The sequence below is a fragment of the Lampris incognitus genome, chromosome 4 (assembly GCF_029633865.1).
Source record: "Lampris incognitus isolate fLamInc1 chromosome 4, fLamInc1.hap2, whole genome shotgun sequence".
Classification (NCBI taxonomy): domain Eukaryota; kingdom Metazoa; phylum Chordata; class Actinopteri; order Lampriformes; family Lampridae; genus Lampris; species Lampris incognitus.
Window position 1 is genome coordinate 64,484,929 of NC_079214.1, and position 144,179 is coordinate 64,629,107.

Sequence of the window (144,179 nt, forward strand, 5' to 3'; positions counted from 1 at the left end):
CCCATCCTATAGCCTCCATACATTGATCATATTGCAACCTTCCTGTATCCTCCATAAACTGATCATATTAAACCATCCTATAGCCTCCAGACACTGATCATATCACACCATCCTGTAGCCTCCATACATTGATATTATTACACCACCCTGTCGCCTCCATACACTGATCATATTATACCACCATATAGGCTCCTTCCACTGATCATATTACACATTCCTGTCGCCTCCATACACTGATCATTTTACAACATCATATGGGCTCCTTCCACTGATCGTATTACACCCATCCTATAGCCTCAATACACTGACCATATGACACCATCCTGTAGCCTCCATACATTCATATTTTTACACCATCCTGTCGACTCCATACACTGATCATATTACACCATCATATAGGCTCCTTCCACTGATCATATTACACCATCCTGTAGCCACCAGACACTGATCATATGACACCCATCCTATAGCCTCCATACACTGATCATATTACACCCAACCTATAGCCTCAATACACTGATCATATTAACCATCCTATAGCCTCAATACACAGATCATATTAACCATCCTATAGCCTCAATACTCTGATCATATTGCACCATCCTATATCGACCATACACTAATGATATTACACCATGCAATACCAGCCATGGACTGATCATATGACACCTATCCTATAGCCTCCATGCACTTATCATACGACACCATCCTGTATCCTCCTTATACTGATCATATGACACCATCCTATAACCTCCACGCACTGATCATATTACACCATCCTATAGCCTCCATACACTGATCATATGACACCATCCTGTAGCCTCAATACACTGATCATATTACACCATCCTATATCGACCATACACTAATGATATTGCACCATACAATACCAGCCATGGACTGATCATATGACACCTATCCTATAGCCTCCATGCACTTATCATACGACACCATCCTGTATCCTCCTTATACTGATCATATGACACCATCCTATAACCTCCACGCACTGATCATATTACACCATCCTATAGCCTCCATACACTGATCATATGACACCATCCTGTAGCCTCCATACACTGATCATATTATACCACCATATAGGCTCCTTCCACTGATCATATTACACATTCCTGTCGCCTCCATACACTGATCATTTTACAACATCATATGGGCTCCTTCCACTGATCGTATTACACCCATCCTATAGCCTCAATACACAGATCATATTGCACCATCCTATAGCCTCCATACACTGATCATATGACACCATCCTGTAGCCTCAATACACTGATCATATTACACCATCCTATATCGACCATACACTAATGATATTGCACCATACAATACCAGCCATGGACTGATCATATGACACCTATCCTATAGCCTCCATGCACTTATCATACGACACCATCCTGTATCCTCCTTATACTGATCATATGACACCATCCTATAACCTCCACGCACTGATCATATTACACCATCCTATAGCCTCCATACACTGATCATATGACACCATCCTGTAGCCTCCATACATTGATATTATTACACCACCCTGTCGCCTCCATACACTGATCATATTATACCACCATATAGGCTCCTTCCACTGATCATATTACACATTCCTGTCGCCTCCATACACTGATCATTTTACAACATCATATGGGCTCCTTCCACTGATCGTATTACACCCATCCTATAGCCTCAATACACTGATCATATTGCACCATCCTATAGCGACCATACACTAATGATATTCGACCATACTATAGCATCCATAGACTGATCATATGACACCTATCCTATAGCCTCCATACACTGATCATACGACACCATCCAGTATCCTCCTTATATGGATGATATTACACTCATCCTTTAGCCTCCCAATACTGATCATATTACACCTAGCCTGTAGCCTCCAGACACGAATAATATGACACCCATCCTATAGCCTCCATACACTGATCATACGACACCATCCTGTAGCCTCCGTACACTGATCATATTTCTACCAAGCCTGTAGCCTACAGACTGATCATATTACACAATCCTATAGCCTCCAGACACTGATCATATTACACCATACTATAGCCCCAATACACAGATCATATTACACCCATCCTGTTACCTCAGTACACTGATCATATCACACCATTCTATAACTTCTATACAGTGATCATATTACATCATCCTAAAACTTCCATGCACTGATCGTATTACACCCATCCTGTAGCCTCCGTACACTGATCATATTACACCATCCTATAGCCTCAATACACTGATAATATTGCACCATCCTATAGCGACCATACACTAATGATATTTAACCATCCTATAGCATCCATATACTGATCATATGACACCTACCCTATAGCATCCATACACTGATCATATTACGTCATCCTATAGTGTCCAAACACTGATCATATTACACCATCCTATAGCCTCCATTCACTGATCATATTATATCACCCTGTAGCCTCCATACACAGATAATATTACACCATCCTGTAGCCTCCAATACACTGATCATATTACACCCATCCTGTTGCCTCAGTACACTGATCGTATTGCACCATACTATAGCGACCATACACTGATCATATTGCGCCATCCTATAGCCTCCATTCACTGATCATATTGCACGATCCTATAGCCTCAATACACTGATCATGTCACACCATTCTATAACTTCTATACAATGATCATATTACACCATCCTATAACTTCCATGCACTGATCGTATTGCACCCATACTGTAGCCTCCGTACACTGATCATATTACACCATCCTATAGCCTCAATACACTGATCATATTACACCATCCTATATCGAACATACACTAATGATATTACACTTTACAATAGCATCCATAGACTGATCATATGACACCGATCCTATAGCCTCACTACACTGATCATACGACACCATCCTGTATCCTCCTTATACTGATCATATTACACCATCCACTAGCCTTCATACACTGATCATATTACACCCATCCTGTAGCCTCCGTACACCGATCATATTAAACCATCCTATAGCCTCCAGACACTGATCATATTACACCCATCCTATAGCCTCCATACATTGATCATATTGCAACCTTCCTGTATCCTCCATAAACTGATCATATTAAACCATCCTATAGCCTCCAGACACTGATCATATCACACCATCCTATAGCCTCAATACACTGACCATATGACACCATCCTGTAGCCTCCATACATTCATATTTTTACACCATCTTGTCGACTCCATACACTGATCATATTACACCATCATATAGGCTCCTTCCACTGATCATATTACACCATCCTGTAGCCACCAGACACTGATCATATGACACCCATCCTATAGCATCCATACACTGATCATATTACACCCAACCTATAGCCTCAATACACTGATCATATTACACCATCCTATAAACTCCACGCATTGATCATATTACATCATCCTATAGCCTCCAAACACTGATCATATGACACCCATCCTATAGCCTCCATACACGGATCATATTACACCCAACCTATAGCCTCCATACACTAATCATATTGCGCCATCCTATAGCCTCCATTCACTGATCATATTACATGATCCTATAGCTTCAATACACTGATCATCATACATCATCCTATATCTTCCATGCACTGATCGTATTACACCCATCCTGTAGCCTCCGTACACTGATCATATTAACCATCCTATAGCCTCAAAACACTGATCATATTGCACCATCCTATATCGACCATACACTAATGATATTACACCATACAATAGCATCCATAGACTGATCATATTACACCATCCAATAGCCTTCATACACTGATCATATTACACCCATCCTGCAGCGTCCTCACACTGATAATATTACACCACCCTGTAGCCTCCATACACTGATCATATTACACCATCCTGTAGCCTCCAGACACTGATCATATGACACCATCCTGTAGCCTCAATACACTGATCATATTACACCATCCTATATCGACCATACACTAATGATATTGCACCATACAATACCAGCCATGGACTGATCATATGACACCTATCCTATAGCCTCCATGCACTTATCATACGACACCATCCTGTATCCTCCTTATACTGATCCTATGACACCATCCTATAACCTCCACGCACTGATCATATTACACCATCCTATAGCCTCCATACACTGATCATATGCCACCACCCTGTAGCCTCCATACACTGATCATATTATACCACCATATAGGCTCCTTCCACTGATCATATTACACATTCCTGTCGCCTCCATACACTGATCATTTTACAACATCATATGGGCTCCTTCCACTGATCGTATTACACCCATCCTATAGCCTCAATACACAGATCATATTGCACCATCCTATAGCCTCCATACACTGATCATATGACACCATCCTGTAGCCGCAATACACTGATCATATTACACCATCCTATATCTACCATACACTAATGATGTTACTCCATACAATACCAGCCATGGACTGATCATATGACACCTATCCTATAGCCTCCATGCACTTATCATACGACACCATCCTGTATCCTCCTTATACTGATCATATGACACCATCCTATAACCTCCACGCACTGATCATATTACACCATCCTATAGCCTCCATACACTGATCATATGACACCATCCTGTAGCCTCCATACATTGATATTATTACACCACCCTGTCGCCTCCATACACTGATCATATTATACCACCATATAGGCTCCTTCCACTGATCATATTACACATTCCTGTCGCCTCCATACACTGATCATTTTACAACATCATATGGGCTCCTTCCACTGATCGTATTACACCCATCCTATAGCCTCAATACACTGATCATATTGCACCATCCTATAGCGACCATACACTAATGATATTCGACCATACTATAGCATCCATAGACTGATCATATGACACCTATCCTATAGCCTCCATACACTGATCATACGACACCATCCAGTATCCTCCTTATATGGATGATATTACACTCATCCTTTAGCCTCCCAATACTGATCATATTACACCTAGCCTGTAGCCTCCAGACACGAATAATATGACGCCCATCCTATAGCCTCCATACACTGATCATACGACACCATCCTGTAGCCTCCGTACACTGATCATATTTCTACCAAGCCTGTAGCCTACAGACTGATCATATTACACAATCCTATAGCCTCCAGACACTGATCATATTACACCCATCCTATAGCCTCCATTCACTGATCATATCACACCATCCTATAGCTTCAGACACTGATCATATCACACCATCCTATAGCTTCAATACACTGATCATATGACACCTATTCGGTAGCCTCCATACACTGATCATATGACACCATCTTGTAGCCTCCATACATTGATATTATTACAACATCCTGTTGCCTCCATACACTGATCATATTACACCATCCTGTAGCATCCAGACACTGATCATATCACACCATTCTATAGCCTCAATACACTGATCATATTATACCATCATATAGGCTCCTTCCACTGATCATACTACACCATCCTGTAGCATCCAGACACTGATCGTATTACACCCATCCTATAGCGTCCATACACTGATCATATTGCACCCATCCTGTAGCCTCCAAACAATGATCATATGACACCTATCCTATAGCCTCCATACACTGATCATATTACACCATCCTGTAGCATCCATACATTGATCATATTACACATTCCTGTCGCCTCCATACACTGATCATTTTACACCATCAAAGGGGCTCATTCCACTGATCATATTACACCATCCTGTAGCAACCAGACACTGATCGTATTATAACCGTCCTGTAGCCTCCATACACTGATCATATTAACCATCCTATAGCCTCAATACACTGATCATATGACAACATCCTGTATCCTCCTTATACAGATCATATTACACCATCCAATAGCATCCATACACTGATCATATTACACCATCCTGTAACCTCCAGACACTGATCATATGACACTCATCCTATAGCCTCCATACACGGATCATATTACACCCAACCTATAGCCTCCATACACTGATCATATTACACCATCCTATGACCTCCATACACTGATCATATTGCACCCATCCTGTAGCCTCCATAAACTGATCATATTAAACCATCCTGTAGCCTCCAGATACTGATCATATTACACCCATCCTATAGCCTCCATTCACTGATCATATCACACCATACTATAGCCTCCATACACTGATCATATTACACCATCCTGCAGCGTCCTCACACTGATAATATTACACCACCCTGTAGCATCCATACACTGATCATATTACACCATCCTATAGTTTCCAAACACTGATCATATTACACCATCCTGTATCCTCCAGACAAAGATCATATGACACTCATCCTATAGCCTCCATACACGGATCATATTACACCCAACCTATAACCTCCATACACTGATCATATTGTGCCACCCTATAGCCTCCATTCACTGATCATATTACACAATCCTATATCTTCAATACACTGATCATATTACACCATCCTATACCTTCCATGCACTGATCGTATTACACCCATCCTGTAGCCTCCGTACACTGATCATATTGCACCCTTCCTGCATCCTCCATAAACTGATCATATTAAACCATCCTATAGCCTCCAGACACTGATCATATCACACCATCCTATAGCCTCAATACACTGATCATATTACACCATCCTATAAACTCCACGCATTGATCATATTACATCATCCTATAGCCTCCAAACACTGATCATATGACACCCATCCTATAGCCTCCATACGCGGATCATATTACACCCAACCTATAGCCTCCATACACTAATCATATTGCGCCATCCTATAGCCTCCATTCACTGATCATATTACATGATCCTATAGCTTCAATACACTGATCATCATACATCATCCTATATCTTCCATGCACTGATCGTATTACACCCATCCTGTAGCCTCCGTACACTGATCATATTAACCATCCTATAGCCTCAAAACACTGATCATATTGCACCATCCTATATCGACCATACACTAATGATATTACACCATACAATAGCATCCATAGACTGATCATATTACACCATCCAATAGCCTTCAAACACTGATCATATTACACCCATCCTGCAGCGTCCTCACACTGATAATATTACACCACCCTGTAGCCTCCATACACTGATCATATTACACCATCCTGTAGCCTCCAGACACTGATCATATGACACTCATCCTATAGCCTCCATACACGGATCATATTACACCCAACCTATAGCCTCCATACACTGATCATATTGCGCCACCCTATAGCCTCCATTCACTGATCATATTACACCATCCTATGACCTCCATACACTGATCATATTGCACCCATCCTGTAGCCTCCATAAGCTGATCATATTAAACCATCCTGTAGCCTCCAGATACTGATCATATTACACCCATCCCATAGCCTCCATTCACTGATCATATCACACCATACTATAGCCTCCATACACTGATCATATTACACCATCCTGCAGCGTCCTCACACTGATAATATTACACCACCCTGTAGCCTCCATACACTGATCATATTACACCATCCTATAGTGTCCAAACACTGATCATATTACACCATCCTGTAGCCTCCACACACTGATCATATTGCGCCATCCTATAGCCTCCATTCACTGATCATATTACATGATCCTATAGCTTCAATACACTGATCATATTACATCATCCTATATCTTCCATGCACTGATCGTATTACACCCATCCTGTAGCCTCCGTACACTGATCAAATTAACCATCCTATAGCCTCAAAACACTGATCATATTGCACCATCCTATATCGACCATACACTAATGATATTACACCATCCAATAGCCTTCATACACTGATCATATTACACCCATCCTACAGCGTCCTCACACTGATAATATTACACCACCCTGTAGCCTCCATACCCTGATCATATTACACCATCCTGTAGCCTCCAGACACTGATCATATGACACTCATCCTATAGCCTCCATACACAGATCATATTACACCCAACCTATAGCTTCCATACACTGATCATATTGCGCCACCCTATAGCCTCCATTCACTGATCATATTAAACCATCCTGTAGCCTCCATAAACTGATCATATTACACCCATCCTATAGCCTCCATACACGGATCATATTACACCCATCCTATGACCTCCATACACTGATCATATTGCACCCATCCTGTAGCCTCCATAAACTGATCATATTAAACCATCCTGTAGCCTCCATTCACTGATCATATCACACCATACTATAGCCTCCATACACTGATCATATTACACCATCCTGCAGCATCCTCACACTGATAATATTACACCACCCTGTAGCCTCCATACACTGATCATATTACACCATCCTATAGTGTCCAAACACTGATCATATTACACCATCCTGTAGCCTCCAGACAAAGATCATATGATACTCATCATATAGCCTCCATACACGGATCATATTACACCCAACCTATAACCTCCATACACTGATCATATTGTGCCACCCTATAGCCTCCATTCACTGATCATATTACACCATCCTATACCTTCCATGCACTGATCGTATTACACCCATCCTGTAGGCTCCGTACACTGATCATATTAACCATCCTATAGCCTCAATACACTGATCATATTGCAGCATCCTATATCGACCATACACTAATGATATTACACCATACAATAGCATCCATAGACTGATCATAAGACACCTATCCTATAGCCTCAGTACACTGATCATATTACACCATTTTATGACCTCCATACACTGTTCATATTGCACCCATCCTGTAGCCTCCATAAACTAATCATATTAAACCATCCTAAAGCCTCCAGACACTGATCATATTACACCCATGCTATAGCCTCCATTCACTGATCATATTAAACCATCCTATAGCCTCCAAACACTGATCATATTACCCCATCCTGTAGCCTCCAGACACTGATCATATGATACCCATCCTATAGCCTCCATACACTGATAATATTGCGCCATCCTATAGCCTCCATTCACTGATCATATTGCACGATCCTATAGCCTCAATACACTGATCATATCACACCATCATATAACTTCCATACACTGATCATATTACACCATCCTATAACTTCCATGCACTGATCGTATTACACCCACCCTGTAGCTTCCGTACACTGATCATATTACACCATCCTATAACCTCAATACACTGATCATATTACACCATCCTATAGTGTCCAAACACTGATCATATTATACCGTCCTATAGCCTCCATACACTTGTCATATTACACCCAACTTATAGCCTCCATACACTGATCATATTATACCATACTATAGCATCAACACACTGATCATATTACACCCATCCTGTTACCTCAGTACACTGATCGTATTGCACCATCCTATAGCGACCATACACTGATCATATTACACCCAACCTAATGCTTCCATACACTGATCGTATTGCGCCATCCTATAGCCTCCATTCACTGATCATATTACACCACCCTGTAGCCTCCATACACTGATCATGTTACACCGCCCTATAGTGTCCAAACACTGATCATATTACACCATCCTATAGCCTCCAAACACTGATGATATGACACCATCCTGAAGCCTCCATACACTGACCATATTACACCATCCTGTCGCCTCCATACACTGTTCGTATTAAACCATCATATAGGCTCCTTACACTGATCATATTTCACCATACTATAGCCTCCATCCACTGATCATATTACACCATCCTGCAGCGTCCTCACACTGATAATATTACACCACCCTGTAGCCTCCATACACTGATCATAACACACCATCCTATAGCCTCAATACACTGATCATATTACACCCATCCTGTAGCCTCCAATACACTGATCATATTACACCATCCATTAGCCTCCATACACCGATCATATTATACCATACTATAGCATCAACACACTGATCATATTACACCCATCCTGTTACCTCAGTACACTGATCGTATTGCACCATCCTATAGCGACCATACACCGATCATATTACACCCAACCTATAGCCTCCATACACTGATCATATTGCGCCATCCTATAGCCTCCATTCACTGATCATATTACACCATCCTATAGAGTCGAAACACGGATCATGTTACACCATCCTGTAGCCTCCAGACACTGATCATATTACACCCATCCTATAGCCTCCATTCACTGATCATAACACACCATACTATAGCCTCCATACACTGATCATACGTCACCTATCCTATAGGCTCCACACACTGATCATATGACACCATGCTGTATCCTCCATACACTGGACATATTACACCATCATGTAGCCTTCATACAATGATCATATTACATCATCCTACAGATTACATACAATGATCACACTACACCCATCCTATAACTTCCATGCACTGATTGTATTACACCCATCCTGTAGCCATCATACACTGATCATATTACACCATCCTATAGCATCCATAGACTGATCATATGACACCTACCCTATATCCTCCATACATTAATCATATCACACCAACATGTCGCCTCCATACACTGATCGTATTAAACCATCATATGGCTCCTTACACTGCTCATATTTCACCATACTATAGCCTCCATACAGTGATCATATTACAGCATCCTGCAGCGTCCTCACACTGATAATATTACACCACCCTGTAGCCTACATACACTGATCATATTACACCATCCTATAGTGTCCAAACACTGATCATATTACACCATCCTATAGCCTCCATACACGGATCATATTACACCCAACCTATAACCTCCATACACTGATCGTATTGCGCCATCCTATAGCCTCCATTCACTGATCATATTACACCACCCTGTAGCCTCCATACACTGATCATATTACACCATCCATTACCCTCCATACACCGATCATATTATACCATACTATAGCATCAACACACTGATTATATTACACCAATCCTGTTGCCTCAGTACATTGATCGTATTGCACCATCCTATAGCGACCATACACTGATCATATTGTGCCATCATATAGCCTCCATTCACTGATCATATTGCACGATCCTATATCCTCAATACACTGATCATATCACACCATCCTGTAACTTCCATACACTGATCATATTACACCATCCTATAACTTCCATGCACTGATCGTATTATACCCATCCTGTAGCCTCCGTACACTGATCATATTACACCATCCTATAGCCTCAATACACTGATCATATTGCACCATCCTATAGCGACCATACATGAATGATATTACACCATCCTATAGCATCCATAGACTGATAATATATCACCTACCCTATAGCCTCCATACACTGATCATATGACACCATCCTGAAGCCTCCATACACTGATCGTATTAAACCATCATATAGGGTCCTTACACTGATCATATTTCACCATACTATAGCCTCCATACACTGATCATATTACACCATCCTATAGTGTCCAAACACTGATCATATTACACCATGCTGTATCCTCCATACACTGGACATATTACACCATCATATAGCCTTCATACAATGATCATATTACATCATCCTACAGATTACATACAATGATCATATTACACCCATCCTATAACTTCCAAGCACTGATCGTATTACACCCATCCTGTAGCCTTTACACACTGATCATATTACACCATCCTATAGCATCCATGGACTGATCATATGACACCTACCCTATAGCCTCCATACATTGATCATATTACACCATTATGTCGCCTCCATACACTGATCATATTACACCATCCTGCAGCGTCCTCACACTGATAATATTACACCACTCTGTAGCCTCCATACACTGATCATATTACACCATCCTATAGTATCCACACACTGATCATATTACACCATCCTATAGCCTCCATACACGGATCACATTACACCCAACCTATAGCCTCCATACACTGATCATATTGCGCCACCCTATAGCCTCCATTCACTGATCATATTACACCATCCTATGACCTCCATACACTGATCATATTGCGCCATCCTATAGCCTCCATTCACTGATCATATTACACCACCCTGTAGCCTCCATACACTGATCATATTAAACCATCCTATAGTGTCCAAACACTGATCATATTACACCATGCTGTTGCCTCCAGACACTGATCATATTACGCCCATCCAATAGACTCCATTCACTAATCATAACACACCATCCTATAGAGTCAATACACTGATCATATTACACCATCCTATAATCTCCACCCACTGATCATATTACACCATCCTATAGCCTCCAAACACTGATCATATGACACCTATCCTATAGCCTCCATATACTGATCATATTAGAACATCCTATAGCCTCCATTCACTAATCATATGACACCATCCTATAGCCTCCATATACTCATCATATTACACCCATCCTGTAGCCTCCACACACTGATCATATTATACCATACTATAGCCTCAATACACTGATCATATTACACCATCCTATAATCTCCACCCACTGATCATATTACACCATCCTATAGCCTCCAAACACTGATCATATGACACCTATCCTATAGCCTCCATATACTGATCATATTAGAACATCCTATAGCCTCCATTCACTAATCATATGACACCATCCTATAGCCTCCATATACTCATCATATTACACCCATCCTGTAGCCTCCACACACTGATCATATTATACCATACTATAACCTCAATACACAGATCATATTACACCCATCCTGTTACCTCAGTACACTGATCGTATTGCACCATCCTATAGCGACCATACTCTGATCATATTACGCCATCCTATAGCCTCCATTGACTGATCATATTACACCATCCTATAGCCTCAATACACTAATCATATTACACCATCTTATGACCTCCATACACTGTTCATATTACACCCACCCTGTAGCCTCCAGACACTGATCATATTACACCATCCTATAGCCTCAATACACTGATCATATTACACCATCTTATGTCCTCCATACACTGTTCATATTGCACCCATCCTGTAGCCTCCATAAACTGATCATATTAAACCATCCTATAGCCTCCAGACACTGATCATATTACACCATCCTATAGCTTCAATACACTAATCATATTACACCATTTTATGACCTCCATACACTGTTCATATTGCACCCATCCTGTAGCCTCCATAAACTAATCATATTAAACCATCCTAAAGCCTCCAGACACTGATCATTTTACACCCATCCTATAGCCTCCATTCACTGATCATATTACACCATCTTATGACCTCCATACACTGTTCATATTGCACCCATCCTGTAGCCTCCATAAACTGATCATATTAAACCATCCATATAGCCTCCAGACACTGATCATATTACACCCATGCTATAGCCTCCATTCACTGATCATAATACACCATCCTATAGCCTCCAAACAATGATCATAAGACAACATCCTATAACTTCCATACACTGATCATATTACGCCATCCTATAGCCTTCATACAATGATCATATTACATCATCCTACAGATTACATACAATGATCATATTACACCCATCCTATAACTTCCAAGCACTGATCGTATTACACCCATCCTGTAGCCTCCAGACACTGATCATATTACACCCATCCTGTAGCCTCCATTCACTGATCATAACACTCCATATTATAGCCTCCATACATTGATCATATGTCACCTATCCTATAGGCTCCACACACTGATCATATGCCACCATGCTGTATCCTCCCTACACTGGACATATTACACCAACATATAGCCTTCCTACAATGATCATATTACATCATCCTACAGATTACATACAATGCTCATACTACACCCATCCATTAACTTCCATGCACTGATTGTATTACACCCATCCTCTAGCTTCCGTACACTGATCATATTACACCATCCTATAACCTCAATACACTGATCATATTACACCATCCTATAGTGTCCAAACACTGATCATATTATACCATCCTATAGCCTCCATACACGGGTCATATTACACCCAACCTATAGCCTCCATACACTGATCGTATTGCGCCATCCTATAGCCTCCATTCACTGATCATATTACACCACCGTGTAGCCTCCATACACTGATCATATTACACCATCCTGTCGCCTCCATACACTGATCATATTACACCATCCTATAGTGTCCAAACACGGATCATATTACACCATCCTGTAGCCTCCAGACACTGATCATATTACACCCATCCTATAGCCTCCATTCACTGATCATAACACACCATATTATAGCCTCCATACACTGATGATATGTCACCTATCCTATAGGCTCCACACACTGATCATATGCCACCATGCTGTATCCTCCCTACACTGGACATATTACACCATCATATAGCCTTCCTACAATGATCATATTACATCATCCTACAGATTACATACAATGCTCATACTACACCCATCCTATAACTTCCATGCACAGATTGTATTACACCCATCCTGTAGCCTTCATACACTGATCATATTACACCTTCCTATAGCATCCAGAGACTGGTCATATGACAGCTACCCTATAGCCTCCATACATTGATCATATTACTCCATCCTGTCGCCTCCATACACTGATCGTATTAAACCATCATATGGTTCCTTACAGTGGTCATATTTTCCATACTATAGCCTCCATACAGTGATCATATTACAGCATCCTGCAGCGTCCTCACACTGATAATATTACACCATCCTGTAGCCTCCAGACACTGATCATATTACACCCATCCTATAGACTCCATTCAATGATCATAACACACCATCCTATAGCCTAAATACACTTACCATATTACACCATCCTATAACCTCCACGCACTGACCATATTACACCATCCTATAGCCTCCAAACACTGATCATATGACACCTATCCTATAGCCTTCGTATACTGATCATATTAGAACATCCTATAGCCTCCATTCACTAATCATATGACACCATCCTATAGCCTCCATACACTGATCATATTACACCCTTCCTGTAGCCTCCAATACACTGATCATATTACACCCATCCTGTTGCCTCAGTACACTGATCGTATTGCATCATCCTATAGCGGCCATACACTGATCATATTGCGCCATCCTATAGCCTCCATTCACTGATCATATTGCATGATCCTATAGCCTCAATACACTGATCATATCACACCATTCTATAATTTCTATACACTGATCATATTACACCATCCTATAACTTCCATGCACTGATCGTATTACACCCATCCTGTAGCCTCCGTACACTGATCATATTACACCATCCTATAGCCTCAATACACTGGTCATATTGTACCATCCTATAGCGACCATACACTAATGATATTACACCATCCTATAGCTTCAATACACTGATCATATTACACGATCCTATAGCCTCCATACATTGATCATATGACACCATCCTGTAGCCTCCATACACTGATCATATTACACCATCCTGTCGCCTCCATACACTGATCATATTACATCATCCTATAGTGTCCAAACACTGATCATAACACACCATACTATACCCTCCAGACACTGATCATATTACACCCATCCTATAGTCTCCATTCACTGATCATAACACACCATACTATAGCCTCCATACAATGATCATATGTCACCTATCCTATAGCCTCTAAACACGGATCATATTACACCCAACCTATAGCCTCCATGCAATGATCGTATTGCGAAATCCTATAGCCTCCATTCACTGATCATATTACACCACCCTGTAGCGTCCATACACTGATCATATTGTACCATCCTATAGCGACCATACACTAATGATATTACACCATCCTATAGCTTCAATACACTGATCATATTACACCCATCCTGTTGCCTCAGTACACTGATCGTATTGCACCATACTATAGCGACCATACACTGATCATATTGCGCCATCCTATAGCCTCCATTCACTGATCATATTGCACGATCCTATAGCCTCAATACACTGATCATATCACACCATTGTATAACTTCTATACAATGATCATATTACACCATCCTATAACTTCCATGCACTGATCGTATTGCACCCATACTGTAGCTTCCGTACACTGATCATATTACACCATCCTATAACCTCAATACACTGATCATATTACACCATCCTATAGTGTCCAAACACTGATCATATTATACCATCCTATAGCCTCCATACACGGGTCATATTACACCCAACCTATAGCCTCCATACACTGATCGTATTGCGCCATCCTATAGCCTCCATTCACTGATCATATTACACCACCGTGTAGCCTCCATACGCTGATCATATTACACCATCCTGTCGCCTCCATACACTGATCATATTACACCATCCTATAGTGTCCAAACACGGATCATATTACACCATCCTGTAGCCTCCAGACACTGATCATATTACACCCATCCTATAGCCTCCATTCACTGATCATAACACACCATATTATAGCCTCCATACACTGATCATATGTCACCTATCCTATAGGCTCCACACACTGATCATATGCCACCATGCTGTATCCTCCCTACACTGGACATATTACACCATCATATAGCCTTCCTACCATGATCATATTACATCATCCTACAGATTACATACAATGCTCATACTACACCCATCCTATAACTTCCATGCACAGATTGTATTACACCCATCCTGTAGCCTTCATACACTGATCATATTACACCTTCCTATAGCATCCAGAGACTGGTCATATGACAGCTACCCTATAGCCTCCATACATTGATCATATTACTCCATCCTGTCGCCTCCATACACTGATCGTATTAAACCATCATATGGTTCCTTACAGTGGTCATATTTTCCATACTATAGCCTCCATACAGTGATCATATTACAGCATCCTGCAGCGTCCTCACCCTGATAATATTACACCATCCTGTAGCCTCCAGACACTGATCATATTCCACCCATCCTATAGACTCCATTCAATGATCATAACACACCATCCTATAGCCTAAATACACTTACCATATTACACCATCCTATAACCTCCACGCACTGACCATATTACACCATCCTATAGCCTCCAAACACTGATCATATGACACCTATCCTATAGCCTTCGTATACTGATCATATTAGAACATCCTATAGCCTCCATTCACTAATCATATGACACCATCCTATAGCCTCCATACACTGATCATATTTCACCCTTCCTGTAGCCTCCAATACACTGATCATATTACACCCATCCTGTTGCCTCAGTACACTGATCGTATTGCATCATCCTATAGCGGCCATACACTGATCATATTGCGCCATCCTATAGCCTCCATTCACTGATCATATTGCATGATCCTATAGCCTCAATACACTGATCATATCACACCATTCTATAATTTCTATACACTGATCATATTACACCATCCTATAACTTCCATGCACTGATCGTATTACACCCATCCTGTAGCCTCCGTACACTGATCATATTACACCATCCTATAGCCTCAATACACTGGTCATATTGTACCATCCTATAGCGACCATACACTAATGATATTACACCATCCTATAGCTTCAATACACTGATCATATTACACGATCCTATAGCCTCCATACATTGATCATATGACACCATCCTGTAGCCTCCATACACTGATCATATTACACCATCCTGTCGCCTCCATACACTGATCATATTACATCATCCTATAGTGTCCAAACACTGATCATAACACACCATACTATACCCTCCAGACACTGATCATATTACACCCATCCTATAGTCTCCATTCACTGATCATAACACACCATACTATAGCCTCCATACAATGATCATATGTCACCTATCCTATAGCCTCTAAACACGGATCATATTACACCCAACCTATAGCCTCCATGCAATGATCGTATTGCGAAATCCTATAGCCTCCATTCACTGATCATATTACACCCCCCTGTAGCGTCCATACACTGATCATATTGTACCATCCTATAGCGACCATACACTAATGATATTACACCATCCTATAGCTTCAATACACTGATCATATTACACCCATCCTGTTGCCTCAGTACACTGATCGTATTGCACCATACTATAGCGACCATACACTGATCATATTGCGCCATCCTATAGCCTCCATTCACTGATCATATTGCACGATCCTATAGCCTCAATACACTGATCATATCACACCATTCTATAACTTCTATACAATGATCATATTACATCATCCTATAACTTCCATGCACTGATCGTATTGCACCCATACTGTAGCTTCCGTACACTGATCATATTACACCATCCTATAACCTCAATACACTGATCATATTACACCATCCTATAGTGTCCAAACACTGATCATATTATACCATCCTATAGCCTCCATACACGGGTCATATTACACCCAACCTATAGCCTCCATACACTGATCGTATTGCGCCATCCTATAGCCTCCATTCACTGATCATATTACACCACCGTGTAGCCTCCATACGCTGATCATATTACACCATCCTGTCGCCTCCATACACTGATCATATTACACCATCCTATAGTGTCCAAACACGGATCATATTACACCATCCTGTAGCCTCCAGACACTGATCATATTACACCCATCCTATAGCCTCCATTCACTGATCATAACACACCATATTATAGCCTCCATACACTGATCATATGTCACCTATCCTATAGGCTCCACACACTGATCATATGCCACCATGCTGTATCCTCCCTACACTGGACATATTACACCATCATATAGCCTTCCTACAATGATCATATTACATCATCCTACAGATTACATACAATGCTCATACTACACCCATCCTATAACTTCCATGCACAGATTGTATTACACCCATCCTGTAGCCTTCATACACTGATCATATTACACCTTCCTATAGCATCCAGAGACTGGTCATATGACAGCTACCCTATAGCCTCCATACATTGACCATATTACTCCATCCTGTCGCCTCCATACACTGATCGTATTAAACCATCATATGGTTCCTTACAGTGGTCATATTTTCCATACTATAGCCTCCATACAGTGATCATATTACAGCATCCTGCAGCGTCCTCACACTGATAATATTACACCATCCTGTAGCCTCCAGACACTGATCATATTACACCCATCCTATAGACTCCATTCAATGATCATAACACACCATCCTATAGCCTAAATACACTTACCATATTACACCATCCTATAACCTCCACGCACTGACCATATTACACCATCCTATAGCCTCCAAACACTGATCATATGACACCTATCCTATAGCCTTCGTATACTGATCATATTAGAACATCCTATAGCCTCCATTTACTAATCATATGACACCATCCTATAGCCTCCATACACTGATCATATTACACCCTTCCTGTAGCCTCCAATACACTGATCATATTACACCCATCCTGTTGCCTCAGTACACTGATCGTATTGCATCATCCTATAGCGGCCATACACTGATCATATTGCGCCATCCTATAGCCTCCATTCACTGATCATATTGCATGATCCTATAGCCTCAATACACTGATCATATCACACCATTCTATAATTTCTATACACTGATCATATTACACCATCCTATAACTTCCATGCACTGATCGTATTACACCCATCCTGTAGCCTCCGTACACTGATCATATTATACCATCCTATAGCCTCAATACACTGGTCATATTGTACCATCCTATAGCGACCATACACTAATGATATTACACCATCCTATAGCTTCAATACACTGATCATATTACACGATCCTATAGCCTCCATACATTGATCATATGACACCATCCTGTAGCCTCCATACACTGATCATATTACATCATCCTATAGTGTCCAAACACTGATCATAACACACCATACTATACCCTCCAGACACTGATCATATTACACCCATCCTATAGTCTCCATTCACTGATCATAACACACCATACTATAGCCTCCATACAATGATCATATGTCACCTATCCTATAGCCTCTAAACACGGATCATATTACACCCAACCTATAGCCTCCATGCAATGATCGTATTGCGAAATCCTATAGCCTCCATTCACTGATCATATTACACCACCCTGTAGCGTCCATACACTGATCATATTGTACCATCCTATAGCGACCATACACTAATGATATTACACCATCCTATAGTGTCCAAACACTGATCATATTATACCATCCTATAGCCTCCATACACGGGTCATATTACACCCAACCTATAGCCTCCATACACTGATCGTATTGCGCCATCCTATAGCCTCCATTCACTGATCATATTACACCACCGTGTAGCCTCCATACACTGATCATATTACACCATCCTGTCGCCTCCATACACTGATCATATTACACCATCCTATAGTGTCCAAACACGGATCATATTACACCATCCTGTAGCCTCCAGACACTGATCATATTACACCCATCCTATAGCCTCCATTCACTGATCATAACACACCATATTATAGCCTCCATACACTGATCATATGTCACCTATCCTATAGGCTCCACACACTGATCATATGCCACCATGCTGTATCCTCCCTACACTGGACATATTACACCATCATATAGCCTTCCTACAATGATCATATTACATCATCCTACAGATTACATACAATGCTCATACTACACCCATCCTATAACTTCCATGCACAGATTGTATTACACCCATCCTGTAGCCTTCATACACTGATCATATTACACCTTCCTATAGCATCCAGAGACTGGTCATATGACAGCTACCCTATAGCCTCCATACATTGATCATATTACTCCATCCTGTCGCCTCCATACACTGATCGTATTAAACCATCATATGGTTCCTTACAGTGGTCATATTTTCCATACTATAGCCTCCATACAGTGATCATATTACAGCATCCTGCAGCGTCCTCACACTGATAATATTACACCATCCTGTAGCCTCCAGACACTGATCATATTACACCCATCCTATAGACTCCATGCAATGATCATAACACACCGTCCTATAGCCTAAATACACTTACCATATTACACCATCCTATAACCTCCACGCACTGACCATATTACACCATCCTATAGCCTCCAAACACTGATCATATGACACCTATCCTATAGCCTTCGTATACTGATCATATTAGAACATCCTATAGCCTCCATTCACTAATCATATGACACCATCCTATAGCCTCCATACACTGATCATATTACACCCTTCCTGTAGCCTCCAATACACTGATCATATTACACCCATCCTGTTGCCTCAGTACACTGATCGTATTGTATCATCCTATAGCGGCCATACACTGATCATATTGCGCCATCCTATAGCCTCCATTCACTGATCATATTGCATGATCCTATAGCCTCAATACACTGATCATATCACACCATTCTATAATTTCTATACACTGATCATATTACACCATCCTATAACTTCCATGCACTGATCGTATTACACCCATCCTGTAGCCTCCGTACACTGATCATATTACACCATCCTATAGCCTCAATACACTGGTCATATTGTACCATCCTATAGCGACCATACACTAATGATATTACACCATCCTATAGCTTCAATACACTGATCATATTACATGATCCTATAGCCTCCATACATTGATCATATGACACCATCCTGTAGCCTCCATACACTGATCATATTACATCATCCTATAGTGTCCAAACACTGATCATAACACACCATACTATACCCTCCAGACACTGATCATATTACACCCATCCTATAGTCTCCATTCACTGATCATAACACACCATACTATAGCCTCCATACAATGATCATATGTCACCTATCCTATAGCCTCTAAACACGGATCATATTACACCCAACCTATAGCCTCCATGCAATGATCGTATTGCGAAATCCTATAGCCTCCATTCACTGATCATATTACACCACCCTGTAGCGTCCATACACTGATCATATTGTACCATCCTATAGCGACCATACACTAATGATATTACACCATCCTATAGCTTCAATACACTGATCATATTACACGATCCTATAGCCTCCATACATTGATCATATGACACCATCCTGTAGCCTCCATACACTGATCATATTACACCATCCTGCAGCGTCCTCACACTGATAATATTACACCACCCTGTAGCCTACATACACTGATCATATTACACCATCCTATAGTGTCCAAACACTGATCATATTACACCATCCTATAGCCTCCATACACGGATCATATTACACCATCCTGTAGCCTCCATACACTGATCATATTACATCATCCTATAGTGTCCAAACACTGATCATATTACACCATCCTGTAGCCTCCAGACACTGATCATATTACACCCATCCTATAGCCTCCATTCACTGATCATAACACACCATACCATAGCCTCCATACACTGATCATATGTCACCTATCCTATAGCCTCTATACATGGATCATATTACACCCAACCTATAGCCACCATGCAATGATCGTATTGCGAAATCCTATAGCCTCCACGCATGATCATATTACACCATCCTATAGCCTCCAAACACTGATCATATGACACCTATCCTATAGCCTTCATATACTGATCATATTACACCCATCCTGTAGCCTCCAATACACTGATCATATTACACCCATCCTGTTGCCTCAGTACACTGATCGTATTGCACCATACTATAGCGACCATACACTGATCATATTGCGCCATCCTATAGCCTCCATTCACTGACCACATTGCACGATCCTATAGCCTCAACACACTGATCAAATCACACCATCCTATAACTTACATACACTGATCATATTACACCATCCTATAACTTCCATGCACTGATCGTATTACACCCATCCTGTAGCCTCCGTACACTGATCATATTACACCATCCTATAGCCTCAATACACTGATAATATTGCACCATCCTATAGCTTCAATACACTGATTATATTACACGATCCTGTAGCCTCCAATACACTGATCATATGACACAATCCATTAGCCTCCATACACCGATCATATTAAATCATACTATAGCCCCAATACACAGATCATATTACACCCATCCTGTTACCTCAGTACACTGATCATATCACACCATTCTATAACTTCTATACACTGATCATATTACACCATCCTATAGCCTCAATACACTGATAATATTGCACCATCCTATAGCATCCATAGACTGATCATATGACACCTACCCTATAGCATCCATACACTGATCATATTACGTCATCTTATAGTGTCCAAACACAGATCATATTACACCATCCTATAGCCTCCATTCACTGATCATATTATATCACCCTGTAGCCTCCATACACTGATCATATTACACCATCTTGTAGCCTCCAATACACTGATCATATTACACCCATCCTGTTGCCTCAGTACACTGATCGTATTGCACCATACTATAGCGACCATACACTGATCATATTGCGCCATCCTATAGCCTCCATTCACTGATCATATTGCACGATCCTATAGCCTCAATACACTGATCATATCACACCATTCTATAACTTCTATACAATGATCATATTACACCATCCTATAACTTCCATGCACTGATCGTATTGCACCCATACTGTAGCCTCCGTACAATGATCATATTACACCATCCTATAGCCTCAATACACTGATCATATTACACCATCCTATATCGAACATACACTAATGATATTACACTTTACAATAGCATCCATAGACTGATCATATGACACCGATCCTATAGCCTCACTACACTCATCATACGACACCATCCTGTATCCTCCTTATACTGATCATATTACACCATCCACTAGCCTTCATACACTGATCATATTACACCCATCCTGTAGCCTCCGTACACCGATCATATTAAACCATCCTATAGCCTCCAGACACTGATCATATTACACCCATCCTATAGCCTCCATACATTGATCATATTGCAACCTTCCTGTATCCTCCATAAACTGATCATATTAAACCATCCTATAGCCTCCAGACACTGATCATATCACACCATCCTATAGCCTCAATACACTGACCATATGACACCATCCTGTAGCCTCCATACATTCATATTTTTACACCATCCTGTCGACTCCATACACTGATCATATTACACCATCATATAGGCTCCTTCCACTGATCATATTACACCATCCTGTAGCCACCAGAAACTGATCATATGACACCCATCCTATAGCCTCCATACACTGATCATATTACACCCAACCTATAGCCTCAATACACTGATCATATTAACCATCCTATAGCCTCAATACACAGATCATATTAACCATCCTATAGCCTCAATACACTGATCATATTGCACCATCCTATATCGACCATACACTAATGATATTACACCATGCAATACCAGCCATGGACTGATCATATGACACCTATCCTATAGCCTCCATGCACTTATCATACGACACCATCCTGTATCCTCCTTATACTGATCATATGACACCATCCTATAACCTCCACGCACTGATCATATTACACCATCCTATAGCCTCCATACACTGATCATATGACACCATCCTGTAGCCTCCATACATTGATATTATTACACCACCCTGTCGCCTCCATACACTGATCATATTATACCACCATATAGGCTCCTTCCACTGATCATATTACACATTCCTGTCGCCTCCATACACTGATCATTTTACAACATCATATGGGCTCCTTCCACTGATCGTATTACACCCATCCTATAGCCTCAATACACAGATCAATTTGCACCATCCTATAGCCTCCATACACTGATCATATGACACCATCCTGTAGCCGCAATACAATGATCATATTACACCATCCTATATCGACCATACACTAATGATGTTACACCATACAATACCAGCCATGGACTGATCATATGACACGTACCCTATAGCATCCATACACTGATCATATTACGTCATCCTATAGTGTCCAAACACTGATCATATTACACCATCCTATAGCCTCCATTCACTGATCATATTATATCACCCTGTAGCCTCCATACACTGATCATATTACACCATCCTGTAGCCTCCAATACACTGATCATATTACACCCATCCTGCTGCCTCAGTACACTGATCGTATTGCACCATACTATAGCGACCATACACTGATCATATTGCGCCATCCTATAGCCTCCATTCACTGATCATATTGCACGATCCTATAGCCTCAATACACTGATCATATCACACCATTCTATAACTTCTATACAATGATCATATTACACCATCCTATAACTTCCATGCACTGATCGTATTGCACCCATACTGTAGCCTCCGTACACTGATCATATTACACCATCCTATAGCCTCAATACACTGATCATATTACACCATCCTATATCGAACATACACTAATGATATTACACTTTACAATAGCATCCATAGACTGATCATATGACACCGATCCTATAGCCTCACTACACTGATCATACGACACCATCCTGTATCCTCCTTATACTGATCATATTACACCATCCACTAGCCTTCATACACTGATCATATTACACCCATCCTGTAGCCTCTGTACACCGATCATATTAAACCATCCATATAGCCTCCAGACACTGATCATATTACACCCATGCTATAGCCTCCATTCACTGATCATAATACACCATCCTATAGCCTCCAAACAATGATCATAAGACACCATCCTATAACTTCCATACACTGATCATATTACGCCATCCTATAGCCTCCATTCACTGATCATATCACACCACCCTGTAGCCTCCATACACTGATCATATTACACCCATCCTGTAGCCTCCATTCACTGATCATAACACTCCATATTATAGCCTCCATACATTGATCATATGTCACCTATCCTATAGGCTCCACACACTGATCATATGCCACCATGCTGTATCCTCCCTACACTGGACATATTACACCAACATATAGCCTTCCTACAATGATCATATTACATCATCCTACAGATTACATACAATGATCATACTACACCCATCCTATAACTTCCATGCACTGATTGTATTACACCCATCCTCTAGCTTCCGTACACTGATCATATTACACCATCCTATAACCTCAATACACTGATCATATTACACCATCCTATAGTGTCCAAACACTGATCATATTATACCATCCTATAGCCTCCATACACGGGTCATATTACACCCAACCTATAGCCTCCATACACTGATCATATTACACCATCCTATAGTGTCCAAACACGCATCATATTACACCATCCTGTAGCCTCCAGACACTGATCATATTACACCCATCCTATAGCCTCCATTCACTGATCATAACACACCATATTATAGCCTCCATACACTGATCATATGTCACCTATCCTATAGGCTCCACACACTGATCATATGCCACCATGCTGTATCCTCCCTACACTGGACATATTACACCATCATATAGCCTTCCTACAATGATCATATTACATCATCCTACAGATTACATACAATGCTCATACTACACCCATCCTATAACTTCCATGCACAGATTGTATTACACCCATCCTGTAGCCTTCATATACTGATCATATTACACCTTCCTATAGCATCCAGAGACTGGTCATATGACAGCTACCCTATAGCCTCCATACATTGATCATATTACTCCATCCTGTCGCCTCCATACACTGATCGTATTAAACCATCATATGGTTCCTTACAGTGGTCATATTTTCCATACTATAGCCTCCATACAGTGATCATATTACAGCATCCTGCAGCGTCCTCACACTGATAATATTACACCATCCTGTAGCCTCCAGACACTGATCATATTACACCCATCCTATAGACTCCATTCAATGATCATAACACACCATCCTATAGCCTAAATACACTTACCATATTACACCATCCTATAACCTCCACGCACTGACCATATTACACCATCCTATAGCCTCCAAACACTGATCATATGACACCTATCCTATAGCCTTCGTATACTGATCATATTAGAACATCCTATAGCCTCCATTCACTAATCATATGACACCATCCTATAGCCTCCATACACTGATCATATTACACCCATCCTGTAGCCTCCGTACACTGATCATATTACACCATCCTATAGCCTCAATACACTGGTCATATTGTACCATCCTATAGCGACCATACACTAATGATATTACACCATCCTATAGCTTCAATACACTGATCATATTACACGATCCTATAGCCTCCATACATTGATCATATGACACCATCCTGTAGCCTCCATACACTGATCATATTACACCATCCTGTCGCCTCCATACACTGATCATATTACATCATCCTATAGTGTCCAAACACTGATCATAACACATCATACTATAGCCTCCAGACACTGATCATATTACACCCATCCTATAGTCTCCATTCACTGATCATAACACACCATACTATAGCCTCCATACAATGATCATATGTCACCTATCCTATAGCCTCTAAACACGGATCATATTACACCCAACCTATAGCCTCCATGCAATGATCGTATTGCGAAATCCTATAGCCTCCATACAATGATCATATGACACCATCCTGTAGCCTCCATACACTGATCATATTACACTATCCTGCAGCGTCCTCACACTGATAATATTACACCACCCTGTAGCCTACATACACTGATCATATTACACCATCCTATAGTGTCCAAACACTGATCATATTACACCATCCTATAGCCTCCATACACGGATCATATTACACCATCCTGTAGCCTCCATACACTGATCATATGTCACCTATCCTACAGCCTCTATACACGGATCATATTACACCCAACCTATAGCCACCATGCAATGATCGTATTGCGAAATCCTATAGCCTCCACGCATGATCATATTACACCATCCTATAGCCTCCAAACACTGATCATATGACACCTATCCTATAGCCTCCATACACTGATCATATTACACCCATCCTGTAGCCTCCAATACACTGATCATATTACACCCATCCTGTTGCCTCAGTACACTGATCGTATTGCACCATACTATAGCAACCATACACTGATCATATTGCGCCATCCTATAGCCTCCATTCACTGACCACATTGCACGATCCTATAGCCTCAACACACTGATCATATCACACCATCCTATAACTTACATACACTGATCATATTACACCATCCTATAACTTCCATGCACTGATCGTATTACACCCATCCTGTAGCCTCCGTACACTGATCATATTACACCATCCTATAGCCTCAATACACTGATAATATTGCACCATCCTATAGCGACCATACACTAATGATATTACACCATCCTATAGCTTCAATACACTGATTATATTACACGATCCTGTAGCCTCCAATACACTGATCATATGACACAATCCATTAGCCTCCATACACCGATCATATTAAACCATACTATAGCCCCAATACACAGATCATATTACACCCATCCTGTTACCTCAGTACACTGATCATATCACACAATTCTATAACTTCTATACACTGATCATATTACATCATCCTATAACTTCCATGCACTGATCGTATTACACCCATCCTGTAGCCTCCGTACACTGATCATATTACACCATCCTATAGCCTCAATACACTGATAATATTGCACCATCCTATAGCATCCATAGACTGATCATATGACACCTACCCTATAGCATCCATACACTGATCATATTACGTCATCCTATAGCCTCCATTCACTGATCATATCACACCACCCTGTAGCCTCCATACACTGATCATGTTACACCATCCTATAGTGTCCAAACACGGATCATATTACACCATCCTGTAGCCTCCAGACACTGATCATATTACACCCATCCTGTTGCCTCAGTACACTGATCGTATTGCACCATACTATAGCGACCATACACTGATCATATTGCGCCATCCTATAGCCTCCATTCACTGATCATATTGCACGATCCTATAGCCTCAATACACTGATCATATCACACCATTCTATAACTTCTATACAATGATCATATTACACCATCCTATAACTTCCATGCACTGATCGTATTGCACCCATACTGTAGCCTCCGTACACTGATCATATTACACCATCCTATAGCCTCAATACACTGATCATATTACACCATCCTATATCGAACATATACTAATGATATTACACTTTACAATAGCATCCATAGACTGATGATATGACACCGATCCTATAGCCTCACTACACTGATCATACGACACCAACCTGTATCCTCCTTATACTGATCATATTACACCATCCACTAGCCTTCATACACTGATCATATTACACCCATCCTGTAGCCTCCGTACACCGATCATATTAAACCATCCTATAGCCTCCAGACACTGATCATATTACACCCATCCTATAGCCTCCATACATTGATCATATTGCAACCTTCCTGTATCCTCCATAAACTGATCATATTAAACCATCCTATAGCCTCCATTCACTGATCATATTGCACGATCCTATAGCCTCAATACACTGATCATATCACACCATTCTATAACTTCTATACAATGATCATATTACACCATCCTATAACTTCCATGCACTGATCGTATTGCACCCATACTGTAGCCTCCGTACACTGATCATATTACACCATCCTATAGCCTCAATACACTCATCATATTACACCATCCTATAATCTCCACCCACTGATCATATTACACCATCCACTAGCCTTCATACACTGATCATATTACACCCATCCTGTAGCCTCCGTACACCGATCATATTAAACCATCCTATTGCCTCCAGACACTGATCATATTACACCCATCCTATAGCCTCCATACATTGATCATATTGCAACCTTCCTGTATCCTCCATAAACTGATCATATTAAACCATCCTATAGCCTCCAGACACTGATCATATCACACCATCCTATAGCCTCAATACACTGACCATATGACACCATCCTGTAGCCTCCATACATTCATATTTTTACACCATCCTGTCGACTCCATACACTGATCATATTACACCATCATATAGGCTCCTTCCACTGATCATATTACACCATCCTGTAGCCACCAGACACTGATCATATGACACCCATCCTATAGCCTCCATACACTGATCATATTACACCCAACCTATAGTCTCAATACACTGATCATATTAACCATCCTATAGCCTCAATACACAGATCATATTAACCATCCTATAGCCTCAATACACTGATCATATTGCACCATCCTATATCGACCATACACTAATGATATTACACCATGCAATACCAGCCATGGACTGATCATATGACACCTATCCTATAGCCTCCATGCACTTATCATACGACACCATCCTGTATCCTCCTTATGCTGATCATATGACACCATCCTATAACCTCCACGCACTGATCATATTACACCATCCTATAGCCTCAATACACTGATCATATTACACCATCCTATAACCTCCATACACTGATCATATGAGACCATCCTGTAGCCTCCATACATTGATATTATTACACCACCCTGTCGCCTCCATACACTGATCATATTATACCACCATATAGGCTCCTTCCACTGATCATATTACACATTCCTGTCGCCTCCATACACTGATCATTTTACAACATCATATGGGCTCCTTCCACTGATCGTATTACACCCATCCTATAGCCTCAATACACAGATCATATTGCACCATCCTATAGCCTCCATACACTGATCATATGACACCATCCTGTAGCCGCAATACACTGATCATATTACACCATCCTATATCGACCATACACTAATGATGTTACACCATACAATACCAGCCATGGACTGATCATATGACACCTACCCTATAGCATCCATACACTGATCATATTACGTCATCCTATAGTGTCCAAACACTGATCATATTACACCATCCTATAGCCTCCATTCACTGATCATATTATATCACCCTGTAGCCTCCATACACTGATCATATTACACCATCCTGTAGCCTCCAATACACTGATCATATTACACCCATCCTGTTGCCTCAGTACACTGATCGTATTGCACCATACTATAGCGACCATACACTGATCATATTGCGCCATCCTATAGCCTTCAATACACTGATCATATTACACCCATCCTGTTGCCTCAGTACACTGATCGTATTGCACCATACTATAGCGACCATACACTGATCATATTGCGCCATCCTATAGCCTCAATACACTGATCATATCACACCATTCTATAACTTCTATAAAATGATCATATTACACCATCCTATAACTTCCATGCACTGATCGTATTGCACCCATAATGTAGCCTCCGTACACTGATCATATTACACCATCCTATAGCCTCAATACACTGATCATATTACACCATCCTATATCGAACATACACTAATGATATTACACTTTACAATAGCATCCATAGACTGATCATATGACACCGATTCTATAGCCTCACTACACTGATCATACGACACCATGCTGTATCCTCCTTATACTGATCATATTACACCATCCACTAGCCTTCATGCACTGATCATATTACACCCATCCTGTAGCCTCCGTACATCGATCATATTAAACCATCCTATAGCCTCCAGACACTTATCATATTACACCCATCCTATAGCCTCCATACATTGATCATATTGCAACCTTCCTGTATCCTCCATAAACTGATCATATTAAACCATCCTATAGCCTCCAGACACTGATCATATCACACCATCCTATAGCCTCAATACACTGACCATATGACACCATCCTGTAGCCTCCATACATTCATATTTTTACACCATCCTGTCGACACCATACACTGATCATATTACACCATCATATAGGCTCCTTCCACTGATCATATTACACCATCCTGTAGCCACCAGACACTGATCATATGACACCCATCCTATAGCCTCCATACACTGATCATATTACACCCAACCTATAGCCTCAATACACTGATCATATTAACCATCCTATAGCCTCAATACACAGATCATATTAACCATCCTATAGCCTCAATACACTGATCATATTGCACCATCCTATATCGACCATACACTAATGATATTACACCATGCAATACCAGCCATGGACTGATCATATGACACCTATCCTATAGCCTCCATGCACTTATCATACGACACCATCCTGTATCCTCCTTATACTGATCATATGACACCATCCTATAACCTCCACGCACTGATCATATTACACCATCCTATAGCATCCATACACTGATCATATGACACCATCCTGTAGCCTCAATACACTGATCATATTACACCATCCTATATCGACCATACACTAATGATATTACACCATACAATACCAGCCATGGACTGATCATATGACACCTATCCTATAGCCTCCATGCACTTATCATACGACACCATCCTGTATCCTCCTTATACTGATCATATGACACCATCCTATAACCTCCACGCACTGATCATATTACACCATCCTATAGCCTCCATACACTGATCATATGACACCATCCTGTAGCCTCCATACATTGATATTATTACACCACCCTGTCGCCTCCATACACTGATCATATTATACCACCATATAGGCTCCTTCCACTGATCATATTGCACATTCCTGTCGCCTCCATACACTGATCATTTTACAACATCATATGGGCTCCTTCCACTGATCGTATTACACCCATCCTATAGCCTCAAAACACAGATCATATTGCACCATCCTATAGCCTCCATACACTGATCATATGACACCATCCTGTAGCCGCAATACACTGATCATATTACACCATCCTATATCGACCATACACTAATGATGTTACACCATACAATACCAGCCATGGACTGATCATATGACACCTATCCTATAGCCTCCATGCACTTATCATACGATACCATCCTGTATCCTCCTTATACTGATCATATGACACCATCCTATAACCTCCACGCACTGATCATATTACACCATCCTATAGCCTCCATACACTGATCATATGACACCATCCTGTAGCCTCCATACATTGATATTATTACACCACCCTGTCGCCTCCATACACTGATCATATTATACCACCAGATAGGCTCCTTCCACTGATCATATTACACATTCCTGTCGCCTCCATACACTGATCATTTTACAACATCATATGGGCTCCTTCCACTGATCATATTACACCCTCCTATAAACTCCACGCATTGATCATATTACATCATCCTATAGCCTCCAAACACTGATCATATGACACCCATCCTATAGCCTCCATACACGGATCATATTACACCCAACCTATAGCCTCCATACACTAATCATATTGCGCCATCCTATAGCCTCCATTCACTGATCATATTACATGATCCTATAGCTTCAATACACTGATCATATTACATCATCCTATATCTTCCATGCACTGATCGTATTACACCCATCCTGTAGCCTCCGTACACTGATCATATTAACCATCCTATAGCCTCAAAACACTGATCATATTGCACCATCCTATATCGACCATACACTAATGATATTACACCATACAATAGCATCCATAGACTGATGATATTACACCATCCAATAGCCTTCATACACTGATCATATTACACCCATCCTGCAGCGTCCTCACACTGATAATATTACACCACCCTGTAGCCTCCATACACTGATCATATTACACCATCCTGTAGCCTCCAGACACTGATCATATGACACTCATCCTATAGCCTCCATACACGGATCATATTACACCCAACCTATAGCCTCCATACACTGATCATATTGCGCCACCCTATAGCCTCCATTCACTGATCATATTACACCATCCTATAGTGTCCAAACACTGATCATATTACACCATCCTGTAGCCTCCACACACTGATCATATTGCGCCATCCTATAGCCTCCATTCACTGATCATATTACATGATCCTATAGCTTCAATACACTGATCATATTACACCATCCTATAGTGTCCAAACACTGATCATATTACACCATCCTATAGCCTCAAAACACTGATCATATTGCACCATCCTATATCGACCATACACTAATGATATTACACCATCCAATAGCCTTCATACACTGATCATATTACACCCATCCTACAGCGTCCTCACACTGATAATATTACACCACCCTGTAGCCTCCATACCCTGATCATATTACACCATCCTGTAGCCTCCAGACACTGATCATATGACACTCATCCTATAGCCTCCATACACGGATCATATTACACCCAACCTATAGCCTCCATACACTAATCATATTGCGCCACCCTATAGCCTCCATTCACTGATCATATTAAACCATCCTGTAGCCTCCATAAACTGATCATATTACACCCATCCTATAGCCTCCATACACGGATCATTTTACACCCATCCTTTGACCTCCATACACTGATCATATTGCACCCATCCTGTAGCCTCCATAAACTGATCATATTAAACCATCCTGTAGCCTCCAGATACTGATCATATTACACCCATCCTATAGCCTCCATACACTGATCATATCACACCATACTATAGCCTCCATACACTGATCATATTACACCATCCTGCAGCGTCCTCACACTGATAATATTACACCACCCTGTAGCCTCCATACACTGATCATATTACACCATCCTATAGTGTCCAAACACTTATCATATTACACCATCCTGTAGCCTCCAGACAAAGATCATATGATACTCATCATATAGCCTCCATACACGGATCATATTACACCCAACCTATAACCTCCATACACTGATCATATTGTGCCACCCTATAGCCTCCATTCACTGATCATATTACACCATCCTATACCTTCCATGCACTGATCGTATTACACCCATCCTGTAGCCTCCGTACACTGATCATATTAACCATCCTATAGCCTCAATACACTGATAATATTGCAGCATCCTATATCGACCATACACTAATGATATTACACCATACAATAGCATCCATAGACTGATCATAAGACACCTATCCTATAGCCTCACTACACTGATCATACGACACCATCCTGTATCCTCCTTATACTGATCATATTACACCATCCACTAGCCTTCATACACTGATCATATTACACCCATCCTGTAGCCTCCGTACACTGATCATATTAAACCATCCTATAGCCTCCAAACACTGATCATATGACACCCTACTATAGCCTCAATACACTGATCATATTACACCATCCTATAACCTCCAAGCACTGATCATATTACACCATCCTATAGCCTCCAAACACTGATCATATGACACCTATCCTATAGCCTCCAAACACTGATCATATGACACCATCCTGTAGCCTCCATACATTGATCATATTTCACCCTTCCTGTATCCTCCATAAACTGAACATATTAAACCATCCTATAGCCTCCAGACACTGATCATATCACACCATCCTATAGCCTCAATACACTGATCATATTACACCATCCTATAAACTCCACGCACTGATCATATTACACCATCCTATAGCCTCCAAACACTGATCATATGACACCTAACCTATAGCCTCCATACACTGACCATATGACACCATCCTATATCCTCAATACACTGATCATATGACACCATCCTGTAGCCTCCATACATTGATCATATTACTTATTCCTGTCGCCTCCATACACTGATCATTTTACACCATCATATGAGCTCCTTCCACTGATCATATTACACCATCCTGTAGCATCCAGACACTGATCAAATTACACCCATCCTATAGCCTCCATATACTGATCATATTAGAACATCCTATAGCCTCCATTCACTAATCATATGACAGCCATAATATAGCCTCCATACACTGATCATATTACACCACCCTGTAGCCTCCATACACTGATCATATTGTACCATCCTATAGCGACCATACACTAATGATATTACACCATCCTATAGCTTCCATGCACTGATCGTATTACACCCATCCTGTAGCCTCCGTACACTGATCATATTAACCATCCTATAGCCTCAAAACACTGATCATATTGCACCATCCTATATCGACCATACACTAATGATATTACACCATCCACTAGCCTTCATACACTGATCATATTACACCCATCCTGCTGCGTACTCACACTGATAATATTACACCACCCTGTAGCCTCCATACACTGATCATATTACACCATCCTGTAGCCTCCAGACACTGATCATATGACACTCATCCTATAGCCTCCATACACGGATCATATTACACCCAACCTATAGCCTCCATACACTGATCATATTGCGCCACCCTATAGCCTCCATTCACTGATCATATTACACCATCCTATGACCTCCATACACTGATCATATTGCACCCATCCTGTAGCCTCCATAAACTGATCATATTAAACCATCCTGTAGCCTCCAGATACTGATCATATTACACCCATCCTATAGCCTCCATTCACTGATCATATCAAACCATACTATAGCCTCCATACACTGATCATATTACACCATCCTGCAGCGTCCTCACACTGATAATATTACACCACCCTGTAGCCTCCATACACTGATCATATTACACCATCCTACAGTGTCCAAACACTGATCATATTACACCATCCTGTAGCCTCCACACACTGATCATATTGCGCCATCCTATAGCCTCCATTCACTGATCATATTACATGATCCTATAGCTTCAATACACTGATCATATTACATCATCCTATATCTTCCATGCACTGATCGTATTACACCCATCCTATAGCCTCCGTACACTGATCATATTAACCATCCTATAGCCTCAAAACACTGATCATATTGCACCATCCTATATCGACCATACACTAATGATATTACACCATCCAATAGCCTTCATACACTGATCATATTACATCCATCCTACAGCGTCCTCACACTGATAATATTACACCAACCTGTAGCCTCCATACCCTGATCATATTACACCATCCTGTAGCCTCCAGACACTGATCATATGACACTCATCCTATAGCCTCCATACACGGATCATATTACACCCAACCTATAGCCTCCATACACTGATCATATTGCGCCACCCTATAGCCTCCATTCACTGATCATATTAAACCATCCTGTAGCCTCCAGATACTGATCGTATTGCACCCATCCTGTAGCCTCCATAAACTGATCATATTAAACCATCCTGTAGCCTCCAGATACTGATCATATCACACCATACTATAGCCTCCATACACTGATCATATTATACCATCCTGCATCGTCCTCACACTGATAATATTACACCACCTTGTAGCCTCCATACACTGATCATATTACATCATCCTATAGTGTCCAAACACTGATCATATTACACCATCCTGTAGCCTCCAGACAAAGATCATATGATACTCATCCTATAGCCTCCATACACGGATCATATTACACCCAACCTATAGCCTCCATACACTGATCATATTGCGCCACCCTATAGCCTCCATTCACTGATCATATTACACGATCCTATACCTTCCATGCACTGATCGTATTACACCCATCCTGTAGCCTCCGTACACTGATCATATTAACCATCCTATAGCCTCAATACACTGATCATATTGCAGCATCCTATATCGACCATACACTAATGATATTACACCATACAATAGCATCCATAGACTGATCATAAGACACCCATCCTGTAGCCTCCGTACACTGATCATATTAAACCATCCTATAGCCTCCAGACACTGATCATATTACACCCATCCTATAGCCTCCATTCACTGATCATATCACACCCTAGTATAGCCTCAATACACTGATCATATTGCACCATCCTATAACCTCCACGCACTGATAATATTACACCATCCTATAGCCTCCAAACACTGATCATATGACACCTATCCTATAGCCTCCAAAAACGGATCATATGACACCATCCTGTAGCCTCCATACACTGATCATACGACACCATCCTGTATCCTCCTTATACTGATCATATTACACTATCCAGTAGCCTTCATACACTGATCATATTACACCCATCCTGTAGCCTCCGTACACTGATCATATCACACCCACCCTGTAGCCTCCAGATACTGATCATATTAAACCATCCTATAGCCTCCAGACACTGATCATATTACACACATTCTATAGCCTCCAAACACTGATCATATGACACCTATCCTATAGCCTCCAAACACTGATCATATGACACCATCCTGTAGCCTCCATACATTGATCATATTTCACCCTTCCTGTATCCTCCATAAACTGATCATATTAAACCATCCTATAGCCTCCATACACTGATCATATCACACCATCCTATAGCCTCAATACACTGATCATATTACACCATCCTATAAACTCCACGCACTGATCATATTACACCATCCTATAGCCTCCAAACACTGATCATATGACACCTAACCTATAGCCTCCATACACTGACCATATGACACCATCCTATAGCCTCAATACACTGATCATATGACACCATCCTGTAGCCTCCATACATTGATCATATTACTTATTCCTGTCGCCTCCGTACACTGATCATTTTACACCATCATATGGGCTCCTTCCACTGATCATATTACACCATCCTGTAGCATCCAGACACTGATCAAATTACACCCATCCTATAGCCTCCATATACTGATCATATTAGAACATCCTATAGCCTCCATTCACTAATCATATGACAGCCATACTATAGCCTCCATAAACTGATCATATTAAACCATCCTGTAGCCTCCAGATACTGATCATATTACACCCATCCTATAGCCTCCATTCACTGATCATATCACACCATACTATAGCCTCCATACACTGATCATATTACACCATCCTGCAGCGTCCTCACACTGATAATATTACACCACCCTGTAGCCTCCATACACTGATCATATTACACCATCCTATAGTGTCCAAACACTGATCATATTACACCATCCTGTAGCCTCCACACACTGATCATATTGCGCCATCCTATAGCCTCCATTCACTGATCATATTACATGATCCTATAGCTTCAATACACTGATCATATTACATCATCCTATATCTTCCATGCACTGATCGTATTACACCCATCCTGTAGCTTCCGTACACTGATCATATTAACCATCCTATAGCCTCAAAACACTGATCATATTGCACCATCCTATATCGACCATACACTAATGATATTACACCATCCAATAGCCTTCATACACTGATCATATTACACCCATCCTACAGCGTCCTCACACTGATAATATTACACCAACCTGTAGCCTCCATACCCTGATCATATTACACCATCCTGTAGCCTCCAGACACTGATCATATGACACTCATCCTATAGCCTCCATACACGGATCATATTACACCCAACCTATAGCCTCCATACACTGATCATATTGCGCCACCCTATAGCCTCCATTCACTGATCATATTAAACCATCCTGTAGCCTCCAGATACTGATCATATTACACCCATCCTATAGCCTCCATACACGGATCATATTACACCCATCCTATGACCTCCATACACTGATCATATTGCACCCATCCTGTAGCCTCCATAAACTGATCATATTAAACCATCCTGTAGCCTCCAGATACTGATCATATTACACCCATCGTATAGCCTCCATTCACTGATCATATCACACCATCCTATAGTGTCCAAACACTGATCATATTACACCATCCTGTAGCCTCCAGACAAAGATCATATGATACTCATCATATAGCCTCCATACACGGATCATATTACACCCAACCTATAACCTCCATACACTGATCATATTGTGCCACCCTATAGCCTCCATTCACTGATCACATTACACCATCCTATACCTTCCATGCACTGATCGTATTACACCCATCCTGTAGCCTCCGTACACTGATCATATTAACCATCCTATAGCCTCAATACACTGATCACATTGCAGCATCCTATAGCCTCCATTCACTGATCATATTACACCATCCTATGACCTCCATACACTGATCATATTGCAACCATCCTGTAGCCTCCATAAACTGATCATATTAAACCATCCTGTAGCCTCCAGATACTGATCATATTACACCCATCCTATAGCCTCCATTCACTGATCATATCACACCATACTATAGCCTCCATACACTGATCATATTACACCATCCTGCAGCGTCCTCACACTGATAATATTACACCACCCTGTAGCCTCCATACACTGATCATATTACACCATCCTACAGTGTCCAAACACTGATCATATTACACCATCCTGTAGCCTCCACACACTGATCATATTGCGCCATCCTATAGCCTCCATTCAATGATCATATTACATGATCCTATAGCTTCAATACACTGATCATATTACATCATCCTATATCTTCCATGCACTGATCGTATTACACCCATCCTATAGCCTCCGTACACTGATCATATTAACCATCCTATAGCCTCAAAACACTGATCATATTGCACCATCCTATATCGACCATACACTAATGATATTACAACATCCAATAGCCTTCATACACTGATCATATTACATCCATCCTACAGCGTCCTCACACTGATAATATTACACCAACCTGTAGCCTCCATACCCTGATCATATTACACCATCCTGTAGCCTCCAGACACTGATCATATGACACTCATCCTATAGCCTCCATACACAGATCATATTACACCCAACCTATAGCCTCCATACACTGATCATATTGCGCCACCCTATAGCCTCCATTCACTGATCATATTAAACCATCCTGTAGCCTCCAGATACTGATCGTATTGCACCCATCCTGTAGCCTCCATAAACTGATCATATTAAACCATCCTGTAGCCTCCAGATACTGATCATATCACACCATACTATAGCCTCCATACACTGATCATATTATACCATCCTGCAGCGTCCTCACAATGATAATATTACACCACCTTGTAGCCTCCATACACTGATCATATTACATCATCCTATAGTGTCCAAACACTGATCATATTACACCATCCTGTAGCCTCCAGACAAAGATCATATGATACTCATCATATAGCCTCCATACACGGATCATATTACACCCAACCTATAACCTCCATACACTGATCATATTGTGCCACCCTATAGCCTCCATTCACTGATCATATTACACGATCCTATACCTTCCATGCACTGATCGTATTACACCCATCCTGTAGCCTCCGTACACTGATCATATTAACCATCCTATAGCCTCAATACACTGATCATATTGCAGCATCCTATATCGACCATACACTAATGATATTACACCATACAATAGCATCCATAGACTGATCATAAGACACCTATCCTATAGCCTCACTACACTGATCATACGACACCATCCTGTATCCTCCTTATACTGATCATATTACACCATCCACTAGCCTTCATACACTGATCATATTACACCCATCCTGTAGCCTCCGTACACTGATCATATTAAACCATCCTATAGCCTCCAGACACTGATCATATTACACCCATCCTATAGCCTCCATTCACTGATCATATCACACCCTAGTATAGCCTCAATACACTGATCATTTTGCACCATCCTATAACCTCCACGCACTGATAATATTACACCATCCTATAGCCTCCAAACACTGATCATATGACACCTATCCTATAGCCTCCAAAAACGGATCATATGACACCATCCTGTAGCCTCCATACACTGATCATACGACACCATCCTGTATCCTCCTTATACTGATCATATTACACTATCCAGTAGCCTTCATACACTGATCATATTACACCCATCCTGTAGCCTCCGTACACTGATCATATCACACCCACCCTGTAGCCTCCAGATACTGATCATATTAAACCATCCTATAGCCTCCAGACACTGATCATATTACACACATTCTATAGCCTCCATTCACTGATCATATCACACCCTACTATAGCCTCAATACACTGATCATATTACACCATCCTATAACCTCCAAGCACTGATCATATTACACCATCCTATAGCCTCCAAACACTGATCATATGACACCTATCCTATAGCCTCCAAACACTGATCATATGACACCATCCTGTAGCCTCCATACATTGATCATATTTCACCCTTCCTGTATCCTCCATAAACTGATCATATTAAACCATCCTATAGCCTCCATACACTGATCATATCACACCATCCTATAGCCTCAATACACTGATCATATTACACCATCCTATAAACTCCACGCACTGATCATATTACACCATCCTATAGCCTCCAAACACTGATCATATGACACCTAACCTATAGCCTCCATACACTGACCATATGACACCATCCTATAGCCTCAATACACTGATCATATGACACCATCCTGTAGCCTCCATACATTGATCATATTACTTATTCCTGTCGCCTCCATACACTGATCATTTTACACCATCATATGGGCTCCTTCCACTGATCATATTACACCATCCTGTAGCATCCAGACACTGATCAAATTACACCCATCCTATAACCTCCATATACTGATCATATTAGAACATCCTATGACCTCCATACACTGATCATATGACAGCCATACTATAGCCTCCATAAACTGATCATATTAAACCATCCTGTAGCCTCCAGATACTGATCATATTACACCCATCCTATAGCCTCCATTCACTGATCATATCACACCATACTATAGCCTCCATACACTGATCATATTACACCATCCTGCAGCGTCCTCACACTGATAATATTACACCACCCTGTAGCCTACATACACTGATCATATTACACCATCCTATAGTGTCCAAACACTGATCATATTACACCATCCTGTAGCCTCCACACACTGATCATATTGCGCCATCCTATAGCCTCCATTCACTGATCATATTACATGATCCTATAGCTTCAATACACTGATCATATTACATCATCCTATATCTTCCATGCACTGATCGTATTACACCCATCCTGTAGCTTCCGTACACTGATCATATTAACCATCCTATAGCCTCAAAACACTGATCATATTGCACCATCCTATATCGACCATACACTAATGATATTACACCATCCAATAGCCTTCATACACTGATCATATTACACCCATCCTACAGCGTCCTCACACTGATAATATTACACCAACCTGTAGCCTCCATACCCTGATCATATTACACCATCCTGTAGCCTCCAGACACTGATCATATGACACTCATCCTATAGCCTCCATACACGGATCATATTACACCCAACCTATAGCCTCCATACACTGATCATATTGCGCCACCCTATAGCCTCCATTCACTGATCATATTAAACCATCCTGTAGCCTCCAGATACTGATCATATTACACCCATCCTATAGCCTCCATACACGGATCATATTACACCCATCCTATGACCTCCATACACTGATCATATTGCACCCATCCTGTAGCCTCCATAAACTGATCATATTAAACCATCCTGTAGCCTCCAGATACTGATCATATTACACCCCTCCTATAGCCTCCATTCACTGATCATATCACACCATCCTATAGTGTCCAAACACTGATCATATTACACCATCCTGTAGCCTCCAGACTAAGATCATATGATACTCATCATATAGCCTCCATACACGGATCATATTACACCCAACCTATAACCTCCATACACTGATCTTATTGTGCCACCCTATAGCCTCCATTCACTGATCATATTACACCATCCTATACCTTCCATGCACTGATCGTATTACACCCATCCTGTAGCCTCCGTACACTGATCATATTAACCATCCTATAGCCTCAATACACTGATCATATTGCAGCATCCTATATCGACCATACACTAATGATATTACACCATACAATAGCATCCATAGACTGATCATAAGACACCTATCCTATAGCCTCACTACACTGATCATACGACACCATCCTGTATCCTCCTTATACTGATCATATTACACCATCCACTAGCCTTCATACACTGATCATATTACACCCATCCTGTAGCCTCCGTACACTGATCATATTAAACCATCCTATAGCCTCCAGAAACTGATCATATTACACCCATCCTATAGCCTCCATTCACTGATCATATCACACCCTAGTATAGCCTCAATACACTGATCATATTGCACCATCCTATAACCTCCACGCACTGATAATATTACCCCATCCTATAGCCTCCAAACACTGATCATATGACACCCTACCATAGCCTCAATACACTGATCATATTACACCATCCCATAACCTCCAAGCACTGATCATATTACACCATCCTATAGCCTCCAAACACTGATCATATGACACCTATCCTATAGCCTCCAAACACTGATCATATGACACCATCCTGTAGCCTCCAAACATTGATCATATTTCACCCTTCCTGTATCCTCCATAAACTGATCATATTAAACCATCCTATAGCCTCCAGACACTGATCATATCACACCATCCTATAGCCTCAATACACTGATCATATTACACCATCCTATAAACTCCACGCACTGATCATATTACACCATCCTATAGCCTCCAAACACTGATCATATGACACTTAACCTATAGCCTCCATACACTGACCATATGACACCATCCTATATCCTCAATACACTGATCATATGACACCATCCTGTAGCCTCCATACATTGATCATATTACTTATTCCTGTCGCCTCCATACACTGATCATTTTACACCATCATATGGGCTCCTTCCACTGATCATATTACACCATCCTGGAGCATCCAGACACTGATCAAATTACACCCATCCTATAGCCTCCATATACTGATCATATTAGAACATCCTATAGCCTCCATTCACTAATCATATGACAGCCATACTATAGCCTCCATACACTGATCATATTACACCACCCTGTAGCCTCCATACACTGATCATATTGTACCATCCTATAGCGACCATACACTAATGATGTTACACCATCCTATAGATTCCATGCACTGATCGTATTACACCCATCCTGTAGCCTCCGTACACTGATCATATTAACCATCCTATAGCCTCAAAACACTGATCATATTGCACCATCCTATATCGACCATACACTAATGATATTACACCATCCAATAACCTTCATACACTGATCATATTACACCCATCCTGCAGCGTCCTCACACTGATAATATTACACCACCCTGTAGCCTCCATACACTGATCATATTACACCATCCTGTAGCCTCCAGACACTGATCATATGACACTCATCCTATAGCCTCCATACACGGATCATATTACACCCAACCTATAGCCTCCATACACTGATCATATTGCGCCACCCTATAGCCTCCATTCACTGATCATATTACACCATCCTATGACCTCCATAAACTGATCATATTGCACCCATCCTGTAGCCTCCATAAACTGATCATATTAAACCATCCTGTAGCCTCCAGATACTGATCATATTCCACCCATCCTATAGCCTCCATTCACTGATCATATCACACCATACTATAGCCTCCATACACTGATCATATTACACCATCCTGCAGCGTCCTCACACTGATAATATTACACCACCCTGTAGCCTCCATACACTGATCATATTACACCATCCTACAGTGTCCAAACACTGATCATATTACACCATCCTGTAGCCTCCACACACTGATCATATTGCGCCATCCTATAGCCTCCATTCACTGATCATATTACATGATCCTATAGCTTCAATACACTGATCATATTACATCATCCTATATCTTCCATGCACTGATCGTATTACACCCATCCTATAGCCTCCGTACACTGATCATATTAACCACCCTATAGCCTCAAAACACTGATCATATTGCACCATCCTATATCGACCTTACACTAATGATATTACACCATACAATAGCATCCATAGACTGATCATAAGACACCTATCCTATAGCCTCACTACACTGATCATACGACACCATCCTGTATCCTCCTTATACTGATCATATTACACCATCCACTAGCCTTCATACACTGATCATATTACACCCATCCTGTAGCCTCCGTACACTGATCATATTAAACCATCCTATAGCCTCCAGAAACTGATCATATTACACCCATCCTATAGCCTCCATTCACTGATCATATCACACCCTAGTATAGCCTCAATACACTGATCATATTGCACCATCCTATAACCTCCACGCACTGATAATATTACACCATCCTATAGCCTCCAAACACTGATCATATTACACCATCCTATAGCCTCCAAGCACTGATCATATTACACCATCCTATAGCCTCCAAACACTGATCATATGACACCTATCCTATAGACTCCAAACACTGATCATATGACACCATCCTGTAGCCTCCATACATTGATCATATTTCACCCTTCCTGTATCCTCCATAAACTGATCATATTAAACCATCCTATAGCCTCCAGACACTGATCATATCACACCATCCTATAGCCTCAATACACTGATCATATTACACCATCCTATAAACTCCACGCACTGATCATATTACACCATCCTATAGCCTCCAAACACTGATCATATGACACCTAACCTATAGCCTCCATACACTGACCATATGACACCATCCTATATCCTCAATACACTGATCATATGACACCATCCTGTAGCCTCCATACATTGATCATATTACTTATTCCTGTCGCCTCCATACACTGATCATTTTACACCATCATATGGGCTCCTTCCACTGATCATATTACACCATCCTGGAGCATCCAGACACTGATCAAATTACACCCATCCTATAGCCTCCATATACTGATCATATTAGAACATCCTATAGCCTCCATTCACTAATCATATGACAGCCATACTATAGCCTCCATACACTGATCCTATTACACCACCCTGTAGCCTCCATACACTGATCATATTGTACCATCCTATAGCGACCATACACTAATGATATTACACCATCCTATAGATTCCATGCACTGATCGTATTACACCCATCCTGTAGCCTCCGTACACTGATCATATTAACCATCCTATAGCCTCAAAACACTGATCATATTGCGCCATCCTATAGCCTCCATTCACTGATCATATTACATGATCCTATAGCTTCAATACACTGATCATATTACATCATCCTATATCTTCCATGCACTGATCGTATTACACCCATCCTATAGCCTCCGTACACTGATCATATTAACCATCCTATAGCCTCAAAACACTGATCATATTGCACCATCCTATATCGACCATACACTAATGATATTACACCATCCAATAGCCTTCATACACTGATCATATTACATCCATCCTACAGCGTCTTCACACTGATAATATTACACCAACCTGTAGCCTCCATACCCTGATCATATTACACCATCCTGTAGCCTCCAGACACTGATCATATGACACTCATCCTATAGCCTCCATACACTGATCATATTGCGCCACCCTATAGCCTCCATTCACTGATCATATTAAACCATCCTGTAGCCTCCAGATACTGATCGTATTGCACCCATCCTGTAGCCTCCATAAACTGATCATATTAAACCATCCTGTAGCCTCCAGATACTGATCATATCACACCATACTATAGCCTCCATACACTGATCATATTATACCATCCTGCAGCGTCCTCACAATGATAATATTACACCACCTTGTAGCCTCCATACACTGATCATATTACATCATCCTATAGTGTCCAAACACTGATCATATTACACCATCCTGTAGCCTCCAGACAAAGATCATATGATACTCATCATATAGCCTCCATACACGGATCATATTACACCCAACCTATAACCTCCATACACTGATCATATTGTGCCACCCTATAGCCTCCATTCACTGATCATATTACACGATCCTATACCTTCCATGCACTGATCGTATTACACCCATCCTGTAGCCTCCGTACACTGATCATATTAACCATCCTATAGCCTCAATACACTGATCATATTGCAGCATCCTATATCGACCATACACTAATGATATTACACCATACAATAGCATCCATAGACTGATCATAAGACACCTATCCAGTAGCCTCACTACACTGATCATACGACACCATCCTGTATCCTCCTTATACTGATCATATTACACCATCCACTAGCCTTCATACACTGATCATATTACACCCATCCTGTAGCCTCCGTACACTGATCATATTAAACCATCCTATAGCCTCCAGACACTGATCATATTACACCCATCCTATAGCCTCCATTCACTGATCATATCACACCCTAGTATAGCCTCAATACACTGATCATATTGCACCATCCTATAACCTCCACGCACTGATAATATTACACCATCCTATAGCCTCCAAACACTGATCATATGACACCTATCCTATAGCCTCCAAAAACGGATCATATGACACCATCCTGTAGCCTCCATACACTGATCATACGACACCATCCTGTATCCTCCTTATACTGATCATATTACACTATCCAGTAGCCTTCATACACTGATCATATTACACCCATCCTGTAGCCTCCGTACACTGATCATATCACACCCACCCTGTACCCTCCAGATACTGATCATATTAAACCATCCTATAGCCTCCAGACACTGATCATATTACACACATTCTATAGCCTCCATTCACTGATCATATCACACCCTACTATAGCCTCAATACACTGATCATATTACACCATCCTATAACCTCCAAGCACTGATCATATTACACCATCCTATAGCCTCCAAACACTGATCATATGACACCTATCCTATAGCCTCCAAACACTGATCATATGACACCATCCTGTAGCCTCCATACATTGATCATATTTCACCCTTCCTGTATCCTCCATAAACTGATCATATTAAACCATCCTATAGCCTCCATACACTGATCATATCACACCATCCTATAGCCTCAATACACTGATCATATTACACCATCCTATAAACTCCACACACTGATCATATTACACCATCCTATAGCCTCCAAACACTGATCATATGACACCTAACCTATAGCCTCCATACACTGACCATATGACACCATCCTATAGCCTCAATACACTGATCATATGACACCATCCTGTAGCCTCCATACATTGATCATATTACTTATTCCTGTCGCCTCCATACACTGATCATTTTACACCATCATATGGGCTCCTTCCACTCATCATATTACACCATCCTGTAGCATCCAGACACTGATCAAATTACACCCATCCTATAGCCTCCATATACTGATCATATTAGAACATCCTATGACCTCCATACACTGATCATATGACAGCCATACTATAGCCTCCATAAACTGATCATATTAAACCATCCTGTAGCCTCCAGATACTGATCATATTACACCCATCCTATAGCCTCCATTCACTGATCATATCACACCATACTATAGCCTCCATACACTGATCATATTACACCATCCTGCAGCGTCCTCACACTGATAATATTACACCACCCTGTAGCCTCCATACACTGATCATATTACACCATCCTATAGTGTCCAAACACTGATCATATTACACCATCCTGTAGCCTCCACACACTGATCATATTGCGCCATCCTATAGCCTCCATTCACTGATCATATTACATGATCCTATAGCTTCAATACACTGATCATATTACATCATCCTATATCTTCCATGCACTGATCGTATTACACCCATCCTGTAGCTTCCGTACACTGATCATATTAACCATCCTATAGCCTCAAAACACTGATCATATTGCACCATCCTATATCGACCATACACTAATGATATTACACCATCCAATAGCCTTCATACACTGATCATATTACACCCATCCTACAGCGTCCTCACACTGATAATATTACACCAACCTGTAGCCTCCATACCCTGATCATATTACACCATCCTGTAGCCTCCAGACACTGATCATATGACACTCATCCTATAGCCTCCATACACGGATCATATTACACCCAACCTATAGCCTCCATACACTGATCATATTGCGCCACCCTATAGCCTCCATTCACTGATCATATTAAACCATCCTGTAGCCTCCAGATACTGATCATATTACACCCATCCTATAGCCTCCATACACGGATCATATTACACCCATCCTATGACCTCCATACACTGATCATATTGCACCCATCCTGTAGCCTCCATAAACTGATCATATTAAACCATCCTGTAGCCTCCAGATACTGATCATATTACACCCATCCTATAGCCTCCATTCACTGATCATATCACACCATCCTATAGTGTCCAAACACTGATCATATTACACCATCCTGTAGCCTCCAGACTAAGATCATATGATACTCATCATATAGCCTCCATACACGGATCATATTACACCCAACCTATAACCTCCATACACTGATCATATTGTGCCACCCTATAGCCTCCATTCACTGATCATTTTACACCATCATATGGGCTCCTTCCACTGATAATATTACACCACCCTGTAGCCTCCATATACTGATCATATTAGAACATCCTATAGCCTCCATTCACTAATCATATGACAGCCATACTATAGCCTCCATACACTGATCATATTACACCACCCTGTAGCCTCCATACACTGATCATATTGTACCATCCTATAGCGACCATACACTAATGATATTACACCATCCTATAGATTCCATGCACTGATCGTATTACACCCATCCTGTAGCCTCCGTACACTGATCATATTAACCATCCTATAGCCTCAAAACACTGATCATATTGCACCATCCTATAGCGACCATACACTAATGATATTACACCATCCAATAACCTTCATACACTGATCATATTACACCCATCCTGCAGCGTCCTCACACTGATAATATTACACCACCCTGTAGCCTCCATACACTGATCATATTACACCATCCTGTAGCCTCCAGACACTGATCATATGACACTCATCCTATAGCCTCCATACACGGATCATATTACACCCAACCTATAGCCTCCATACACTGATCATATTGCGCCACCCTATAGCCTCCATTCACTGATCATATTACACCATCCTATGACCTCCATACACTGATCATATTGCACCCATCCTGTAGCCTCCATAAACTGATCATATTAAACCATCCTGTAGCCTCCAGATACTGATCATATTACACCCATCCTATAGCCTCCATTCACTGATCATATCACACCATACTATAGCCTCCATACACTGATCATATTACACCATCCTGCAGCGTCCTCACACTGATAATATTACACCACCCTGTAGCCTCCATACACTGATCATATTACACCATCCTACAGTGTCCAAACACTGATCATATTACACCATCCTGTAGCCTCCACACACTGATCATATTGCGCCATCCTATAGCCTCCATTCACTGATCACATTACATGATCCTATAGCTTCAATACACTGATCATATTACATCATCCTATATCTTCCATGCACTGATCGTATTACACCCATCCTATAGCCTCCGTACACTGATCATATTAACCATCCTATAGCCTCAAAACACTGATCATATTGCACCATCCTATATCGACCATACACTAATGATATTACACCATACAATAGCATCCATAGACTGATCATAAGACACCTATCCTATAGCCTCACTACACTGATCATACGACACCATCCTGTATCCTCCTTATACTGATCATATTACACCATCCACTAGCCTTCATACACTGATCATATTACACCCATCCTGTAGCCTCCGTACACTGATCATATTAAACCATCCTATAGCCTCCAGAAACTGATCATATTACACCCATCCTATAGCCTCCATTCACTGATCATATCACACCCTAGTATAGCCTCAATACACTGATCATATTGCACCATCCTATAACCTCCACGCACTGATAATATTACACCATCCTATAGCCTCCAAACACTGATCATATGACACCCTACCATAGCCTCAATACACTGATCATATGACACCATCCTATAACCTCCAAGCACTGATCATATTACACCATCCTATAGCCTCCAAACACTGATCATATGACACCTATCCTATAGCCTCCAAACACTGATCATATGACACCATCCTGTAGCTTCCATACATTGATCATATTTCACCCTGCCTGTATCCTCCATAAACTGATCATATTAAACCATCCTATAGCCTCCAGACACTGATCATATCACACCATCCTATAGCCTCAATACACTGATCATATTGCACCATCCTATAAACTCCACGCACTGATCATATTACACCATCCTATAGCCTCCAAACACTGATCATATGACACCTAACCTATAGCCTCCATACACTGACCATATGACACCATCCTATATCCTCAATACACTGATCATATGACACCATCCTGTAGCCTCCATACATTGATCATATTACTTATTCCTGTCGCCTCCATACACTGATCATTTTACACCATCATATGGGCTCCTTCCACTGATCATATTACACCATCCTGGAGCATCCAGACACTGATCAAATTACACCCATCCTATAGCCTCCATATACTGATCATATTAGAACATCCTATAGCCTCCATTCACTAATCATATGACAGCCATACTATAGCCTCCATACACTGATCCTATTACACCACCCTGTAGCCTCCATACACTGATCATATTGTACCATCCTATAGCGACCATACACTAATGATATTACACCATCCTATAGATTCCATGCACTGATCGTATTACACCCATCCTGTAGCCTCCGTACACTGATCATATTAACCATCCTATAGCCTCAAAACACTGATCATATTGCACCATCCTATATCGACCATACACTAATGATATTACACCATCCAATAGCCTTCATACACTGATCATATTACACCCATCCTACAGCGTCCTCACACTGATAATATTACACCAACCTGTAGCCTCCATACCCTGATCATATTACGCCATCCTGTAGCCTCCAGACACTGATCATATGACACTCATCCTATAGCCTCCATACACGGATCATATTACACCCAACCTATAGCCTCCATACACTGATCATATTGCGCCACCCTATAGCCTCCATTCACTGATCATATTAAACCATCCTGTAGCCTCCAGATACTGATCATATTACACCCATCCTATAGCCTCCATACACGGATCATATTACACCCATCCTATGACCTCCATACACTGATCATATTGCACCCATCCTGTAGCCTCCATAAACTGATCATATTAAACCATCCTGTAGCCTCCAGATACTGATCATATTACACCCATCCTATAGCCTCCATTCACTGATCATATCACACCATCCTATAGTTTCCAAACACTGATCATATTACACCATCCTGTAGCCTCCAGACAAAGATCATATGATACTCATCATATAGCCTCCATACACGGATCATATTACACCCAACCTATAACCTCCATACACTGATCATATTGTGCCACCCTATAGCCTCCATTCACTGATCATATTACACCATCCTATACCTTCCATGCACTGATCGTATTACACCCATCCTGTAGCCTCCGTACACTGATCATATTAACCATCCTATAGCCTCAATACACTGATCATATTGCAGCATCCTATATCGACCATACACTAATGATATTACACCATACAATAGCATCCATAGACTGATCATAAGACACCTATCCTATAGCCTCACTACACTGATCATACGACACCATCCTGTATCCTCCTTATACTGATCATATTACACCATCCACTAGCCTTCATACACTGATCATATTACACCCATCCTGTAGCCTCCGTACACTGATCATATTAAACCATCCTATAGCCTCCAGACACTGATCATATTACACCCATCCTATAGCCTCAATACACTGATCATATTGCACCATCCTATAACTTCCATGCACTGATCGTATTACACCCATACTGTAGCCTCCGTACACTGATCATATTACACCATCCTATAGCCTCAATAAACTGATCATATTGTACCATCCTATAGCGACCATACACTAATGATATTACACCATCCTATAGCTTCAATACACTGATCATATTACACCATCCTGTCGCCTCCATACACTGATCGTATTAAACCATCATATAGGCTCCTTACACTGATCATATTTCACCAAACTATAGCCTCCATACACTGATCATATTACACCATCCTGCAGCTTCTTCACACTGATAATATTACACCATCCTGTAGCCACCATACACTGATCATATTACATCATCCTATAGTGTCCAAACACTGATCATATTACACCATCCTGTAGCCTCCAGACACTGATCATATTACACCCATCCTATAGCCTCTATTCACTGATCATAACACACCATACTATAGCCTCCATACACTGATCATATGTCACCTATCCTATAGCCTCTATACACGGATCATATTACAACCAACCTATAGCCACCATGCAATGATCGTATTGCGATATCCTATAGCCTCCATACACTGATCATATTGTACCATCCTATAGCGACCATACACTAATGATATTACACCATCCTATAGCTTCAATACACTGATCATATTACACGATCCTATAGCCTCCATACATTGATCACATGACACCATCCTGTAGCCTCCATACACTGATCATATTACACCATCCTATAGCCTCTATACACGGATCATATTACACCCAACCTATAGCCTCCATGCAATGATCGTATTGCGAAATCCTATAGCCTCCATTCAATGATCATATTACACCACCCTGTAGCCTCCATACACTGATCATATTGTACCATCCTATAGCGACCATACACTAATGATATTACACCATCCTATAGCTTCAATACACTGATCATATTACACGATCCTATAGCCTCCATATATTGATCATATGACACCATCCTGTAGCCTCCATACACTGATCATATTACACCATCCTGTCGCCTCCATACACTGATCGTATTAAACCATCATATAGCCTCCATACACTGATCGTATTGCGCCACCCTTTAGCCTCCATTCACTGATCATATTATACCACCCTGTAGCCTCCAGACACTGATCATATTACACCCATCCTATAGACTCCATTCAATGATCATTACTCACCATCCTATAGCCTAAATAAACTGACCATATTACACCATCCTATAACCTCCACACACTGATCATATTACACCATCCTATAGCCTCCAAACACTGATCATATGACACCTATCCTATAGCCTTCATATACTGATCATATTAGAACATCCTATAGCCTCCATTCACTAATCATATGACACCATCCTATAGCCTCCATACACTGATCATATTACACCCATCCTGTAGCCTCCAATACACTGACCATATTACACCCATCCTGTTGCCTCAGTACACTGATCGTATTGCACCATCCAATAGCGACCATACACTGATCATATTGCGCCATCCTATAGCCTCCATTCACTGATCATATTGCACGATCCTATAGCCTCAATACACTGATCATATCACACCATTCTATAACTTCTATACACTGATCATATTACACCATCCTATAACTTCCATGCACTGATCGTATTACACCCATCCCGTAGCCTCCGTAAACTGATCATATTACACCATCCTATAGCCTCAATACACTGATAATATTGCACCATCCTATAGCGACCATACACTAATGATATTACACCATCCTATAGCTTCAATACACTGATCATATTACACGATCCTGTAGCCTCCAATGCACTGATCATATGACACAATCCATTAGCCTCCATACACCGATCATATTAAACAATACTATAGCCCCAATACACAGATCATATTACACCCATCCTGTTACCTCAGTACACTGATCATATCAGACCATTCTATAACTTCTATACACTGATCATATTACATCATCCTATAACTTCCATGCACTGATCGTATTACACCCATCCTGTAGCCTCCGTACACTGATCATATTACACCATCCTATAGCCTCAATACACTGATAATATTGCACCATCCTATAGCGACCATACACTAATGATATTGCACCATCCTATAGCAACCATAGACTGATCATATGACACCTACCCTATAGCATCCATACACTGATCATATTACGTCATCCTATAGCCTCCATTCACTGATCATATTGCACGATCCTATAGCCTCAATACACTGATCATATTAGAACATCCTATAGCCTCCATTCACTAATCATATGACACCATCCTATAGCCTCCATACACTGATCATATTAAACCCATCCTGTAGCCTCCAATACACTGACCATATTACACCCATCCTGTTGCCTCAGTACACTGATCGTATTGCACCATCCAATAGCGACCATACACTGATCATATTGCGCCATCCTATAGCCTCCATTCACTGATCATATTGCACGATCCTATAGCCTCAATACACTGATCATATCACACCATTCTATAACTTCTATACACTGATCATATTACACCATCCTATAACTTCCATGCACTGATCGTATTACACCCATCCCGTAGCCTCCGTACACTGATCATATTACACCATCCTATAGCCTCAATACACTGATAATATTGCACCATCCTATAGCGACCATACACTAATGATATTACACCATCCTATAGCTTCAATACACTGATCATATTACACCCATCCTGTTACCTCAGTACACTGATCATATCAGACCATTCTATAACTTCTATACACTGATCATATTACATCATCCTATAACTTCCATGCACTGATCGTATTACACCCATCCTGTAGCCTCCGTACACTGATCATATTACACCATCCTATAGCCTCAATACACTGATAATATTGCACCATCCTATAGCGACCATACACTAATGATATTGCACCATCCTATAGCATCCATAGACTGATCATATGACACCTACCCTATAGCATCCATACACTGACCATATTACGTCATCCTATAGCCTCCATTCACTGATCATATTGCACGATCCTATAGCCTCAATACACTGATCATATCACACCATTCTATAACTTCTATACAATGATCATATTACACCATCCTATAACTTCCATGCACTGATCGTATTGCACCCATACTGTAGCCTCCGTACACTGATCATATTACACCATCCTATAGCCTCAATACACTGATCATATTACACCATCCTATATCGAACATACACTAATGATATTACACTTTACAATAGCATCCATAGACTGATCATATGACACCGATCCTATAGCCTCACTACACTGATCATACGACACCATCCTGTATCCTCCTTATACTGATCATATTACACCATCCACTAGCCTTCATACACTGATCATGTTACACCCATCCTGTAGCCTCCGTACACTGATCATATTAAACCATCCTATAGCCTCCATACATTGATCATATTGCAACCTTCCTGTATCCTCCATAAACTGATCATATTAAACCATCCTATAGCCTCCAGACACTGATCATATCACACCATCCTATAGCCTCAATACACTGACCATATGACACCATCCTGTAGCCTCCATACATTCATATTTTTACACCATCCTGTCGACTCCATACACTGATCATATTACACCAACATATAGACTCCTTCCACTGATCATATTACACCATCCTGTAGCCACCAGACACTGATCATATGACACCCATCCTATAGCCTCCATACACTGATCATATTACACCCAACCTATAGCCTCAATACACTGATCATATTAACCATCCTATAGCCTCAATACACAGATCATATTAACCATCCTATAGCCTCAATACACTGATCATATTGCACCATCCTATATCGACCATACACTAATGATATTACACCATACAATACCAGCCATGGACTGATCATATGACACCTATCCTATAGCCTCCATGCACTTATCATATCACACCATCCTATATCCTCCTTATACTGATCATATGACACCATCCTATAACCTCCACGCACTGATCATATTACACCATCCTATAGCCTCCATACACTGATCATATGACACCATCCTGTAGCCTCAATACACTGATCATATTACACCATCCTATATCGACCATACACTAATGATATTACACCATACAATACCAGCCATGGACTGATCATATGACACCTATCCTATAGCCTCCATGCACTTATCATACGACACCATCCTGTATCCTCCTTATACTGATCATATGACACCATCCTATAACCTCCACGCACTGATCATATTACACCATCCTATAGCCTCCATACACTGATCATATGACACCATCCTGTAGCGACCATACACTGATCATATTGCGCCATCCTATAGCCTCCATTCACTGATCATATTGCATGATCCTATAGCCTCAATACACTGATCATATTACACCATCCTATAGCCTCAATACACTGGTCATATTGTACCATCCTATAGCGACCATACACTAATGATATTACACCATCCTATAGCTTCAATACACTGATCATATTACACAATCCTATAGCCTCCATACATTGATCATATGACACCATCCTGTAGCCTCCATACACTGATCATATTACACCATCCTGTCGCCTCCATACACTGATCATATTACATCATCCTATAGTGTCCAAACACTGGTCATAACACACCATACTATAGCTTCCAGACACTGATCATATTACACCCATCCTATAGTCTCCATTCACTGATCATAACACACCATACTATATCCTCCATACACTGATCATATATCACCTATCCTATAGCCTCTAAACACGGATCATATTACACCCAACCTATATTACCTATATACATCATCCTATATCTTCCATGCACTGATCGTATTACACCCATCCTGTAGCCTCCGTACACTGATCATATTAACCATCCTATAGCCTCAAAACACTGATCATATTGCACCATCCTATATCGACCATACACTAATGATATTACACCATACAATAGCATCCATAGACTGATGATATTACACCATCCAATAGCCTTCATACACTGATCATATTACACCCATCCTGCAGCGTCCTCACACTGATAATATTACACCACCCTGTAGCCTCCATACACTGATCATATTACACCATCCTGTAGCCTCCAGACACTGATCATATGACACTCATCCTATAGCCTCCATACACGGATCATATTACACCCAACCTATAGCCTCCATACACTGATCATATTGCGCCACCCTATAGCCTCCATTCACTGATCATATTACACCATCCTATAGTGTCCAAACACTGATCATATTACACCATCCTGTAGCCTCCACACACTGATCATATTGCGCCATCCTATAGCCTCCATTCACTGATCATATTACATGATCCTATAGCTTCAATACACTGATCATATTACACCATCCTATAGTGTCCAAACACTGATCATATTACACCATCCTATAGCCTCAAAACACTGATCATATTGCACCATCCTATATCGACCATACACTAATGATATTACACCATCCAATAGCCTTCATACACTGATCATATTACACCCATCCTACAGCGTCCTCACACTGATAATATTACACCACCCTGTAGCCTCCATACCCTGATCATATTACACCATCCTGTAGCCTCCAGACACTGATCATATGACACTCATCCTATAGCCTCCATAAACGGATCATATTACACCCAACCTATAGCCTCCATACACTAATCATATTGCGCCACCCTATAGCCTCCATTCACTGATCATATTAAACCATCCTGTAGCCTCCATAAACTGATCATATTACACCCATCCTATAGCCTCCATACACGGATCATTTTACACCCATCCTTTGACCTCCATACACTGATCATATTGCACCCATCCTGTAGCCTCCATAAACTGATCATATTAAACCATCCTGTAGCCTCCAGATACTGATCATATTACACCCATCCTATAGCCTCCATACACTGATCATATCACACCATACTATAGCCTCCATACACTGATCATATTACACCATCCTGCAGCGTCCTCACACTGATAATATTACACCACCCTGTAGCCTCCATACACTGATCATATTACACCATCCTATAGTGTCCAAACACTTATCATATTACACCATCCTGTAGCCTCCAGACAAAGATCATATGATACTCATCATATAGCCTCCATACACGGATCATATTACACCCAACCTATAACCTCCATACACTGATCATATTGTGCCACCCTATAGCCTCCATTCACTGATCATATTACACCATCCTATACCTTCCATGCACTGATCGTATTACACCCATCCTGTAGCCTCCGTACACTGATCATATTAACCATCCTATAGCCTCAATACACTGATAATATTGCAGCATCCTATATCGACCATACACTAATGATATTACACCATACAATAGCATCCATAGACTGATCATAAGACACCTATCCTATAGCCTCACTACACTGATCATACGACACCATCCTGTATCCTCCTTATACTGATCATATTACACCATCCACTAGCCTTCATACACTGATCATATTACACCCATCCTGTAGCCTCCGTACACTGATCATATTAAACCATCCTATAGCCTCCAAACACTGATCATATGACACCCTACTATAGCCTCAATACACTGATCATATTACACCATCCTATAACCTCCAAGCACTGATCATATTACACCATCCTATAGCCTCCAAACACTGATCATATGACACCTATCCTATAGCCTCCAAACACTGATCATATGACACCATCCTGTAGCCTCCATACATTGATCATATTTCACCCTTCCTGTATCCTCCATAAACTGAACATATTAAACCATCCTATAGCCTCCAGACACTGATCATATCACACCATCCTATAGCCTCAATACACTGATCATATTACACCATCCTATAAACTCCACGCACTGATCATATTACACCATCCTATAGCCTCCAAACACTGATCATATGACACCTAACCTATAGCCTCCATACACTGACCATATGACACCATCCTATATCCTCAATACACTGATCATATGACACCATCCTGTAGCCTCCATACATTGATCATATTACTTATTCCTGTCGCCTCCATACACTGATCATTTTACACCATCATATGAGCTCCTTCCACTGATCATATTACACCATCCTGTAGCATCCAGACACTGATCAAATTACACCCATCCTATAGCCTCCATATACTGATCATATTAGAACATCCTATAGCCTCCATTCACTAATCATATGACAGCCATAATATAGCCTCCATACACTGATCATATTACACCACCCTGTAGCCTCCATACACTGATCATATTGTACCATCCTATAGCGACCATACACTAATGATATTACACCATCCTATAGCTTCCATGCACTGATCGTATTACACCCATCCTGTAGCCTCCGTACACTGATCATATTAACCATCCTATAGCCTCAAAACACTGATCATATTGCACCATCCTATATCGACCATACACTAATGATATTACACCATCCACTAGCCTTCATACACTGATCATATTACACCCATCCTGCTGCGTACTCACACTGATAATATTACACCACCCTGTAGCCTCCATACACTGATCATATTACACCATCCTGTAGCCTCCAGACACTGATCATATGACACTCATCCTATAGCCTCCATACACGGATCATATTACACCCAACCTATAGCCTCCATACACTGATCATATTGCGCCACCCTATAGCCTCCATTCACTGATCATATTACACCATCCTATGACCTCCATACACTGATCATATTGCACCCATCCTGTAGCCTCCATAAACTGATCATATTAAACCATCCTGTAGCCTCCAGATACTGATCATATTACACCCATCCTATAGCCTCCATTCACTGATCATATCAAACCATACTATAGCCTCCATACACTGATCATATTACACCATCCTGCAGCGTCCTCACACTGATAATATTACACCACCCTGTAGCCTCCATACACTGATCATATTACACCATCCTACAGTGTCCAAACACTGATCATATTACACCATCCTGTAGCCTCCACACACTGATCATATTGCGCCATCCTATAGCCTCCATTCACTGATCATATTACATGATCCTATAGCTTCAATACACTGATCATATTACATCATCCTATATCTTCCATGCACTGATCGTATTACACCCATCCTATAGCCTCCGTACACTGATCATATTAACCATCCTATAGCCTCAAAACACTGATCATATTGCACCATCCTATATCGACCATACACTAATGATATTACACCATCCAATAGCCTTCATACACTGATCATATTACATCCATCCTACAGCGTCCTCACACTGATAATATTACACCAACCTGTAGCCTCCATACCCTGATCATATTACACCATCCTGTAGCCTCCATACACGGATCATATTACACCCAACCTATAGCCTACATACACTGATCATATTGCGCCACCCTATAGCCTCCATTCACTGATCATATTAAACCATCCTGTAGCCTCCAGATACTGATCGTATTGCACCCATCCTGTAGCCTCCATAAACTGATCATATTAAACCATCCTGTAGCCTCCAGATACTGATCATATCACACCATACTATAGCCTCCATACACTGATCATATTATACCATCCTGCATCGTCCTCACACTGATAATATTACACCACATTGTAGCCTCCATACACTGATCATATTACATCATCCTATAGTGTCCAAACACTGATCATATTACACCATCCTGTAGCCTCCAGACAAAGATCATATGATACTCATCCTATAGCCTCCATACACGGATCATATTACACCCAACCTATAGCCTCCATACACTGATCATATTGCGCCACCCTATAGCCTCCATTCACTGATCATATTACACGATCCTATACCTTCCATGCACTGATCGTATTACACCCATCCTGTAGCCTCCGTACACTGATCATATTAACCATCCTATAGCCTCAATACACTGATCATATTGCAGCATCCTATATCGACCATACACTAATGATATTACACCATACAATAGCATCCATAGACTGATCATAAGACACCCATCCTGTAGCCTCCGTACACTGATCATATTAAACCATCCTATAGCCTCCAGACACTGATCATATTACACCCATCCTATAGCCTCCATTCACTGATCATATCACACCCTAGTATAGCCTCAATACACTGATCATATTGCACCATCCTATAACCTCCACGCACTGATAATATTACACCATCCTATAGCCTCCAAACACTGATCATATGACACCTATCCTATAGCCTCCAAAAACGGATCATATGACACCATCCTGTAGCCTCCATACACTGATCATACGACACCATCCTGTATCCTCCTTATACTGATCATATTACACTATCCAGTAGCCTTCATACACTGATCATATTACACCCATCCTGTAGCCTCCGTACACTGATCATATCACACCCACCCTGTAGCCTCCAGATACTGATCATATTAAACCATCCTATAGCCTCCAGACACTGATCATATTACACACATTCTATAGCCTCCAAACACTGATCATATGACACCTATCCTATAGCCTCCAAACACTGATCATATGACACCATCCTGTAGCCTCCATACATTGATCATATTTCACCCTTCCTGTATCCTCCATAAACTGATCATATTAAACCATCCTATAGCCTCCATACACTGATCATATCACACCATCCTATAGCCTCAATACACTGATCATATTACACCATCCTATAAACTCCACGCACTGATCATATTACACCATCCTATAGCCTCCAAACACTGATCATATGACACCTAACCTATAGCCTCCATACACTGACCATATGACACCATCCTATAGCCTCAATACACTGATCATATGACACCATCCTGTAGCCTCCATACATTGATCATATTACTTATTCCTGTCGCCTCCGTACACTGATCATTTTACACCATCATATGGGCTCCTTCCACTGATCATATTACACCATCCTGTAGCATCCAGACACTGATCAAATTACACCCATCCTATAGCCTCCATATACTGATCATATTAGAACATCCTATAGCCTCCATTCACTAATCATATGACAGCCATACTATAGCCTCCATAAACTGATCATATTAAACCATCCTGTAGCCTCCAGATACTGATCATATTACACCCATCCTATAGCCTCCATTCACTGATCATATCACACCATACTATAGCCTCCATACACTGATCATATTACACCATCCTGCAGCGTCCTCACACTGATAATATTACACCACCCTGTAGCCTCCATACACTGATCATATTACACCATCCTATAGTGTCCAAACACTGATCATATTACACCATCCTGTAGCCTCCACACACTGATCATATTGCGCCATCCTATAGCCTCCATTCACTGATCATATTACATGATCCTATAGCTTCAATACACTGATCATATTACATCATCCTATATCTTCCATGCACTGATCGTATTACACCCATCCTGTAGCTTCCGTACACTGATCATATTAACCATCCTATAGCCTCAAAACACTGATCATATTGCACCATCCTATATCGACCATACACTAATGATATTACACCATCCAATAGCCTTCATACACTGATCATATTACACCCATCCTACAGCGTCCTCACACTGATAATATTACACCAACCTGTAGCCTCCATACCCTGATCATATTACACCATCCTGTAGCCTCCAGACACTGATCATATGACACTCATCCTATAGCCTCCATACACGGATCATATTACACCCAACCTATAGCCTCCATACACTGATCATATTGCGCCACCCTATAGCCTCCATTCACTGATCATATTAAACCATCCTGTAGCCTCCAGATACTGATCATATTACACCCATCCTATAGCCTCCATACACGGATCATATTACACCCATCCTATGACCTCCATACACTGATCATATTGCACCCATCCTGTAGCCTCCATAAACTGATCATATTAAACCATCCTGTAGCCTCCAGATACTGATCATATTACACCCATCCTATAGCCTCCATTCACTGATCATATCACACCATCCTATAGTGTCCAAACACTGATCATATTACACCATCCTGTAGCCTCCAGACAAAGATCATATGATACTCATCATATAGCCTCCATACACGGATCATATTACACCCAACCTATAACCTCCATACACTGATCATATTGTGCCACCCTATAGCCTCCATTCACTGATCACATTACACCATCCTATACCTTCCATGCACTGATCGTATTACACCCATCCTGTAGCCTCCGTACACTGATCATATTAACCATCCTATAGCCTCAATACACTGATCATATTGCAGCATCCTATAGCCTCCATTCACTGATCATATTACACCATCCTATGACCTCCATACACTGATCATATTGCACCCATCCTGTAGCCTCCATAAACTGATCATATTAAACCATCCTGTAGCCTCCAGATACTGATCATATTACACCCATCCTATAGCCTCCATTCACTGATCATATCACACCATACTATAGCCTCCATACACTGATCATATTACACCATCCTGCAGCGTCCTCACACTGATAATATTACACCACCCTGTAGCCTCCATACACTGATCATATTACACCATCCTACAGTGTCCAAACACTGATCATATTACACCATCCTGTAGCCTCCACACACTGATCATATTGCGCCATCCTATAGCCTCCATTCAATGATCATATTACATGATCCTATAGCTTCAATACACTGATCATATTACATCATCCTATATCTTCCATGCACTGATCGTATTACACCCATCCTATAGCCTCCGTACACTGATCATATTAACCATCCTATAGCCTCAAAACACTGATCATATTGCACCATCCTATATCGACCATACACTAATGATATTACAACATCCAATAGCCTTCATACACTGATCATATTACACCCAACCTATAGCCTCCATACACTGATCATATTGCGCCACCCTATAGCCTCCATTCACTGATCATATTAAACCATCCTGTAGCCTCCAGATACTGATCGTATTGCACCCATCCTGTAGCCTCCATAAACTGATCATATTAAACCATCCTGTAGCCTCCAGATACTGATCATATCACACCATACTATAGCCTCCATACACTGATCATATTATACCATCCTGCAGCGTCCTCACAATGATAATATTACACCACCTTGTAGCCTCCATACACTGATCATATTACATCATCCTATAGTGTCCAAACACTGATCATATTACACCATCCTGTAGCCTCCAGACAAAGATCATATGATACTCATCATATAGCCTCCATACACGGATCATATTACACCCAACCTATAACCTCCATACACTGATCATATTGTGCCACCCTATAGCCTCCATTCACTGATCATATTACACGATCCTATACCTTCCATGCACTGATCGTATTACACCCATCCTGTAGCCTCCGTACACTGATCATATTAACCATCCTATAGCCTCAATACACTGATCATATTGCAGCATCCTATATCGACCATACACTAATGATATTACACCATACAATAGCATCCATAGACTGATCATAAGACACCTATCCTATAGCCTCACTACACTGATCATACGACACCATCCTGTATCCTCCTTATACTGATCATATTACACCATCCACTAGCCTTCATACACTGATCATATTACACCCATCCTGTAGCCTCCGTACACTGATCATATTAAACCATCCTATAGCCTCCAGACACTGATCATATTACACCCATCCTATAGCCTCCATTCACTGATCATATCACACCCTAGTATAGCCTCAATACACTGATCATTTTGCACCATCCTATAACCTCCACGCACTGATAATATTACACCATCCTATAGCCTCCAAACACTGATCATATGACACCTATCCTATAGCCTCCAAAAACGGATCATATGACACCATCCTGTAGCCTCCATACACTGATCATACGACACCATCCTGTATCCTCCTTATACTGATCATATTACACTATCCAGTAGCCTTCATACACTGATCATATTACACCCATCCTGTAGCCTCCGTACACTGATCATATCACACCCACCCTGTAGCCTCCAGATACTGATCATATTAAACCATCCTATAGCCTCCAGACACTGATCATATTACACACATTCTATAGCCTCCATTCACTGATCATATCACACCCTACTATAGCCTCAATACACTGATCATATTACACCATCCTATAACCTCCAAGCACTGATCATATTACACCATCCTATAGCCTCCAAACACTGATCATATGACACCTATCCTATAGCCTCCAAACACTGATCATATGACACCATCCTGTAGCCTCCATACATTGATCATATTTCACCCTTCCTGTATCCTCCATAAACTGATCATATTAAACCATCCTATAGCCTCCATACACTGATCATATCACACCATCCTATAGCCTCAATACACTGATCATATTACACCATCCTATAAACTCCACGCACTGATCATATTACACCATCCTATAGCCTCCAAACACTGATCATATGACACCTAACCTATAGCCTCCATACACTGACCATATGACACCATCCTATAGCCTCAATACACTGATCATATGACACCATCCTGTAGCCTCCATACATTGATCATATTACTTATTCCTGTCGCCTCCATACACTGATCATTTTACACCATCATATGGGCTCCTTCCACTGATCATATTACACCATCCTGTAGCATCCAGACACTGATCAAATTACACCCATCCTATAGCCTCCATATACTGATCATATTAGAACATCCTATGACCTCCATACACTGATCATATGACAGCCATACTATAGCCTCCATAAACTGATCATATTAAACCATCCTGTAGCCTCCAGATACTGATCATATTACACCCATCCTATAGCCTCCATTCACTGATCATATCACACCATACTATAGCCTCCATACACTGATCATATTAAACCATCCTGCAGCGTCCTCACACTGATAATATTACACCACCCTGTAGCCTACATACACTGATCATATTACACCATCCTATAGTGTCCAAACACTGATCATATTACACCATCCTGTAGCCTCCACACACTGATCATATTGCGCCATCCTATAGCCTCCATTCACTGATCATATTACATGATCCTATAGCTTCAATACACTGATCATATTACATCATCCTATATCTTCCATGCACTGATCGTATTACACCCATCCTGTAGCTTCCGTACACTGATCATATTAACCATCCTATAGCCTCAAAACACTGATCATATTGCACCATCCTATATCGACCATACACTAATGATATTACACCATCCAATAGCCTTCATACACTGATCATATTACACCCATCCTACAGCGTCCTCACACTGATAATATTACACCAACCTGTAGCCTCCATACCCTGATCATATTACACCATCCTGTAGCCTCCAGACACTGATCATATGACACTCATCCTATAGCCTCCATACACGGATCATATTACACCCAACCTATAGCCTCCATACACTGATCATATTGCGCCACCCTATAGCCTCCATTCACTGATCATATTAAACCATCCTGTAGCCTCCAGATACTGATCATATTACACCCATCCTATAGCCTCCATACACGGATCATATTACACCCATCCTATGACCTCCATACACTGATCATATTGCACCCATCCTGTAGCCTCCATAAACTGATCATATTAAACCATCCTGTAGCCTCCAGATACTGATCATATTACACCCCTCCTATAGCCTCCATTCACTGATCATATCACACCATCCTATAGTGTCCAAACACTGATCATATTACACCATCCTGTAGCCTCCAGACTAAGATCATATGATACTCATCATATAGCCTCCATACACGGATCATATTACACCCAACCTATAACCTCCATACACTGATCTTATTGTGCCACCCTATAGCCTCCATTCACTGATCATATTACACCATCCTATACCTTCCATGCACTGATCGTATTACACCCATCCTGTAGCCTCCGTACACTGATCATATTAACCATCCTATAGCCTCAATACACTGATCATATTGCAGCATCCTATATCGACCATACACTAATGATATTACACCATACAATAGCATCCATAGACTGATCATAAGACACCTATCCTATAGCCTCACTACACTGATCATACGACACCATCCTGTATCCTCCTTATACTGATCATATTACACCATCCACTAGCCTTCATACACTGATCATATTACACCCATCCTGTAGCCTCCGTACACTGATCATATTAAACCATCCTATAGCCTCCAGAAACTGATCATATTACACCCATCCTATAGCCTCCATTCACTGATCATATCACACCCTAGTATAGCCTCAATACACTGATCATATTGCACCATCCTATAACCTCCACGCACTGATAATATTACCCCATCCTATAGCCTCCAAACACTGATCATATGACACCCTACCATAGCCTCAATACACTGATCATATTACACCATCCTATAACCTCCAAGCACTGATCATATTACACCATCCTATAGCCTCCAAACACTGATCATATGACACCTATCCTATAGCCTCCAAACACTGATCATATGACACCATCCTGTAGCCTCCAAACATTGATCATATTTCACCCTTCCTGTATCCTCCATAAACTGATCATATTAAACCATCCTATAGCCTCCAGACACTGATCATATCACACCATCCTATAGCCTCAATACACTGATCATATTACACCATCCTATAAACTCCACGCACTGATCATATTACACCATCCTATAGCCTCCAAACACTGATCATATGACACTTAACCTATAGCCTCCATACACTGACCATATGACACCATCCTATATCCTCAATACACTGATCATATGACACCATCCTGTAGCCTCCATACATTGATCATATTACTTATTCCTGTCGCCTCCATACACTGATCATTTTACACCATCATATGGGCTCCTTCCACTGATCATATTACACCATCCTGGAGCATCCAGACACTGATCAAATTACACCCATCCTATAGCCTCCATATACTGATCATATTAGAACATCCTATAGCCTCCATTCACTAATCATATGACAGCCATACTATAGCCTCCATACACTGATCATATTACACCACCCTGTAGCCTCCATACACTGATCATATTGTACCATCCTATAGCGACCATACACTAATGATGTTACACCATCCTATAGATTCCATGCACTGATCGTATTACACCCATCCTGTAGCCTCCGTACACTGATCATATTAACCATCCTATAGCCTCAAAACACTGATCATATTGCACCATCCTATATCGACCATACACTAATGATATTACACCATCCAATAACCTTCATACACTGATCATATTACACCCATCCTGCAGCGTCCTCACACTGATAATATTACACCACCCTGTAGCCTCCATACACTGATCATATTACACCATCCTGTAGCCTCCAGACACTGATCATATGACACTCATCCTATAGCCTCCATACACGGATCATATTACACCCAACCTATAGCCTCCATACACTGATCATATTGCGCCACCCTATAGCCTCCATTCACTGATCATATTACACCATCCTATGACCTCCATAAACTGATCATATTGCACCCATCCTGTAGCCTCCATAAACTGATCATATTAAACCATCCTGTAGCCTCCAGATACTGATCATATTACACCCATCCTATAGCCTCCATTCACTGATCATATCACACCATACTATAGCCTCCATACACTGATCATATTACACCATCCTGCAGCGTCCTCACACTGATAATATTACACCACCCTGTAGCCTCCATACACTGATCATATTACACCATCCTACAGTGTCCAAACACTGATCATATTACACCATCCTGTAGCCTCCACACACTGATCATATTGCGCCATCCTATAGCCTCCATTCACTGATCATATTACATGATCCTATAGCTTCAATACACTGATCATATTACATCATCCTATATCTTCCATGCACTGATCGTATTACACCCATCCTATAGCCTCCGTACACTGATCATATTAACCACCCTATAGCCTCAAAACACTGATCATATTGCACCATCCTATATCGACCTTACACTAATGATATTACACCATACAATAGCATCCATAGACTGATCATAAGACACCTATCCTATAGCCTCACTACACTGATCATACGACACCATCCTGTATCCTCCTTATACTGATCATATTACACCATCCACTAGCCTTCATACACTGATCATATTAGACCCATCCTGTAGCCTCCGTACACTGATCATATTAAACCATCCTATAGCCTCCAGAAACTGATCATATTACACCCATCCTATAGCCTCCATTCACTGATCATATCACACCCTAGTATAGCCTCAATACACTGATCATATTGCACCATCCTATAACCTCCACGCACTGATAATATTACACCATCCTATAGCCTCCAAACACTGATCATATTACACCATCCTATAGCCTCCAAGCACTGATCATATTACACCATCCTATAGCCTCCAAACACTGATCATATGACACCTATCCTATAGACTCCAAACACTGATCATATGACACCATCCTGTAGCCTCCATACATTGATCATATTTCACCCTTCCTGTATCCTCCATAAACTGATCATATTAAACCATCCTATAGCCTCCAGACACTGATCATATCACACCATCCTATAGCCTCAATACACTGATCATATTACACCATCCTATAGCCTCCAAACACTGATCATATGACACCTAACCTATAGCCTCCATACACTGACCATATGACACCATCCTATATCCTCAATACACTGATCATATGACACCATCCTGTAGCCTCCATACATTGATCATATTACTTATTCCTGTCGCCTCCATACACTGATCATTTTACACCATCATATGGGCTCCTTCCACTGATCATATTACACCATCCTGGAGCATCCAGACACTGATCAAATTACACCCATCCTATAGCCTCCATATACTGATCATATTAGAACATCCTATAGCCTCCATTCACTAATCATATGACAGCCATACTATAGCCTCCATACACTGATCCTATTACACCACCCTGTAGCCTCCATACACTGATCATATTGTACCATCCTATAGCGACCATACACTAATGATATTACACCATCCTATAGATTCCATGCACTGATCGTATTACACCCATCCTGTAGCCTCCGTACACTGATCATATTAACCATCCTATAGCCTCAAAACACTGATCATATTGCGCCATCCTATAGCCTCCATTCACTGATCATATTACATGATCCTATAGCTTCAATACACTGATCATATTACATCATCCTATATCTTCCATGCACTGATCGTATTACACCCATCCTATAGCCTCCGTACACTGATCATATTAACCATCCTATAGCCTCAAAACACTGATCATATTGCACCATCCTATATCGACCATACACTAATGATATTACACCATCCAATAGCCTTCATACACTGATCATATTACATCCATCCTACAGCGTCTTCACACTGATAATATTACACCAACCTGTAGCCTCCATACCCTGATCATATTACACCATCCTGTAGCCTCCAGACACTGATCATATGACACTCATCCTATAGCCTCCATACACGGATCATATTACACCCAACCTATAGCCTCCATACACTGATCATATTGCGCCACCCTATAGCCTCCATTCACTGATCATATTAAACCATCCTGTAGCCTCCAGATACTGATCGTATTGCACCCATCCTGTAGCCTCCATAAACTGATCATATTAAACCATCCTGTAGCCTCCAGATACTGATCATATCACACCATACTATAGCCTCCATACACTGATCATATTATACCATCCTGCAGCGTCCTCACAATGATAATATTACACCACCTTGTAGCCTCCATACACTGATCATATTACATCATCCTATAGTGTCCAAACACTGATCATATTACACCATCCTGTAGCCTCCAGACAAAGATCATATGATACTCATCATATAGCCTCCATACACGGATCATATTACACCCAACCTATAACCTCCATACACTGATCATATTGTGCCACCCTATAGCCTCCATTCACTGATCATATTACACGATCCTATACCTTCCATGCACTGATCGTATTACACCCATCCTGTAGCCTCCGTACACTGATCATATTAACCATCCTATAGCCTCAATACACTGATCATATTGCAGCATCCTATATCGACCATACACTAATGATATTACACCATACAATAGCATCCATAGACTGATCATAAGACACCTATCCAGTAGCCTCACTACACTGATCATACGACACCATCCTGTATCCTCCTTATACTGATCATATTACACCATCCACTAGCCTTCATACACTGATCATATTACACCCATCCTGTAGCCTCCGTACACTGATCATATTAAACCATCCTATAGCCTCCAGACACTGATCATATTACACCCATCCTATAGCCTCCATTCACTGATCATATCACACCCTAGTATAGCCTCAATACACTGATCATATTGCACCATCCTATAACCTCCACGCACTGATAATATTACACCATCCTATAGCCTCCAAACACTGATCATATGACACCTATCCTATAGCCTCCAAAAACGGATCATATGACACCATCCTGTAGCCTCCATACACTGATCATACGACACCATCCTGTATCCTCCTTATACTGATCATATTACACTATCCAGTAGCCTTCATACACTGATCATATTACACCCATCCTGTAGCCTCCGTACACTGATCATATCACACCCACCCTGTACCCTCCAGATACTGATCATATTAAACCATCCTATAGCCTCCAGACACTGATCATATTACACACATTCTATAGCCTCCATTCACTGATCATATCACACCCTACTATAGCCTCAATACACTGATCATATTACACCATCCTATAACCTCCAAGCACTGATCATATTACACCATCCTATAGCCTCCAAACACTGATCATATGACACCTATCCTATAGCCTCCAAACACTGATCATATGACACCATCCTGTAGCCTCCATACATTGATCATATTTCACCCTTCCTGTATCCTCCATAAACTGATCATATTAAACCATCCTATAGCCTCCATACACTGATCATATCACACCATCCTATAGCCTCAATACACTGATCATATTACACCATCCTATAAACTCCACACACTGATCATATTACACCATCCTATAGCCTCCAAACACTGATCATATGACACCTAACCTATAGCCTCCATACACTGACCATATGACACCATCCTATAGCCTCAATACACTGATCATATGACACCATCCTGTAGCCTCCATACATTGATCATATTACTTATTCCTGTCGCCTCCATACACTGATCATTTTACACCATCATATGGGCTCCTTCCACTGATCATATTACACCATCCTGTAGCATCCAGACACTGATCAAATTACACCCATCCTACAGCCTCCATATACTGATCATATTAGAACATCCTATGACCTCCATACACTGATCATATGACAGCCATACTATAGCCTCCATAAACTGATCATATTAAACCATCCTGTAGCCTCCAGATACTGATCATATTACACCCATCCTATAGCCTCCATTCACTGATCATATCACACCATACTATAGCCTCCATACACTGATCATATTACACCATCCTGCAGCGTCCTCACACTGATAATATTACACCACCCTGTAGCCTACATACACTGATCATATTACACCATCCTATAGTGTCCAAACACTGATCATATTACACCATCCTGTAGCCTCCACACACTGATCATATTGCGCCATCCTATAGCCTCCATTCACTGATCATATTACATGATCCTATAGCTTCAATACACTGATCATATTACATCATCCTATATCTTCCATGCACTGATCGTATTACACCCATCCTGTAGCTTCCGTACACTGATCATATTAACCATCCTATAGCCTCAAAACACTGATCATATTGCACCATCCTATATCGACCATACACTAATGATATTACACCATCCAATAGCCTTCATACACTGATCATATTACACCCATCCTACAGCGTCCTCACACTGATAATATTACACCAACCTGTAGCCTCCATACCCTGATCATATTACACCATCCTGTAGCCTCCAGACACTGATCATATGACACTCATCCTATAGCCTCCATACACGGATCATATTACACCCAACCTATAGCCTCCATACACTGATCATATTGCGCCACCCTATAGCCTCCATTCACTGATCATATTAAACCATCCTGTAGCCTCCAGATACTGATCATATTTCACCCATCCTATAGCCTCCATACACGGATCATATTACACCCATCCTATGACCTCCATACACTGATCATATTGCACCCATCCTGTAGCCTCCATAAACTGATCATATTAAACCATCCTGTAGCCTCCAGATACTGATCATATTACACCCATCCTATAGCCTCCATTCACTGATCATATCACACCATCCTATAGTGTCCAAACACTGATCATATTACACCATCCTGTAGCCTCCAGACTAAGATCATATGATACTCATCATATAGCCTCCATACACGGATCATATTACACCCAACCTATAACCTCCATACACTGATCATATTGTGCCACCCTATAGCCTCCATTCACTGATCATATTACACCATCCTATACCTTCCATGCACTGATCGTATTACACCCATCCTATAGCCTCCGTACACTGATCATATTAACCATCCTATAGCCTCAAAACACTGATCATATTGCACCATCCTATATCGACCATACACTAATGATATTACACCATACAATAGCATCCATAGACTGATCATAAGACACCTATCCTATAGCCTCACTACACTGATCATACGACACCATCCTGTATCCTCCTTATACTGATCATATTACACCATCCACTAGCCTTCATACACTGATCATATTACACCCATCCTGTAGCCTCCGTACACTGATCATATTAAACCATCCTATAGCCTCCAGAAACTGATCATATTACACCCATCCTATAGCCTCCATTCACTGATCATATCACACCCTAGTATAGCCTCAATACACTGATCATATTGCACCATCCTATAACCTCCACGCACTGATAATATTACACCATCCTATAGCCTCCAAACACTGATCATATGACACCCTACCATAGCCTCAATACACTGATCATATGACACCATCCTATAACCTCCAAGCACTGATCATATTACACCATCCTATAGCCTCCAAACACTGATCATATGACACCTATCCTATAGCCTCCAAACACTGATCATATGACACCATCCTGTAGCCTCCATACATTGATAATATTTCACCCTGCCTGTATCCTCCATAAACTGATCATATTAAACCATCCTATAGCCTCCAGACACTGATCATATCACACCATCCTATAGCCTCAATACACTGATCATATTGCACCATCCTATAAACTCCACGCACTGATCATATTACACCATCCTATAGCCTCCAAACACTGATCATATGACACCTAACCTATAGCCTCCATACACTGACCATATGACACCATCCTATATCCTCAATACACTGATCATATGACACCATCCTGTAGCCTCCATACATTGATCATATTACTTATTCCTGTCGCCTCCATACACTGATCATTTTACACCATCATATGGGCTCCTTCCACTGATCATATTACACCATCCTGGAGCATCCAGACACTGATCAAATTACACCCATCCTATAGCCTCCATATACTGATCATATTAGAACATCCTATAGCCTCCATTCACTAATCATATGACAGCCATACTATAGCCTCCATACACTGATCCTATTACACCACCCTGTAGCCTCCATACACTGATCATATTGTACCATCCTATAGCGACCATACACTAATGATATTACACCATCCTATAGATTCCATGCACTGATCGTATTACACCCATCCTGTAGCCTCCGTACACTGATCATATTAACCATCCTATAGCCTCAAAACACTGATCATATTGCACCATCCTATATCGACCATACACTAATGATATTACACCATCCAATAACCTTCATACACTGATCATATTACACCCATCCTGCAGCGTCCTCACACTGATAATATTACACCACCCTGTAGCCTCCATACACTGATCATATTACACCATCCTGTAGCCTCCAGACACTGATCAAATGACACTCATCCTATAGCCTCCATACACGGATCATATTACACCCAACCTATAGCCTCCATACACTGATCATATTGCGCCACCCTATAGCCTCCATTCACTGATCATATTACACCATCCTATGACCTCCATACACTGATCATATTGCACCCATCCTGTAGCCTCCATAAACTGATCATATTAAACCATCCTGTAGCCTCCAGATACTGATCATATTACACCCATCCTATAGCCTCCATTCACTGATCATATCACACCATACTATAGCCTCCATACACTGATCATATTACACCAACCTGCAGCGTCCTCACACTAATAATATTACACCACCCTGTAGCCTCCATACACTGATCATATTACACCATCCTACAGTGTCCAAACACTGATCATATTACACCATCCTGTAGCCTCCACACACTGATCATATTGCGCCATCCTATAGCCTCCATTCACTGATCATATTACATGATCCTATAGCTTCAATACACTGATCATATTACATCATCCTATATCTTCCATGCACTGATCGTATTACACCCATCCTATAGCCTCCGTACACTGATCATATTAACCATCCTATAGCCTCAAAACACTGATCATATTGCACCATCCTATATCGACCATACACTAATGATATTACACCATACAATAGCATCCATAGACTGATCATAAGACACCTATCCTATAGCCTCACTACACTGATCATACGACACCATCCTGTATCCTCCTTATACTGATCATATTACACCATCCACTAGCCTTCATACACTGATCATATTACACCCATCCTGTAGCCTCCGTACACTGATCATATTAAACCATCCTATAGCCTCCAGACACTGATCATATTACACCCATCCTATAGCCTCCATTCACTGATCATATCACACCCTAGTATAGCTTCAATACACTGATCATATTACATCATCCTATATCTTCCATGCACTGATCGTATTACACCCATCCTATAGCCTCCGTACACTGATCATATTAACCATCCTATAGCCTCAAAACACTGATCATATTGCACCATCCTATATCGACCATACACTAATGATATTACACCATACAATAGCATCCATAGACTGATCATAAGACACCTATCCTATAGCCTCACTACACTGATCATACGACACCATCCTGTATCCTCCTTATACTGATCATATTACACCATCCACTAGCCTTCATACACTGATCATATTACACCCATCCTGTAGCCTCCGTACACTGATCATATTAAACCATCCTATAGCCTCCAGACACTGATCATATTACACCCATCCTATAGCCTCCATTCACTGATCATATCACACCCTAGTATAGCCTCAATACACTGATCATATTGCACCATCCTATAACCTCCACGCACTGATAATATTACACCATCCTATAGCCTCCAAACACTGATCATATGACACCTATCCTATAGCCTCCAAAAACGGATCATATGACACCATCCTTTAGCCTCCATACACTGATCATACGACACCATCCTGTATCCTCCTTATACTGATCATATTACACTATCCAGTAGCCTTCATACACTGATCATATTACACCCATCCTGTAGCCTCCGTACACTGATCATATCACACCCACCCTGTAGCCTCCAGATACTGATCATATTAAACCATCCTATAGCCTCCAGACACTGATCATATTACACACATTCTATAGCCTCCATTCACTGATCATATCACACCCTACTATAGCCTCAATACACTGATCATATTACACCATCCTATAACCTCCAAGCACTGATCATATTACACCATCCTATAGCCTCCAAACACTGATCATATGACACCCATCCTATAGCCTCCAAACACTGATCATATGACACCATCTTGTAGCCTCCATACATTGATCATATTTCACCCTTCCTGTATCCTCCATAAACTGATCATATTAAACCATCCTATAGCCTCCATACACTGATCATATCACACCATCCTATAGCCTCAATACACTGATCATATTACACCATCCTATAAACTCCACGCACTGATCATATTACACCATCCTATATCTTCCATGCACTGATCGTATTACACCCATCCTGTAGCCTCCGTACACTGATCATATTAACCATCCTATAGCCTCAAAACACTGATCATATTGCACCATCCTATATCGACCATACACTAATGATATTACACCATCCAATAGCCTTCATACACTGATCATATTACACCCATCCTACAGCGTCCTCACACTGATAATATTACACCAACCTGTAGCCTCCATACCCTGATCATATTACGCCATCCTGTAGCCTCCAGACACTGATCATATGACACTCATCCTATAGCCTCCATACACGGATCATATTACACCCAACCTATAGCCTCCATACACTGATCATATTGCGCCACCCTATAGCCTCCATTCACTGATCATATTAAACCATCCTGTAGCCTCCAGATACTGATCATATTACACCCATCCTATAGCCTCCATACACGGATCATATTACACCCATCCTATGACCTCCATACACTGATCATATTGCACCCATCCTGTAGCCTCCATAAACTGATCATATTAAACCATCCTGTAGCCTCCAGATACTGATCATATTACACCCATCCTATAGCCTCCATTCACTGATCATATCACACCATCCTATAGTTTCCAAACACTGATCATATTACACCATCCTGTAGCCTCCAGACAAAGATCATATGATACTCATCATATAGCCTCCATACACGGATCATATTACACCCAACCTATAACCTCCATACACTGATCATATTGTGCCACCCTATAGCCTCCATTCACTGATCATATTACACCATCCTATACCTTCCATGCACTGATCGTATTACACCCATCCTGTAGCCTCCGTACACTGATCATATTAACCATCCTATAGCCTCAATACACTGATCATATTGCAGCATCCTATATCGACCATACACTAATGATATTACACCATACAATAGCATCCATAGACTGATCATAAGACACCTATCCTATAGCCTCACTACACTGATCATACGACACCATCCTGTATCCTCCTTATACTGATCATATTACACCATCCACTAGCCTTCATACACTGATCATATTACACCCATCCTGTAGCCTCCGTACACTGATCATATTAAACCATCCTATAGCCTCCAGACACTGATCATATTACACCCATCCTATAGCCTCCATTCACTGATCATATCACACCCTAGTATAGCCTCAATACACTGATCATATTGCACCATCCTATAACTTCCATGCACTGATCGTATTACACCCATACTGTAGCCTCCGTACACTGATCATATTACACCATCCTATAGCCTCAATAAACTGATCATATTGTACCATCCTATAGCGACCATACACTAATGATATTACACCATCCTATAGCTTCAATACACTGATCATATTACACCATCCTGTCGCCTCCATACACTGATCGTATTAAACCATCATATAGGCTCCTTACACTGATCATATTTCACCAAACTATAGCCTCCATACACTGATCATATTACACCATCCTGCAGCTTCTTCACACTGATAATATTACACCATCCTGTAGCCACCATACACTGATCATATTACATCATCCTATAGTGTCCAAACACTGATCATATTACACCATCCTGTAGCCTCCAGACACTGATCATATTACACCCATCCTATAGCCTCTATTCACTGATCATAACACACCATACTATAGCCTCCATACACTGATCATATGTCACCTATCCTATAGCCTCTATACACGGATCATATTACAACCAACCTATAGCCACCATGCAATGATCGTATTGCGATATCCTATAGCCTCCATTCACTGATCATATTACACCACCCTGTAGCCTCCATACACTGATCATATTGTACCATCCTATAGCGACCATACACTAATGATATTACACCATCCTATAGCTTCAATACACTGATCATATTACACGATCCTATAGCCTCCATACATTGATCACATGACACCATCCTGTAGCCTCCATACACTGATCATATTACACCATCCTATAGCCTCTATACACGGATCATATTACACCCAACCTATAGCCTCCATGCAATGATCGTATTGCGAAATCCTATAGCCTCCATTCAATGATCATATTACACCACCCTGTAGCCTCCATACACTGATCATATTGTACCATCCTATAGCGACCATACACTAATGATATTACACCATCCTATAGCTTCAATACACTGATCATATTACACGATCCTATAGCCTCCATATATTGATCATATGACACCATCCTGTAGCCTCCATACACTGATCATATTACACCATCCTGTCGCCTCCATACACTGATCGTATTAAACCATCATATAGCCTCCATACACTGATCGTATTGCGCCACCCTTTAGCCTCCATTCACTGATCATATTATACCACCCTGTAGCCTCCAGACACTGATCATATTACACCCATCCTATAGACTCCATTCAATGATCATTACTCACCATCAAATAGCCTAAATAAACTGACCATATTACACCATCCTATAACCTCCACACACTGATCATATTACACCATCCTATAGCCTCCAAACACTGATCATATGACACCTATCCTATAGCCTTCATATACTGATCATATTAGAACATCCTATAGCCTCCATTCACTAATCATATGACACCATCCTATAGCCTCCATACACTGATCATATTACACCCATCCTGTAGCCTCCAATACACTGACCATATTACACCCATCCTGTTGCCTCAGTACACTGATCGTATTGCACCATCCAATAGCGACCATACACTGATCATATTGCGCCATCCTATAGCCTCCATTCACTGATCATATTGCACGATCCTATAGCCTCAATACACTGATCATATCACACCATTCTATAACTTCTATACACTGATCATATTACACCATCCTATAACTTCCATGCACTGATCGTATTACACCCATCCCGTAGCCTCCGTAAACTGTTCATATTACACCATCCTATAGCCTCAATACACTGATAATATTGCACCATCCTATAGCGACCATACACTAATGATATTACACCATCCTATAGCTTCAATACACTGATCATATTACACGATCCTGTAGCCTCCAATGCACTGATCATATGACACAATCCATTAGCCTCCATACACCGATCATATTAAACAATACTATAGCCCCAATACACAGATCATATTACACCCATCCTGTTACCTCAGTACACTGATCATATCAGACCATTCTATAACTTCTATACACTGATCATATTACATCATCCTATAACTTCCATGCACTGATCGTATTACACCCATCCTGTAGCCTCCGTACACTGATCATATTACACCATCCTATAGCCTCAATACACTGATAATATTGCACCATCCTATAGCGACCATACACTAATGATATTGCACCATCCTATAGCAACCATAGACTGATCATATGACACCTACCCTATAGCATCCATACACTGATCATATTACGTCATCCTATAGCCTCCATTCACTGATCATATTGCACGATCCTATAGCCTCAATACACTGATCATATTAGAACATCCTATAGCCTCCATTCACTAATCATATGACACCATCCTATAGCCTCCATACACTGATCATATTACACCCATCCTGTAGCCTCCAATACACTGACCATATTACACCCATCCTGTTGCCTCAGTACACTGATCGTATTGCACCATCCAATAGCGACCATACACTGATCATATTGCGCCATCCTATAGCCTCCATTCACTGATCATATTGCACGATCCTATAGCCTCAATACACTGATCATATCACACCATTCTATAACTTCTATACACTGATCATATTACACCATCCTATAACTTCCATGCACTGATCGTATTACACCCATCCCGTAGCCTCCGTACACTGATCATATTACACCATCCTATAGCCTCAATACACTGATAATATTGCACCATCCTATAGCGACCATACACTAATGATATTACACCATCCTATAGCTTCAATACACTGATCATATTACACGATCCTGTAGCCTCCAATGCACTGATCATATGACACAATCCATTAGCCTCCATACACCGATCATATTAAACAATACTATAGCCCCAATACACAGATCATATTACACCCATCCTGTTACCTCAGTACACTGATCATATCAGACCATTCTATAACTTCTATACACTGATCATATTACATCATCCTATAACTTCCATGCACTGATCGTATTACACCCATCCTGTAGCCTCCGTACACTGATCATATTACACCATCCTATAGCCTCAATACACTGATAATATTGCACCATCCTATAGCGACCATACACTAATGATATTGCACCATCCTATATCATCCATAGACTGATCATATGACACCTACCCTATAGCATCCATACACTGACCATATTACGTCATCCTATAGCCTCCATTCACTGATCATATTGCACGATCCTATAGCCTCAATACACTGATCATATCACACCATTCTATAACTTCTATACAATGATCATATTACACCATCCTATAACTTCCATGCACTGATCGTATTGCACCCATACTGTAGCCTCCGTACACTGATCATATTACACCATCCTATAGCCTCAATACACTGATCATATTACACCATCCTATATCGAACATACACTAATGATATTACACTTTACAATAGCATCCATAGACTGATCATATGACACCGATCCTATAGCCTCACTACACTGATCATACGACACCATCCTGTATCCTCCTTATACTGATCATATTACACCATCCACTAGCCTTCATACACTGATCATGTTACACCCATCCTGTAGCCTCCGTACACTGATCATATTAAACCATCCTATAGCCTCCATACATTGATCATATTGCAACCTTCCTGTATCCTCCATAAACTGATCATATTAAACCATCCTATAGCCTCCAGACACTGATCATATCACACCATCCTATAGCCTCAATACACTGACCATATGACACCATCCTGTAGCCTCCATACATTCATATTTTTACACCATCCTGTCGACTCCATACACTGATCATATTACACCAACATATAGACTCCTTCCACTGATCATATTACACCATCCTGTAGCCACCAGACACTGATCATATGACACCCATCCTATAGCCTCCATACACTGATCATATTACACCCAACCTATAGCCTCAATACACTGATCATATTAACCATCCTATAGCCTCAATACACAGATCATATTAACCATCCTATAGCCTCAATACACTGATCATATTGCACCATCCTATATCGACCATACACTAATGATATTACACCATACAATACCAGCCATGGACTGATCATATGACACCTATCCTATAGCCTCCATGCACTTATCATATCACACCATCCTATATCCTCCTTATACTGATCATATGACACCATCCTATAACCTCCACGCACTGATCATATTACACCATCCTATAGCCTCCATACACTGATCATATGACACCATCCTGTAGCCTCAATACACTGATCATATTACACCATCCTATATCGACCATACACTAATGATATTACACCATACAATACCAGCCATGGACTGATCATATGACACCTATCCTATAGCCTCCATGCACTTATCATACGACACCATCCTGTATCCTCCTTATACTGATCATATGACACCATCCTATAACCTCCACGCACTGATCATATTACACCATCCTATAGCCTCCATACACTGATCATATGACACCATCCTGTAGCGACCATACACTGATCATATTGCGCCATCCTATAGCCTCCATTCACTGATCATATTGCATGATCCTATAGCCTCAATACACTGATCATATTACACCATCCTATAGCCTCAATACACTGGTCATATTGTACCATCCTATAGCGACCATACACTAATGATATTACACCATCCTATAGCTTCAATACACTGATCATATTACACAATCCTATAGCCTCCATACATTGATCATATGACACCATCCTGTAGCCTCCATACACTGATCATATTACACCATCCTGTCGCCTCCATACACTGATCATATTACATCATCCTATAGTGTCCAAACACTGGTCATAACACACCATACTATAGCTTCCAGACACTGATCATAACACACCATACTATATCCTCCATACACTGATCATATATCACCTATCCTATAGCCTCTAAACACGGATCATATTACACCCAACCTATAGCCTCCATGCAATGATCGTATTGCGAAATCCTATAGCCTCCATTCACTGATCATATTACACCACCCTGTAGCCTCCATACACTGATCATATTGTACCATCCTATAGCGACCATACACTAATGATATTACACCATCCTATAGCTTCAATACACTGATCATATTACACGATCCTATAGCCTCCATACATTGATCATATGACACCATTCTGTAGCCTCCATACACTGATCATATTACACCATCCTGCAGCGTCCTCACACTGATAATATTACACCACCCTATAGCCTACATACACTGATCATATTACACCATCCTATAGTGTCCAAACACTGATCATATTACACCATCCTATAGCCTCCATACACGGATCATATTACACCATCCTGTAGCCTCCATACACTGATCATATTACATCATCCTATAGTGTCCAAACACTGATCATATTACACCATCCTGTAGCCTCCAGACACTGACCATATTGCACGATCCTATAGCCTCCATTCACTGACCATATTGCACGATCCTATAGCCTCAACACACTGATCATATCACACCATCCTATAACTTACGTACACTGATCATATTACACCATCCTATAACTTCCATGCACTGATCGTATTACACCCATCCTGTAGCCTCCGTACACTGATCATATTACACCATCCTATAGCCTCAATACACTGATAATATTGCACCATCCTATAGCGACCATACACTAATGATATTACACCATCCTATAGCTCAATACACTGATCATATTACACGATCCTGTAGCCTCCAATGCACTGATCATATGACACAATCCATTAGCCTCCATACACCGATCATATTAAACCATACTATAGCCCCAATACACAGATCATATTACACCCATCCTGTTACCTCAGTACACTGATCATATCACACCATTCTATAACTTCTATACACTGATCATATTACATCATCCTATAACTTCCATGCACTGATCGTATTACACCCAACCTGTAGCCTCCGTACACTGATCATATTACACCATCCTATAGCCTCAATACACTGATAATATTGCACCATCCTATAGCGACCATACACTAATGATATTGCACCATCCTATAGCATCCATAGACTGATCATATGACACCATCCTATATCGAACATACACTAATGATATTACACTTTACAATAGCATCCATAGACTGATCATATGACACCGATCCTATAGCCTCAATACACTGATCATATCACACCATTCTATAACTTCTATACAATGATCATATTACACCATCCTATAACTTCCATGCACTGATCGTATTGCACCCATACTGTAGCCTCCGTACACTGATCATATTACACCATCCTATAGCCTCAATACACTGATCATATTACACCATCCTATATCGAACATACACTAATGATATTACACTTTACAATAGCATCCATAGACTGATCATATGACACCGATCCTATAGCCTCACTACACTGATCATACGACACCATCCTGTATCCTCCTTATACTGATCATATTACACCATCCACTAGCCTTCATACACTGATCATATTACACCCATCCTGTAGCCTCCGTACACTGATCATATTAAACCATCCTATAGCCTCCATACATTGTTCATATTGCAACCTTCCTGTATCCTCCATAAACTGATCATATTAAACCATCCTATAGCCTCCAGACACTGATCATATCACACCATCCGATAGCCTCAATACACTGACCATATGACACCATCCTGTAGCCTCCATACATTCATATTTTTACACCATCCTGTCGACTCCATACACTGATCATATTACACAATCCTATAGCCTCCATACATTGATCATATGACACCATCCTGTAGCCTCCATACACTGATCATATTACACCATCCTGTCGCCTCCATACACTGATCATATTACATCATCCTATAGTGTCCAAACACTGGTCATAAAACACCATACTATAGCTTCCAGACACTGATCATATTACACCCATCCTATAGTCTCCATTCACTGATCATAACACACCATACTATAGCCTCCATACACTGATCATATGTCACCTATCCTATAGCCTCTAAACACGGATCATATTACACCCAACCTATAGCCTCCATACAATGATCGTATTGCGAAATCCTATAGCCTCCATTCACTGATCATATTACACCACCCTGTAGCCTCCATACACTGATCATATTGTACCATCCTATAGCGACCATACACTAATGATATTACACCATCCTATAGCTTCAATACACTGATCATATTACACGATCCTATAGCCTCCATACATTGATCATATGACACCATTCTGTAGCCTCCATACACTGATCATATTACACCATCCTGCAGCGTCCTCACACTGATAGTATTACACCACCCTATAGCCTACATACACTGATCATATAACACCATCCTATAGTGTCCAAACTCTGATCATATTACACCATCCTATAGCCTCCATACACGGATCATATTACACCATCCTGTAGCCTCCATACACTGATCATATTACATCATCCTATAGTGTCCAAACACTGATCATATTACACCATCCTGTAGCCTCCAGACACTGACCATGTTGCACGATCCTATAGCCTCCATTCACTGACCATATTGCACGATCCTATAGCCTCAACACACTGATCATATCACACCATCCTATAACTTACGTACACTGATCATATTACACCATCCTATAACTTCCATGCACTGATCGTATTACACCCATCCTGTAGCCTCCGTACACTGATCATATTACACCATCCTATAGCCTCAATACACTGATAATATTGCACCATCCTATAGCGACCATACACTAATGATATTACACCATCCTATAGCTTCAATACACTGATCATATTACACGATCCTGTAGCCTCCAATGCACTGATCATATGACACAATCCATTAGCCTCCATACACCGATCATATTAAACCATACTATAGCCCCAATACACAGATCATATTACACCCATCCTGTTACCTCAGTACACTGATCATATCACACCATTCTATAACTTCTATACACTGATCATATTACACCATCCTATACCTTCCATGCACTGATCGTATTACACCCATCCTGTAGCCTCCGTACACTGATCATATTAACCATCCTATAGCCTCAATACACTGATCATATTGCAGCATCCTATATCGACCATACACTAATGATATTACACCATACAATAGCATCCATAGACTGATCATAAGACACCTATCCTATAGCCTCACTACACTGATCATACGACACCATCCTGTATCCTCCTTATACTGATCATATTACACCATCCACTAGCCTTCATACACTGATCATATTACACCCATCCTGTAGCCTCCGTACACTGATCATATTAAACCATCCTATAGCCTCCAGACACTGATCATATTACACCCATCCTATAGCCTCCATTCACTGATCATATCACACCCTAGTATAGCCTCAATACACTGATCATATTGCACCATCCTATAACTTCCATGCACTGATCGTATTACACCCATACTGTAGCCTCCGTACACTGATCATATTACACCATCCTATAGCCTCAATAAACTGATCATATTGTACCATCCTATAGCGACCATACACTAATGATATTACACCATCCTATAGCTTCAATACACTGATCATATTACACCATCCTGTCGCCTCCATACACTGATCGTATTAAACCATCATATAGGCTCCTTACACTGATCATATTTCACCAAACTATAGCCTCCATACACTGATCATATTACACCATCCTGCAGCTTCTTCACACTGATAATATTACACCATCCTGTAGCCACCATACACTGATCATATTACATCATCCTATAGTGTCCAAACACTGATCATATTACACCATCCTGTAGCCTCCAGACACTGATCATATTACACCCATCCTATAGCCTCTATTCACTGATCATAACACACCATACTATAGCCTCCATACACTGATCATATGTCACCTATCCTATAGCCTCTATACACGGATCATATTACAACCAACCTATAGCCACCATGCAATGATCGTATTGCGATATCCTATAGCCTCCATTCACTGATCATATTACACCACCCTGTAGCCTCCATACACTGATCATATTGTACCATCCTATAGCGACCATACACTAATGATATTACACCATCCTATAGCTTCAATACACTGATCATATTACACGATCCTATAGCCTCCATACATTGATCACATGACACCATCCTGTAGCCTCCATACACTGATCATATTACACCATCCTATAGCCTCTATACACGGATCATATTACACCCAACCTATAGCCTCCATGCAATGATCGTATTGCGAAATCCTATAGCCTCCATTCAATGATCATATTACACCACCCTGTAGCCTCCATACACTGATCATATTGTACCATCCTATAGCGACCATACACTAATGATATTACACCATCCTATAGCTTCAATACACTGATCATATTACACGATCCTATAGCCTCCATATATTGATCATATGACACCATCCTGTAGCCTCCATACACTGATCATATTACACCATCCTGTCGCCTCCATACAATGATCGTATTAAACCATCATATAGCCTCCATACACTGATCGTATTGCGCCACCCTTTAGCCTCCATTCACTGATCATATTATACCACCCTGTAGCCTCCAGACACTGATCATATTACACCCATCCTATAGACTCCATTCAATGATCATTACTCACCATCCTATAGCCTAAATAAACTGACCATATTACACCATCCTATAACCTCCACACACTGATCATATTACACCATCCTATAGCCTTTAAACACTGATCATATGACACCTATCCTATAGCCTTCATATACTGATCATATTAGAACATCCTATAGCCTCCATTCACTAATCATATGACACCATCCTATAGCCTCCATACACTGATCATATTACACCCATCCTGTAGCCTCCAATACACTGACCATATTACACCCATCCTGTTGCCTCAGTACACTGATCGTATTGCACCATCCAATAGCGACCATACACTGATCATATTGCGCCATCCTATAGCCTCCATTCACTGATCATATTGCACGATCCTATAGCCTCAATACACTGATCATATCACACCATTCTATAACTTCTATACACTGATCATATTACACCATCCTATAACTTCCATGCACTGATCGTATTACACCCATCCCGTAGCCTCCGTAAACTGATCATATTACACCATCCTATAGCCTCAATACACTGATAATATTGCACCATCCTATAGCGACCATACACTAATGATATTACACCATCCTATAGCTTCAATACACTGATCATATTACACGATCCTGTAGCCTCCAATGCACTGATCATATGACACAATCCATTAGCCTCCATACACCGATCATATTAAACAATACTATAGCCCCAATACACAGATCATATTACACCCATCCTGTTACCTCAGTACACTGATCATATCAGACCATTCTATAACTTCTATACACTGATCATATTACATCATCCTATAACTTCCATGCACTGATCGTATTACACCCATCCTGTAGCCTCCGTACACTGATCATATTACACCATCCTATAGCCTCAATACACTGATAATATTGCACCATCCTATAGCGACCATACACTAATGATATTGCACCATCCTATAGCAACCATAGACTGATCATATGACACCTACCCTATAGCATCCATACACTGATCATATTACGTCATCCTATAGCCTCCATTCACTGATCATATTGCACGATCCTATAGCCTCAATACACTGATCATATTAGAACATCCTATAGCCTCCATTCACTAATCATATGACACCATCCTATAGCCTCCATACACTGATCATATTACACCCATCCTGTAGCCTCCAATACACTGACCATATTACACCCATCCTGTTGCCTCAGTACACTGATCGTATTGCACCATCCAATAGCGACCATACACTGATCATATTGCGCCATCCTATAGCCTCCATTCACTGATCATATTGCACGATCCTATAGCCTCAATACACTGATCATATCACACCATTCTATAACTTCTATACACTGATCATATTACACCATCCTATAACTTCCATGCACTGATCGTATTACACCCATCCCGTAGCCTCCGTACACTGATCATATTACACCATCCTATAGCCTCAATACACTGATAATATTGCACCATCCTATAGCGACCATACACTAATGATATTACACCATCCTATAGCTTCAATACACTGATCATATTACACGATCCTGTAGCCTCCAATGCACTGATCATATGACACAATCCATTAGCCTCCATACACCGATCATATTAAACAATACTATAGCCCCAATACACAGATCATATTACACCCATCCTGTTACCTCAGTACACTGATCATATCAGACCATTCTATAACTTCTATACACTGATCATATTACATCATCCTATAACTTCCATGCACTGATCGTATTACACCCATCCTGTAGCCTCCGTACACTGATCATATTACACCATCCTATAGCCTCAATACACTGATAATATTGCACCATCCTATAGCGACCATACACTAATGATATTGCACCATCCTATAGCATCCATAGACTGATCATATGACACCTACCCTATAGCATCCATACACTGACCATATTACGTCATCCTATAGCCTCCATTCACTGATCATATTGCACGATCCTATAGCCTCAATACACTGATCATATCACACCATTCTATAACTTCTATACAATGATCATATTACACCATCCTATAACTTCCATGCACTGATCGTATTGCACCCATACTGTAGCCTCCGTACACTGATCATATTACACCATCCTATAGCCTCAATACACTGATCATATTACACCATCCTATATCGAACATACACTAATGATATTACACTTTACAATAGCATCCATAGACTGATCATATGACACCGATCCTATAGCCTCACTACACTGATCATACGACACCATCCTGTATCCTCCTTATACTGATCATATTACACCATCCACTAGCCTTCATACACTGATCATGTTACACCCATCCTGTAGCCTCCGTACACTGATCATATTAAACCATCCTATAGCCTCCATACATTGATCATATTGCAACCTTCCTGTATCCTCCATAAACTGATCATATTAAACCATCCTATAGCCTCCAGACACTGATCATATCACACCATCCTATAGCCTCAATACACTGACCATATGACACCATCCTGTAGCCTCCATACATTCATATTTTTACACCATCCTGTCGACTCCATACACTGATCATATTACACCAACATATAGACTCCTTCCACTGATCATATTACACCATCCTGTAGCCACCAGACACTGATCATATGACACCCATCCTATAGCCTCCATACACTGATCATATTACACCCAACCTATAGCCTCAATACACTGATCATATTAACCATCCTATAGCCTCAATACACAGATCATATTAACCATCCTATAGCCTCAATACACTGATCATATTGCACCATCCTATATCGACCATACACTAATGATATTACACCATACAATACCAGCCATGGACTGATCATATGACACCTATCCTATAGCCTCCATGCACTTATCATATCACACCATCCTATATCCTCCTTATACTGATCATATGACACCATCCTATAACCTCCACGCACTGATCATATTACACCATCCTATAGCCTCCATACACTGATCATATGACACCATCCTGTAGCCTCAATACACTGATCATATTACACCATCCTATATCGACCATACACTAATGATATTACACCATACAATACCAGCCATGGACTGATCATATGACACCTATCCTATAGCCTCCATGCACTTATCATACGACACCATCCTGTATCCTCCTTATACTGATCATATGACACCATCCTATAACCTCCACGCACTGATCATATTACACCATCCTATAGCCTCCATACACTGATCATATGACACCATCCTGTAGCGACCATACACTGATCATATTGCGCCATCCTATAGCCTCCATTCACTGATCATATTGCATGATCCTATAGCCTCAATACACTGATCATATTACACCATCCTATAGCCTCAATACACTGGTCATATTGTACCATCCTATAGCGACCATACACTAATGATATTACACCATCCTATAGCTTCAATACACTGATCATATTACACAATCCTATAGCCTCCATACATTGATCATATGACACCATCCTGTAGCCTCCATACACTGATCATATTACACCATCCTGTCGCCTCCATACACTGATCATATTACATCATCCTATAGTGTCCAAACACTGGTCATAACACACCATACTATAGCTTCCAGACACTGATCATAACACACCATACTATATCCTCCATACACTGATCATATATCACCTATCCTATAGCCTCTAAACACGGATCATATTACACCCAACCTATAGCCTCCATGCAATGATCGTATTGCGAAATCCTATAGCCTCCATTCACTGATCATATTACACCACCCTGTAGCCTCCATACACTGATCATATTGTACCATCCTATAGCGACCATACACTAATGATATTACACCATCCTATAGCTTCAATACACTGATCATATTACACGATCCTATAGCCTCCATACATTGATCATATGACACCATTCTGTAGCCTCCATACACTGATCATATTACACCATCCTGCAGCGTCCTCACACTGATAATATTACACCACCCTATAGCCTACATACACTGATCATATTACACCATCCTATAGTGTCCAAACACTGATCATATTACACCATCCTATAGCCTCCATACACGGATCATATTACACCATCCTGTAGCCTCCATACACTGATCATATTACATCATCCTATAGTGTCCAAACACTGATCATATTACACCATCCTGTAGCCTCCAGACACTGACCATATTGCACGATCCTATAGCCTCCATTCACTGACCATATTGCACGATCCTATAGCCTCAACACACTGATCATATCACACCATCCTATAACTTACGTACACTGATCATATTACACCATCCTATAACTTCCATGCACTGATCGTATTACACCCATCCTGTAGCCTCCGTACACTGATCATATTACACCATCCTATAGCCTCAATACACTGATAATATTGCACCATCCTATAGCGACCATACACTAATGATATTACACCATCCTATAGCTTCAATACACTGATCATATTACACGATCCTGTAGCCTCCAATGCACTGATCATATGACACAATCCATTAGCCTCCATACACCGATCATATTAAACCATACTATAGCCCCAATACACAGATCATATTACACCCATCCTGTTACCTCAGTACACTGATCATATCACACCATTCTATAACTTCTATACACTGATCATATTACATCATCCTATAACTTCCATGCACTGATCGTATTACACCCAACCTGTAGCCTCCGTACACTGATCATATTACACCATCCTATAGCCTCAATACACTGATAATATTGCACCATCCTATAGCGACCATACACTAATGATATTGCACCATCCTATAGCATCCATAGACTGATCATATGACACCATCCTATATCGAACATACACTAATGATATTACACTTTACAATAGCATCCATAGACTGATCATATGACACCGATCCTATAGCCTCAATACACTGATCATATCACACCATTCTATAACTTCTATACAATGATCATATTACACCATCCTATAACTTCCATGCACTGATCGTATTGCACCCATACTGTAGCCTCCGTACACTGATCATATTACACCATCCTATAGCCTCAATACACTGATCATATTACACCATCCTATATCGAACATACACTAATGATATTACACTTTACAATAGCATCCATTGACTGATCATATGACACCGATCCTATAGCCTCACTACACTGATCATACGACACCATCCTGTATCCTCCTTATACTGATCATATTACACCATCCACTAGCCTTCATACACTGATCATATCACACCATCCGATAGCCTCAATACACTGACCATATGACACCATCCTGTAGCCTCCATACATTCATATTTTTACACCATCCTGTCGACTCCATACACTGATCATATTACACCAACATATAGACTCCTTCCACTGATCATATTACACCATCCTGTAGCCACCAGACACTGATCATATGACACCCATCCTTTAGCCTCCATACACTGATCATATTACACCCAACCTATAGCCTCAATACACTGATCATATTAACCATCCTATAGCCTCAATACACAGATCATATTAACCATCCTATAGCCTCAATACACTGATCATATTGCACCATCCTATATCGACCATACACTAATGATATTACACCATACAATACCAGCCATGGACTGATCATATGACACCTATCCTATAGCCTCCATGCACTTATCATACGACACCATCCTGTATCCTCCTTATACTGATCATATGACACCATCCTATAACCTCCACGCACTGATCATATTACACCATCCTATAGCCTCCATACACTGATCATATGACACCATCCTGTAGCCTCCATACATTGATATTATTACACCACCCTGTCGCCTCCATACACTGATCATATTATACCACCATATAGGCTCCTTCCACTGATCATATTACACATTCCTGTCGCCTCCATACACTGATCATTTTACAACATCATATGGGCTCCTTCCACTGATCGTATTACACCCATCCTATAGCCTCAATACACTGATCATATTGCACCATCCTATAGCGACCATACACTAATGATATTCGACCATACTATAGCATCCATAGACTGATCATATGACACCTATCCTATAGCCTCCATACACTGATCATACGACACCATCCAGTATCCTCCTTATAGGGATGATATTACACTCATCCTTTAGCCTCCCTAAACTGATCATATTACACCCAGCCTGTAGCCTCCAGACACGAATAATATGACACCAATCCTATAGCCTCCATACACTGAACATATTACACCATCCTATAGTGTCCAAACACTGATCATATTACTCCATCCTGTATCCTCCAGACAAAGATCATATGACACTCATCCTATAGCCTCCATACACGGATCATATTACACCCAAACTATAACCTCCATACACTGATCATATTGTGCCACCCTATAGCCTCCATTCACTGATCATATTACACAATCCTATATCTTCAATACACTGATCATATTACACCATCCTATACCTTCCATGCACTGATCGTATTACACCCATCCTGTAGCCTCCGTACACTGATCATATTAACCATCCTATAGCCTCAATACACTGACCATATTGCAGCATCCTATATCGACCATAATGATATTACACCATACAATAGCATCCATAGACTGATCATATGACACCTATCCTATAGCCTCCATACACTGATCATACGACACCATCCTGTATCCTCCTTATACTGATCATATTACACCATCCACTAGCCTTCATACACTGATCATATTACACCCATCCTGTAGCCTCCGTACACTGATCATATTACACCCACCCTGTAGCCTCCAGATACTGATCATATTAAACCATTATATAGCCTCCAGACACTGATCATATTACACCCATCCTATAGCCTCCAATCACTGATCATATCACACCATACTATAGCCTCAATACACTGATCATATTACACCATCCTATAACCTCCACGCACTGATCATATGACAACTAACCTATAGCCTCCAAACACTGATCATATTACACCATCCTGTAGCCTCCATACATTGATCATATTGCACCCTTCCTTTATCCTCCATAAACTGATCATATTAAACCATCCTAAAGCCTCCAGACACTGATCATATCACACCATCCTATAGCCTCAATACACTGATCATATTACACCATCCTATAAACTCCACGCATTGATCAGATTACATCATCCTATAGCCTCCAAACACTGACCATATGACACCATCCTGTCGCCTCCATACACTGATCATATTACGCCATCATATAGGCTCCTTCCACTGATCATATTACACCCTCCTGTAGCCACCAGACACTGATCATATGAAACCCATCCTATAGCCTCCATACACGGCTCATATTATACCCAACCTATAGCCTCCATACACTGATCATATTGCGCCATCCTATAGCCTCCACCCACTGATCATATTACACCACCCTATAGCCTCCATACACGGATCATATTACACCCAACCTATAGCCTCCATACACTGATCATATTACACCATCCTATGACCTCCATACACTGATCATATTGCACCCATCCTGTAGCATCCATAAACTGATCATATTAAACCATCCTGTAGCCTCCAAACACTGATCATATTACTCCATCCTGTATCCTCCAGACAAAGATCATATGACACTCAAGCTATAGCCTCCATACACGGATCATATTACACCCAACCTATAACCTCCATACACTGATCATATTGTGCCACCCTATAGCCTCCATTCACTGATCATATTACACAATCCTATATCTTCAATACACTGATCATATTACACCATCCTATACCTTCCATGCACTGATCGTATTACACCCATCCTGTAGCCTCCGTACACTGATCATATTAACCATCCTATAGCCTCAATACACTGACCATATTGCAGCATCCTATATCGACCATAATGATATTACACCATACAATAGCATCCATAGACTGATCATATGACACCTATCCTATAGCCTCCATACACTGATCATACGACACCATCCTGTATCCTCCTTATACTGATCATATTACACCATCCACTAGCCTTCATACACTGATCATATTACACCCATCCTGTAGCCTCCGTACACTGATCATATTACACCCACCCTGTAGCCTCCAGATACTGATCATATTAAACCATCCTATAGCCTCCAGACACTGATCATATTACACCCATCCTATAGCCTCCAATCACTGATCATATCACACCATACTATAGCCTCAATACACTGATCATATTACACCATCCTATAACCTCCACGCACTGATCATATGACAACTAACCTATAGCCTCCAAACACTGATCATATTACACCATCCTGTAGCCTCCATATATTGATCATATTGCACCCTTCCTTTATCCTCCATAAACTGATCATATTAAACCATCCTAAAGCCTCCAGACACTGATCATATCACACCATCCTATAGCCTCAATACACTGATCATATTACACCATCCTATAAACTCCACGCATTGATCAGATTACATCATCCTGTCGCCTCCATACACTGATCATATTACACCATCATATAGGCTCCTTCCACTGATCATATTACACCCTCCTGTAGCCACCAGACACTGATCATATGAAACCCATCCTATAGCCTCCATACACGGATCATATTACACCCAACCTATAGCCTCCATACACTGATCATATTGCGCCATCCTATAGCCTCCATTCACTGATCATATTACATGATCCTATAGCTTCAATACACTGATCATATTACATCATCCTATATCTTCCATGCACTGATCGTATTACACCCATCCTGTAGCCTCCGTACACTGATAATATTAACCCTCCTATAGCCTCAAAACACTGATCATATTGCACCATCCTATATCGACCATACACTAATGATATTACACCATACAATAGCATCCATAGACTGATCATATTACACCATCCAATAGCCTTCATACACTGATCATATTACACCATCCTATGACCTCCATACACTGATCATATTGCACCCATCCTGTAGCCTCCATAAACTGATCATATTAAACCATCCTGTAGCCTCCAGATACTGATCATATTACACCCATCCTATAGCCTCCATTCACTGATCATATCACACCATACTATAGCCTCCATACACTGATCATATTACACCATCCTGCAGCGTCCTCACACTGATAATATTACACCACCCTGTAGCCTCCATAAACTGATCATATTACACCATCCTATAGTGTCCAAACACTGATCATATTATACCATCCTGTATCCTCCAGACAAAGATCATATGACACTTATCCTATAGCCTCCATACACGGATCATATTACACCCAACCTATAACCTCCATACACTGATCATATTGTGCCACCCTATAGCCTCCATTCACTGATCATAGTACACAATCCTATATCTTCAATACACTGATCATATTACACCATGCTATACCTTCCATGCACTGATCGTATTACACCCATCCTGTAGCCTCCGTACACTGATCATATTAACCATCCTATAGCCTCAATACACTGACCATATTGCAACATCCTATATCGACCATACACTAATGATATTACACCATACAATAGCCTCCATAGACTGATCAGATGACAACATCCTGTATCCTCCTTATACTGATCATATTACACCATCCAATAGCCTTCATACACTGATCATATTACACCCACCCTGTAGCCTCCGTATACTGATCATATTACACCCACCCTGTAGCCTCCAGACACTGATCATATTAAACCATCCTATAGCCTCCACACACTGATCATATTACACCCATCCTATAGCCTCCATTCACTGATCATATCACGGCATCCTATAGCTTCAATACACTGATCATATTACACCAACCTATAGCCTCAATACACTGATCATATTTCACCATCCTATTACGACCATACACTAATGATATTCCACCATACTATAGCATCCATAGAGTGATCATATGACACTTATCCTATAGCCTCCATACACTGATCATATCACACCATCCTATAGCCTCAATACACTGATCATATTACACCATCCTATAGCCTCCAAACACTGATCATATGACACCATCCTATAACCTCCACGCACTGATCATATTGCACCATCCTATAGCCTCCATACACTGATCATATTGCGCCACCCTATAGCCTCCATTCACTGATCATATTACACCATCCTATAGCCTCCAGACACTGATCATATTACACCCATCCTATAGCCTCCGTACACTGATCATATTAACCATCCTAAAGCCTCAATACACAGATCATATTAACCATCCTATAGCCTCCATTCACTGATCATATTACACGATCCTATAGCTTCAATACACTGATCATATGACACCATCCTGTAGCATCCATACATTGATCATACTACACATCCCTGTCGCCTCCAGACACTGATCATATGACACTCATCCTATAGCCTCCATACAAGGATCATATTACACCCAACCTATAGCCTCCATACACTGATCAAATTGTGCCACCCTATAGCCTCCATTCACTGATCATATTACACGATCCTATAGCTTCAATACACTGATCATATTAACCATCCTGCAGCGTCCTCACACTGATAATATTACACCACCCTGTAGCCTCCATACACGGATCATATGTCACCATCCTATATCGACCATACACTAATGATATTACACCATACAATAGCATCCATACACTGATTATATAACACCCACCCTGTAGCCTCCAGACACTGATCATATTGCACCATCCTATAGCCTCCAGACACTGATCATATTACACCCATCCTACAGCCTCCATTCACTGATCATATCACGGCATCCTATAGCTTCAATACACTGATCATATTACACCATCCTATAGCCTCAATACACTGATCATATTGCACCATCCTATAGCGACCATACACTAATGATATTCCACCATACTATAGCATCCATAGAGTGATCATATGACACCTATTCTATAGCCTCCATACACTGATCATACGACACGATCCTGTATCCTCCTTATACGGATCATATTACACCCATCCTTTAGCCTCCGTATAATGATCATATTACACCCATCCTTTAGCCTCCGTATACTGATCATATTACACCATCCTATAGCCTCAATACACTGATCATATTACATCATCCTATGAGCTCCATACACTGATCATATTGCACCCATCCTGTAGCCTCCAAAAACTGATCATATTAAATCATCCTATAGCCTCCAGACGCTGATCATATTACACCCATCCTATAGCCTCCATTCACTGATCATATCACACCATCCTATAGCCTCAATACACTGATCATATTACACCATCCTATAACCTCCACGCACTGATCATATTACACCATCCTATAGCCTCCAAACACTGATCATATGACACCATCCTGTCGCCTCCATACATTGATCATATTACACCATCCTATAGCCTCCATACACTGATCATATTGCGTCACCCTATAGCCTCCATTCACTGATCATATTACAACATCCTATGACCTCCATACACTGATCATATTGCACCCATCCTATAGCCTCCAGACACTGATCATATTACACCCATCCTATAGCCTCTATTCACTGATCATATCACACCATACCATAGCCTCCATACACTGATCATATTACACCATCTTGCAGTGTCCTCACACTGATAATATTACACCACCCTGTAGCCTCCATACACTGATCATATTACACCATCCTATACCTTCCATGAACTGATCGTATTACACCCATCCTGTAGCCTCCAGACACTGATCATATGACACCCAACCTATAGCCTCCATTCACTAATCATACCCCGCTATCTTATAGCGTCAATACACTGATCATATTACACCATCCTATAACCTCCATGCACTGATCATATTGCACCATCCTATAGCCTCCAAACACTGATCATATGACACCCATCTTATAGCCTCCATACACTGATCATACGACACCATCCTGTATCCTCCTTATACTGATCATATTACACCATCCTGTAGTTTCCGTACACGGATCATATTACGACCACCCTGTAGCCTCCAGACACTGATCATATTACACCATCCTATAGCCTCAATACACTGATCATATTACATCATCCTATGACCTCCATACACTGATCATATTTCCCCCATCCTGTAGCCTCCAGAAACTGATCATATTAAACCATGCTATAGCCTCCAGACACTGATCATATTACACCCATCCTATAGCCTCCATCCACTGATCATATCACACCATCCTATAGCCTCCAAACACTGATCATATGACACCTATCCTATAGCCTCCAAACACTGATCATATTAACCATCCTAAAGCCTCAATACACAGATCATATTAACCATCCTATAGCCTCAATACACTGATCATATTGCACCATCCTATATCGACCATACACTAATGATATTACACCATACAATAGCATCCATAGACTGATCATATGACACCTATCCTATAGCCTCCATACACTTATCATACGACACCATCCTGTTTCCTCCTTATACTGATCATATTACATCATCCAACAGATTACATAAACTGATCATATTACTCCCATCCTGTAGCCTCCATACACTCATCATATGACACCATCCTGTAGCATCCATACATTGATCATATTACACATCCCTGTCGCCTCCAGACACTGATCATATGACACTCATCCTATAGCCTCCATACAAGGATCATATTACACCCAACCTATAGCCTCCATACACTGATCAAATTGTGCCACCCTATAGCCTCCATTCACTGATCATATTACACGATCCTATAGCTTCAATACACTGATCATATTAACCATCCTGCAGCGTCCTCACACTGATAATATTACACCACCCTGTAGCCTCCATACACGGATCATATGTCACCATCCTATATCGACCATACACTAATGATATTACACCATACAATAGCATCCATACACTGATCATATAACACCCACCCTGTAGCCTCCAGACACTGATCATATTGCACCATCCTATAGCCTCCAGACACTGATCATATTACACCCATCCTACAGCCTCCATTCACTGATCATATCACGGCATCCTATAGCTTCAATACACTGATCATATTACACCATCCTATAGCCTCAATACACTGATCATATTGCACCATCCTATAGCGACCATACACTAATGATATTCCACCATACTATAGCATCCATAGAGTGATCATATGACACCTATTCTATAGCCTCCATACACTGATCATACGACACGATCCTGTATCCTCCTTATACGGATCATATTACACCCATCCTTTAGCCTCCGTATAATGATCATATTACACCCATCCTTTAGCCTCCGTATACTGATCATATTACACCATCCTATAGCCTCAATACACTGATCATATTACATCATCCTATGACCTCCATACACTGATCATATTGCACCCATCCTGTAGCCTCCAAAAACTGATCATATTAAATCATCCTATAGCCTCCAGACGCTGATCATATTACACCCATCCTATAGCCTCCATTCACTGATCATATCACACCATCCTATAGCCTCAATACACTGATCATATTACACCATCCTATAGGCTCCTTCCACTGATCATATTACACCATCCTATATCCTTCAGACACTGATCATATTACACCATCCTATAACCTCCACGCACTGATCATATTGCACCATCCTATAGCCTCCATACACTGATCATATTGCGCCACCCTATAGCCTCCATTCACTGATCATATTACAACATCCTATGACCTCCATACACTGATCATATTGCACCCATCCTATAGCCTCCAGACACTGATCATATTACACCCATCCTATAGCCTCTATTCACTGATCATATCACACCATACCATAGCCTCCATACACTGATCATATTACACCATCTTGCAGTGTCCTCACACTGATAATATTACACCACCCTGTAGCCTCCATACACTGATCATATTACACCATCCTATACCTTCCATGAACTGATCGTATTACACCCATCCTGTAGCCTCCAGACACTGATCATATGACACCCAACCTATAGCCTCCATTCACTAATCATACCCCGCTATCCTATAGCGTCAATACACTGATCATATTACACCATCCTATAACCTCCATGCACTGATCATATTGCACCATCCTATAGCCTCCAAACACTGATCATATGACACCCATCTTATAGCCTCCATACACTGATCATACGACACCATCCTGTATCCTCCTTATACTGATCATATTACACCATCCTGTAGTCTCCGTACACTGATCATATTACGACCACCCTGTAGCCTCCAGACACTGATCATATTACACCATCCTATAGCCTCAATACACTGATCATATTACACCATCCTATGACCTCCATACACTGATCATATTTCCCCCAACCTGTAGCCTCCATAAACTGATCATATTAAACCATCCTATAGCCTCCAGACACTGATCATATTACACCCATCCTATAGCCTCTATTCACTGATCATATCACACCATCCTATAGCCTCAATTCACTGATCATAGTACACCATCTCATAACCTCCACGCACTGATCATATCACACCATCCTATAGCCTCCATACATGGATCATATTACACCCAACCTACAGCCTCCATACACTGATCATATTGTTCCACCCTAAAGCCTCCATTCACTGATCATTTTACATGATCCTATGGCTTCAATACACTGATCATATTACACCATCCTATACCTTCCATGCACTGATCGTATTACACCCATCCTGTAGCCTCCGTACACTGATCATATTAACCATTCTATTGCCTCAATACACTCATCATATTGCACCATCCTATATCGACCATACACTAATGATATTACACCATACAATAGCATCCATAGACTGATCATATGACAAAATCCTGTATCCTCCTTATACTGATCATATTACACCATCCAATACCCTTCATACACTGACCATATTACACCCATCCTGTAGCCTCCGTACACCGATCATATTACACCATCCTATATCCTCCAGACACTGATCATACGACACCATCCTGTATCCTCCTTATACGGATCATATTACACCCATCCTTTAGCGTCCGTATACTGATCATATTACACCCATCCTTTAGCCTCCGTATACTGATCATATTACACCATCCTATAGCCTCAATACACTGATCATATTACACCATCCTATAACCTCCACGCACTGATCATATTACACCATCCTATAGCCTCCAAACACTGATCATATGACACAATCCTGTCACGTCCATACACTGATCATATTACACCATCCTATAGGCTCCTTCCACTGATCATATTACACCATCCTATGACCTCCATACACTGATCATATTGCACCCATCCTGGTGCCTCCATAAACTGATCATATTAAACCATCCTATAGCCTCCAGACACTGATCATATTACACCCATCCTATAGCCACTATTCACTGATCATATCACACCATACCATAGCCTCCATACACTGATCATATTACACCATCTTGCAGTGTCCTCACACTGATAATATTACACCACCCTGTAGCCTCCATACACTGATCATATTACACCATCCTATACCTTCCATGAACTGATCGTATTACACCCATCCTGTAGCCTCCAGACACTGATCATATGACACTCATCCTATAGCCTCCATACACGGATCATATTACACCCAACCTATAGCCTCCATTCACTAATCATATGACACCATCCTATAGCCTCCATACACTGATCATATTACACCCATCCTATAGCCTCCATTCACTGATCATATCACGCCATCCTATAGCGTCAATACACTGATCATATTACACCATCCAATAACCTCCATGCACTGATCATATTGCACCATCCTATAGCCTCCAAACACTGATCATATGACACCCATCTTATAGCCTCCATACACTGATCATACGACACCATCCTGTATCCTCCTTGTACTGATCATATTACACCATCCAATAGCCTTCATACACTGATCATATTACACCTATCCTGTAGTCTCCGTACACTGATCATATTACGACCACCCTGTAGCCTCCAGACACTGATCATATTACACCATCCTATAGCCTCAATACACTGATCATATTACACCATCCTATGACCTCCATACACTGATCATATTTCCCCCAACCTGTAGCCTCCATAAACTGATCATATTAAACCATCCTATAGCCTCCAGACACTGATCATATTACACCCATCCTATAGCCTCTATTCACTGATCATATCACACCATCCTATAGCCTCAATTCACTGATCATAGTACACCATCTCATAACCTCCACGCACTGATCATATTACACCATCCTATAGCCTCCATACACGGATCATATTACACCCAACCTACAGCCTCCATACACTGATCATATTGTTCCACCCTAAAGCCTCCATTCACTGATCATTTTACATGATCCTATGGCTTCAATACACTGATCATATTACACCATCCTATACCTTCCATGCACTGATCGTATTACACCCATCCTGTAGCCTCTGTACACTGATCATATTAACCATTCTATTGCCTCAATACACTCATCATATTGCACCATCCTGTATCGACCATACACTAATGATATTACACCATACAATAGCATCCATAGACTGACCATATGACAACATCCTGTATCCTCCTTATACTGATCATATTACACAATCCAATAGCCTTCATACACTGACCATATTACACCCATCCTGTAGCCTCCGTACACTGATCATATTACACCATCCTATATCCTCCAGACACTGATCATACGACACCATCCTGTATCCTCCGTATACGGATCATATTACACCCATCCTTTAGCCTCCGTATACTGATCATATTACACCCATCCTTTAGCCTCCGTATACTGATCATATTACACCATCCTATAGCCTCAATACACTGATAATATTACATCATCCTATGACCTCCATACACTGATCATGTTGCACCCATCCTGTAGCCTCCATAAACTGATCATATGACACCTATCCTATAGCCTCCATAAACTGATCATATGACACCATCCTGTCGCCTCCATACACTGATCATATTACACCATCATATCGCCTCAATACACTGATAATATTACACCATCCTATAACCTCCACGCACTGATCATATTGCACCATCCTATAGCCTCCAAACACTGATCATATGACATCTTTCCTATAGCCTCCATAAACTGATCATATGACACCATCCTGTCGCCTCCATACACTGATCATATTACGCCATCATATAGGCTCCTTCCACTGATCATATTACACCACCCTGTAGCCTCCATACACTGATCATATTACACCATACTATAGCCTCCATACACGGATCATATTACAACCAACCTATAGCCTCCATACACTGATCATATTGTGCCACCCTATAGCCTCCATTCACTGATCATATTACACGATCCTATAGCTTCAATACACTGATCATATTACACCATCCTATACCTTCCATGCACTGATCGTATTACACCCATCATGTAGCCTCCATACACTGATCATATTAACCATCCTGCAGCGTCCTCACACTGATAATATTACACCACCCTGTAGCCTCCATACACTGATAATATTACACCATCATGTAGCCTCCAGACACTGATCATATGACACTCATCCTAAAGCCTCCATACACGGATCATGTTACACCCAACCTATAGCCTCCATACACTGATCATATTGCGCCACCCTATAGCCTCCATTCACTGATCATATTACACCATCCTATGACCTCCATAGACTGATCATATTGCACCCATCCTGTAGCCTCCATAAACTGATCATATTAAACCATCATATAGCCTCCAGACACTGATCATATTACACCCATCCTATAGCCTCCATTCACTGATCATATCACACCATACTATAGCCTCCATACACTGATCATATTACACCATCTTGCAGTGTCCTCACACTGATAATATTACACCACCCTGTAGCCTCCAAACACTGATCATATTACACCATACTATAGCCTCCATACACGGATCATATTACAACCAACCTATACCCCCATACACTGATCATATTGGGCCACCCTATAGCCTCCATTCACTGATCATATTACACGATCCTATAGCTTCAATACACTGATCATATTACACCATCCTATACCTTCCATGCACTGATCGTATTACACCATCCTGTAGCCTCCGTACACTGATCATATTAACCATTCTATAGCCTCAATACACTGATCATATTGCACCATCCTATATCGACCACACACTAATGATATTACACCATACAATAGCATCCATAGACTGATCATATGACGACATCCTGTAGCCTCCGTACACTGATCATATTACACCCACCCTGTAGCCTTCAGACACTGATCATATTAAACCATCCTATAGCCTCCTTCCACTGATCATATTACACCATCCTATATCCTCCAGACAGTGATCATATTACACCATCCTATAACCTCCATGCACTGATCATATTGCACCATCCTATAGCCTCCAAACACTGATCATATGACACCTATCCTATAGACTCCATACACTGATCATATGACACCATCCTGTAGCCTCCATACATTGATATTATTACACCATCCTGTTGCCTCCATATACTGATCATATTACACCATCATATAGGCTCCTTCAACTGATCATATTACACCATCCTATAGCCTCAATACACTGATCATATTGCACCATCCTATAGTGACCATACACTAATGATATTCAAACATATTATAGCATCCATAGAGTGATCATATGACACCTATCCTATAGCCTCCATACACTGATCATATGACACCATCCTGTATCCTCCTTATACAGATCATATTACACCCATCCTTTAGCCTCCGTATACTGATCATATCACACCCATCCTTTAGCCTCCTTATACTGATCATATTACACCACCCTGTAGCCTCCATACACTGATCATATTACACCATACTATAGCCTCCATACACGGATCATATTACAACCAACCTATAGCCTCCATACACTGATCATATTGTGCCACCCTATAGCCTCCATTCACTGATCATATTACACGATCCTATAGCTTCAATACACTGATCATATTACACCATCCTATACCTTCCATGCACTGATCGTATTACACCCATCATGTAGCCTCCATACACTGATCATATTAACCATCCTGCAGCGTCCTCACACTGATAATATTACACCACCCTGTAGCCTCCATACACTGATAATATTACACCATCATGTAGCCTCCAGACACTGATCATATGACACTCATCCTAAAGCCTCCATACACGGATCATGTTACACCCAACCTATAGCCTCCATACACTGATCATATTGCGCCACCCTATAGCCTCCATTCACTGATCATATTACACCATCCTATGACCTCCATAGACTGATCATATTGCACCCATCCTGTAGCCTCCATAAACTGATCATATTAAACCATCATATAGCCTCCAGACACTGATCATATTACACCCATCCTATAGCCTCCATTCACTGATCATATCACAACATACTATAGCCTCCATACACTGATCATATTACACCATCTTGCAGTGTCCTCACACTGATAATATTACACCACCCTGTAGCCTCCAAACACTGATCATATTACACCATACTATAGCCTCCATACACGGATCATATTACAACCAACCTATACCCCCATACACTGATCATATTGGGCCACCCTATAGCCTCCATTCACTGATCATATTACACGATCCTATAGCTTCAATACACTGATCATATTACACCATCCTATACCTTCCATGCACTGATCGTATTACACTATCCTGTAGCCTCCGTACACTGATCATATTAACCATTCTATAGCCTCAATACACTGATCATATTGCACCATCCTATATCGACCACACACTAATGATATTACACCATACAATAGCATCCATAGACTGATCATATGACGACATCCTGTAGCCTCCGTACACTGATCATATTACACCCACCCTGTAGCCTTCAGACACTGATCATATTAAACCATCCTATAGCCTCCTTCCACTGATCATATTACACCATCCTATATCCTCCAGACAGTGATCATATTACACCATCCTATAACCTCCATGCACTGATCATATTGCACCATCCTATAGCCTCCAAACACTGATCATATGACACCTATCCTATAGACTCCATACACTGATCATATGACACCATCCTGTAGCCTCCATACATTGATATTATTACACCATCCTGTTGCCTCCATATACTGATCATATTACACCATCATATAGGCTCCTTCAACTGATCATATTACACCATCCTATAGCCTCAATACACTGATCATATTGCACCATCCTATAGTGACCATACACTAATGATATTCAAACATATTATAGCATCCATAGAGTGATCATATGACACCTATCCTATAGCCTCCATACACTGATCATATGACACCATCCTGTATCCTCCTTATACAGATCATATTACACCCATCCTTTAGCCTCCGTATAATGATCATATCACACCCATCCTTTAGCCTCCTTATACTGATCATATTACACCATCTATAGCCTCAATACACTGATCATATTACATCATCCTATGACCTCCATACACTGATCATATTGCACCCATCCTGTAGCCTCCATAAACTGATCATATTAAACCATCCTATAGCCTCCAGACACTGATCATATCACACCATCCTATAACCTCCACGCACTGATCATATTGCACCATCCTATAGCCTCCAAACACTGATCATATGACATCTTTCCTATAGCCTCCATACACTGATCATATGACACCATCCTGTCGCCTCCATACACTGATCATATTACACCATCATATAGCCTCAATACACTGATAATATTACACCATCCTATAACCTCCACGCACTGATCATATTACACCACCCTGTAGCCTCCATACACTGATCATATTACACCATACTATAGCCTCCATACACGGATCATATTACAACCAACCTATAGCCTCCATACACTGATCATATTGTGCCACCCTATAGCCTCCATTCACTGATCATATTACACGATCCTATAGCTTCAATACACTGATCATATTACACCATCCTATACCTTCCATGCACTGATCGTATTACACCCATCATGTAGCCTCCGTACACTGATCATATTAACCATCCTGCAGCGTCCTCACACTGATAATATTACACCACCCTGTAGCCTCCATACACTGATAATATTACACCATCATGTAGCCTCCAGACACTGATCATATGACACTCATCCTAAAGCCTCCATACACGGATCATGTTACACCCAACCTATAGCCTCCATACACTGATCATATTGCGCCACCCTATAGCCTCCATTCACTGATCATATTACACCATCCTATGACCTCCATAGACTGATCATATTGCACCCATCCTGTAGCCTCCATAAACTGATCATATTAAACCATCATATAGCCTCCAGACACTGATCATATTACACCCATCCTATAGCCTCCATTCACTGATCATATCACACCATACTATAGCCTCCATACACTGATCATATTACACCATCTTGCAGTGTCCTCACACTGATAATATTACACCACCCTGTAGCCTCCATACACTGATCATATTACACCACCCTGTAGCCTCCAAACACTGATCATATTACACCATACTATAGCCTCCATACACGGATCATATTACAACCAACCTATACCCCCATACACTGATCATATTGGGCCACCCTATAGCCTCCATTCACTGATCATATTACACGATCCTATAGCTTCAATACACTGATCATATTACACCATCCTATACCTTCCATGCACTGATCGTATTACACCATCCTGTAGCCTCCGTACACTGATCATATTAACCATTCTATAGCCTCAATACACTGATCATATTGCACCATCCTATATCGACCACACACTAATGATATTACACCATACAATAGCATCCATAGACTGATCATATGACGACATCCTGTAGCCTCCGTACACTGATCATATTACACCCACCCTGTAGCCTTCAGACACTGATCATATTAAACCATCCTATAGCCTCCTTCCACTGATCATATTACACCATCCTATATCCTCCAGACAGTGATCATATTACACCATCCTATAACCTCCATGCACTGATCATATTGCACCATCCTATAGCCTCCAAACACTGATCATATGACACCTATCCTATAGACTCCATACACTGATCATATGACACCATCCTGTAGCCTCCATACATTGATATTATTACACCATCCTGTCGCCTCCATATACTGATCATATTACACCATCATATAGGCTCCTTCAACTGATCATATTACACCATCCTATAGCCTCAATACACTGATCATATTGCACCATCCTATAGCGACCATACACTAATGATATTCAAACATATTATAGCATCCATAGAGTGATCATATGACACCTATCCTATAGCCTCCATACACTGATCATATGACACCATCCTGTATCCTCCTTATACAGATCATATTACACCCATCCTTTAGCCTCCGTATACTGATCATATCACACCCATCCTTTAGCCTCCTTATACTGATCATATTACACCATCTATAGCCTCAATACACTGATCATATTACATCATCCTATGACCTCCATACACTGATCATATTGCACCCATCCTGTAGCCTCCATAAACTGATCATATTAAACCATCCTATAGCCTCCAGACACTGATCATATCACACCATCCTATAACCTCCACGCACTGATCATATTGCACCATCCTATAGCCTCCAAACACTGATCATATGACATCTTTCCTATAGCCTCCATACACTGATCATATGACACCATCCTGTCGCCTCCATACACTGATCATATTACACCATCATATAGCCTCAATACACTGATAATATTACACCATCCTATAACCTCCACGCACTGATCATATTGCACCATCCTATAGCCTCCAAACACTGATCATATGACATCTTTCCTATAGCCTCCATAAACTGATCATATGACACCATCCTGTCGCCTCCATACACTGATCATATTACACCATCATATAGGCTCCTTCCACTGATCATATTACACCACCCTGTAGCCTCCATACACTGATCATATTACACCATACTATAGCCTCCATACACGGATCATATTACAACCAACCTATAGCCTCCATACACTGATCATATTGTGCCACCCTATAGCCTCCATTCACTGATCATATTACACGATCCTATAGCTTCAATACACTGATCATATTACACCATCCTATACCTTCCATGCACTGATCGTATTACACCCATCATGTAGCCTCCGTACACTGATCATATTAACCATCCTGCAGCGTCCTCACACTGATAATATTACATCACCCTGTAGCCTCCATACACTGATAATATTACACCATCCTGTAGCCTCCAGACACTGATCATATGACACTCATCCTAAAGCCTCCATACACGGATCATGTTACACCCAAAATATTGCCTCCATACACTGATCATATTGCGCCACCCTATAGCCTCCATTCACTGATCATATTACACCATCCTATGACCTCCATAGACTGATCATATTGCACCCATCCTGTAGCCTCCATAAACTGATCATATTAAACCATCATATAGCCTCCAGACACTGATCATATTACACCCATCCTTTAGCCTCCATTCACTGATCATATCACACCATACTATAGCCTCCATACACTGATCATATTACACCATCTTGCAGTGTCCTCACACTGATAATATTACACCACCCTGTAGCCTCCATACACTGATCATATTACACCACCCTGTAGCCTCCATACACTGATCATATTACACCATACTATAGCCTCCATACACGGATCATATTACAACCAACCTATAGCCTCCATACACTGATCCTATTGTGCCACCCTATAGCCTCCATTCACTGATCATATTACATGATCCTATAGCTTCAATACACTGATCATATTACACCATCCTATACCTTCCATGCACTGATCGTATTACACCCGTCATGTAGCCTCCGTACACTGATCATATTAACCATCCTATAGCCTCAATACACGGATCATATTAGAACATCCTATAGCCTCCATTCACTAATCATATGACACCATCCTATAGCCTCCAGACACTGATCCTATTACACCCATCCTATAGCCTCCATTCACTGATCATATCACGCCATCCTATAGCGTCAATACACTGATCATATTGCACCATCCTATATCGACCACACACTAATGATATTACACCATACAATAGCATCCATAGACTGATCATATGACGACATCCTGTAGCCTCCGTACACTGATCATATTACACCCACCCTGTAGCCTTCAGACACTGATCATATTAAACCATCCTATAGCCTCCTTCCACTGATCATATTACACCATCCTATATCCTCCAGACAGTGATCATATTACACCATCCTATAACCTCCATGCACTGATCATATTGCACCATCCTATAGCCTCCAAACACTGATCATATGACACCTATCCTATAGACTCCATACACTGATCATATGACACCATCCTGTAGCCTCCATACATTGATATTATTACACCATCCTGTTGCCTCCATATACTGATCATATTACACCATCATATAGGCTCCTTCAACTGATCATATTACACCATCCTATAGCCTCAATACACTGATCATATTGCACCATCCTATAGTGACCATACACTAATGATATTCAAACATATTATAGCATCCATAGAGTGATCATATGACACCTATCCTATAGCCTCCATACACTGATCATATGACACCATCCTGTATCCTCCTTATACAGATCATATTACACCCATCCTTTAGCCTCCGTATACTGATCATATCACACCCATCCTTTAGCCTCCTTATACTGATCATATTACACCACCCTGTAGCCTCCATACACTGATCATATTACACCATACTATAGCCTCCATACACGGATCATATTACAACCAACCTATAGCCTCCATACACTGATCATATTGTGCCACCCTATAGCCTCCATTCACTGATCATATTACACGATCCTATAGCTTCAATACACTGATCATATTACACCATCCTATACCTTCCATGCACTGATCGTATTACACCCATCATGTAGCCTCCATACACTGATCATATTAACCATCCTGCAGCGTCCTCACACTGATAATATTACACCACCCTGTAGCCTCCATACACTGATAATATTACACCATCATGTAGCCTCCAGACACTGATCATATGACACTCATCCTAAAGCCTCCATACACGGATCATGTTACACCCAACCTATAGCCTCCAGACACTGATCATATTACACCCATCCTATAGCCTCCATTCACTGATCATATCACACCATACTATAGCCTCCATACACTGATCATATTACACCATCTTGCAGTGTCCTCACACTGATAATATTACACCACCCTGTAGCCTCCAAACACTGATCATATTACACCATACTATAGCCTCCATACACGGATCATATTACAACCAACCTATACCCCCATACACTGATCATATTGGGCCACCCTATAGCCTCCATTCACTGATCATATTACACGATCCTATAGCTTCAATACACTGATCATATTACACCATCCTATACCTTCCATGCACTGATCGTATTACACCATCCTGTAGCCTCCGTACACTGATCATATTAACCATTCTATAGCCTCAATACACTGATCATATTGCACCATCCTATATCGACCACACACTAATGATATTACACCATACAATAGCATCCATAGACTGATCATATGACGACATCCTGTAGCCTCCGTACACTGATCATATTACACCCACCCTGTAGCCTTCAGACACTGATCATATTAAACCATCCTATAGCCTCCTTCCACTGATCATATTACACCATCCTATATCCTCCAGACAGTGATCATATTACACCATCCTATAACCTCCATGCACTGATCATATTGCACCATCCTATAGCCTCCAAACACTGATCATATGACACCTATCCTATAGACTCCATACACTGATCATATGACACCATCCTGTAGCCTCCATACATTGATATTATTACACCATCCTGTTGCCTCCATATACTGATCATATTACACCATCATATAGGCTCCTTCAACTGATCATATTACACCATCCTATAGCCTCAATACACTGATCATATTGCACCATCCTATAGTGACCATACACTAATGATATTCAAACATATTATAGCATCCATAGAGTGATCATATGACACCTATCCTATAGCCTCCATACACTGATCATATGACACCATCCTGTATCCTCCTTATACAGATCATATTACACCCATCCTTTAGCCTCCGTATAATGATCATATCACACCCATCCTTTAGCCTCCTTATACTGATCATATTACACCATCTATAGCCTCAATACACTGATCATATTACATCATCCTATGACCTCCATACACTGATCATATTGCACCCATCCTGTAGCCTCCATAAACTGATCATATTAAACCATCCTATAGCCTCCAGACACTGATCATATCACACCATCCTATAACCCCCACGCACTGATCATATTGCACCATCCTATAGCCTCCAAACACTGATCATATGACATCTTTCCTATAGCCTCCATACACTGATCATATGACACCATCCTGTCGCCTCCATACACTGATCATATTACACCATCATATAGCCTCAATACACTGATAATATTACACCATCCTATAACCTCCACGCACTGATCATATTACACCACCCTGTAGCCTCCATACACTGATCATATTACACCATACTATAGCCTCCATACACGGATCATATTACAACCAACCTATAGCCTCCATACACTGATCATATTGTGCCACCCTATAGCCTCCATTCACTGATCATATTACACGATCCTATAGCTTCAATACACTGATCATATTACACCATCCTATACCTTCCATGCACTGATCGTATTACACCCATCATGTAGCCTCCGTACACTGATCATATTAACCATCCTGCAGCGTCCTCACACTGATAATATTACACCACCCTGTAGCCTCCATACACTGATAATATTACACCATCATGTAGCCTCCAGACACTGATCATATGACACTCATCCTAAAGCCTCCATACACGGATCATGTTACACCCAACCTATAGCCTCCAGACACTGATCATATTGCGCCACCCTATAGCCTCCATTCACTGATCATATTACACCATCCTATGACCTCCATAGACTGATCATATTGCACCCATCCTGTAGCCTCCATAAACTGATCATATTAAACCATCATATAGCCTCCAGACACTGATCATATTACACCCATCCTATAGCCTCCATTCACTGATCATATCACACCATACTATAGCCTCCATACACTGATCATATTACACCATCTTGCAGTGTCCTCACACTGATAATATTACACCACCCTGTAGCCTCCATACACTGATCATATTACACCACCCTGTAGCCTCCAAACACTGATCATATTACACCATACTATAGCCTCCATACACGGATCATATTACAACCAACCTATACCCCCATACACTGATCATATTGGGCCACCCTATAGCCTCCATTCACTGATCATATTACACGATCCTATAGCTTCAATACACTGATCATATTACACCATCCTATACCTTCCATGCACTGATCGTATTACACCATCCTGTAGCCTCCGTACACTGATCATATTAACCATTCTATAGCCTCAATACACTGATCATATTGCACCATCCTATATCGACCACACACTAATGATATTACACCATACAATAGCATCCATAGACTGATCATATGACGACATCCTGTAGCCTCCGTACACTGATCATATTACACCCACCCTGTAGCCTTCAGACACTGATCATATTAAACCATCCTATAGCCTCCTTCCACTGATCATATTACACCATCCTATATCCTCCAGACAGTGATCATATTACACCATCCTATAACCTCCATGCACTGATCATATTGCACCATCCTATAGCCTCCAAACACTGATCATATGACACCTATCCTATAGACTCCATACACTGATCATATGACACCATCCTGTAGCCTCCATACATTGATATTATTACACCATCCTGTCGCCTCCATATACTGATCATATTACACCATCATATAGGCTCCTTCAACTGATCATATTACACCATCCTATAGCCTCAATACACTGATCATATTGCACCATCCTATAGCGACCATACACTAATGATATTCAAACATATTATAGCATCCATAGAGTGATCATATGACACCTATCCTATAGCCTCCATACACTGATCATATGACACCATCCTGTATCCTCCTTATACAGATCATATTACACCCATCCTTTAGCCTCCGTATACTGATCATATCACACCCATCCTTTAGCCTCCTTATACTGATCATATTACACCATCTATAGCCTCAATACACTGATCATATTACATCATCCTATGACCTCCATACACTGATCATATTGCACCCATCCTGTAGCCTCCATAAACTGATCATATTAAACCATCCTATAGCCTCCAGACACTGATCATATCACACCATCCTATAACCTCCACGCACTGATCATATTGCACCATCCTATAGCCTCCAAACACTGATCATATGACATCTTTCCTATAGCCTCCATACACTGATCATATGACACCATCCTGTCGCCTCCATACACTGATCATATTACACCATCATATAGCCTCAATACACTGATAATATTACACCATCCTATAACCTCCACGCACTGATCATATTGCACCATCCTATAGCCTCCAAACACTGATCATATGACATCTTTCCTATAGCCTCCATAAACTGATCATATGACACCATCCTGTCGCCTCCATACACTGATCATATTACACCATCATATAGGCTCCTTCCACTGATCATATTACACCACCCTGTAGCCTCCATACACTGATCATATTACACCATACTATAGCCTCCATACACGGATCATATTACAACCAACCTATAGCCTCCATACACTGATCATATTGTGCCACCCTATAGCCTCCATTCACTGATCATATTACACGATCCTATAGCTTCAATACACTGATCATATTACACCATCCTATACCTTCCATGCACTGATCGTATTACACCCATCATGTAGCCTCCGTACACTGATCATATTAACCATCCTGCAGCGTCCTCACACTGATAATATTACATCACCCTGTAGCCTCCATACACTGATAATATTACACCATCCTGTAGCCTCCAGACACTGATCATATGACACTCATCCTAAAGCCTCCATACACGGATCATGTTACACCCAAAATATTGCCTCCATACACTGATCATATTGCGCCACCCTATAGCCTCCATTCACTGATCATATTACACCATCCTATGACCTCCATAGACTGATCATATTGCACCCATCCTGTAGCCTCCATAAACTGATCATATTAAACCATCATATAGCCTCCAGACACTGATCATATTACACCCATCCTTTAGCCTCCATTCACTGATCATATCACACCATACTATAGCCTCCATACACTGATCATATTACACCATCTTGCAGTGTCCTCACACTGATAATATTACACCACCCTGTAGCCTCCATACACTGATCATATTACACCACCCTGTAGCCTCCATACACTGATCATATTACACCATACTATAGCCTCCATACACGGATCATATTACAACCAACCTATAGCCTCCATACACTGATCCTATTGTGCCACCCTATAGCCTCCATTCACTGATCATATTACATGATCCTATAGCTTCAATACACTGATCATATTACACCATCCTATACCTTCCATGCACTGATCGTATTACACCCGTCATGTAGCCTCCGTACACTGATCATATTAACCATCCTATAGCCTCAATACACGGATCATATTAGAACATCCTATAGCCTCCATTCACTAATCATATGACACCATCCTATAGCCTCCAGACACTGATCCTATTACACCCATCCTATAGCCTCCATTCACTGATCATATCACGCCATCCTATAGCGTCAATACACTGATCATATTGCACCATCCTATAGCCTCCAAACACTTATCATATGACACCCATCTTATAGCCTCCATACACTGATCATACGACACCATCCTGTATCCTCCTTATACTGATCATATTACACCATCCAATAGCCTTCATACACTGATCATATTACACCTATCCTGTAGCCTCCGTACACTGATCATATTACACCCACCTTGTAGCCTCCAGACACTGATCATATTACACCATCCTATAGCCTCAATACGCTGATCATATTACACCATCCTATGACCTCCGTACACTGATCATATTACACCCACCCTGTAGCCTCCAGACACTGATCATATTAAACCATCCTATAGCCTCCAGACACTGATCATATTGCACCATCCTATATCGACCACACACTAATGATATTACACCATACAATAGCATCCATAGACTGATCATATGACGACATCCTGTAGCCTCCGTACACTGATCATATTACACCCACCCTGTAGCCTTCAGACACTGATCATATTAAACCATCCTATAGCCTCCTTCCACTGATCATATTACACCATCCTATATCCTCCAGACAGTGATCATATTACACCATCCTATAACCTCCATGCACTGATCATATTGCACCATCCTATAGCCTCCAAACACTGATCATATGACACCTATCCTATAGACTCCATACACTGATCATATGACACCATCCTGTAGCCTCCATACATTGATATTATTACACCATCCTGTCGCCTCCATATACTGATCATATTACACCATCATATAGGCTCCTTCAACTGATCATATTACACCATCCTATAGCCTCAATACACTGATCATATTGCACCATCCTATAGCGACCATACACTAATGATATTCAAACATATTATAGCATCCATAGAGTGATCATATGACACCTATCCTATAGCCTCCATACACTGATCATATGACACCATCCTGTATCCTCCTTATACAGATCATATTACACCCATCCTTTAGCCTCAGTATACTGATCATATCACACGCATCCTGTTGGCTCCTTATACTGATCATATTACACCATCTATAGCCTCAATACACTGATCATATTACATCATCCTATGACCTCCATACACTGATCATATTGCACCCATCCTGTAGCCTCCATAAACTGATCATATTAAACCATCCTATAGCCTCCAGACACTGATCATATCACACCATCCTATAACCTCCACGCACTGATCATATTGCACCATCCTATAGCCTCCAAACACTGATCATATGACATCTTTCCTATAGCCTCCATACACTGATCATATGACACCATCCTGTCGCCTCCATACACTGATCATATTACACCATCATATAGCCTCAATACACTGATAATATTACACCATCCTATAACCTCCACGCACTGATCATATTGCACCATCCTATAGCCTCCAAACACTGATCATATGACATCTTTCCTATAGCCTCCATAAACTGATCATATGACACCATCCTGTCGCCTCCATACACTGATCATATTACACCATCATATAGGCTCCTTCCACTGATCATATTACACCACCCTGTAGCCTCCATACACTGATCATATTACACCATACTATAGCCTCCATACACGGATCATATTACAACCAACCTATAGCCTCCATACACTGATCATATTGTGCCACCCTATAGCCTCCATTCACTGATCATATTACACGATCCTATAGCTTCAATACACTGATCATATTACACCATCCTATACCTTCCATGCACTGATCGTATTACACCCATCATGTAGCCTCCGTACACTGATCATATTAACCATCCTGCAGCGTCCTCACACTGATAATATTACATCACCCTGTAGCCTCCATACACTGATAATATTACACCATCCTGTAGCCTCCAGACACTGATCATATGACACTCATCCTAAAGCCTCCATACACGGATCATGTTACACCCAAAATATTGCCTCCATACACTGATCATATTGCGCCACCCTATAGCCTCCATTCACTGATCATATTACACCATCCTATGACCTCCATAGACTGATCATATTACACCATCCTATAGCCTCAATACACTGATCATATTGCACCATCCTATAGCGACCATACACTAATGATATTCAAACATATTATAGCATCCATAGAGTGATCATATGACACCTATCCTATAGCCTCCATACACTGATCATATGACACCATCCTATACCTTCCATGCACTGATCGTATTACACCCATCATGTAGCCTCCGTACACTGATCATATTAACCATCCTGCAGCGTCCTCACACTGATAATATTACATCACCCTGTAGCCTCCATACACTGATAATATTACACCATCCTGTAGCCTCCAGACACTGATCATATGACACTCATCCTAAAGCCTCCATACACGGATCATGTTACACCCAAAATATTGCCTCCATACACTGATCATATTGCGCCACCCTATAGCCTCCATTCACTGATCATATTACACCATCCTATGACCTCCATAGACTGATCATATTACACCATCCTATAGCCTCAATACACTGATCATATTGCACCATCCTATAGCGACCATACACTAATGATATTCAAACATATTATAGCATCCATAGAGTGATCATATGACACCTATCCTATAGCCTCCATACACTGATCATATGACACCATCCTGTATCCTCCTTATACAGATCATATTACACCCATCCTTTAGCCTCCGTATACTGATCATATCACACCCATCCTTTAGCCTCCTTATACTGATCATATTACACCATCTAAAGCCTCAATACACTGATCATATTACATCATCCTATGACCTCCATACACTGATCATATTGCACCCATCCTGTAGCCTCCATAAACTGATCATATTAAACCATCCTATAGCCTCCAGACACTGATCATATCACACCATCCTATAACCTCCACGCACTGATCATATTGCACCATCCTATAGCCTCCAAACACTGATCATATGACATCTTTCCTATAGCCTCCATACACTGATCATATGACACCATCCTGTCGCCTCCATACACTGATCATATTACACCATCATATAGCCTCAATACACTGATAATATTACACCATCCTATAACCTCCACGCACTGATCATATTGCACCATCCTATAGCCTCCAAACACTGATCATATGACATCTTTCCTATAGCCTCCATAAACTGATCATATGACACCATCCTGTCGCCTCCATACACTGATCATATTACACCATCATATAGGCTCCTTCCACTGATCATATTACACCACCCTGTAGCCTCCATACACTGATCATATTACACCATACTATAGCCTCCATACACGGATCATATTACAACCAACCTATAGCCTCCATACACTGATCATATTGTGCCACCCTATAGCCTCCATTCACTGATCATATTACACGATCCTATAGCTTCAATACACTGATCATATTACACCATCCTATACCTTCCATGCACTGATCGTATTACACCCATCATGTAGCCTCCGTACACTGATCATATTAACCATCCTGCAGCGTCCTCACACTGATAATATTACATCACCCTGTAGCCTCCATACACTGATAATATTACACCATCCTGTAGCCTCCAGACACTGATCATATGACACTCATCCTAAAGCCTCCATACACGGATCATGTTACACCCAAAATATTGCCTCCATACACTGATCATATTGCGCCACCCTATAGCCTCCATAAACTGATCATATGACACCATCCTGTCGCCTCCATACACTGATCATATTACACCATCATATAGGCTCCTTCCACTGATCATATTACACCACCCTGTAGCCTCCATACACTGATCATATTACACCATACTATAGCCTCCATACACGGATCATATTACAACCAACCTATAGCCTCCATACACTGATCATATTGTGCCACCCTATAGCCTCCATTCACTGATCATATTACACGATCCTATAGCTTCAATACACTGATCATATTACACCATCCTATACCTTCCATGCACTGATCGTATTACACCCATCATGTAGCCTCCGTACACTGATCATATTAACCATCCTGCAGCGTCCTCACACTGATAATATTACATCACCCTGTAGCCTCCATACACTGATAATATTACACCATCCTGTAGCCTCCAGACACTGATCATATGACACTCATCCTAAAGCCTCCATACACGGATCATGTTACACCCAAAATATTGCCTCCATACACTGATCATATTGCACCCATCCTGTAGCCTCCATAAACTGATCATATTAAACCATCATATAGCCTCCAGACACTGATCATATTACACCCATCCTTTAGCCTCCATTCACTGATCATATCACACCATACTATAGCCTCCATACACTGATCATATTACACCATCTTGCAGTGTCCTCACACTGATAATATTACACCACCCTGTAGCCTCCATACACTGATCATATTACACCACCCTGTAGCCTCCATACACTGATCATATTACACCATACTATAGCCTCCATACACGGATCATATTACAACCAACCTATAGCCTCCATACACTGATCCTATTGTGCCACCCTATAGCCTCCATTCACTGATCATATTACATGATCCTATAGCTTCAATACACTGATCATATTACACCATCCTATACCTTCCATGCACTGATCGTATTACACCCGTCATGTAGCCTCCGTACACTGATCATATTAACCATCCTATAGCCTCAATACACGGATCATATTAGAACATCCTATAGCCTCCATTCACTAATCATATGACACCATCCTATAACCTCCAGACACTGATCCTATTACACCCATCCTATAGCCTCCATTCACTGATCATATCACGCCATCCTATAGCGTCAATACACTGATCATATTGCACCATCCTATAGCCTCCAAACACTTATCATATGACACCCATCTTATAGCCTCCATACACTGATCATACGACACCATCCTGTATCCTCCTTATACTGATCATATTACACCATCCAATAGCCTTCATACACTGATCATATTACACCTATCCTGTAGCCTCCGTACACTGATCATATTACACCCACCTTGTAGCCTCCAGACACTGATCATATTACACCATCCTATAGCCTCAATACGCTGATCATATTACACCATCCTATGACCTCCGTACACTGATCATATTACACCCACCCTGTAGCCTCCAGACACTGATCATATTAAACCATCCTATAGCCTCCATTCACTGATCATATCACACCATCCTATGACCTCCATAGACTGATCATATTGCACCCATCCTGTAGCGTCCATAAACTGATCATATTAAACCATCATATAGCCTCCATTCACTGATCATATCACACCATACTATAGCCTCCATACACTGATCATATTACACCATCTTGCAGTGTCCTCACAATGATAATATTACACCACTCTGTAGCCTCAATACACAGATCATATTACACCATCCTATAGTGTCCAAAAACTGATCATATTACACCATCCTGTAGCCTCCAGACACTGATCATATTAGACCCAACCTATAGCCTCCATACACTGATCATATTGTGCCACCCTATAGCCTCCATTCACTGATCATATTACACGATCATATAGCTTCAATACACTGATCATATTACACCATCCTATACCTTCCATGAACTGATTGTAATACACACATCCTGTAGCCTCCGTACACTGATCATATTAACCATCCTATAGCCTCAATACGATGATCATATTAGAACATCCTATAGCCTCCATTCACTAATCATATGAAACCATCCTATAGCCTCCAGACACTGATCCTATTACACCCATCCTATAGCCTCCATTCACTGATCATATCACGCCATCCTATAGCGTCAATACACTGATCATATTGCACCATCCTATAGCCTCCAAACACTGATCATATTACACCATACTATAGCCTCCATACACGGATCATATTACAACCAACCTATAGCCCCCATACACTGATCATATTGTGCCACCCTATACCCTCCATTCACTGATCATATTACACGATCCTATAGCTTCAATACACTGATCATATTACACCATCCTATACCTTTCCATGCACTGATCGTATTACACCCATCATGTAGCCTCCGTACACTGATCATATTAACCATCCTGCAGCGTCCTCACACTGATAATATCACACCACCCTGTAGCCTCCATACACTGATAATATTACACCATCCTGTAGCCTCCAGACACTGATCATATGACACTCATCCTAAAGCCTCCATACACGGATCATGTTACACCCAACCTATAGCCTCCATACACTGATCATATTGCGCCACCCTATAGCCTCCATTCACTGATCATATCACACCATCCTATGACCTCCATAGACTGATCATATTGCACCCATCCTGTAGCGTCCATAAACTGATCATATTAAACCATCATATAGCCTCCAGACACTGATCATATTACACCCATCCTATAGCCTCCATTCACTGATCATATCACACCATACTATAGCTTCCATACACTGATCATATTACACCATCTTGCAGTGTCCTCACACTGATAATATTACACCACTCTGTAGCCTCAATACACAGATCATATTACACCATCCTATAGTGTCCAAAAACTGATCATATTACACCATCCTGTAGCCTCCAGACACTGATCATATTAGACCCAACCTATAGCCTCCATACACTGATCATATTGTGCCACCCTATAGCCTCCATTCACTGATCATATTACACGATCATATAGCTTCAATACACTGATCATATTACACCATCCTATACCTTCCATGAACTGATTGTATTACACACATCCTGTAGCCTCCGTACACTGATCATATTAACCATCCTATAGCCTCAATACGATGATCATATTAGAACCTCCTATAGCCTCCATTCACTAATCATATGAAACCATCCTAAAGCCTCCAGACACTGATCCTATTACACCCATCCTATAGCCTCCATTCACTGATCATATCACGCCAACTATAGCGTCAATACACTGATCATATTGCACCATCCTATAGTCTCCAAACACTTATCATATGACACCCATCTTATAGCCTCCATACACTGATCATACGACACCATCCTGTATCCTCCTTATACTGATCATATTACACCATCCAATAGCCTTCATACACTGATCATATTACACCTATCCTGTAGACTCCGTACACTGATCATATTACACCCACCTTGTAGCCTCCAGACACTGATCATATTACACCATCCTATAGCCTCAATACGCTGATCATATTACACCATCCTATGACCTCCGTACACTGATCACATTACACCCACCCTGTAGCCTCCAGACAGTGATCATATTAAACCATCCTATAGCCTCCAGACACTGATCATATTGCACCCATCCTGTAGCCTCCATAAACTGATCATATTAAACCATCCTATAGCCTCCAGACACTGACCATATTACACCCATCCTATAGCCTCAATTCACTGATCATAGTACAACATCTCATAACCTCCACGCACTGATCATATTACACCATCCTATAGCCTCCATACACGGATCATATTACACCCAACCTAAAGCCTCCATACACTGATCATATTGCGCCACCCTATAGCCTCCATTCACTGATCATATTACATGATCCTATGGCTTCAATACACTGATCATATTACACCATCCTATACCTTCCATGCACTGATCGTATTACACCCATCCTGTAGCCTCCGTACACTGATCATATTAACCATTCTATAGCCTCCATTCACTGATCATATCACACCATCCTATGACCTCCATAGACTGATCATATTGCACCCATCCTGTAGCGTCCATAAACTGATCATATTAAACCATCATATAGCCTCCAGACACTGATCATATTACACCCATCCTATAGCCTCCATTCACTGATCATATCACACCATACTATAGCTTCCATACACTGATCATATTACACCATCTTGCAGTGTCCTCACACTGATAATATTACACCACTCTGTAGCCTCAATACACAGATCATATTACACCATCCTATAGTGTCCAAAAACTGATCATATTACACCATCCTGTAGCCTCCAGACACTGATCATATTAGACCCAACCTATAGCCTCCATACACTGATCATATTGTGCCACCCTATAGCCTCCATTCACTGATCATATTACACGATCATATAGCTTCAATACACTGATCATATTACACCATCCTATACCTTCCATGAACTGATTGTATTACACATATCCTGTAGCCTCCGTACACTGATCATATTAACCATCCTATAGCCTCAATACGATGATCATATTAGAACCTCCTATAGCCTCCATTCACTAATCATATGAAACCATCCTATAGCCTCCAGACACTGATCCTATTACACCCATCCTATAGCCTCCATTCACTGATCATATCACGCCAACTATAGCGTCAATACACTGATCATATTGCACCATCCTATAGTCTCCAAACACTTATCATATGACACCCATCTTATAGCCTCCATACACTGATCATACGACACCATCCTGTATCCTCCTTATACTGATCATATTACACCATCCAATAGCCTTCATACACTGATCATATTACACCGATCCTGTAGACTCCGTACACTGATCATATTACACCCACCTTGTAGCCTCCAGACACTGATCATATTACACCATCCTATAGCCTCAATACGCTGATCATATTACACCATCCTATGACCTCCGTACACTGATCATATTACACCCACCCTGTAGCCTCCAGACAGTGATCATATTAAACCATCCTATAGCCTCCAGACACTGATCATATTGCACCCATCCTGTAGCCTCCATAAACTGATCATATTAAACCATCCTATAGCCTCCAGACACTGACCATATTACACCCATCCTATAGCCTCAATTCACTGATCATAGTACAACATCTCATAACCTCCACGCACTGATCATATTACACCATCCTATAGCCTCCATACACGGATCATATTACACCCAACCTAAAGCCTCCATACACTGATCATATTGCGCCACCCTATAGCCTCCATTCACTGATCATATTACATGATCCTATGGCTTCAATACACTGATCATATTACACCATCCTATACCTTCCATGCACTGATCGTATTACACCCATCCTGTAGCCTCCGTACACTGATCATATTAACCATTCTATAGCCTCCATTCACTGATCATATTACATGATCCTATGGCTTCAATACACTGATCATATGACGACATCCTGTAGCCTCCGTACACTGATCATATTACACCCACCCTGTAGCCTCCAGACACTGATCATATTAAACCATCCTATAGCCTCCTTCCACTGATCATATTACACCATCCTATATCCTCCAGACAGTGATCATATTGCACCATCCTATAACCTCCAGACACTGATCATATGACACCTATCCTATAGACTCCATACACTGATCATATGACACCATCCTGTAGCCTCCATACGTTGATATTATTACACCATCCTGTCGCCTCCATATACTGATCATATTACACCATCATATAGGCTCTTTCAACTGATCATATTACACCACCCTGTAGCCTCCATACAATGATCCTATTACACCATCCTATAGACTCAATACACTGATCATATTGCACCATCCTATAGCGACCACACACTAATGATATTCCACCATACTATAGGATCCAGAGAGTGATCATATGACACCTATCCTATAGCCTCCATACACTGATCATACGACACCATCCTGTATCCTCTTTATACGGATCATATTACACCCATCCTTTAGCCTCCGTATACTGATCAAATTACACCCATCCTATAGCCTCAATACACTGATAATATTAAATCATCCTATGACCTCCATACACTGATCATATTACACCATCCTATAGCCTCCAGACACTGATCACATTACACCCATCCTATAGCCTCCATTCACTGATCATATCACACCATCCTATAGCCTCAATACACTGATCATATTACACCATCATATAACCTCCACGCACTGATCATATTGCACCATCCTATAGCCTCCAAACACTGATCATATGACACCTTTCCTATAGCCTCCATACACTGATCATACAACACCATCCTGTATCCTCCTTATACGGATCATATTACACCCATCCTTTAGCCTCCGTATAATGATCATATTACACCCATCCTTTAGCCTCCGTATACTGATCATATTACATCATCCTATGACCTCCATACACTGATAATATTGCACCCATCCTATGACCTCCATACACTGATCACATTGCACCCATCCTGTAGCCTCCAAAAACTTATCATATTAAACCATCCTATAGCCTCCAGACACTGATCATATTACACCATCCTATATCCTCCAGACAGTGATCATATTGCACCATCCTATAACCTCCAGACACTGATCATATGACACCTATCCTATAGACTCCATACACTGATCATATGACACCATCCTGTAGCCTCCATACGTTGATATTATTACACCATCCTGTCGCCTCCATATACTGATCATATTACACCATCATATAGGCTCTTTCAACTGATCATATTACACCACCCTGTAGCCTCCATACAATGATCCTATTACACCATCCTATAGAATCAATACACTGATCATATTGCACCATCCTATAGCGACCACACACTAATGATATTCCACCATATTTTAGGATCCAGAGAGTGATCATATGACACCTATCCTATAGCCTCCATACACTGATCATACGACACCATCCTGTATCCTCTTTATACGGATCATATTACACCCATCCTTTAGCCTCCGTATACTGATCAAATTACACCCATCCTATAGCCTCAATACACTGATCATATTAAATCATCCTATGACCTCCATACACTGATCATATTACACCATCCTATAGCCTCCAGACACTGATCACATTACACCCATCCTATAGCCTCCATTCACTGATCATATCACACCATCCTATAGCCTCAATACACTGATCATATTACACCATCATATAACCTCCACGCACTGATCATATTGCACCATCCTATAGCCTCCAAACACTGATCATATGACACCTTTCCTATAGCCTCCATACACTGATCATATGACACCATCCTGTAGCCTCCATACATTGATATTATTACACCATCCTGTCGCCTCCATACACTGATCATATTACACCATCATATAGGCTCCTTCCACTGATCGTATTACACCACCCTGTAGCCTCCATACACTGATCATATTACACCATCCTATAGCCTCCATACACGGATCATATTACACCCAACCTATAGCCTCCATACACTGATCATATTGTGCCACCCTATAGCCTCCATTCACTGATCATATTACACGACCCTATAGCTTCAATACACTGATCTTTTTACAACATCCTATACCTTACATGCACTGATCGTACTACACCCATTATATAGCCTCCATACACTGATCATATTAACCATCCTATAGCCTCAATACACTGATCATATTAGAACATCCTATAGCCTACATTCACTAATCATATGACACCATCCTATAGCCTCCAGACACTGATCATATTACACCCATCCTATAGCCTCCATTCACTGATCATATCACGCCATCCTATAGCCTCAATACACTGATCATATTACACCATCCTATAACCTCAATGCACTGATCATATTGCACCATCCTATAGCCTTCAAACACTGATCATATGACACCCATCCTATAGCCTCCATACACTGATCATACTGCACCATCCTATAGCGACCATACACTAATGATATTCCACCATACTATAGCATCCATAGAGTGATCATATGACACCTATCCTATAGCCTCCATACACTGATCATACGACACCATCCTGTATCCTCCTTATGCGGATCATATTACACCCATCCTTTAGCCTCCGTATACTGATCATATTACACCCATCATTTAGCCTCCGTATACTGATCATGTTACACCATCCTATAGCCTCAATACACTGATCATATTAAATCATCCTATGACCTCCATACACTGATCATATTGCACCCATCCTGTCGCCTCCGTAAACTGATCATATTACACCATCCTATAGCCTCCAGACACTGATCACATTACACCCATCCTATAGCCTTCATTCACTGATCATATCACGCCATCCTATAGCCTCAATACACTGATCATATTACACCATCCTATAACCTCAATGCACTGATCATATTGCACCATCCTATAGCCTCCAAACACTGATCATATGACACCCATCCTATAGCCTCCATACACTAATCAGTAGACACCATCCATTATCCTCCTTATACTGATCACATTACACCCTCCAATAGCCTTCATACACTGATCATATTACACCTATCCTATAGCCTCCATACACTGATCATACAACACCATCCTGTATCCTCCTTATACGGATCATATTACCGTCATCCTTTAGCCTCCGTATAATGATCATATTACACCCATCCTTTAGCCTCCGTATACTGATCATATTACACCATCCTATAGCCTCAATACACTGATCATATTACATCATCCTATGACCTCCATACACTGATCACATTGCACCCATCCTGTAGCCTCCAAAAACTTATCATATTAAACCATCCTATAGCCTCCAGACACTGATCATATTACACCCATCCTATAGCCTCCATTCACTGATCATATCACGCCATCCTATAGCCTCAATACACTGATCATATTACACCATCCTATAACCTCAATGCACTGATCATATTGCACCATCCTATAGCCTCCAACCACTGATCATATGACACCCATCCTATAGCCTCCATACACTAATCATTAGACACCATCCTGTATCCTCCTTATACTGATCATATTACACCCTCCAATAGCCTTCATACACTGATCATATTACACCTATCCTGTCGCCTCCGTACACTGATCATATTACACCCACCCTGTAGCCTCCAGACACTGATCATATTACACCATCCATTATCCTCCATACACCGATAATATTATACCATACTATAACCTCAATGCAATGATCATATTGCACCATCCTATAGCCTCCAAACACTGATCATATGACACCCATCCAATAGCCTTCATACACTGATCATATTACACCTATCCTGTAGCCTCCGTACACTGATCATATTACACCCACCCTGTAGCCACCAGACACTGATCATATGACACCCATTCTGTAGCCTCCGTACACTGATCATATTAACCATCTTATAGCCTCAATACACTGATCATATTGCACCATCCTATATCGACCATACACTAATGATATTACACCATACAATAACATCCATAGACTGATCATATGACAACATCCTGTAACCTCCTTATACTGATCATATTACACCATGCAATAGCCTTCATACATTGATCATATTACACCCATCCTGTAGCCTCCGTACACTGATCATATTACACCCACCCTGTAGCCTCCACACACTGATCATATTAAACCATCCTATAGCCTCCAGACACTGATCATATGACACCTATCCTATAGCCTCCATACACTGATCATACAACACCATCCTGTATCCTCCTTATACGGATCATATTACACCCATCCTTTAGCCTCCGTATAATGATCATATTACACCCATCCTTTAGCCTCCGTATACTGATCATATTACATCATCCTATGACCTCCATACACTGATAATATTGCACCCATCCTGTAGCCTCCAAAAACTTATCATATTAAACCATCCTATAGCCTCCAGACACTGATCATATTACAACATCCTATAACCTCCATGCACTGATCATATTACAACATCCTATAGCCTCCAAACACTGATCATAATACACCCATCCTATACCCTTCATTCACTGATCATATCACGCCATCCTATAGCCTCAATACACTGATCATATTACACCATCCTATAACCTCAATGCACTGATCATATTGCACCATCCTATAGCCTCCAAACACTGATCATATGACACCCATCCTATAGCCTCCATACACTAATCAGTAGACACCATCCATTATCCTCCTTATACTGATCACATTACACCCTCCAATAGCCTTCATACACTGATCATATTACACCTATACTGTCGCCTCCGTACACTGATCATATTACACCCACCCTGTAGCCTCCAGACACTGATCATATTACACCATCCATTATCCTCCATACACCGATAATATTATACCATACTATAACCTCAATGCACTGATCATATTGCACCATCCTATAGCCTCCAAACACTGATCATATGACACCCATCCAATAGCCTTCATGCACTGATCATATTACACCTATCCTGTAGCCTCCGTACACTGATCATATTACACCCACCCTGTAGCCACCAGACACTGATCATATCACACCCATCCTGTAGCCTCCGTACACTGATCATATTAACCATCCTATAGCCTCAATACACTGATCATATTGCACCATCCTATATCGACCATACACTAATGATATTACACCATACAATAACATCCATAGACTGATCATATGACAACATCCTGTATCCTCCTTATACTGATCATATTACACCATCCAATAGCCTTCATACATTGATCATATTACACCCATCCTGTAGCCTCCGTACACTGATCATATTACACCCACCCTGTAGCCTCCACACACTGATCATATTAAACCATCCTATAGTTTCCAGACACTGATCATATGACACCTATCCTATAGCCTCCATACACTGATCATACAACACCATCCTGTATCCTCCTTATACGGATCATATTACCGTCATCCTTTAGCCTCCGTCTAATGATCATATTACACCCATCCTTTAGCCTCCGTATACTGATCATATTACACCATCCTATAGCCTCAATACACTGATCATATTACATCATCCTATGACCTCCATACACTGATCACATTGCACCCATCCTGTAGCCTCCAAAAACTTATCATATTAAACCATCCTATAGCCTCCAGACACTGATCATATTACACCCATCCTATAGCCTCCATTCACTGATCATATCACACCATCCTATAACCTCCACGCACTGATCATATTGCACCATCCTATAACCTCCATGCACTGATCATATTACAACATCCTATAGCCTCCAAACACTGATCATATGACACCGTCCTGTCGCCTCCATACACTGATCATATTACACCATCCTATAGGTTCCTTCCACTGATCATATTACACCATCCTATATCCTCCAGACACTGATCATATTACACCATCCTATAACCTCCACGCACTGATCATATCGCACCATCCTATAGCCTCCATTCACTGATCATATTACACCATCCTATGACCTCCATACACTGATCATATTGCACCCATCCTATAGCCTCCATTCACAGATTATATCACACCATACTATAGCCTCCATACACTGATCATATTACACCATCTTGCAGTGTCCTCACACTGATCATATTACACCATCCTATAGCCTCAATACGCTGATCATATTACACCATCCTATGACCTACATACACTGATCATATTGCACCCATCCTGTAGCCTCCATAAACTGATCATATTAAACCATCCTATAGCCTCCAGACACTTATCATATTGCAACCATCCTGTAGCCTCCATAAACGGATCATATTAAACCATCCTATAGCCTCCAGACACTGACCATATTACACCCATCCTATAGCCTCCATTCACTGATCATATCACACCATCCTATAGCCTCAATTCACTGATCATAGTACACCATCTCATAACCTCTACGCACTGATCATATTACACCATCCTATAGCCTCCATACACGGATCATATTACACCCAACCTACAGCCTCCATACACTGATCATATTGCGCCATCATATAGCGACCATACACTAATGATATTCCACCATACTATAGCCTCCATACACTGATCATACGACACCATCCTGTATCCTCCTTATGCGGATCATATTACACCCATCCTTTAGCCTCCGTATACTGATCATATTACACCCATCATTTAGCCTCCGTATACTGATCATGTTACACCATCCTATAGCCTCAATACACTGATCATATTAAATCATCCTATGACCTCCATACACTGATCATATTGCACCCATCCTGTCGCCTCCGTAAACTGATCATATTACACCATCCTATAGCCTCCAGACACTGATCACATTACACCCATCCTATAGCCTTCATTCACTGATCATATCACGCCATCCTATAGCCTCAATACACTGATCATATTACACCATCCTATAACCTCAATGCACTGATCATATTGCACCATCCTATAGCCTCCAAACACTGATCATATGACACCCATCCTATAGCCTCCATACACTAATCAGTAGACACCATCCATTATCCTCCTTATACTGATCACATTACACCCTCCAATAGCCTTCATACACTGATCATATTACACCTATCCTATAGCCTCCATACACTGATCATACAACACCATCCTGTATCCTCCTTATACGGATCATATTACCGTCATCCTTTAGCCTCCGTATAATGATCATATTACACCCATCCTTTAGCCTCCGTATACTGATCATATTACACCATCCTATAGCCTCAATACACTGATCATATTACATCATCCTATGACCTCCATACACTGATCACATTGCACCCATCCTGTAGCCTCCAAAAACTTATCATATTAAACCATCCTATAGCCTCCAGACACTGATCATATTACACCCATCCTATAGCCTCCATTCACTGATCATATCACGCCATCCTATAGCCTCAATACACTGATCATATTACACCATCCTATAACCTCAATGCACTGATCATATTGCACCATCCTATAGCCTCCAACCACTGATCATATGACACCCATCCTATAGCCTCCATACACTAATCATTAGACACCATCCTGTATCCTCCTTATACTGATCATATTACACCCTCCAATAGCCTTCATACACTGATCATATTACACCTATCCTGTCGCCTCCGTACACTGATCATATTACACCCACCCTGTAGCCTCCAGACACTGATCATATTACACCATCCATTATCCTCCATACACCGATAATATTATACCATACTATAACCTCAATGCAATGATCATATTGCACCATCCTATAGCCTCCAAACACTGATCATATGACACCCATCCAATAGCCTTCATACACTGATCATATTACACCTATCCTGTAGCCTCCGTACACTGATCATATTACACCCACCCTGTAGCCACCAGACACTGATCATATGACACCCATTCTGTAGCCTCCGTACACTGATCATATTAACCATCTTATAGCCTCAATACACTGATCATATTGCACCATCCTATATCGACCATACACTAATGATATTACACCATACAATAACATCCATAGACTGATCATATGACAACATCCTGTAACCTCCTTATACTGATCATATTACACCATGCAATAGCCTTCATACATTGATCATATTACACCCATCCTGTAGCCTCCGTACACTGATCATATTACACCCACCCTGTAGCCTCCACACACTGATCATATTAAACCATCCTATAGCCTCCAGACACTGATCATATGACACCTATCCTATAGCCTCCATACACTGATCATACAACACCATCCTGTATCCTCCTTATACGGATCATATTACACCCATCCTTTAGCCTCCGTATAATGATCATATTACACCCATCCTTTAGCCTCCGTACACTGATCATATTAACCATTCTATAGCCTCCATTCACTGATCATATTACATGATCCTATGGCTTCAATACACTGATCATATGACGACATCCTGTAGCCTCCGTACACTGATCATATTACACCCACCCTGTAGCCTCCAGACACTGATCATATTAAACCATCCTATAGCCTCCTTCCACTGATCATATTACACCATCCTATATCCTCCAGACAGTGATCATATTGCACCATCCTATAACCTCCAGACACTGATCATATGACACCTATCCTATAGACTCCATACACTGATCATATGACACCATCCTGTAGCCTCCATACGTTGATATTATTACACCATCCTGTCGCCTCCATATACTGATCATATTACACCATCATATAGGCTCTTTCAACTGATCATATTACACCACCCTGTAGCCTCCATACAATGATCCTATTACACCATCCTATAGACTCAATACACTGATCATATTGCACCATCCTATAGCGACCACACACTAATGATATTCCACCATACTATAGGATCCAGAGAGTGATCATATGACACCTATCCTATAGCCTCCATACACTGATCATACGACACCATCCTGTATCCTCTTTATACGGATCATATTACACCCATCCTTTAGCCTCCGTATACTGATCAAATTACACCCATCCTATAGCCTCAATACACTGATAATATTAAATCATCCTATGACCTCCATACACTGATCATATTACACCATCCTATAGCCTCCAGACACTGATCACATTACACCCATCCTATAGCCTCCATTCACTGATCATATCACACCATCCTATAGCCTCAATACACTGATCATATTACACCATCATATAACCTCCACGCACTGATCATATTGCACCATCCTATAGCCTCCAAACACTGATCATATGACACCTTTCCTATAGCCTCCATACACTGATCATACAACACCATCCTGTATCCTCCTTATACGGATCATATTACACCCATCCTTTAGCCTCCGTATAATGATCATATTACACCCATCCTTTAGCCTCCGTATACTGATCATATTACATCATCCTATGACCTCCATACACTGATAATATTGCACCCATCCTATGACCTCCATACACTGATCACATTGCACCCATCCTGTAGCCTCCAAAAACTTATCATATTAAACCATCCTATAGCCTCCAGACACTGATCATATTACACCATCCTATATCCTCCAGACAGTGATCATATTGCACCATCCTATAACCTCCAGACACTGATCATATGACACCTATCCTATAGACTCCATACACTGATCATATGACACCATCCTGTAGCCTCCATACGTTGATATTATTACACCATCCTGTCGCCTCCATATACTGATCATATTACACCATCATATAGGCTCTTTCAACTGATCATATTACACCACCCTGTAGCCTCCATACAATGATCCTATTACACCATCCTATAGAATCAATACACTGATCATATTGCACCATCCTATAGCGACCACACACTAATGATATTCCACCATATTTTAGTATCCAGAGAGTGATCATATGACACCTATCCTATAGCCTCCATACACTGATCATACGACACCATCCTGTATCCTCTTTATACGGATCATATTACACCCATCCTTTAGCCTCCGTATACTGATCAAATTACACCCATCCTATAGCCTCAATACACTGATCATATTAAATCATCCTATGACCTCCATACACTGATCATATTACACCATCCTATAGCCTCCAGACACTGATCACATTACACCCATCCTATAGCCTCCATTCACTGATCATATCACACCATCCTATAGCCTCAATACACTGATCATATTACACCATCATATAACCTCCACGCACTGATCATATTGCACCATCCTATAGCCTCCAAACACTGATCATATGACACCTTTCCTATAGCCTCCATACACTGATCATATGACACCATCCTGTAGCCTCCATACATTGATATTATTACACCATCCTGTCGCCTCCATACACTGATCATATTACACCATCATATAGGCTCCTTCCACTGATCGTATTACACCACCCTGTAGCCTCCATACACTGATCATATTACACCATCCTATAGCCTCCATACACGGATCATATTACACCCAACCTATAGCCTCCATACACTGATCATATTGTGCCACCCTATAGCCTCCATTCACTGATCATATTACACGACCCTATAGCTTCAATACACTGATCTTTTTACAACATCCTATACCTTACATGCACTGATCGTACTACACCCATTATATAGCCTCCATACACTGATCATATTAACCATCCTATAGCCTCAATACACTGATCATATTAGAACATCCTATAGCCTACATTCACTAATCATATGACACCATCCTATAGCCTCCAGACACTGATCATATTACACCCATCCTATAGCCTCCATTCACTGATCATATCACGCCATCCTATAGCCTCAATACACTGATCATATTACACCATCCTATAACCTCAATGCACTGATCATATTGCACCATCCTATAGCCTTCAAACACTGATCATATGACACCCATCCTATAGCCTCCATACACTGATCATACTGCACCATCCTATAGCGACCATACACTAATGATATTCCACCATACTATAGCATCCATAGAGTGATCATATGACACCTATCCTATAGCCTCCATACACTGATCATACGACACCATCCTGTATCCTCCTTATGCGGATCATATTACACCCATCCTTTAGCCTCCGTATACTGATCATATTACACCCATCATTTAGCCTCCGTATACTGATCATGTTACACCATCCTATAGCCTCAATACACTGATCATATTAAATCATCCTATGACCTCCATACACTGATCATATTGCACCCATCCTGTCGCCTCCGTAAACTGATCATATTACACCATCCTATAGCCTCCAGACACTGATCACATTACACCCATCCTATAGCCTTCATTCACTGATCATATCACGCCATCCTATAGCCTCAATACACTGATCATATTACACCATCCTATAACCTCAATGCACTGATCATATTGCACCATCCTATAGCCTCCAAACACTGATCATATGACACCCATCCTATAGCCTCCATACACTAATCAGTAGACACCATCCATTATCCTCCTTATACTGATCACATTACACCCTCCAATAGCCTTCATACACTGATCATATTACACCTATCCTATAGCCTCCATACACTGATCATACAACACCATCCTGTATCCTCCTTATACGGATCATATTACCGTCATCCTTTAGCCTCCGTATAATGATCATATTACACCCATCCTTTAGCCTCCGTATACTGATCATATTACACCATCCTATAGCCTCAATACACTGATCATATTACATCATCCTATGACCTCCATACACTGATCACATTGCACCCATCCTGTAGCCTCCAAAAACTTATCATATTAAACCATCCTATAGCCTCCAGACACTGATCATATTACACCCATCCTATAGCCTCCATTCACTGATCATATCACGCCATCCTATAGCCTCAATACACTGATCATATTACACCATCCTATAACCTCAATGCACTGATCATATTGCACCATCCTATAGCCTCCAACCACTGATCATATGACACCCATCCTATAGCCTCCATACACTAATCATTAGACACCATCCTGTATCCTCCTTATACTGATCATATTACACCCTCCAATAGCCTTCATACACTGATCATATTACACCTATCCTGTCGCCTCCGTACACTGATCATATTACACCCACCCTGTAGCCTCCAGACACTGATCATATTACACCATCCATTATCCTCCATACACCGATAATATTATACCATACTATAACCTCAATGCAATGATCATATTGCACCATCCTATAGCCTCCAAACACTGATCATATGACACCCATCCAATAGCCTTCATACACTGATCATATTACACCTATCCTGTAGCCTCCGTACACTGATCATATTACACCCACCCTGTAGCCACCAGACACTGATCATATGACACCCATTCTGTAGCCTCCGTACACTGATCATATTAACCATCTTATAGCCTCAATACACTGATCATATTGCACCATCCTATATCGACCATACACTAATGATATTACACCATACAATAACATCCATAGACTGATCATATGACAACATCCTGTAACCTCCTTATACTGATCATATTACACCATGCAATAGCCTTCATACATTGATCATATTACACCCATCCTGTAGCCTCCGTACACTGATCATATTACACCCACCCTGTAGCCTCCACACACTGATCATATTAAACCATCCTATAGCCTCCAGACACTGATCATATGACACCTATCCTATAGCCTCCATACACTGATCATACAACACCATCCTGTATCCTCCTTATACGGATCATATTACACCCATCCTTTAGCCTCCGTATAATGATCATATTACACCCATCCTTTAGCCTCCGTATACTGATCATATTACATCATCCTATGACCTCCATACACTGATAATATTGCACCCATCCTGTAGCCTCCAAAAACTTATCATATTAAACCATCCTATAGCCTCCAGACACTGATCATATTACAACATCCTATAACCTCCATGCACTGATCATATTACAACATCCTATAGCCTCCAAACACTGATCATAATACACCCATCCTATACCCTTCATTCACTGATCATATCACGCCATCCTATAGCCTCAATACACTGATCATATTACACCATCCTATAACCTCAATGCACTGATCATATTGCACCATCCTATAGCCTCCAAACACTGATCATATGACACCCATCCTATAGCCTCCATACACTAATCAGTAGACACCATCCATTATCCTCCTTATACTGATCACATTACACCCTCCAATAGCCTTCATACACTGATCATATTACACCTATACTGTCGCCTCCGTACACTGATCATATTACACCCACCCTGTAGCCTCCAGACACTGATCATATTACACCATCCATTATCCTCCATACACCGATAATATTATACCATACTATAACCTCAATGCACTGATCATATTGCACCATCCTATAGCCTCCAAACACTGATCATATGACACCCATCCAATAGCCTTCATGCACTGATCATATTACACCTATCCTGTAGCCTCCGTACACTGATCATATTACACCCACCCTGTAGCCACCAGACACTGATCATATCACACCCATCCTGTAGCCTCCGTACACTGATCATATTAACCATCCTATAGCCTCAATACACTGATCATATTGCACCATCCTATATCGACCATACACTAATGATATTACACCATACAATAACATCCATAGACTGATCATATGACAACATCCTGTATCCTCCTTATACTGATCATATTACACCATCCAATAGCCTTCATACATTGATCATATTACACCCATCCTGTAGCCTCCGTACACTGATCATATTACACCCACCCTGTAGCCTCCACACACTGATCATATTAAACCATCCTATAGTTTCCAGACACTGATCATATGACACCTATCCTATAGCCTCCATACACTGATCATACAACACCATCCTGTATCCTCCTTATACGGATCATATTACCGTCATCCTTTAGCCTCCGTCTAATGATCATATTACACCCATCCTTTAGCCTCCGTATACTGATCATATTACACCATCCTATAGCCTCAATACACTGATCATATTACATCATCCTATGACCTCCATACACTGATCACATTGCACCCATCCTGTAGCCTCCAAAAACTTATCATATTAAACCATCCTATAGCCTCCAGACACTGATCATATTACACCCATCCTATAGCCTCCATTCACTGATCATATCACACCATCCTATAACCTCCACGCACTGATCATATTGCACCATCCTATAACCTCCATGCACTGATCATATTACAACATCCTATAGCCTCCAAACACTGATCATATGACACCGTCCTGTCGCCTCCATACACTGATCATATTACACCATCCTATAGGTTCCTTCCACTGATCATATTACACCATCCTATATCCTCCAGACACTGATCATATTACACCATCCTATAACCTCCACGCACTGATCATATCGCACCATCCTATAGCCTCCATTCACTGATCATATTACACCATCCTATGACCTCCATACACTGATCATATTGCACCCATCCTATAGCCTCCATTCACAGATTATATCACACCATACTATAGCCTCCATACACTGATCATATTACACCATCTTGCAGTGTCCTCACACTGATCATATTACACCATCCTATAGCCTCAATACGCTGATCATATTACACCATCCTATGACCTACATACACTGATCATATTGCACCCATCCTGTAGCCTCCATAAACTGATCATATTAAACCATCCTATAGCCTCCAGACACTTATCATATTGCAACCATCCTGTAGCCTCCATAAACGGATCATATTAAACCATCCTATAGCCTCCAGACACTGACCATATTACACCCATCCTATAGCCTCCATTCACTGATCATATCACACCATCCTATAGCCTCAATTCACTGATCATAGTACACCATCTCATAACCTCTACGCACTGATCATATTACACCATCCTATAGCCTCCATACACGGATCATATTACACCCAACCTACAGCCTCCATACACTGATCATATTGCGCCATCATATAGCGACCATACACTAATGATATTCCACCATACTATAGCCTCCATACACTGATCATACGACACCATCCTGTATCCTCCTTATGCGGATCATATTACACCCATCCTTTAGCCTCCGTATACTGATCATATTACACCCATCATTTAGCCTCCGTATACTGATCATGTTACACCATCCTATAGCCTCAATACACTGATCATATTAAATCATCCTATGACCTCCATACACTGATCATATTGCACCCATCCTGTCGCCTCCGTAAACTGATCATATTACACCATCCTATAGCCTCCAGACACTGATCACATTACACCCATCCTATAGCCTTCATTCACTGATCATATCACGCCATCCTATAGCCTCAATACACTGATCATATTACACCATCCTATAACCTCAATGCACTGATCATATTGCACCATCCTATAGCCTCCAAACACTGATCATATGACACCCATCCTATAGCCTCCATACACTAATCAGTAGACACCATCCATTATCCTCCTTATACTGATCACATTACACCCTCCAATAGCCTTCATACACTGATCATATTACACCTATCCTATAGCCTCCATACACTGATCATACAACACCATCCTGTATCCTCCTTATACGGATCATATTACCGTCATCCTTTAGCCTCCGTATAATGATCATATTACACCCATCCTTTAGCCTCCGTATACTGATCATATTACACCATCCTATAGCCTCAATACACTGATCATATTACATCATCCTATGACCTCCATACACTGATCACATTGCACCCATCCTGTAGCCTCCAAAAACTTATCATATTAAACCATCCTATAGCCTCCAGACACTGATCATATTACACCCATCCTATAGCCTCCATTCACTGATCATATCACGCCATCCTATAGCCTCAATACACTGATCATATTACACCATCCTATAACCTCAATGCACTGATCATATTGCACCATCCTATAGCCTCCAACCACTGATCATATGACACCCATCCTATAGCCTCCATACACTAATCATTAGACACCATCCTGTATCCTCCTTATACTGATCATATTA